The sequence below is a fragment of the Sapajus apella genome, unplaced genomic scaffold (genome assembly GCF_009761245.1).
Source record: "Sapajus apella isolate SASKATOON/1434 unplaced genomic scaffold, GSC_monkey_1.0 scaffold2, whole genome shotgun sequence".
Lineage (NCBI taxonomy): Eukaryota > Metazoa > Chordata > Mammalia > Primates > Cebidae > Sapajus > Sapajus apella.
Genome location: NW_022436942.1, coordinates 74574455 through 74718633, shown reverse-complemented (window position 1 = coordinate 74718633; position 144179 = coordinate 74574455). Strand labels below are relative to the sequence as shown.

Sequence of the window (144179 nt, the reverse complement as noted above, 5' to 3'; positions counted from 1 at the left end):
ATATTGGCCAGGATGGTCTCGAACTCCTGGCCTCAACTGATCTGCCACCTTGGACTCCCAAGGTGCTGGGATTACAGGTGTGAGCTATTGCGTCTAGCTTTTTTTTTTTTTTTTTTTTCAACTTTTTGTGGAAACAGGGTCTCACTGTGTAGCCCAAGCTGGATCTGCCTTGCTTTTATAAGGACACCTGTCATTGGATTTGAGGCCCACCCAGGTAGTCCAGGATGATTTAATCTTGAGATGCTAAAATTAATTTACACCTGCAAAGATCCTTTTTCCATTAAGGTCACATTCACAGGTGCTGGAGCACATTAGACTGTGGACATATCTTTCCTTTTTTTGATGGAGGTGTGACTGGGAAGACATTATTAAACCCTCTACAGTGTAAAAGCAGGCTGGGTGCAGTGGCTCAAGCCTGGAATTCAAACAATTTGGGAGACCGAGGTGGGCGGATCACTTGAGGTCAGACCAGCCTGGCCAACATGATAAAACCCCATCTTACTAAAACTACAAAAATTAGCTGGGCGTGGTGGCACACCTGAAACCTCAGCTTCTCGGGAGACTGAGGCAGGAGAATTGCTTGAACACAGGAGGTGGTGGAGGTTGCAGCAAGCCGAGATCTCATCACTGCCCTCCAGCCTGGGCAACAGAGCACGACTATCTAAAAAAAAATGAAACACACATATTACACAAATTATATATATGTGTTTTTATTTATATTATATATGTGTATATATGTTACATATGTATATATGTGTGTGTATATATTACATATGTATATATGTTGTGTGTGTGTATATATATGTGTATATATATTACATATGTCAATATATGTATATATGTGTGTGTATAGATATGTGTATATATATTACATATGTATATATATGTATATATATTATGCATGTGTGTGTGTGTGTATATATATAAAAGCAGCCAAACTTCACTTTATTTTCGAGCCGTTGCTTGGCCTGGGAGCGGTGAGAGAGATCCAGAGAACACCACCGGCCTGGCTCGGTTAGTGAGCTGCGGTGGTTTTTTTTTTTTCCGACAGTGTCTCCTATTGTTTCGTATTTCTCTTTTGTTTTGAGGTTTTCTGCCATCTTTTCTGGAAGGTGCATGATGCTCAGCTCTGTGGTTATTTTCACCCAGCAGCTGTGTTTCCGGTGAGCGGCTGTGGGATTCTTCTGACTCAGCAAAACTGGAGCAGTAACCGTCAAGAAGCCATTCAAGCAAGGCTAGAAATAAAGAAGCTGTTTCTTCCCCGTCTCCTCCTCCTCCTCCTCTCACTTCCCTCCCCCTGGGTACCTTTTGAAAGTCTCACAAAGCACTTTGAAAAAACTACTTGGCCCAGTAGGCTGGAGGGCTGGCTGGAGGTGGCCCCTCCGCTGGGCTTTAAGCAAACAGATAGACACCTTCTGGAAAGGACTCTGCCCCGCCAGCCAGGCGTTGGCCTTGGGAGGGCCCCTCCCAACGTGCCCCCACCCGCCGATCACATGGACTGTGTCTTACAAGTTTCCCACAGGTCTGAGGAGTGAAAGCAGAGGCTGTGGGGACTTTTGTGGTTTTCTGGGTGTGGCCCCACTTTGCCTTCACCAGCCCTGAGTATCTATGCTGTGCAGCTTGTCTGCTTCTCAAAGGCCATGATTTCCACCCTGGGGCTGGGAGGCAACTACAGATTCCCAGCCCTGGCACAGGATCTCGCCCTGCACCCCAGAGGGGTGGCTGGGAGCCTTGCGGAGGCAGAGAGCGAACAAAATGGAAAGGAATCTTCCTCCCGGAGAGCCATCCTCTGTGCATGCTGGTGCCTGCAAAAGACAGGCGAGGCGAGACAGCTGCACCCCGGGCCTCGTCGCTGTTGCTGAGAAAGAAAGGAACAAATAAATTTAGCTCCGTCCTACGCATCCTTTGCAGCTGCTGAGTGACCAAACAGAAAGAGGCCTCTATTTCAACCCTGGCTTCTCAACTTTTTGCCTGATGGGGTCTGCTACCGCCCTTTCCAAGGGACTTTTGAAGAGGGAAACTGGCCGTGGCCTTATTTAGCGCCTGGCCATCTAGAGGCTGCACAAGGAGTTCAAGTTCAGGGCGTGGGTTTCTTCTTGCCGCCCCAAAGCAACATGGTGGCCCGAAACATTTCCAAATGGGCTTCGGCTCCTGGAATTTCCAGTGTATTTCTTTGGAAGCCAGAAGGTGGGGATGGGCGGGGAGATGCGTAACTGGGCCGAGGCCAGCCTATAGCTCCTGAAGCCATTAGTTTAATAGCACCATTTGTGGAAATAAACAACTCGCTGACTGGGCTTGAAGTTAAAAGACTGGAACGAAGCACTGAGGGGGTTTCTTGGGGCTCACTAGTGTGAGAGGTCCCCACGGGACAGGGGACAAGCTATGGACTTTGAGTCAGATAGACCTGGGTGCCAGTCCCAGCCCTGTCACCTAAAAGCACATTGTCTCTGGACAAAGAGAGCCTTTGCTCAGGTGTAAGTGAAATACTAGCTGTGACACGGAACCTCTCTGAGCCTCAGTACCTTACCTGTAAAACAGCAGTGATGACACAAGGTTGTCACAAGGATTAAATGACAAAGTGTACTGAACCTACATAGCCCAGCTCTTGCTGTGGCTTGACGGTGGAGAGTGGCTCCTGTTTTACCTGCCCAGGCCCATTCGCCAAAGAAGCTGTGTCTTGGATCAGGTGAGGTTGCTCACCCTTGTAATCTGAATACTTTGGGAGGCTGAGATGGGAGGATCACTTGAGCCCAGGAGTTTGAGGCTAGCCTGGGTAACATAATGTTACCCCATCTCTTAAAAAAAAAAATTATCTGGGTGTGGCAGTGCATGCCTGTGGTCCCAGCTACACAGGAGGCTAAGGCAGGAGGATCCCTTGAGCCCAGGAGGTCAAGGCTGCAGTGAGCTGTGATGATGCCACTGCACTCCAGCCTGGGTGACAGAGCAAGACCCTGTCTCTAAAATAAATAAATAAATAAAAAGTGTTTCTTCCCTAATCCTCTCTCTTTCATTCCCCCCCACCCCCCGCCATCCCATGAGTACCTTTTGGAAGTCTCACACAGCACTTTTTAAAAACCACTTTAAGTCTGGGCACGGTGGCTCACGCCTGTAACCCAGCACTTTGGGAGGCCGGGGCCGATGGATCACTTGAGGTCAGGAGTTCAAGACCAGCCTGGCCAACAGGGTGAAGCACCGTCTCTACCAAAAAGACAAAAATTAGCTGGGCATGGTGGCACAAGCCTGTAGTCCTGGCTACTTGTGAGGCTGAGGCAGGAGAATCGCTTGAACCTGGGAGGTGGAGGTTGCAGTGAGCCGAGATTGTACCACTGCACTCCGGCCTGGGTGACAGAGTGAGACCCTGTCTCAAATAACGACAACAATAACAAAAAACAAAAAGTCACTTTAACCAGTAGGGGGGAGGGCTGGCAGAAGGTGGCCTCTGCTGGCTTTACCCAAGCAGACGGATTCTGGAAAGGACTCCACCAAGCCAGCCTGGCTTTGCCTTTGGAAGGTCCCTCCCAAGATGCCCCCACCTGCCGCTCACACAGACTGGGACTGTGTCTTACATGTTTCCCACAGGCCTAGGCAGTAGGTGGGAGGAATTCCTGTGGTTTCCTACGTTGCCCAGAGCATATTACTCTTTCCTCCTTCTCTCACTCTTCTGTAAGATCTGGGGCTCACCTTACTCTGAAACCGTAATTGCGGAGGTGGCCCAGGCCTGATCATGGGGTCTCATATACCCCTGGCCATAGTGATTCATTTTTGGAAACATCCATGGGACTCCAGCTGGGACAATCAGAGTGAATTTCAGGAATGTTGGATGAAACTCTTAGGAGGGAGGAAATATTTCTGCTGGATTTCTGAAAGGTCAAGTTTTACATTCAGTGCTGCCATTGCCTCTCTTTGGATAATGGAAGGAAGAGTTGTTCTGAGAATGAAGCTAACAGAGATGAAACAAAAAAATGCAGAGATCATGTCCTGATGACGATTTGAGCCCCTTGATCCAGCCATGCCTGAAGCCATCACCCTTTCAACTTGCTAGCATGAGTCAATTTGGTTCCTTTTTTGGTTTGAGCTAGTCTGAATTAGGTTTTTGTCTCCTGCAGCCAGAAAAGTCCTAAGTAAAACAAACTTCATAAACCTTTGGAATTTGCATTTACCTGTGGCCTCATCCAGAACTGTGAGGCAGGCTGATGACTCTCAGTGCCACCTGCAGTAGTGGAGAGTCTGTGGTGAGACTCTACTTTCTGGCACGCTAATTTCCCTTAGATCCCTCTTGTGGATAGGAAGGCAAAATAATGAAAGAAGGGGAAGAAAAAAAACGGGGAGAAAGGAGTGTGTTTCCTAGTAAAATAGTTTGGGCTCGAATCTCTTCTTTGTCATTCATGAAGTCTGAGATCGTGGGCAAGTGACTCACTCCCTGGGACCTGTGGACCTAAGTTGCAGTGAGTGTATATGGGTACTAGATTCTAAAGTCAATGTGAAGGAAAACGTTTCCATAAAAATCCCTTAATTCTGCCCCCTTCAACAAGGAATGGCACAGCCACAAGTGTCAGCAAATTGTCATAATATTAGAGGTGTGTGAACCGGAGCAACTCCATCTTGAATAAGAGCTACGTAAAATGAGGCTGAAGCCTACTAGGTTTCATTGCCAGATGATGAAGGCATTCTACGTCACAGGATGAGATAGGAGGTTGGCACAAGATACAGGTCATAAGGACCTTGCTGATAAAACAGTTTGCAGTAAAGAAGCCAGCCAAAACCCACCAAAACCAAGATGGCGACGCCACGAGAGTGGCCCTCACTGCTACGCTCCCGCCAGCGCCATGACAGTTTACAGATGCCATGGCAACGTCAGTAGATTACACTATACTGTCTAAAAAGGGGAAGCATGAATAATCCACCTCTTGTTTAGCATATCATCAAGAAATAACCATAAAAATGAGCAACCAGCAGCCCTTGGGGCTGCTCTGTCTGTGAGGCAGCCATTCTTTCGTCCCTTTACTTTTTTAATAAACTTGCTTTCATTTTACTCCATGGACTTGCCCTGAATTCTTTCTTGCTCGACATCCAAGAATCCTCTCTTGGGGTCTGGATTGGGACCCCTTTCCTGTAACAATAACCCAATCATCATAATGCAGCCATTATCCACCTTCCCATCCTCCCCATGCCCCACCTCCAATCCTGCTCCTTAGTTGAGCACCAGTAAATATGCATTTTAAACTTCAGATGAGTGATTCTCAGCCGGGCAATTTTGCCCCTCAGGGGATGTTTGGTAGTGCCTGGAGACCCTTATGGTTGTCATAACTAGGGGTAGGAATACGTGCTCCTGGCATCTAGTGGATAGAGCGCAGGGATGCCTCTGAACATCCTCCAATGTGCTAGACAGTCCCCACAACAAATATTTATCCAGGCTACTATATCAATAGGGCCAAGGCTGAGAAATCATCAGCCAGAATCCCGCTCAGCACAGAGAGCTGCTCATTCTAGGAAAAGCTGCCAGGATTGGGGACAATGAGAACAGATCCATAGATTCCATTTCCGTGCTTCCTGTGTGGTAAGTTCACACAGGGACACAACAGGTCCACCCCCTTTCAATGAGAATTTTTCTCCTGTCCTTTTGGCCAACTGCAGTGAGTTGAATTTGTTAAGTTAAATGTATGCATTATGTAAGTTAAATGCATGCATGGTATAAAAGTTAAATGCATGCATGCAATACATGTAGCAACGCTGTTTCTACCTCACAGCATTACCCTGAGCATCAGAGGTCTCAACAGAACATGCTTTGCACAGGTGAACACTTAAGCCTTTGCGCTGGCTACTTTTATTAATTGCACGTGGTGCATGCCACGTGCACAGTACTTACTCAACCCAACCTTGCTGAATGGGCTTCAATTCATAGAGAATTCTCTGGGCCTTGTGTGAGAGGAGGTGACAGTTCCAAGGGGATCTACATGCACAGTTCTCTCTCTCTCTTTTTTTTTTTTTTTTTTTGAGATGGAGTCTCACTATGCCACTCAGGCTGAAGTGCAGTGGCACGATCTTGGCTCCCTGCAACCTCCGCCTCCCAGGTTCAAGTGATTCACTCACCTCAGCCTCCCAAAGTGCTGGGATTATAGGCGTGAGCCACTGCGTCTGGCTTTGATGCACAGTTCTTGTCTGAACTTCCAGGCGTCCTCCTTCCGCCACCTGCTTCAATAGCTGCCACCTTTCTGATACTTTCCACAGCCCTTGGCCCCAACTGCAGGGAGCACGGGATCAATTGCACTGGGAGATCACCCTCTGGGGCCCAGCCCCAGCTTCTGCACTTGGCTCTGATCCCACCACTTTACTTCTTTGCAGCCTCAGTTTCCCTGCCAGTAAAACAGAGTTCCTAATCCCGCAGCTCTGTACAAGATTATGGGGGTCCTGCTGGCCGTAAGCCCCATATCAGACTTAGAAACTGGCACTCCAAGGTTCAGATGCAGCCTGCGGCCTGAATCTATTTGGCTCACATGTTTTTTCTTAAATATTTAAATTATACTACATTACAGTTTTTCAAAACTTGAGGTGAAATCAACATAATATAAAATTAAGCATTTTATTTATTTATTACCTTCCCCTCACCACCAATAGAGACAGGCTCTTGCTATGTTTCCCAGGCTGGTCTTGAACTTCTGGCCTCAAGTGATCTTCTTCTGGCCTCAGCCTTCCAAAGTTCTGGAATTACAGACATCAGCCACTGTACCTGGGAAAAATTAAGCATTTTTTTTTTTTTTTGGTCGTTGTTGTTGTTTTTTATTGAGACCAAGTCTCACTTGGTCAGCCAGGCTGGAGTGTAGTTGGTGCAATCTCAGTTCACTGCAGCCTCCGCCTCCTGGGTTCAAGAGATTTTCCTGCCTCAGCCTCCCGAGGAGCTAGGATTACAGGCGTGCACCACCATGCCTGGCTAATTTTTGTATTTTTAGTAGAGATGGGTTTCACCATGTTGGCCAGGCTGGTCTTGAACTCCTGACCTCAAGTGATCCTTCTGCCTCGGCCTCCCAAAGTTCTGGGATTATAGGTATGAGCCACAGCGCCTGGCAAAAATTAAGCATTTTAAAGTGAATAATTCAGTGGCATTTAGTGTATTCACAATTTTGTGTAACCATCATATTATCTAGTTCCAAAAAACTTTCATTACTCCAAAAGAAAACCCGGTACCATCAATCATTCACTTCCATACCCGTCTCTGCTGTCCTGGCAACCCTCTAGTTGGCTGTCTGTCTCTATGGATTCGCCTATTCTGGACATTTTATATAAATGGAATCATACAATGCATGACTTTTAGCGCCTGGCTTCATTCACTTGGCATGGTGTTTTCAAGATTCAGCTACATTGTAGCATACATGATGACAGACATTTGGGTTGTTTCCACCTCTTTGCCATCATGAATAGAGCTGCCAGGAACATGCATGTAGATGTACTTGTCTTCATGTAGAGTACCTGCTTTCAATTCTTTTGGGCATATACCTAGGAGTGAAATTGCTGGGTTATTGATAACACAATGTTTAACTTCTTGAGGACCCTGTAAACTTTTCCAGTGAGTGGGCCATCTTACTTTCCCACCAGCAACCTACAAAGGTTCCCATTGCTCCATGTCCTCGTCTCAGTTTCCATCCTATTTTATTACAGCCATCTTACTGGGTGTGATGTGGTACCTCATTGTGGTTCAGTTAGATTTTACTATGTCAAATAAAAAGATTTCACATAAAAATTCAGTTTCACAGTTTTTCTTGGAAAAGAAGTCTCTGTCAACATTGGGACCACATTTGGGCAGAAGCATCCTTTGAAGCCAGTGGCAGCAGCCCCCTTGAGCTGGGACATCCCCTTCCTGCCCTCCCCAAGCCCCACCCATCTAACGTCTCCCCCAATGCTGAGTTGGCTACCACTTCTCATCACACGCCACTATTGTTTTCTTAAAGAAGAAGCCAGCCCCCATGTCGCCGTCAAAAAGGAGGAAAAGACATATAGACTTGGGGGGCGCTGGGTTTCTGAAATATACAAAGGCCCATCGGTATTTGTGGAAGTGGTTGGTATGCACCTGGGTCATTTGCTCATTTCCGCCACCTGGTCCCTGTGGGCGTCTAAGTGGGTGACACACACAGCCAGCCCTGTCCCCACTCCTGCCTTAGAGGGGCCCTGCGGACCGTACCCTTCTCCTTCACCCCAGGTGGATGCACTTGGGCCTGCCTGGGCTCTCCTGGGGGCTGGTTAACCCGCCTCTCCCTCTGCTCGGTCCTGTCTGCTTAATTCTTGACCTGTACAGCCCCAATTCCTCTCCAGGTCTGGGCTTAGGGCGGTTCTCACCACGCGCTTCCTAGAAGCTCAGGGTGGCTCAAGGGGCCCTGCTGCGCATGCTCAGAGAACGCGGACTCCGCCCAGCCCCGTCCACCGCTGTCACTCATTAATCCCTTTCCGGATCCCTCCCCTCTTTGCAAAATTTGGACCCCGGGTGGGCGCCTTCGTAGAATCACACTTCTCAGTTTACGCCACACTTTCACTATTTGTCTGTTCAAGGCCCCCCTTGTGCCTTCTTGTATTATTTTTCGCCTGCGTCTACTGTGAGCGTTTCTCACTGCCTCCCACAAGCAGTGACTCCAGTGTCTTCAAAATAAATCCTTCCAACCCACTTTCCAATGCTTATGAAACATATATAGTCTTGCTCTGTGAGTGTGTATTTTAAATTTATGTCCATGCTATTGTGTCATCAATCTCAGTCTAGTTCCTACTTTTTTCATTTCACACTGTATTTTTAAGATCCATCCACGATGATGTATGCAAATTCAGGGTATTGTGTATCATTTCATCATCTGTGTGTATCACATCTGGCTGACTCATTTCCTCCAGTCATAGACATGTAGGTCACCTCGGGCTCCTTGCTGGGACAAACTTGGCCATCACCGACATTCTCACACATGTCCTCTTACGATCCTATGCAGGAGTGTCCCCAGGATACATGCCTGGGAGAGGGGTTGCCATGTCACAGATTGCTATGGGTTGAATTGTGTCTCCTGCAAAAAATATGTTGACGTCCAAATCCCCAATACCTCAGAATGTGACCTTGTGGGGAAACAGGGTCAGATATAATTAGTTAAGAAGAGGTCACACTTGAGTAGAGTGGGCCCCTTATCCAATAAGACTGGTGTCTTTCTGGGTTTTTTTTTTTGTTTGTTTTTTGTTTTTTTGAGATGGAATTCCACTTTTGTTGCCCAGGCTAGAGTGCAATGGTGCTATCTCGGCTCACCACAACCACTGCCTCTCAGGTTCAAGCAATTCTCTTGCCTCAGCCTCCCTAGTAGCTGGGACTACTGGCACTCACCACCACGTCTGGCTAATTTTTGTATTTTTAGTAGAGACGGGGTTTTACTATGTTGGCCAGGCTGGTCTTGAACTCCTGACCTCCTGATACACCTCAGCCTTGCAAAGTGCTGGGATTACAGGCGTGAGCCACTGCGCCTGGCCTGACTGGTGTCTTTCCAAGAAGTGGGAAAACGATGTGCAGACAGAGGCACACAGGGAGAAAGGCCATGTGGTGATGGAGGCAGAGAGTGGAGGGATGCAGCTATAAGCCAAGGAACACCAAGAATTTATGGCCACCATCGGAAGCTAGGAAGAGGCAAGAAAGGATTCTACCCAGAGACTTAGAGAAAGCCTGGAGCATGGCCCTTCTGGCCTGTATCTTAGGTCTGTATCTCTAAATTTCTCTGAACATCTTGAACTTAGAACTTTCTCTCCGTGATAAATACTGGTAATGTGGTTCATGTTGATATACATACTATATTCACCCATCCATCTATCCATTCATCCATCCTCCTGTTCAGCCATCCAGCCATCCTCCCATTATCATCCATCCATCTTTCATCCTTCTATCCATCCTTTCATTCATCTGTCCACATATCCACCCATCCATCTGTTCATCCACCCATCATCCATCCATTTATCCAACCAGCTATCCCTCTATCATATCCATCCATTATCCACCCACCTATCTATCCATCATCCATCCATCTATCCATCCATCCATCCACTCCCCTTCTGTAAGTTCTTACTGAGTGCCTGCTCGGTGCTGGAGCAGAACAAGATAAATAGGTCTTTGCCTTCATGGAACTCTTCACTGTAGGGAAAACAGACATTAAACTTGAGTTAGGAGTAGGAATTAGTTCTAGCCCATCAGTGTGGCTCACTTTGAGGCCAGCCTCCCTTCTTAGTTTGCTAAGAAAGTGGCATACCAATATCCACTCCACAGAAGAGATGAACAATTATACAGTAGAATAAGGTATAGAATGCCTCAAGCCCCCCCAGAGGGAAAAAATATAATAAAATAAAAACAAAAGTAATTACATAAATCCATTCATTTTTGCCATCATTAAAAAAGAAAAATTCCCACACATTAGTAAGACAGGCAGCAACAACAAAGGAAATGGCTCCACTTTGCATTTAGCTGGTTCCAGTCTTTCTGGGAGCCTAAAAGATGATGTAGAGGCTCCTCTCATTTATCCTAGAACACGGTTGTGAAGTAGTAAAGGTGGATCATGACAGATGAGGCAGCAAAGAAGCTGAGAGGTTAGGCCACCTCCCAAGGTCATGCAGCGAGATGGAGAAAGAGACAAGAGCAGAAGACAGGCTTCGTGTCTGTTGGTCCACTGCCAAACACGTGATAGCCAGACCAGGGAGGAATCACTTTTCTCCGTAATTGGAAATACCACCAAGAGCTAATTTCTCCGCAATAGATCCACAGGGCAGAGAAGAGCACTTGACCTAGAGTCTTGTGAAGGGGGGTGGTCTGTCATGCAGACTGAAACAATCAACTAGCCATCATATTTCCATTTCTCTTGGGCTGTTCCTGTCTGGAGAGAGAGAGAGTCCCAATCAAAGCTGGGAGAGCTGGCGTGCAACACATCCACTTAGAGCTGTTAATCATTGGGTTTTACAGATGCCCAGATTCACAGGCTATAGCTTAGTGCCTCTCCATCGATTTAACTATCATTTCAGGTCCGCAGCTCACAGCTAGAAACCACCCTACATAAAACCCCACATTAGGACGCTTCCCTTCTTGTTTAGGACACTGCTTTCCATTAGGAAAACCAAACTACTTAGAGGAGAGCTTTATGGATGAGCCTGACGTTATAATCTCACCGAACAATTACAGGGCTGTCCTGTTAGTGGGAGACACCCCAGTACACACATAAGCTTTGGTAGACGAGGTGTGCTGAACGTTGAGGGGAGCCGGGAAGACAGGGTGCGGGTGGGCAAGCCATGAACGAGCCAACACTATCTTTGGAAGTCCCTAGAGCATGGTGTGTCAGAGACCTCTTCCTGATCTAATTTCAGAGTCCAAACAATAAAAATCAGTGACTGAACAAGTATTTATTGAGTGCCTCCTACAGCTGTCTAGATCCTGGGTTAGCCAGTGGAGAAATACAAGGGCTGGAAATGACAATCCCTGCCCAGGCGGAACTTTCAATCTACTTAAGAAGGTAAATAAATAGGTATGGATGACAGATTATACATAGAGGATAGAGAATAGATAGGGAGGCAGGCAGGGAGATAGATTAGATGATTAGATAGGTAGGTAGGTAGATAAATAGATGGATAGATGATAGATAGATAGATAGATAGATAGATAGATAGATAGACAGACAGATACATAACCAATTGTCATGGCAGCCGGTGCTCATTTCTAACTAAATGATACCAAAATTAAACACGATAAGGCCCTTTCCCTTCCCTCACCAATGCTAGATCTCCCTAATTACTTATGACATCTATTATGAGTCGAATACTGTCCTCCCCACTACCCCATCCCCCACCCCATTGAAAGCTACATTGAAATCCTAACTCCTGGTACCTATGTATGTGAAGTTTCAAATGTAGTCGAGTTAAGATGAGGTCATGAGAGTGGACCTTAATCCAATGCCTGGTGTCCTTATAAGGAGAGAGACTTTTAAAAATTTATTCTTATTATTATTAATTTTGAGATGGAGTTTTGTTCTTGTGGCCCAGGCTAGAGTGCAGTGGTGTGACCTTGGCTCACTGCAACCTGTGCCCCCCGGGGTTCAAGCAGTTCTCCTGTGTCAGCCTCCCGAGTAGCTGGGATTACAGGTGCTCCCCACGATGCCCAGCTAAGTTTTTGTATTTTTAATAGAGATGGGACTTTACCATGTTGGCCAGGCTGATCTCGAACTCCTGACCTCAGGTGATCCACCTGTCTCAGCCTCCCAAAGTGCTGGGATTACAGGCATGAGCCACCTTGCCCAGCCACAGAGGGAGATTTGAATACAGACACACACACAGAGGATAAGGTCACGTGAGGACACAGACACAGAGGGAAGACAGCTGTGTAAAGATGGAACCAGAGGCTGGAATGATGCAGACACAAACCAAGGAACCTGAGCTAAGACCTATTTTCCAGCCTTGGTCTAGGAGTTCGGAGGGTGGTCGAGTGAGACTTCCTGTAAGATGGGGCGAGCTAGATGTTGAAAGATAGATTGGATTCCCATGGGGGAGCATGGGCACCCAGTAAGGCAGTATTTTGAGACAGGTCAACTCTCATCCATTTCCGTCTTCCATCCAGGGACCTCTTAGCTGATCCCAGCAGCGCCAGTTCATGGACTTTGGTGAGGTCACCTAAGGGCAGGTGTGTAGACATCTGCTTTGTAGACACGCAACAGAGCACACACATGGAGCGCACACGCACACACATACACATACACACACACACACTCACACACACACAGAGTATATCTATTCTAGGCATGCTCATTAGCAACTAACTTTAATCATCCTTAGCGCTTGCATCTCAAATACCAAATACTTTGGTATGTGCTGTCTATGAACACACACCAAAAATAGTTCTGGGTAGATGAATGCCTGAGCCAAGAGACTGGCTAATTGCAATTTGAGTCGAGTGAAGTCACTGCCTCCCAGATCCCTTCAGTGCAGCCAAGGCAGGAATCTTAACACGGGATATCAATAACTAACTAACCTGAACCGGCCCCCACCGGCCACATACAGCTGACTGCGCCGGGTGGGAGAACGGATGCTCGGTCTCCAATCCTTGGACAGGATGTGTCTGCCTGAGAGTCAGACCCTGTGGCTGAAATCCGCTCCTTGGCTTGGAGACATGGTCAGACCACCTGGGATGCGGCAGTTCTTGCAGTGAGGTATTCTGTGGTTGCAAATGAAAGAGTGGCGTATCAGTGAAAAGGAGAAGTTGACAGGCCCCTCTGCCATCTGCCTGTCTTTCCTTCCTCATTCCCAGGTACCTGATGCTGGCTGCTGACTTGATCTATTCAGCATGACAAGGAGAAAAGGGGAAAAAAAGAATTACAGGCGTGTGCAACCCTCTCCCCATCCACCATCCACAAGGAGAAGGACCCAGTGTCATTTTGTAGAGGAATAAATGTAACCCCCCCAAATATATCCATGTCCCCACCCACCCTTCCCCAGATTCTCTGAATATGAACTGATTTGGAAAAGGGTCTTTGCAGATGTGATTAAGTCAAGGTTCTCAAAATGAGATCATCCCGGATTAACTGGGCAGGCCTTAAATCCATCGACAAGTGTCTTCGGAAGAGACACAGAAAAGAGATGCACGGGGGAAGGCCACATGGAGACCAGAGGCTGGGATTGGAGTGGTGTAGTCATGACCCTAGGAGCGCTAAAAGCCACCAGACGCTGGAGGGGGCAAGGAAACGAATCTCCACGAAACGTGGCCCTGCCACCACCTTGATTTTGAAATTCCAGCCTCCAGAACTGTGGGGAAACTGATTTCTATGGTTTCAAGCCCCCAAGTTTGTGATAATTTCTTACGGCACTCCTGGGAAATGAATACACATTCCTTGTTGCATCAATGGAAAAGTGGTTTAAGTGAAAACAAAAATATTGGAGAAGCCAACAGAATTTGAAGAATACTAATAACAGTAACAACCATGGATCACATTTATTGAGTGCTTACCATGTGCCAAGTACCTGCCCAAGTTAGACAGTGAGAGGACTAAATTTAAACTCAGCAAGACGTGCCCCGAAGCCCATGTGCTTAACCAGCCTCCCTGCACTCCCAGGAAAGAGTGGAAGTTATATTTGGAAGGGGAAAAAGGAAGGGGATGAGAGAAGTGAGATCTGAAGGAGAGTTTGGAGGAATTTAATAGAGATTTTGGAGCCAACTGCCATGGAGGTGAGATCTAAACATTCAAAAGTTTTGCTTTACTTTATATATATTGGACTTTTTTTTTTTTTTTTTGGTGTTCCCGGAGAAATGTGTTAAAGATTTCATTTGCTCTCCTGTTAAATTTTATTTTTCTTTGAGATGAAGTCTTGCTCTGTCTCCCAGGCTGCAGTGCAGTAGCACAATCTCGGCTCACTGTAATCTCTGCCTCCTAGATTCAAGCAATTCCCCTGCCTCAGTCTCCCTAGTAGCTGAGCTTACAGGTGCACACCATCGCACCTGGCTAATTTTTGTATTTTCAGTAGAAATGAGGTTTCACCTTGTTAGCCAGGCTGGTGCTTGAACTCCTGACCTCAAGTGAGCTGCCCACCTTAGCCTCCCAAAGTGCTGGGATTACAGACATGAGCCACTGTACTGGGTCAAAAAAAAAATTTTTTTTTTTGACATAACGCAGTGCTGAGACTGGAGCAGATGGTACCTGAGTTTTATGTGGGTTCCTTTTTCACTCATTCAACCTTCAACCATTGAGCTTTGGCTTGTCTGCCAAAATCTGTGCTCAGGGCTGCACAGAATGGTAAATGAGAACCATACCCTGCCTTAGGGTTGGGGGTGGTCTCAGCTCACGAGGGCTGGAGTCACATACAAAAAGCCTGGAGTTTGGGCATCATTCCATGGGCAGTGAGAGTTGTTATGCAGGAGGACAAAGTTGGAGAGCTGGAGTACAGATCTGTATCCCTCCGACTGCTTTCCAAATCCCCTCTGGTCTTTGGCAGCCTGTTAGCTACATAGATAAACCTATCCTTGCTAGACTGCTAAGCAATGACTAGTCACCCCATTCCAATAACACAATCAGATCAAAATTTTTTTCTCTAGGCTTTCTTGTGTATGTTTGGGGGAGTTTGGGGATGGGGCCTGGAGTGAGCTTGGTTGACTTTCCTCACATCTTTTTTTTGTTTTTTGAGTGTGAGTCTCATTCTATCACCCAGGCTAGAGTGCAGTGGCACCATCTTGGCTCACTGCAACATCTCCCTCCTGGGTTCAAGCAATTCTCTTGCCTCAGCATCCCGAGGAGCTGGGATTACAGGCACCCGCCATCATGCCCTGCTAATTTTTGTATTTTTAGTAGAGACTGGGTTTCACCATGTTGGCCAAGCTGGTCTTGAACTCCTGACCTCAAGTGATCCGCCCTCGTCAGCCTCCCAAAGTCCTGGGATTACAGGCTTGAGCCACCATGCCCAGCCGACTTTCCTCACATCTTATCACGCTGATTACTATCAAGTTAGCCCTGGCTTTCAGAAAATATTTGCCTTGACTATATGGACAAAACTGGATTCAATTCAGTTTTGAGACTACAATGGAGCCTCAATGGCATGATCACGTGATTAGATAAATTCCTGGGGTGGCTGGTGCAGTGGCCCATGCCTGTAATCCTAGCACTTTGGGAGGTCAAGGCAGGTGGATCACCTGAGGCCAGGAGTTGGAGAGCAGCCTGGGCAATGTGGTGAAACCCTGCCTCTACCAAAAATACAATAATCAGTCAGGCATGGTGGCGCATGTCTGTAGTCTCAGCTACTCGGGAGGCTGAGGTGAGAGGATTGCTTAAACCTGGAAGGCAGAGATTGCAGTGAGCAGAGATCGTGCCATTGCGCTCCAGTGGTGTGATTTCTGTCTGAAAACAAACCAAAAAAAGCTTTTAGGGAGACTATACATGATGGTCAGAAATTATCCTTGGAAATCCTTAGAAAGACACTAAGGTGGGAGCTGGTCAATTTCTCTCTGTCAGTCCAGTGTGGTCGGTTTTCTCTAGCATTGGAAGAGGTTACCAAAAGTCCAGCTGAGCAGATGAAGTCGGCCGGCTTTTAGAGGTCCTAGCATATGAAAACATATTTAATATATATAAATGCTAGACTCATGCTCGGGGCTGAGAAGCCTTTGGGAGCAGAGATTACTGAGTGGATCCCAGATCTTAGATCAACCTCAGGAGAAGCTAAGGCCTTGCTTGTCACTTGCATTTGTTAATTCTATCTTTTCTCTTATAATAATTATTATATTGTATTGTTTCTTCTTATTTTATATTATTGTCTCTTATTATTATATTATTTCTTTTTTTTTTTTTTTTTTTGAGACGGAGTCTCACATTGTCACCCAGCTGTAGTGCAGTGGGCGATCTCAGCTCACTGAAGTCTCCGCCTCCTGGGTTCAAGCAATTCTGCCTCAGCCTCCCAAGTAGCTGGGACTACAGGCATGCACCACCATACCCAGCTAATTTTTTTGTATTTTTAGTAGAGACTGGGTTTCACCATGTTGGCCAGGATGGTCTCAGTGTCCTGACCTTGTGATCCACCTGCCTCAGCCTCCCAAAGTGCTGGGATTACAGGTGTGAGCCACCACTCCCAGCCCCTATTACATTATTTGTCTTATTATTATATTATTGTTTTATTATCATCATTCAATGAGTCCCTATCATTGAATTTGTGTAACAGAATCGCACAACTTACAGGACCACACTATCATGCAAATTTCTCCTGAAAGTACCTGCCTTTGAATAGGGCAGTTACCTCCTCCTGACTACAGAAGCTGGGTTTAGGAAAATCAGAGGAATTTCAGTCTCTGATCCTTTCTCAGAATCAACTTCGGCCAGCTTCACTGTCCGCGCGGCTCTACTGAGGGACTGCAATCTCCCCGCCAAGTTGGGTCTTGTCCACAGCGATCTCGGAGCCAATTTTCTGAATAAATTACAAAACTGTTCCACAGTTGCTGTGTTTACTGAAAAACTCATCTTCTATTGCTATGCAAACGTACTAGTTGTGGATATACTTTCTATTTGGCAGTACTTTTTGCTGTGTGGTGTTTCACAAAGTGTGCTCTGGGGAACGCTGGGGAGGTAGGGTGTTCCGTGGAAAAACAGTGTCCTGGGCTGAAGCAGTCTGGAAACCACCTCTGCGTGGATGGACATTCACACATCAACTGACCCTAAAGTAGAGATATCTGGGTAACTTGGTTTAATGCAGCATTGGCCAAATTTGTTTGCTGATGAAATCCTCCTCTTTGGTGTACTTCAGAAGCCAGAGACGTGGGAGAAGGAAGCAAAAGGTGGCCAGGTCCTCTCCAGCTTCCTCAGGCTGTGCGTCCAACCTGAGCTGGGAGACAGGGAACCAGGTGGCTATTTTAAAGTGAACTGGCAGCCAGGCACAGTGGCTCACGCCTGTAATCCCAGCACTTTGGGAGGCTGAGGTGAGTAGATCGATCACTTGAGGCCAGGAGTTCGAGACCAGCCTGGCCAACATGGCAAAACCCCGGCTTGACTAAAAATACAAAAATTAGCCAGGCATGGTGGTGGGCGCCTATAGTCCCAGCTACTTAGGTGGCTGAGGCAGGAGAACCACTTGAACCCAAGAGGCAGAGACTGCAGTGAGCTGAGATCAGGCCTTAGCACTCCAGCTTGGGCAACAGAGCCAGACTCTGTCTCTAAATAAATAAATAAATAAATAAATAAATAAATAAATAAACTGGCCTGGCCTTTTCAAGATTGAGAAGTGGCCAGAAAGCTACAGGATCTGTCCATGATGCCACAAAGGATTGGGAAAACGAGATTGGCAAGAATGTGGTTGACAATTGTCTTGAGAGAAAAATTAAACACTTTGATGTTTGTGCTCACGGTGTTGAAATATACAATACGCCAGTTACGGAGAATACTAGGCACCTCTTCTATGTGAAGCCCCACCTAGGGGGTTGAAGAGTGTCTCCTAAAATTCATATCCGCTCAGAACCTCAGAATGTCATCTTATTAGGAAATAGGGTTTTTGTAGATGTAATTAGGCCAGTTTTAAGATTAGATCATCCTGAATGAGGACAGGCCTTAAATCCAGTGGCAAATGTCCTTACGAGGGACAGAAAAGGACACACAAAAATGCATGAGGCAGACCACGTGAAAACAGAGCAGAGACAGGAGGGATATAGCCACAAACCAAAGAATTCTAGGAGCCGCCGGGCGCACTGGCTTATGCCTGTAATCCCAGCACTTTGAGAGGTCAAGGCGGGCACATCACTTGAGTTCAGGATTTCAAGACCAGCCTGGCCAACGTGCTGAAACCCTATCTCCAATAAAAATACAAAAATTAGCTGGGCATACTGGCGCAAGCCTGTAGTCCTAGCTACTCGAGAGGCTGAGTCAGGAGAATCCCTTGAATCTGGGAGGCGGAAGTTGCAGTGAGCCAAGATTGCCCCATTGCACTTCAGCCTTGTTGACAGAGTGAGACTCTGTCAAAAAAAAAAAAATTCTAGGAGCCACCAGAAGCTGGGAAAGGCAAAGAGGGATCCTCCCCTGGAGCCATCACAGGGAGCCTGGCCCTGCCTGCACCTTGATTTCAGACTTCCAGCCTCCAGAACCAGGGGAAAATAAATTTCTGTTGTTTTAACCCCCAAAGCTTGTGTGATCAGTTACAACAGCCCTAGAAGACTAATACAATCCCCATGCTGTGTTGACCATGGGTGAGACAGTATTCCCATGCTGACTGAACTGAATTATGCATACTGCATTCCTATTGATGAAGGTATAATGGATACATGTGAACCTGAGACGTGCTAATTTTTGCATCAGGGGTGGACAATTAGTAAGAGGCCATCTTACTAATTGTGGCCTCTGTGTGCCCATCTCCAGGGCTCAGATGCAGCGTGTCAAGAGAGAGAGAATGCAGAGCACAGGTGAGGTTGTAGGGACACTGGATTTGTCTGTGGGTGATGATGTGAAGGCTGAGAGCGGACTCTCAGGGAGCCTTGTCTTGGCAGACCTGAGAAGGAGCGACTTGATAAAGAGACACTGCTGGAAGGAATCCGAGAAGGACAGAGCCACTAGGCCAGGTTTACCGCATGCTACCTCTGCCTAGGCTGGACCTCAGGGGCTCAGAAAGCCATATTGCAATGAATTACCTCTGCCCTGGGGACACCTTATATTCGAGAGGATTCTTAGTTACTTCTCATACTCTCGTTTAACTTTCCCAGAGTTCAAGTCCTACACTGTATAAACGTTTATGAACTTTTTTTTTTTTAGATGGAGTCTCACTCTGTTGACCAGGCGGGAGTGCAATGGTATGATCTCAGCTCACTGCAACCTCTGCCTCCCAGGTTCAAGCAATTCTCCTGCCTCGGCCTCCCGAAGAGCTGGGACTACAGGCACGTGCCACCACACAGGGTTAATTTTTGCATTTTTAGTAGAGACAGGGTCTCACTATGTTGGCCAGACTGATCTCGAACTCCTGGCCTCAGGTGATCCACCCACCTCGGCCTCCCAAAGTGCTGGGATTACAGACGTGAGCTACCGTGCCCAGCCTGAATTTTTATGAACTTTTGACTACTGGCTCCACCTCTCTTTGCCCCCGTTCTCCAATCTATGAAATGGGGGTAATAATATTTGCCTGTTAGAACGCTGAGATGGTGACTTAACACCTGGAGGGTGCTTTGCCCAGTTTCTAGCACACAGCAAATATTTACTTTGTTAGCAGCTAGTTTAATGACTGCTAGAGGGTGTATAACTTGTGTTTTTACCCACCAGCTTTCATGTATTGAAGGGCTTGCTCTGTGCCTGGCGTGGCTCTAAACACCTTACTCATGGTTTTATTTATTTATTTAAAATATTGTTTTTTAGAGATGGGGTCTTGCCCTATTCAGCCCAGGCTGGAGTGAAGTGGTGCGATCATAGCTCACTGCAGCCTCAAATTCCTGGGTTCAAGTGATCCTCCCACTTTAGCCTCCTGAGTAGCTGGGACTACAGGTGTGCACCACCACACCCAGCTAACCTTTTAAACTTTTTGTAGAGATGGGGTCTTGCTATGTTGCCCAGGCTGGGCTTGAATTCCTGGCCTCAAGCCATCCTCCCACCTTGGCCTCCCAGAGTGCTGGGATCACAGGTGGGAGCCACCATGTGCCTTTCCTTACCCGACGTACCTGTGTTTGGTTGGCACCTTAGGAGTCATGTCCACTTGGTAATATGATCGTTTTCTTAATTCTCACAGCCACTATAGGAGGAAGGAATAATAAGTCTTACCATTTTACAAATGAAGAAACTGAGGTTCAGGGATGACAGGACATTTGCCCAGGGTCACACAGATGGCTAAGTCAGGATTCAAACTCAGGTCCGACCACTCCCTGAGCCCAGCCATTTTATGATTGCATATGATAGTTGACAAGATTTTTATGTCCTACAAAAAGGTGAAATTTTTCCTTCTAATACTTAGGTATGTATTTTATTGTGTATTATAAAAATATTGGTTCCCATGTACTGTAGTAACGTAGAATTTCCTTTTAAAATAAACTTATTTGGGCTGGGCACAGTGGCTCACGCCTGTAATCCCAGTACTTTAGGAGGCTGAGGTGGGTGGTCACTTGAGGTCAGGAGCTCAAGACCAGCCTGGCCAACATGGAGAAACTCTGTCTCCACTAAAAATACAAAAATTAGTCAGGCGTAGTGGCACACACTTGTAATCCCAGCTACTTGAGAGGCTGACGTAGGAGGATTGCTTGAATCCAGGAGGCGGAGGTTGCAATGAGCCGAGATCATGCCACTGCACTCCAGTCTGGGAGACCAGACCAAGACTCCATCTCAAAAACTAAACTAAAAATAAAATAAAATAAACTTACTTAACAGCACTTATCACAATAGCCGAAAGATGGAAATGCTCAAATGTCCATCAATGAATGGGTGGGAGGGTAAACAAATTGTGTTTATCCAATTTATTGAATGTTCTATTCCAACAATGGAATATTATTCAGCCATGAAAAGGAATGAAGCACTGATTCAGGCTACAATACGATGTACCTTAAAAACATTATGCTAAGTAAAATAAGCCAGAACCACAAGGATATTGTAGGATTCCACCTATATGAAACATCCAGAACAGACAAATCCATAGAAATGGAAAGCAGATTATGGTTACCAGGGACTGTGGGGGAGGAGGGAGTGGGGTGCAGCTGCGTAAAGGTTATGGAGTTTTGACTTAATGAAAACGTCTCGGAATTAGACAAAGGTGATGGTCGCACAACACTATAAAGTACTAAATGCCACTGAATTCACTTTATTTTTACTTTTTTCTTCAGATGAGCATCATGATCTAAGAATTCACTTTAAAATGGTTAATTTTATGGTATACCAACTTCACCTCAATAATTTAAAAATTAAGTTTGAAAAAGGAAATGAATTCATTTAAAGAAAAGTATGAAGCAAACGATAGCACAGAGGGATTGCAGGTATAGCGAAAGACACGAAGGTGATACTTAGAAAATACGGCACCGTATTATCCGTTAAGCGTGCAAGGCAACTCTTTAAGAGCCAAGTCAGTGTCTTGCTCTCCTTTTTTGTTGTGGTTTTTTCTCCCTGCAGCCAGCTCAGTGCTTAAGAAAAACTTGTTGAGTTCAGCTCAGCCCGGCTCAGCCTGGCTTAGTTAATTGAGTTAAGGCGAGCTGAGTCGTACTGAATGCGCCAGCTGGCTGGCCTGGAGAAGATCCAAGTTGAAGATGTTAAGAATCACACTAATTCAATAAGCGGCTGCAAGGTAGTCTAATGAGACCGTGTGCCTTTCCTTACCCGATGTACCTGTGTTCCGCTGGCACCTTAGGAGCCACGTCCACTTGGTAATATGATCGTTTTCTCCCCGTAATCCCCTGTGTGTGTTTGCTGCAGATGTCAGGGAAGAGGGGCAAGTCAAAGAAAAACACAGACTCAGCTGGAAGCCCCCGGGCAGCGGAAGGCAGGGCCTGAAGGAAGCAGAGGACTTTCTGTCTGTCTGTGCATAAGTGCTGCCAACAACCTACACCTTCCTCATCCAAACTTTTCCTGGTGCATCTAGCGTAGCAACGTACCATAGCATCTAGCTCATTCTCTTGACTCTGATTGCCTGGGTTTGAACCTGGCTGATGGACCTGAGACAAATTCATTCACCTTTCTGCACCTTTGGTTTTTTTTGCAGCTATAAAATGAAAATAATCCTAGTACCTATGGTATGGGGTTGTTGGGAAGATTCAATGAAACGGTACATGTCAAGCACTTAGCACACAGTTCCGGGAATGCTGGAAGTGCTCCGAAAGGTTAGCTATGAGGATTAGCACTGATCAGTGCAGCAGAAAGCTGTGTTTGAAATACATGGCAGGGCCTGGTGCATAGATACCAGCTTTCCAGACAGTTGGAGGACAGAACAGTGGTTTGTAAACATCCTCCTGAACGGAAGCACATGGCTTGCTCATGTAAGTTCTCCTGGAATGGTGATATAAGCTCCCAGGACCAGGAGGGAGTAACAGGAATCGGGCTGTTTTTCTCCATTCTGGCAGGATCCTACGTTCAGCGAGTCCCCATAGGCTGTCTGCCCTGGGGACAGGGAACCCAGAAACTAGAAAAAAAAAACTGCACAAAGGGTCCTCTTCCTTCTCTTCTCTGGGAAGCTGCTCCTCTTGCATGTTAAAGTCTGCATCCTCGGCCAATAAATCAGAAGCCCACCAATCTTGACCCTATCTGCAGGGTTGTGAGTGCAAAGGGCAAGATATGGGCATCGGGAGGTGTGGTTTCTCAGATGCACTTGGCACTCATTTGACGCCTTGTCCGTTTCCTGTCTCTTTCTGAGCTATTGTTCCATCATTTAGGGTAAGTAGACATAGATTCCAGAAAAATTGCTGATTGCAAGTTAAAAAAATCTGGAGTGTCCTTTGTTTAAATAAACGTGCACTAGGAAACTGAATCTACAAGGAGACACAAGAACTGCTGAGTGGTTGAAATAGAGGTGGGGAATCCCACAGCCACAGGTCACCCAGCCACCTGCTTTCCTCCACCGGATTCCTCCCTCCAGCACATTTTGAAAACTACCGACTAGACTGAATTCCTGCAGCAGGGGTGGGGCTGGAGGCCCGGGGCAGGAGGGAGCATGAAGGAGGGAGGTGGTCCCGGTGGTGGTCTCCAGCAGGATGAAGATGCAGAGGAGAGCTGCTATACAGGTCTGCCTGCCCGTTAGTGACAGTGTGACCAGGAGCTTAGGACATCAGGTCTTCCTGTCGATTCCTCTTTCTTCTGGTAAGAGCACGTTCTCTTTGAGGGAACCACTCACTCTTACTCTGTCCAGGTGGTCTGGCCGGGCTTCAGCAGTGATTGGAACCTGGGCACTTAGATTAGTGCATCCCTGTTGCCAGAGTCACTGGTCCAGCAATGGGCAGCTGAATCTATCAGAGCACGCTAAACCTAACCCTGGGATTCTTATAGAGGCAACCAGGAAAAAAGCTGGATTTGACTCTGGAAAGATATAAAACAGGTGGAGTGAGCCAATCTAAACATGAAACCAGTACAGGGAAAAGCAGAGCCAAAAAGCTAGAGAGAGGGAAATTCCTAAAGACTTAATCGAGGGCCTGGATCCAGCCATGCCTGAAGCTTATACAGTCTTTTCTTCTCAAATAATCCAACATACATTTTCCATCTGGTTGAAGTTCATCTAAGTCAGGATTTTGTCACTTTCCAACTGAAACCTTGTGACTAATACACATGGGCAGTTTATTTCACCTCTTTCAGTTTCCATTTTCTCATTTACTGAGTGTCTCTAAAAAATCTATATAAACTTTACCTTTAAGCAGATCTGTACATATAAACACATACATCACAGCAGCAATAAGATATTATCAATAGTGTAAGTATTTTGCATATTTGTTAGTTTTAAAGAAGGCAAAACAAGGATTGGTTAATATCAGTTCACTTTCCTTTCTAAGTGAGAGTGGAGGGGGAATAAAAGTTACATCAACGTCCATTACCAATGGGAATGGAGAAAACAGGAGGAGGCCACATGCTGAGCAGAAAATGGGGAGGGGTCTGATGACAGCTGAGGTTCCCACAGTTCTGCAGATGGGGGCTGAGCCCTAGGGAAACCCTTGAGCCCTTATAAGTCCCCAGGTTCTTGAGGCCAGGGAAAACTAGAGGGACAATTGAGATAGATCTTTCTTAGGAAAAGAAGGTTCAGAGGCCCAGACCCTATAAATGTGAGTCATGCCCCAAACAAGCCATTGCAGCTCATGGCCATGGCCAACTTCATGCATGGGGCCAGGTTTTCCCTGGACAAACGAACTGGCCTATTGTGGCCAAGAGAGCTGCTCCCGGGGATTGCCTTCTTGGAATGCCACTGTGGTCTGCTCGGGAACCCTTGAAATCGAAAGCCCTGAGCTCTCCTTGTCACAGCCGTCACACATAAATACCACCAGGGGGGATTTCCCACGGAATTTTTTGCAACCACTCAAATGTTTCATTTCCCATTGTTTGCCAGTCCCTCTCGGAGCCTCAACTGTCAAAGCAGCCGCAAACACAGGCTGCTTTTCCCCCAGGATCCCATGGCGCTCGCTCTTGCGTCCCCTCCATGTTGGGAAGCCAGTGTTGGCAGGATATCATCAGCTCGGCCCGGGAATAAGGTCTGTTAGTCAACTAGTGAAGCAAGTCAGCGGAGGGAATACCCGGCCTGCTTGCTGGGGAGGCACAGCTCTGTGCTGTCACCCTAGTTATTACTATCATCACAGTGACGAATAATTCCATTTATACAAAGAAATCCCTTCCACACGTCTGAAGCACTTGACCAAAAAATACACAAATGCAGCATTAATGTTTCACTGTTAGAATATGAACTTGGTCGGGTGCAGTGGCTCACCCAGGTGCAGTGATCAAATGCCTGTAATCCCAGCACTTTGGGAGGCTGAGGCAGGCGGATCACCTGAGGCCAGGAGTTCAAGACCAGCCTGGCCAACATGGCGAAACTCGGTCCCTACTAAAAATACAAAAATTAGCCTGGGTGTGGTGGTGCAAGCCTGTAGTCCCAGCTACTTGGGAGGCTGAGGCATGAGTGAGAATCACTTGAACCCCAGAGGCAGAGGTTGCAGTGAGTTGAGATCACACAACTGCACTCCAGCCTGGGTGACAGAATGAGACTCTGTCTCAAAAATATATATATATATAAACTTGAATCACTTTTTTTCTTGATTCCAGGTGCTTTAATGGAATTCTAAGTTGTAGTCCGTACATCAGTGCTGAAAAAAGATGATCCATGTCAGCTGAGAATTGATTGACTGATTGAAAAGCACTTGTTTTGAAGCAGGCATTGCCCTGCGTGTTTTGGGGACCCAAATATGAAAAAGGCATAGCTGCCTGTGCCCAGGAGCGAATGGTCTAGAGAGAGGCAGAGATACAAGCCACCATGAGATGTCAGAGCAACTAGGAGTTTATTCAGGGGATATTGATCTGAGGGGTGAACAGGAGTCGCCAGGCAGGTACACAGGTGGCCTATCACCAGTTCACACGATCTGAGTACATGTAGGATGAATGACCCCAGGCAAGGATGGGTGCACGTGGCACAGCCTGACCCTGTGGGGATGAGGAATAGTAAGATGTCTTTTAAATATCCATTCACTAGGGCCCACCCACTGTACAACAGAGGCTGCCCTAGTACGGAGTTTGGCCATGTAGTCATTCATTCATTCATCCATTAAAGCCATAAATATTCTCTGAGCACTTATGATGTGCCAAGGAAGTCTAGGTGCTGGGGAGGCAGAGGTGACCAAAATCAATCTGGTTTCTTCTCTTCTGGAGCTTCCATACTGGCTGAGCAGAGGGCCATTAAACAAATACATGTGTCAAATAATAAAGAAATACACAATCCAGGCCGGGCACGGTGACTCACACCCGTAATCCCAGCACTTTGGGAGGCTGAGGTGGGTGGATCACTTGAGGTCAGGAGTTTGAGACCAGCCTGGCCAACATGATGAAACCCTGTCTCTACCAAAAATTCAAAAATTAGACAGGCGTGGTGGTATATGCCTGTAATCCCAGCTACTCAGGAGACTGAGGCAGGAGAATCGCTTGAACCCGGGAGGTGGAGGTTGCCAAGATCACACCACTGGACTCCATCCTGGGCAACAGAGCAAGACTCCACCTCAAAAAAAATAGAAATATACAATACAATAAAAGACAACCTAATTCACATAAAAGCATCTGCCTGCCCCTCAGTTCCTGAGCTCCCACTTGACACAAAGTGTTGTGGGGGTGCAAATTTGGGTCAATATTTGTGTAGCAGAATTCTGGGGACCAACCAGAACTCCTGAAAAAGGATGCCACTCAGCAGTGATGCTACTCATCACTTTACCGTTTACTTGACATTTTAAAAAATATATTATCTGTGGACACCTTGGGTCCTGCTGGCAAGCCTGGGGAGGCAGTTTAGGAGTTATTTTCTTTATTTCTCAGGGGAGGAATCCGAAGCTTAGAGAGGAGGAGGGACTGACCGGCTTGAGGTCACACAGCTAGAAAGGCCAAGATTGCTGTGCCTTTTTTTTTTTTTTTTCTACAAAGAGAACAGCGGAGCAAGGTGGCCATTTTATTTTTTCAAAGTCACATTACCTGCTGGTACAGAGGACATAAAAGTGCAAAATCCCACCAGGAAGGGAAACAAAACAGTCTTGAGACAGCCATGTCCCAGAGGTGAAGATTTGGGGAGATTTTAATATAGGGTGTGAATTCCAATTCACATCTCTTCCAACGGGACCAATTTCCGAATTCCAGGGAACTAACATTCATCAACACCTCTGAGATCCCAGAGATCCCAATATTCCTGCCAAGGGCTATTAAAAGTCCCATTTCCCAGATGAAGAGATTGAGTCCCTGCTGCATACAATTAGACAGTAGCAGAACCAGCATTTGAACTCTGATGCACTCTGATTCCGGGACGTGTGGAGCTCCAGGTACCTAGAGCTGGCTCCCTACTGGGGCCTTGGAGACTGGGTAGCTGGATGCTAGGAGAGGCTGCGGAGGTAGGGCCCAGGGGCTGAGGTTGCAGCGGCTGCCCGGGAATGCAGCCCTTACACACCCACTTTTTAACACGGTGGCATTCCTGACAGACACCCTTGTCCTTTTCCTGTGCTGGCCTTCGTAACACAATAAATAAAGCCTTAGAGTAACGTGACCTGAGCCAGGCAGTAAATGATGGCACTGTCAGTTGTACACGACAGTTGAAACAAACACAGACTGTAATCATAGTGCTGTACGGGGAGAAAGACATTTGGCAAATGAGATTCCATTTTCACATTGGTTTGTGCTGAGCATATAAATTTCCTGCGGGCCGGCCAGCGTTGGGGATGTGTAATTGATTGCCTGCATTATAATAAACAAGCTGTGACAGGTGATCATTCATCATATTCCGCTGAACGTTCCAGCACACCAGAAAACGGAGGAAGAGAGGGAACGCGCGAGCGAGGAGAGAGGAGAGGAGGAACCTGGGGGAGGGGAGGGGGTCGGAAAGACCGAGTATTCCCGACAGACAGAAAAACGAGGGGAGGAGCGGGGGAGGGAATCCGCTGAGCGGGCTGGGGAAAGTGAAAGCAATTACTATAATTCTTTTGATTATCTAATTTGTTCTTTCTGGCCTTCGTTATATGACCCTCCCCCCCCTCACCCCACTCCAACATAGAAGGTCCCCCACGGGGACCTGGGAAGGCACAGAGAACGCTCCCTCCACAATCAAGGGGAGGAAGGGGGAAGGCAGGTGGGGGAGGGGCCGCGTCTAGTTGTAACCGGAGTAGATACAGTCGGGAAAACCTGGGGGGGGGGGGGGGGGGGGGGGGAGGAGGAGGAGGAGGGGGGGAGGTGTATGTGCAGGACTTAGCTTTGCTCTTGCACTGAGATGCCTCCAGTCGGATGGATAGGAACCAGCCTCTTTAAATACATTTTTTTTAAAGGGTGTCTGAAAAACAAGTGAAAAGTTCCTTTATTGGAGAAAAAGGACAGCATCCAAGTTGGCATCAGATGTGGTTCCACAAGCCTGTCATATGGTGCTCTCATTCCTCCTCCGCGCTCCCCCCCGCCCCGCCCCAGCTCCCACCTCCCCACCCCCACCCCAGCCCCAGCCTCTCTGTCTCACTCTCTCTCTGTGCCCTTGGCCCGGGGCTGGGGGTCGAACAGGAGCTGCTGGGAAGCACCCTCCTCTCCAGGAGCTCCCACCTAGACAGACACAAGGCGGAGGTACACTGGCATATGAAGGGCAGAAAGACAAATGCAGAGCTCTCGAGCCAGCACACGCATTAAATAAGTACTTACATTATGCAAAAGCCAAGGCCCTCAACATGGGGGTGAATGAAGAAGGGGGACAAGCAGGGCTGCGTCTCAGACTAGTTTCCCCAGTTCTCATTCTGCCAATTTCCAACCCTCGCCTCCCTACCCCGCAAGCATCCTCCCATTCCCTCCCAGCTGCCAAGCGCTGAGCGCAGGTGGGAGCCTCGGACCCAGAAGGCTGGGCGCTGAGGGGGCGTGGCCTGCGCCAACATCGGGGGCGGGACCTGGGTGGGGCTTAGCCGGGGCGGGGCCCACTCGGGACGGGGCGGGGCGAGCACAGAAGAAAGAGCCTTAGGGGCTACTTTGCTACTCCTCGCACGGTGCTTCCCAGCGTCTTCTGCTATTTCATCGTAGCCTTAACAACTGGAATCTGTCGCCTTTGAGATGCTCCTAAAGTCACTACTTTGGGAGAATCTGTTCAAGGGACCTGCTTTCTAAAAGCAATGACATCAGCCCAGCAACGTGATCTGTGTTGTCCTTGAGGGATTAACAGCTCTTTTGGGTCTCCCAAGAATCCTGGGAGGTAGCTAGGGCGGGTGCTGTTGTCCTCATCTCCACACAACGGCCAATGAAGTGCATGTCGGGGCCTTGATTTTACGGGGCAAGAAACTGAGGCACAAAGAAACGAAGTTTCTCTCTCGAGATCTGGCAACAAAAAAGTCAATTTGAAGCCAGGGGTCTTCTGACATGTTCTTCAGCATCCCCACGAGAACGTGTACTTTCTCTCTCCAACACTCCCCTCCCATCCATAAGTGCACACAGGTGCTGAGTAGGAGGGGCAGGGTTGAGTCTATACTGAATGATTGTGCATCCAGACTCTCACTAAGCCCTCTTGGTTTTGCCTGACACACGTGGCTCACATCTCCCCGCTTCTCTCCACTCCCACGGTGTGCCCCCAGGTCCAGGCCGCCTGCATCTCCCTCCTGAACCACCGTCCTCACCTCATCATTGGCCTTCCTCTTAATGTTGTTCCCACTCCCAAAAACTCCCCACCAGCAGTCATAATCACCGATGATGGTCCATCCATACCCCGCATCAACTGTCTCGCTAGCACTTTTTTTTTTTTTTTAAAGACATGGTTTCCTTCTGTCACCCAGACTGGAGTGAAGTGGTGTGATCATAGCTCACTGTAGGCTCGAATTCCCGGACACAAGCAATCCTTCTGCCTTAGCCTCTTGAGTAGCTGGGACCACAGGTGCTTGCCCTCATGCCCAGCTAATTTTTATTTTTGTAGAAATCAAATCTCATTATGTTGCCCAGGCTAGTCTTGAACTCCTGGTGTCAAGCCATCCTCTTGGCTCAGCTTCCCCAGTTGCTGAGATTTACAGGTGTGAGCCACCACCATCTTTTTTTTTTTCTTTTGAGATGGAGTCTCGCTCTGTCATCCAGGCTGCAGTGACACAATCTCGGCTCACTGCCACCTCCATCTCCCAGGTTCAAGTGATTTTCCTGCCTCAGCCTCCTGATGGGATTACAGGTGTCTGCCATCACGCCTGGCTAATTTTAGTAGAGACAGTGTTTCACCATGTTGCCCAGGCTGGTCTTGAACTCCTGACCTCAGGTGATCCACCCATCTCGGCCTCTCAGAATTCTGGGATTACAGGCATCAGCCACTGTGCTTGGCCAGGTCCAGAAGTTTTCCATCACCCCAAACAGAAACTCAGTACCCATAAGCAGTTGCTTCCCATTCTGCCTTCCTCCTGGCCCCTGACAACCGCCAATCTGCTCTCTGTCTCCATAGATCACCTATTCTGGATATTTCATGTAAGTGGAATCCTACAATGTGTGACTTTTGTGTCGGGCTTCTCCCACTCAGCATCCTGTGTTCAAGGCTCATCCACGTTGTAGCGCCAGTCAGTGCTTCTTTTCTGTTTATGGCTCAGTGCTGTTCCATTGCCTGGATGAACCACATTTTGTCGATCCATCCACTGGCTGGTGGTCATCTGGGTTGTTTCCACCTTTTGGCTTTTGCGAACAGTGCTCTATGAACATTTGTGGGTAAGTTTTCATCTGAACATTTGAAATTACCTCAAGTGATTTCCCTGCCTCGGCCCAAAGTGCTGGGATTACAGGCATGAGCCACCGAGGCCAGCCTGAACGTTTGTTTTCAATTGTTTGGGGTGCGTACTTGGGAGCAGAACTGCTAGGTCACGTGGTAACTCTGTGTTTAGTTGGTCAAGGAACGTCCACACTGTTTTCTGCAGCGACTGTCCCATTTTACATTCCCACCAGCAGCACCAGGGCTCCAATTTTGCACATCCTTGCCAACAAACACTTGTTATTTTCCATTTAAAACAATGTTTGCACTGGGCACAGTGACTCATGCCTGTAATCCCAACACTTTGGGAGGCCGAAGTGGGTGGATCACCTGACGTCAGGAGTTCGAGACCAGCCTGGCTAACATAGCAAAACCCCGACTCCCCGTCTCTATTAAAAATACAAAAATTAGCCAGGCGTGGTGGCACGCACCTGTAATCCCAGCTACTTGGGAGGCTGAAGCAGGAGAATTGTTTGAATTGGGAGGCGGAGGTTGCAGTGAGCTGAGATCACATCATTGCACTCCAGCCTGGGTGACAAAGCAACACACCATAAAAAAAAGAAAAAAAAAATGTGGCCTGGCACAGTGGCTCATGTCTGTAATCCTACCTAGCACTTTGGGAGGCCAAGGCGGGCAGATTGCCAGAACTCAAGAGTTCAAGACTCGCCTGGGCAACACGATGAAACCCCATCTCTACCAAAATACAAAACATTAGCTAGGTGTGGTGGCACATACCTGTAACCCCAGCTACTCGGGAAGCTGATGCAGGAGAATTGCTTGAACCCGGGAGGTGCAGGTTGCAGTGAGCCGAGATCGTGCCATTGCACTCCAGCCTGGCAGTAGAACGAGACTTCCCTGTCTCAAAAAAAAAACAAAAAAGTTTGCCATTCCAGTGGGTGCACCTACCTCCACCTTTTAGACTAGATAGGGCATGTTCAGGGTTGTATGGCCATAGAGTAGCTCTATCTTGTATTTCTCTCCCCTTCCTTCTTACTACGCTGGGCTTTCATGTCCCCAAATTGCACCTGTCTTTCCGTGGACCTTGGCATATGCAGTGCCTTCCTCTTCCCCATCCTCCTGCTGGGTTCTGCCCACTCGAACTTCAAGGCTACATCAGATCCCCCTCTGACAATGGTCTGTCCCTCAGCCTTCCTTTCACAGCTCCCAATTTGGTTGTAATTTTACATTTCTTTTTGCAATTGCTGATTAATGTCCACCGTCTTGACCTGACTACTCCCTTCCCCTAGGAAGGGACCGTCCTGCTTTTGCCACCCACTGTGTCCCCAGCACTTAACACAGTCCCTGGTAGAGACTTTAGGAAGAGCAGTGACACAATCATAGCTACTCCAGGGCCAATAGCATCCTCCTTGCCTGAGCCTCCCAAGGAGCTGGAAGTACAGGAACACACAACCATGCCCAGCTAATTTATTTTTATTTTTTGTAGAGATGGAATCTCACTATGTTTCCCAGACTGGTCTAGTACTCCTACCCTCAAGCAATCTTCCTACCTCAACCTCCCAAAGCCCTGGGATTACAGGCCTGAGCCACTACACTTGGCCACAGTTCTAAGATGTTAACCACGTGTAAGCCTTCAGGAGAATCTCAGGTCCTGGCCCACTTCAATAAATATTTGGTGAATGAATGCATAAGCAATGAAGGAGATCCAAGTGTGGATCCCATGACCTTATGAATTGTCCTTTTCTTTTTTTCACTGATCAGTGGCACTAGCAGGCCTCAACAAGTTAGAAACTAAAAAACCTGCTTTGGGCCGGGCGCAGTAGCTCACGCCTGTCATCCTGGCACTTTGGAAGGCTAAGGTGGGTGGGTAGGTCACCTGAGGTCAAGAGCTCGAGACCAGCCTGGCCAACATGGTGAAACCTCATCTCTACTCAAAATACAAAAATCAGCCAGGTATGGTGGCGGGCACCCGTAATGCCAGCTACTCAGGAGGCCGAGGCAGGAGAATCACTTGAACCTAGGAGGCAGTGAGCTCAGAGCACGCCACTGCACTGCACTCCAGCCTGGGAGCAAAAACTCCGTCTTAAAAAAAAAAAATCTGCTTTAGCCATAAGGAATTTGGAAATGGATGGCATTCTAGTTGCAGAATTAATACGAATGTCTCCCTCCAGAGCCAGGGTGAATCTGGCTCCGAATTCCGAGACTTGCATGGGAATTGTGTTGATGCTGCCTTGCGATGCTGCTGAAGCACCAGGAACCTTGAAATATATTTGCTTGGTGTAAACATGACCTCAGCATGACAGGATGATCCCTGTGTTTGCCAAGCCATTAATTTTTATGTAATAACTACGACCACAACAAACTGCGTTTCCCCTACATTTTGAGTAGTTCTTAAGGTCAGGTTTGTGGGACTGTGTGAGGCAGAAACCTTATAAACTAGAATGTAGTGGTGGGTTTTCTGTGTTTACAGCCCTGCTCCTACACATGGCTCCAAAGGGCTGAAGACAGAGGATTACAACTTCATGCAGCTACTTTTCATCCAGGGAATGAACTCCAAATGCTTCCGACCATCTTTATGCTGCAAAGTCATGAGTGGTCAGATGCCCATCCCAAAGACAGGGAAACAGAGGCCCGGAGCTATGACGTGACTTTGACAGGGCCCCCCCTGCTAAGGAAGCCACAGGCTCCGATGAGAAGCCCCTCCCACCTATCTTTCTGGCCCATGCACTCTCCATTAGCCTGATTAAAGCAATTGATTTATTCATTCTTAGCGGTTGAGAAGGAAAAAAAAAAAAAAAAAAGAAACCAACATGCCATTTGTGTGATATAAATATCTCTGGAAAAAGCTAAAAAACATTGTGTCATACATATTTTCTTAATACCACAGTCAATCACACGTGTCTGTCCAAGTGCCGTAGTCCCTCAGCCCAGGAGTGCAGGGTGGGGGAAGTTTGAGGGTGGGGGTAATGGAGGGGACACACTCAGCAGAGGCTCAGCTCCAGAATCCCCAGCCCCTGCATCGCAAATGTTGCCATGGACTAAATCTATGCTGGCTGTTTATTTTCCATTATCTATTGCCTTTGAAGAACCTTCTAGAAGTCTTAGAAACTTGATGCTGGGCAGGAAAGTGATAAGCAGGGATGCAGGGGTGCTAGGACACCCACTCCACTAGCCAGTTCCCAAAGAAAAAGACGGAGGTCGTCACTTTCTCACTCAGTGTACCCCATGGACTCACAGGAGGATTTAGATCATAGTGTGGTTCCTCTTCCTCCAACCCTACACCCCCATCATTAAAAAGCCTTTAATCCCGATGATTCACCTGTTAGGAATTTAGCCCAAGGAAATAATTAAAGACATATAACAAGATTTAGTTACAGGATATTCGTCATGACACGTAGATTATGGTGAAAGATTAGAAGCAAACTCCACGTCCAACCAACCAAAGGTGAAGGCTATGTAAGTTACGTAGCTCATTTTTTAAAAACCTGCTCAGATCTCCAAAGAAAAAAGACTGGAAGGAAATTAACCAAGAGGGTCACAGAGATTGTCTTTGAGTCTGGAAATATGAGAATTTTTTTTTCTGGGGTAAGTCCTTGTTTTTGGATGTTCTATTCAAAACCAACTTAAATTTGACTCCAGTTGGCAGCTTTGTGACATCAGGAAGATTTAGATATCATAAAAGGAATAGGAAGGAGCACTCCATGAGGGAACCCCATGTAAAGGTCTGAAGGGAAGTCGGGGCAGAGAGGAAACAGCCACGCTGGAGTGGAGGATTTCCACTGCTGTGTGCTGGAACCATGTGAGGGAGATTTGTGGGCTTGTGTACAGACTGTATTTTTTGAAAGCCAAGGAGAGGAAGGCACATTAGATATGACAGGCAATTGGGAGCCACTATAGATTCTTGAACAAGAAAAGACATATCCAGTTCCAAGGGAGACCGAGAAGAGACAGTGCAGGGAGACACTGAGCAGGGAGCAAATCCGGTGGTGTCGTAATTCTTTCATGGAATGATCTGACTTTATTGGTTTTGGGGGTAAATGTTTCTGGAGAATCCTAGTACTCTAAATCTGCAAGAAATCTTGAGGTTGCTCATGTTTTAGGGATAGAACAAGCAGTTCAAACAGTTACATCATTCCAGTGATAAGGCAAGATGGCAGCCAAGTTGATACTGATCACCATCGGTCTTTAGTCCAACCCCAGACCAGCTTGTCTCTCTGTTGCCTCGCATCCCAATTCTAAGATTTTTTTAAAAAATTATTTTTCCAGAGACAGTATCTTGCTTTGTCACCCAGGCTGGAGTGCAGTGGCACAATCATAGCTCACTGCAGCCTTGAACTCCTGGGCTGTGGCATCCTCTCACCTCAGCCTCCCAAGTAGCTGGGACTACAGATACACATAACCATGCCTGGCTAATTTATTTTATTTTATTTTTATAATTTTGTAGAGACGGAGTCTCACTCTGTTGCCCAGGCTTGTCTGAAATTCCTGGCTGCAAACAATCCTCCTGTCTCAACCTCCCCAAGCACTGGGATTACAGTCCTGAGTCTCTGCACCTGGCCCCAATTCTAAGATGTTTACCACATCTAAGCCTTCCAGGAGAACCTCAGACCCTGGTCCACTTCCTGGAGTCCCACCCAAAACTCTATTTTTCTATTCATTGATTTATTCATGTAACACTAAACACTGAACATTCGAAGACAGACGTGCTAACAGTTAGGGTGGAGTAGAAGGGAGATAATGACTGCACACAGTAGGTGCTCAATAAATATTTGTGGAAAGAAAGAGGCAAGGAGGGAAGACTAGTTCCCACCCTCAAATAGCTCAAGATGTAATTTGAGAAACAGACACATTGTTTATATGGGATGTAAGCCATGCTTTCAGAGGGATATGAACCCAGGTTCTGCAGGCCCGGGCAAGACACTTCACAGAACCAGAGAGTTGACTTCCAACTTATTGATTGATTGATTGATTGAGACAGAGTCTTGCTCTGTTACCCATGTTGGAGTGCAGTGGCGTGATCTTGGCTCACTGCAACCTCTGCCTCCTGGATTCAAACTATCCTCCCATCTCAGCCTCCCAGGTAGCTGGGATTACATGTGTGCACCACCACACCCGGCTAATTTTAATATTTTTAGTAGAGACAGGGGTTTCACCATGTTGCCCAGGCTGGTCTCGAACTCCTGACCTCAAGTGATCTGTCCACTTTGGCCTCCCAAAGTGCTGGGATTACAGGCATGAGCCACCATGCCCAACCCCAACTTCTTTTATAAAAGTGTATTTATAAAACTAACACTTGTTGAGCCCCTAGCATGGGCCAGATTGGGGATTAAAATTTCGGCTTTTTCCCCCTGGGTTACGCATTAAATCCAAAATGGGTAGGTGATCCCTAGAGAAAAGACAGAGAAGGAGAAAAAAATAGAAAGTTGTCAGGCTCCCAGAAAGGACGGATGGTGCTGGCTTCTCTGAACGATTTTGGACTTCTTCCAACTCCAGCCACCTCACTTGCTTTTCCTTTTGCCCACGGGCTACAAGGTCCATGGCTCTGGTCTGTGGGGGAAGGGCCAGGCATGAGCTACATGGAATCAGACACTCAGAGGCCTCCTCTCCATCTCCCCTTTCCAGTTATTCAGCGTTCTCAGGCCATTTCAAGTTTATGTTGCCAAGTGAACATAAATCAAGAGGCCGCCCAAGCCCCCAAAGAAACACTAAGGGACTACGCAGAGCCTTTCCCAGGGTGTGCAGTGGGAGGGAAGGAGAAAGAGGACTAAGGAGAAAGTTACATGTGGCTCCTTTAATCACTGGGTGGAAGGAGAGAGGAGAAAGTTCAAACAGAGCCCCTGCGAGCCACGATGGGAAGCCAGCTCTGAGCTCCACTGTTCAAGCAACTGCTGTTGGCATCGCGCAGGTTTGTCTTGGCCCAAACCCGTCCTGGGAAACACAGAGACACTCATGCACTTGGAATTTGCTCCCTTAATGATTCACCCAGCAACTCGGCTTAGGCGGACAATTAAAAACAGAAGGTGAAAGGAAGGAAGAAAAGAAAAAGAAGGATGGAAAGAAGGAAGAAAGGAAGGAAGGAAGGAAGGAAGGGAGGTGGGGAGAGGACAGAAGGAAAGAAAAAGAAAGATGAAGGGAGGGAGGGAGGAAGGAAAAGAAAGGGAGAAAGGAGAGAGAGAGAAGGATGGAAAGAAAAAAAATAAAGAAAGAAAAAAGAGAAAGGAATGAAGGAGAGAAGGAAGGGGGGAGGGAGGTAGGAAGGAGGGAGGAAAGAAGGAAAGAGAGAGAGAAAGAAAGAGAAAGAAAAAAGGAAGGAAGGAAGGAAGAAAGAAAGAAAGAAGAAAGAAGGAAGGAAGGAAGAAAAGAAAGAAAGAAAGAAAGAAAGAAAGAAAGAAAGAAAGAAAGAAAGAAAGAAAGAAAGAAAGAAAGAAAGAGGGAAGAAGGAAGGAAGGAAGAGGGAGGGAGGGAAAGAGGAAGGGAGGAAGGGAAGAGAGAATGAAAAAAAGAAAGAAAAGAAAAAGAGGGAGGAAGCGAGGAAGGGAGGAAAGAAGGGAAGGAAAGAGACAAAAAGAACTAAAGAGAAGGAAGAAAGAAAAGAGAGAAACCCACCACATTACTGGCTAAAGGTGCCCTCCCCCAAATCCCTGGGGCATCACTTGTGCTGGGCCCTGGGGTGGAGGGGAAGAGAGAAACTTTCTGAGAGTTCCCATGAGAGGACGCTGCCAGCCGTGAGCTGATTCCAAGTGAGAACAAAGCAGCAGGGATCTGGAAAGGTCTAACTCCAATGCTGTCTGTTGCATTCCGTGAGCCTTCGAGAGAGGTACTAGATAAAACAATGAAGTAAGGGGTGGTGCCAAACAGTTGCTTTACATTGAGTGCTCATCATGTGCCAATGTTGTATCCGCATGTTCCATCTCTTATCTCGCTGAGTCCTCACAGCAAACGCAGGAGCAGGGCCTTCACCCCCATTGCACAGGCGACAGAGCTGAGACCTGATCCGTTCCTAACCTGCCCAAGGACACACCGCTAAAGAGCCAGGGGGTTCTGAATTCGAACCAGGCAGGAGTACAGTGGTGTGGTCTCAGCTCCCTGCAACCTCCGCCTCCCGGGTTCAAGTGATTCTCCTGTCTCAGCCTCCCGAGTAGCTGGGATTACAGGTGCATGCCACCACACCTGGCTAATTTTTTGTATTTTTTAGTAGAGACAGGGTTTCACCATGTTGCCCAGGCCAGTCTTGAACTCCTGACCTCAGGAGATCCACCTGCCTCAGCCTCCCAAAGTGCTGGGATTACAGGCATGAGCCACCTTGCCCAGCCACAGAGGGAGATTTGAATACAGACACACACACAGAGGATAAGGTCGCGTGAGGACACAGACACAGAGGGAAGACAGCTGTGTAAAGATGGAACCAGAGGCTGGAATGATGCAGACACAAACCAAGGAACCTGAGCTAAGACCTATTTTCCAGCCTTGGTCTAGGAGTTCGGAGGGCGGTCGAGTGAGACTTCCTGTAAGATGGGGTGAGCTAGATGTTGAAAGATAGATTGGATTCCCATGGGGGAGCATGGGCACCCAGTAAGGCAGTATTTTGAGACAGGTCAATTGTCATCCATTTCTGTCTTCCATCCAGGGACCTCTTAGCTGATCCAGCAGCGCCAGTTCATGGACTTTGGTGAGGTCACCTAAGGGCAGGTGTGTAGACATCTGCTTTGTAGATATGCAACAGAGCACGCACATGGAGGGTGCTGCACACACACACACACACACTCATACACACACACACGCATACACACAGAGTATATCTATTCTAGGCATGCTCTGTGGATATGCCCTTGACCACTCTGCCTTCCAGCCTTCATTTACGGCTTGATCCCCAAATGCCATCAGGGATCTGACATGTAACATGTACCTATAACCTCCCTGATGACATGGAAAAATTGAGCAGTCATTCACTCAATCATGGAAAAAGTTAAGACCCAAGGCGCATCCTTCCTTGCTGGGTTACTGAGATGCTCAGCAGCCCCCGGTGCTGGCAGAAAGAGCACACTGTGGGGAAATGCCACTTGACGAATAGGAGCCCTAACATGAAGTCCTCGGACCCTTTGAGAGTGCACAGATAGAATTCAGGGGTCCATAAATTTAGCCCGGGGAAAAATGACGTCTTTATTTGCACCAACTTCTAACCAAATGGCAGCATTTTCTTCTATTAGGAATGTAAGTGACAAACTGCCGTGGTATCAGCAGTACCAGTAACTTTGGCACCCATGCAAATCACAGACACATTTGTATCATCAACAATTGCTGCAGGTATATCAAAATATTGTTTATGTTCCTCACTCCTTGGAAGTTACAGTAATAGACAGACCAGCAGTTAGATCTTGCCACTTAGAGGATAATAAATAAGCTTACCTGTTGCTGTTTCACAAGCTTGGTTTTTAACATTTCAATATCAGTATTACAGTCTAAGTGATTTCCTTGGCAAATCTGTGCTTCCTTTGATACACTGGAAAGCATGGGCCGAATGCAGTGGCTCATGTCTGTAATCCTAACACTTTGGCAGGCTAAGGCAGGTGGATCACTTGAGGTTAGGAGTTCGAGAACAGCCTGGCCAATATGGTGAAACTCTGTCTCTACTAAAAATATAGAAATTAGCTGGACATGCTGGTACACGCCTGTAATCCCAGCTACCCAGGAGGCTGAGGCAGGAGAATCGATTGAACCCGGGAGGTGGAGGTTGTAGTGCGCTGAAATTGTGCCACTGCACTCCAGCCTGGGAGACAGAGCAAGACAAAAAGAAAAGAAAGAAGGGAGGGAGGGAAGGAAGGAAGGAAGGAAGGAAGGAAGGAAGGAAGGAAGGCAGGTAGGCAAGGTTTTAAAAAGTTCCATCAAACTATCCAAGAGATTCGTGTCCTGTACCTGGGAAACTTTGAGGTGAGGCCTCTACTCTTGAAGAGTTTGCAGCAAAATAAGGGAAAAAGACAAAGGTATTCATCAATATGTAAAATGCAATCTTAAATGTAAAGAGGTCGGGGCGGTCGATCACACTGGTAATCCCAGCGCTTTGGGAGGTTGAGGCAGGTGGATTGCTTGAGCCCAGGAGTTTGAAACCAGCCTGGGCGATGTGGCAAGATCCCATCTCTACAAAAAGTACAAACATTAGGCGGGCATGGAGGTGCATGCCTGTAGTCCCAGCTACTTGGTAAGCTAGGTGGGAGGATTGTTTGAGCCCGGGAGGTGGAGGCTGCAGTGAGCTGAGATCATGCCACTGCACTCCAGCCTGGGGGACAGAGCAAAACCCTGTCTCAACAAAAACAAAACAAACAAACCAAAAAAGTCAAAGGAAGAGTGAGCTCTTTCAAGACAAGGATTGCATTTTTTAAAAAATTCTTATACCCATGGTACCCAAACTGCCAATAATCAATAGCAGTATGTTGCCAAAAAATAATGCCAAATGTATCTCAATTTATCTCCTCTCAATTTATACTTCTGGCCACTTACAAGCTAAGTGATCTTGAGAGAGTGACAATTACCTTGGTGTGCCTCGATTTCCTCATCTGGAAGATGGGCTTAACAAAATCTGTTTCTCAATATTGTCAACACAATCAAATGAGATCAAGGGCGTCAATGCGCCTAGCATAGTCCTGGGCTCTGCATAGATGCACAGCCAAGGTCAAGGTCAGCTCAGTCTGATGGTGGACTTGAGTTTGGTTTTGTTTTCCTGGAGGCCAGAGCTGTTTTCACACCTCTTTGGCAAGTGGGGAAATGGGGGTGAGATATTTGCTTGTTATTATTTATTTTTATTTTTGAGACAGAGTCTCACTCTGTTGCCCAGGCTGGAGTGCAGCGGTGCGATCTCGGCTCACAGGAACCTCCACCTCCTGGGTTCAAGCAATTCTCCTGCCTCAGCCTCCTGAGTAGCTGGGATTACAGGTGTGAGCCACCACACCTGGCTAATTTTTTGTATTTTTAGTAGAGATGGGGTTTCACCATGTTGGCCAGGGTGGTCACAAACTCCTGATCTCAAGTGATCCACCCACCTCAGCCTCCCAAAGTGCTGGGATTACAGGCGTGAAGACCCATGCCTGCCCTGTTATTATTATTTTTTAAATTAAAAGTTAGATTGAACAGAAAATGGCCTTTTCTGAGACATTTCATCTGACAGGGTCTACATTTGAGTTTATATCTTACCAAGATAATCAAAATGCCCCATGGTGTCTGGACTGCAGCTCTGACCCCTTTGGTATTCTTTCTAGGGTCTTCTGTGTTGCAGACTGGTTTGGGAGAGCTCAGGTTTCCAAAATGCTCATGTGGCCCTCACACCTTCCTTCCCTGGCGGACCAGCTCCTAGAAACCTGCAGACTCCATCCCCAGGGTGGCGGCGAGTCACCATGGGAGAACCTGCTTCGGAGTTCACCACTGATAAATTGACCAAAGTGGGTCTGTGTGCGCCTTTGCAGGCCTGTCTGATGACCCTGATCCCTGCGCCACTTCTATGAAGACAGCACTGTCTGCCCTCCATTGTCGCACATGGAGACCGGGTGGGGTGGGTGGAGGAAGGTCTGGGTGCCCAGGTCCTTGGCCACCTGCCCTGCCGCATGCCAGGGTGGGATGATCTGGGATTGGAGAATGCCTGCCTTATCTTGCCAGAGATCGCTTCGCCGCTCTCTCGCTCACACATTTGCTCGGAAGATGCCTGCGTCTGCGAGGGCTGGTGAAGACCTGGAACAGCCTTTGAAGGTATCCAGCCAACTGAATTTAATTAAACTGCAGTTCCAGAAGCCAGCAGCATTTTCTTAAGAAAGCAATACAACTTCTAAAAGTCCCCTGATGCTCCCGTGCCGCCCATTTCCTGTGCTTCAGACTACGTCATAAAACTGTCCATGCGGCAGTTCCCTTTGATGATGGATCCAGTTGACAAGATTTTTTTTTAAGCCAGCGTCACAGCCTCTTCTTTCTTAAGTGAGGAATGCCACATTTGTTCTTGCTTCCCCAGGCTGAAGTTATGGGACCTTTATCTTCTCCATGTGGTTTCTTGGATGGCTCATCTTGGAGAGTCATGCTTTCACCAGCCCAAGCTTGGGGTAGCATCGCAGCAGGAGCCAAATGTTGATTGCGTTACCACACTAAGTAAGATAAAGTGGCGGCCGAAGAATACTTCTGTTTCCAAGCATCCTTTTCAGTCACTCCTTCTGCAACTATTGGACCCTTAATATGTGCTAGGGGCTGGGGACAGAATGGTGAACAGGACACCACAGCTGTCACCTTCACTGTGTTTTCTATGATCAAGGGAGAGATAGATAATAAATACATAAGCACATGAAGACATAAAACAGTTACAGATTGTTATTCATGCTAAGAAGAAACAGATGGCTAGAGAATAGTGGAGGGATATTCTTAGATAAAGTCAGAGAAGATCTCTCTGAGAAAGTGATATTCAAGATGAGAGCTGAAGGATGAGACGGAGCCAGGCCTGGGAACAGCCAGGGCTAGAATCTTCCAAGGCAGGAGGAACAGCAAGTGCAAAGGCCCTGGGGTGGGGAAAGCTTGGCAAGCACTAGGAACTGACAGAAGGTCAGGGTTGCTGGAGTGTAATGAACAAGAAAGGCAATGGCAAGAGGGAGGAGAGACAGGAAGGCATGGTCCCTGCTGAGCCACGGAGATTGCTGCAAAGAGTGTGGATTTTGTCTGGGTGCGGTGGCTCATGCCTGTAATCCCAGCACTTTGGGAAGCCAAGGCGGGTAGATCACTAGAGGTCAGGAGTTCGAGACCGGCCTGGCTATCACGGTGAAACCTCTGGTTTAAATCAGTATAAATTTAAAAATTAGCTGGGCACCTGTAATCCCAACTACTGGGGAGACTGAGGCAGGAGAATCACTTGAACCTGGGAGGCAGAGGTTGCAGTGAGCCAAGGTGGTGCCACTGCACTCCAGCCTGGATGACAGAGTGAGACTCCCTCTCAAAAAACAAACAAACAAAAAAAAGAGTGTGGATTTTACTCTAAGTCGGGGGGAAGGGAACTGAAATTCACATAGGAGGTGCTCCACCTTTGAACTTGTGGAATGAGTAAAAGATTTAGAAATATTCTTCCATTCTTGGAAGCTCAGGAATCCACGTCTTCAGCAATTGCATCCCTCTCTGATCTCCCCAGGACTCCTTACCGCTGTTACCCAGTTGGCCTTTTTGCATATGTGCCTATAAATGGTTATCAGAAGACCCCGGCACAGGTCCACTAGGGCGGCTGCCCTGCCTAGCTCCAGGGTGGTGGCAGTGGTCCCATGTGTGCTCTGTCAATGACACTCCTTGGCATGCAACATAGACTTGGATGAAGTGGTGCTTTCTAGAGCTGTGCAGTTGGGGGTCCCGGCCTGCCTCTGATGCCCACTAATACATGACCTGAGTAAGTCATGTGCTCCCTCCGGGTCTCTGTTTTACAGCGTGTGAAAGGAGACCCTGCCACACCCACCTCCCAGGGTCGTTGAGCACTTCCAAAGAAGGATACCTAACTGCAGCCCTCAGATGGGCTTCAGGCATCAGTAGACACCCTGACATTGCATTTTAAAAATGTGGGGAGTATGTGTTTCCTATGCAAGTGCATTTTTTTTTTTTCAAAAGAGAGGATCCAGGCCAGGTGTGGTGGCTCATGCATGTAATTCTAACACTTTGGGAGGCTGAGGCTGGAGGATCACTTGAGCCTAGGAGTTCACGGCTGCTGTACGCCAAGATGGCACCACTGCCCTCCAGCCTGGGTGACAGAGCAAAACTCTGTTTTTGTTTGCAGGGAGAAGAAGACGCAAGAGAGAGGGGGAGGTGGGGGAGAGAGAGAGACAGAGAGAGAGAATCCAAGACTCTCTCCTCAGTTTCTCAAAGAGATCCACAATCCACCCAGGCTGAAAAGGTATTAGACACCTGGTATTTGGAACAGCTTTGGCTCTCGAAGTTGCTCTCTTGCTCTGAAATCTGGTTCAACATTTGCATGTAGATGTCTTGTTTCCTCTCTGAAGTCTGTGAGCCGCTTTGCTTGGTGGCAGGGGGCTGCCCGCATTGGCACTGACTCTTCCCTCTCCACGTCACACCACGCTGACGCCTGGCTCCCATAAACCTGCGGAGCGACAATCCATCAGCCCAGGGTGAAGTTCTCCCTAGTCCAAACTAGAGTACCCCAAGGCCCTTCCTGCTGCACCAATGGCCAAGAGTGGATGGAATGAGCTAAATCGGTGTGTACAATCTGTGAGCCGGTGATTGCCTTACTCCTTCCAGGTAATAAGACGACTTAAACCAGTTAAGAAGCTTCTGCAGGTTACCCCCAAGGAGCCATCACTAATGCTGGCGGTTGCTGGCAGTTGCTGGTTGTAGGCCGAGGAGGAAGATGTCTCTCTTTTCAGGGAGAAGAATATGCAAGTGCTTTTAACTTCCTCCCACCCAACGAAAGGTCGACCCTGGGTGGCTTATGTGTCTGTGTTACACACGCAACCAGAATAGCACCCAGCACATTACAGGCACTTAACAAAAGCAATAAATAAATAATGGTCATTTCCAGCTCATACGCCCACCACACCCTCCAGAGATTGTAATGCAGTACACGCACCTCTCATCTAGCCGAATCCTAACTGGTTCCCCCACCTCTTCATGACAAGTAATAAAAGTTAATAACACTTTGTGTGGATGTTTTATCTTCTCAAGAACTCCAAACACTTGACTGTAATTATCTCCTCATCCTCATTTCTGAATTAGATTAAAAACGGCTGGGGGTAGGGGGAAATTCTACCCACCCTCGCCCCCTCCCACCCAATCGATGTTATTTCAGGGAAACTGAGGCCTAGCTAGGACGGGAAATCCTTCGTCCAGATATGCAAGTCACAGGCAGGTGGCACTGGGAATAAAGACCTCCCCTGCCCTATTCCCAGTCCCGAAATAATTGGAAACTTGCTTTGGCCTGGAGGCCAGGCAGATCTTTCTAATTCTGCTGATGTCTAATAGCCCCGCAGTTCTTGAGGTTTGGGAAAATCCCTTGCTTGGGAAGCTACCCACGGGGAAGAAAAGGTCTCTAACAGTGTGCAGCCAGAGCCTGGGATCTTACCTGCCTCCTGGGACCACAGGGAGTTCAGATAAAGTCCGGGCAACGCTCTCCAGGGGGGATGAGTCAAGGACTCAGGGTGGGCTTGGATCTACGTGACAAGCTTTGACTTGCTCACCTTCCTAGCTTTCCAGAACAAAGCCCATGGTGGTGAGAGGCTGTATGATGAGAGCGGGAGAGAAAAAAAAAGCATGCTCAGGTAAACCACCTGGTCTGCCCCTGGTTCCCATGAGCTGACTAACTCAAGGAGAAAGTGAGTTAGGAGTTTCTGGGCCTTGTTTGTTTCATCAGTTAAATGGGTTTAATATTCACTGAACTGTGTGCCTCAAGAGGTGATCAGGAGCACGAAGCAAAATAACAGACGGGAAAGTGCTTTGAAAAATAGCAGATACTCTATTGAGATAACATTGTCATGAACTTGGAATGCAGGCTAGGTGCAGCCTGCTGTCTGAGGATCACCTGCAGAATTTCCAAGCTGAAGGGGAACTCAGGGCTCAGAGGGGCCACATCATTTTCTGGAAGAGGCCAGAAGAAGGGAAGTGGGTGTGGAAGGTTGAAAAATATCCCCCCCACCCCAAAGACATCCCAATCAAATCCCTAGAACCTGTGAATGTTGGCCAGGCATGGTGGCTTATGCCTGTAATTCAAACACTTTGGGAGGCCAGGGTGGGCAGATCACTTGAGGTCAGGAGTTCGACACCCATCTGGCCAATATGGTGAAACCTCATCTTTACTTAAAAAAAAAAATACAAAAATTAGCCAGGCGTGGTGGTGGGCACCTGTAATCCCAGCTACTTGGGAGGCTAAGGCAAGAGAATATCTTGAACCCGGGAGGTGGAGGTTGCATAGAGCCGAGATCGCGCCATTGCACTCCAGCCCAGGTGACAGAGCTGGAGTGCTCTCAAAAAAAAAGAAGAACCTGTCTTTGTGTCTCAAAAAAAAAAAAAGAACCTGTGAATATTATCTGGATCAAGGGTCTTTGCAGACATGATTAAATTAATTATCTTGAGATGAGGGGATCCCCCCAAGCAGGCCATAATGCAATCACTCATATCCTCACAAACCAGACATGCAGAGAAAGCAACATGAAGACAGATGCAGAGACTGGAGTGATGAGCTCACAAGCCAAGGACACCCAGAACTACTGGACTGGGAGGGGACAAGTAAGGATCTGCCCCTAGAGCCCTCACATTGATTTCAGGCTTCTGGCCTCCAGAAATGTGAGCGAATACATGTCTGTTTTTTTAAGCCACCACTCTGTAGAAATTGGTTACAGCAGCGTTTGGAAACTGACATGATGTGAGGTGTGCAGATTTCCGCGCTGTGCTGATAGCAGAACCGGGCATCCGGGCTCCCCGTCCACCGTGCATCACGTCACCGCCTCTCCTGGCATATGCAGGAGAGGTGAGGAAACACAGCCATCTCCAGAGCTCAGGGACAACGGGAGATGGCAGTGGCCACTCAACTGGCTATATTTGCTAGCACGGGAGGAGAGGCAAAAGGGGACATTGCATGTGAAGTGGTGCCTCTCATGAACCAGCCGATGCCGCGACTCACAAACTGTCCCACAGAACGAGCCTGGGATAAACATCTGGTGTCCTCTGCCAAAAGAAGTCTCAGCTCCAAATTAGATGCCTGGAGATACAACTCTGAGTTCCTTCATGCGACCAGCCGGCTCCCGTGCTCCCGGGGACCTCCCCTGTGAGAGCTTCGTGGACGCACTTTTTTCGGAGAAAGGAGACTTGGTGCTGATCTTCTGCGTGTTGTAGAGACGATAGTTTGCCCTCAGTTCCTACCTGCCATCCAGCAAGAAAGGCCCTGAGGGCTGAGTAACTGATTGTTCTCCAAAGGGCCCATGAGAAAAGCCGCATGTTCCGAACTCCAAAGATTGATTTCTGACCCAGAGCGGATTTTCACGGAGCTATCAGAAACGAGCGCTTTGTAACTTCCAGTTCCCTAGTTAGGCTGCTGATGAGGGAACTCCCTGCTGAATGTCTGGCATCTTCCAGCTTTAGTTCCCAGTTGTATCCTCACACTGCTGTGAGAGAGAGAGTTCTTTTTTTTTTTTTTTTTTTTTTTTTTGAGGCCAGGGTCAGAGTCTCTCGCTGTTACCCAAGCTGGAGTGCAATGGCACGATCTCGGCTCACTGCAACTTCCAGCTCCCAGGTTCAAGGAATTCTCACTCGTGGCTTTCTGCCTCCTGAGTAGCTGGGATTACAGGCGCCCTGGCTAATTTTTGTATTTTTAGGAGAGACAAGGTTCCACCACATTGGGTGGGCTGGTCTCGAACTCCTGTCCTCAAGTGATCCACCAGTTTTGGCCTCCCAAAGTGCTGGGATTACAGGTGTGAGCCACGATGCCCAGTCTGCTTTTGTTCCCATAAGGACACTAATCCTATCACGGAGGCTCAGGCCTCATGACCTCATTAATTACCTGCAGGAGGTCTCATCTCTGATACCATCACACTAGGCCTTCAACATATGAATTTTAGGGAGACACAAACACTCAGTCTATAGCCACAGAGGGCTAGTTTCAATATTATTATTATTATTATTGAGACAGAGTCTCGCTCTGTCACCCTGGCTGGAGTGCAGTGGTGTGTTCTTGGCTCACGCAGCCTCTGCTTCCCAGGTTCAAGCCATTCTCATGCCTCAGCCTCCCAAGTAGCTGGGATGACAGGCCAGCGCCACCACACCCAGCTAATTTTTCTGCTTTTGGGGGAGACGGGGTTTCGCCATGTTGGCCAGGCTGGTTATAAACTCCTGGCCTCTACTGATCCACCTGCATTGGCCTCCCAACGAGCTGGGATTATAAACCTGAGCCACCACGCCCGGCCCACAGGTAATATTATTAATAATAATATATTATTATCATTCCCATTTTTCAGATGAAGAAACTGAGATTTGAAGGCGACATGGTGGCTAAAAGACATTGCTGGGTCTCCTGCCGTGGAATTGACACTTTTCCTACCACACCAGACTGCATTTGCATAGGAACTTGAGAGGGAGGGGCTGGAGATGCAAATATCCCTTCAGTTGTTCTGGATGCTGACACCGTCAGACCAGGGAATTTAAAACACGAGGCTGTACATTTTCATTGCAACTCCACTGGAGGCAGAAATGAAGACCCCACGTGAGTTGCTGGGTGCCTGTGTGCATTTGCATATTTAATGCAGGGTGTAGTAAGGGAGTTTGTTCTGCACCACCCGGCTCCTCCTAGAGCCAGCTGTTCCTTTCACAAACTGCTGAGCACTGCTGGGAGGTGACAGTGGTCATAGCTGGTCAACTGCAGTTACTTCCTGAACAGAAAAGCTATCATTCTTGATATCAGCCCCTCCCATAATTCACTCTCCACCATATCCAATATCTCTGCACGACACAGGTGCTTTTTATTTATTTATTATTTTTATTTATTTATGTTTTTTTACTTTTTGAGATGGAGTCTCGCTCTGCACCCAGGCTGGAGTGCAATGGTGCAATCTCGGCTCACTGCAACCTCTGCCTCCCGGGTTCAAGCAATTCTCCTGACTCAGCCTCCTGAGTAGCTGGGATTACAGGTGTGTGCCATCACAACTAGCTAATTTTTTGTATTTAGTAGAGACGGGATTTCACTATGTTGGTCAGGCTTGTCTTGAACTTCTGACCTCAGGTAATCCACCCGCCTCGGCCTCCCACAGTGCTGGGATTACAGGCGTGAGCCACCTCGCCCGGGCTACAGGTGCTTTTTATCACCTAGGTCTCTCAAATCCATCCTCCTGTCTCATCTCCATGTCACTACCTTGACCTAAGCTGTGATCTCTCACCTGGATCAATCTAAGAACCACAGCCAGGTGTTCCCTTTGCCCCACCCTAACTGCCTCCAAGCTGCTCTCTACACTGCAGCCAGAGTGACGTTTAGGGCATACATGACCTCCTCTTCCCTCATCCCCTCTAAACTCACTAGTAGCTGCCCCCCCACTCTCAGCAGGAAGACCCAACTTTTCTCTGTGGCCAGGTGCAGCCGTATGCTGGAACCCACATGTATCCGTTTGTCAGTGTGGATTAACAAAGTATCAGAAGTTTTGCAAGCTGCTTGACGTCACATCGGTGACTTGGAATCGGCCACAGTGGGAGTATTTACACTAAGGAAATTGGCAAACACTAATCTGAGCCTTTTTACTTTCTCCTGGGGAACTGGTTATTAAACATTTACCAGTGCACCCCTACCTGCAATACCTGGCCCACCTAGCCCCACCAGCTCCTCCAGTTTTCTCTCTTTAGACTCTGCCCCTTGCCTCTGACGACACCAGTCTACCTCCCGCCCTTTTGCAGGTAAATTGCATATCCTTTCTGTGAAGCTCAAGCGTCACTTCCTCAGGTAAGCATGCCTGGACCCCAGCACAGGTGCCACCTGTTGTTGTATGCCCTTTCCATCCGCACACTAATCTCGGCTTTTCATCATGTGATGTGTTAGGAAATGAATTTCTTTCCCGTTTGTCCCACTAAACTGTAAGTGTCATGGGAGCAGGGACTGTGTCTGTCTTTGCTTATTGTTATATACCCAGAGCCTAGCACAGTGCCTGGCACATAGCAGGTACACATAAAATGTTTTTGCATGTTTGATTTAGTAAACCATACTTAACAAAATTCACCACTTTAACTCGCCTTTTTTTTTAAAGAGGTAGTGTCTTGCTACATTGCCCACGCTGGAGTGCAGTGGTTGCATGGGGCAAGATCCCAACTACTAATGAGCGTGGGAGTTCTGACCTGCTTTGTTTCCAGCTTCGGTCAGTTTCCCCCTCCTTAGGCAACCTGGTGGTCCCCCACCCCCAAGTGGTCACCATGTTGACGCTGAACTTACCTTGGACACTCAATTGGCATAGGGCACTACAGCCCTGAACTCCTGGGCTCAAGCAATCAGCCTCCCGAGTAGCTGGGACTACAGGTATGTACCACTGTGCCAGCCACTTCAACCATTTTAAGTATGAAATTCAGTGTGATATTAAATACATGAACATGTGCAACCACGACCATGCAAAAAAAAAAACATTTTTTTTGAGACGGAGTTTCGCTCTTGTTGCCCAGAGTAGAGTGCAATGGCATGATCTCGGCTCACTGCAACCTCCACCTCCTGGGCTTAAGAGAGTCTCCTGCCTCAGTCCCCCTAGTAACTGGGATTATAGGCACCCGCCTCCATGCCCAGTTAATTTTTTTTGTATTTTTAGTAGAGGCGGAGTTTCACCAAGTTGGCCAGGCTGGTCTTGAACTCCTGACCTCAGGTGATCCACCCACCTCAGCCTCCCAAAGTGCTGGGATTACAGGTGTGAGCCACGGCACCTGGCCAAAAAAAAAATTTAATATATATGTATTCAGTGTGTATTTATTTGAATAGGTAATGCATATATTTGTGAAAAAATTCAAGCATTGCAAGAAAGTGTACAGTGAAAATAAAAATATAATTAAAAAGACCATACATCTCCTTCACTCTCTGGCTCTAGGCCCCCTGAGTCCCTTTACTAGAAGAAACCACCATTACTACCCTCTTGGATAGGCTTCCAGAAGAATCTGATGCTATAAAAGCATGTGATGTAAAAGCATATCCCCTTTTGTTTAACACGTGGTAGTGTCCTCTACATGCTGTTCTGCCTCTTTGTTCTTTCCATCTGTTAATATCTTTTGGAGATCATTTTAGGTGAGTGTAGAGGGCGCTTTCCTTTGATCTGGGCTGCATAGCATTCCAGCATATAGGCATACCATGATTTATTTAACCTGTTCTACAAGCCACTTTTATAGGATGCTGTACGTTTCCTTGTGACATACAGGAAAGCCTGCACAAGCTTTTGGAATCATACCCATCAATGATTCAGCTAGGTACTGGATAGAAAACTGAGAACAGACTGGGCACGGTGGCTCACGCCTGTAATCCCAGCACTTTGGAAGGCCGAGGCGGGTGGATCATGAGGTCAGGAGTTCAAGGCCAGCCTGGCCAAGATGGTAAAACCCCATCTCTACTAAAAATACAAAAAATTAACCAGGTATGGTGGCAGGTGCTTGTAAACCCAGCTACTCGGGAAGCTGAGGCAGGAGAATCGCTTGAACCCAGGAGGCAGAGGTTGCAGTGAGCTGAGATTGTGCCATAGCCCTCCAGCCTGGGTGACAGAGTGAGACTCCATCTCAAAAGAAAAAAGAAAAAAACAACTGAGAACAAATATAAAGTGAGTCAAATGAAATCACGACCTAATTGCAACTTAATCAGCATTTGCTGCATACCTAGTGTGGATCTGGGGCCGTCTAGGTGCTATATCATTTAACTTGAATGGCAATCCTATGGGGAGTAGTTAACACCCATGTTTTGCTACTGAGACCATGTTTTGCTACTGGACAGTTTCAGCAATTCAGCCAAGAACCAAACCTAGCATGCAAGTCTTCTGACCCTAAATCTGGAATTCTTCCTTGTGTCAGCACACTGCCTCCTCTAGTGCCCAATCCTTGAGTCTCACTGGGAGTTAAACACAGTGTGCCAGGGCTGAAAAGTGGATGGCTCAGGTGTAGACCAGCGTGCTAATGACAACCAATGTCCCCATTAGAGCCCTGTCTATAGATTCTTCATCCATGCAACAAATACTCATTGAGTGCCTCTTATGTGCCTAGCACTGTGCTTATGCATGGGATTCAGATGAACAAGACAGGCAAAATGCCCCATGCCCCACCCCCCCTAACTAATTTATGTGCACATCTTAACACCTAGCACCTGTGAATGTGACCTCTTTTGGAAATAGGGTCTTTGAAATATAATTAAGGATCCTGAGGTGAGATCATTGTATTAGTCTGTTGTGACGATGCTCTAAAGAACCGCCCAAGACTGGGTAACCCAAAGAGGTTTAATTGACTCACAGTTCTGCATGGCTGGGGAGGCCTCAGGAAACTTACAATCATGGTGGAAGGGGAAGCAGCATGTCTTACATGGCGGCCAGTGTGGGAGACTACATGAAGGAGGAACTGTCAAACACTTGTATAACCATCACAAGAAATCACTCACTATCACGAGAACAGCATAGGGGAAACCACTCCTCTGACCCTATCACCTCCCACCAAGTCCCTCCCTCAACACGTGGGGATTGAGGGGATTATAATTTAAGATGAGATTTTTGTGGGGACACAGAGCCAAACCATATAAATCATCCTGGATCCCTAAATCCAATGACAAGTGTCTATGAGAAAAAGATAGAGATTTGACAGGCCTACATGAAGATGCAGTCAGAGATTGGAGCAAAGGAGCCACAAGCCAAGGAACATCTTGGGGCCACCAGCAGCTAGAAGAGGCAAGGAAGGGTCTTCACCAAGAGCCTTCGCGGGAGCATGACCCAGTTCACACCTTGACTTTGCCCTTCTGGCCTCCAGAACTATGGCAGAATGCATGGCTGTTGTTTGAAGCCACCTCCTTTGTGTTCATTTGTCATGGCAGCTCAAGGAAAATGAATACACCCTGTAAAGGGATCATTTTTTTTCTCCCTTTTTTTGCAATGGAGTCTCACTTTGTCACCCAGGCTGGAGTGCAGTGGTGCAATCTCGGCTCACTGTAACCTCCGCCTCCCAGGTTCAAGTGATTCTTCTGCTTCAGCCTCCCAAGTAGCTGGGATTACAGGCACATACCATGACGCCTGGCTAGTTTTTGTGTTTTTAGTAGAGACTGGGTTTCACCATGTTGGCCAGACTGGTCTAGAACGCCTGACCTCAAGTGATCCACCCACCTCGGCCTCCCAAAATGCTGGGATTACAGGTGTGAGCCACCGTGCCTGGCCTGGGGTCATTTTTTGAATGAAGAAAAGTGTTGGTTGCAAGATGACCCAGGTGATGCATGTTAAAATCCACTGGAGCAGACCCTCTCATGCTGTCAGAATGATACAGGCAAGTTCCTTGCAGAAGACACTGAAACAAATACAGTGGAGTCCTGAAACCCCAAACTTCCAGCTGTTTTTAAAAAAAGGCAGCCGGCAAGTCAGCAGGATAATTAGACTGAGGCAGACAGTCAACTTGCTCCAAGCATCATCATGGAGTGTCATCAGCCCAGGTTTTTTCATTAAAGTCCAAGAACTCCTGGGCCCCTCTGTCTTCAACAAACATGTACAGTGTGTGTGCTCTTTGGGGGACCCTATGCTGGGCTCTGAAGGGGGTAGGACACAGCCCCCATCCTGTGAGGCTCAGGATCTGGTTGGCTCTGGGGGTTAGAGGCAGTGCTGACATTCTCCAGGATGCACTGACCCAGCGACACAGTTCCAATGGTGGAATACATCTGTCTGTGGCACTTGGTAAACAGCTGCCTCCCTGAACGGTGCCATCCTGCCACCTTGACTAGGCCAGCCCCTGCCACCCTTCCTAAGACCCCAGGGACCTCTGCACCATTCAGCAACTAAAAGGGTAATGGTGCCCTGGTACAGCAGGGAGGGGTCCTCCAGGATTCTGCTTCTGTGCTGCAGCCAAGAACCGTTCTGACTGGTACTGAGTGACACATTCACATGGTTTGCTTGTGTCCCCACCCAAATCTCATCTTGAATTGTAGCTCCCACAATTCCCACGTGTTGTGGAAGAGACCTGGTGGGAGGTAATTGAAACATGGGGGTGGGTCTTTCTCATGCTGTTCTCATGATAGTGAAGAAGTCTCATGAGATCTGATTTTTTTTTTTTAATGGAGTTTCACTCTTGTTGCCCAGGCTGGAGTGGAATGGCACAATCTCGGCTTACCACAACCTCCACCTCCCGGGTTCAAGCAATTCTCCTGCCTCAGCCTCCCGAATAGCTGGGATTACAGGCATGCACAACCACACCTGGCTAATTTTGTATTTTTAAAAGAGACAGGGTTTATCCGTGTTGGTCAGGCTGGTCTTGAACTCCCAACCTCGTGATCCACCTGCCTCGGCCTCCCAAAGTGCTGGAATTACAGGCATGAGCCACTGTGCCTGGCCGATCTAATGGTTTTAGAAAGAGAATTTTCCCTGCACAAATTATCTTCTCTTGTCTGCCGCCATTTGAGACGTGTCTTTCACCTTCTGCTGTGGCGGAATGATGAGGCCTCCCCAGCCATGTGGAATTGCAAGTCCATTAAACCTCTTTCTTTTGTAAATTGCCCAGTCTCCGGTATGTCTTTATCAGCAGCGTGAGAACTGACTAGTACACACATATTTTGAGGATCATCTCTGATTGGACCTCAATGCTAAGAGTATGAGGGGCTGGCTTTGAACCTGTGTCTTTCAGCTATATAACCCTAGCTAGTTAACTGAAATTGCAATCCTTAGGCACAGAAAGGTGAGTGAGGGTGGACCCGTCTACCCACATCACTCCTTCCTTAAACATAGCCTTAAAAACATCACTGGTCCCTGCAGACAGCCCCAAAAGGGTCAAGGGAGAGATACAGGGGATCCAGACCAGCACACATAATGGTCAGAACCACTTCTGCAAATTGCCAAATGTAAAGAAAGGCCAAAAGCCAAGACTAGTCTGAGAACCCCAGAGTATGCGTGCCCTGCTGAAAGTCAAGGGTGTGGAGGCTGGAGGCAAGGAAGCAGGGAGGACCGGATCCTGAGGTCCAAGTAAGGCCAGTTCCAGGAGAGCCAGAGGTTACCCATCAAATGCCAGCAGGGGCCAGGCGGGTAAGTACATTAATGAAGGGGCCAGCCCAAGCCTAATACTGGGACAGCCTTAGCACACTTCCCAAAGCCATGTCTGTAATTCTCACTGGGATGAAGGGCATTTTTGTAGGGAGGGCTTCAGGCCCTTGGGCATGTCAGGAAATTGGCTGCAGGTGCTGTAGAAGTGCGTTTCTGTCGCCCTGCTTTAGCTTTCTCTGCAAGGCCAAGGGGCCAAACATGAAAGCTTTCGGAGTCATTCTGCCGGTTTTTTGAGAATCAAAGCTGCAGAAGTGAGGTCCAGAGAGCAAGCCCTTTCCACAGGGGGTAAGAGGAGGCACCCCTGGGTCATTGGCATTGTTTTTATTACACACGGTGATGAAGGATGGTGGGTCCTTGAAAGAATAAAGTTTCCTAATTGTTCCTGAAGCCGAAGATGGAGTGCACTGTGTTGCATCCTTTAACAATTGCATTGATTCATTCTGAATATTTTTGCAGAGCTATTATGTGCAGGTTATTAAGGGGATTTGATGGGGAACAGATCAGAAGTGGATTCTCTCCAGCCTGGCCAACATGGTGGAACCCCATCTCTACTAAAAATAACAAAAATTAGCTGGGCCTCGTGGTGTGAGCCTGTAATTCCCACTTCATTAATGTACTCAGGAGGCTGAGGTACAAGAATCACTTGAACCCGGGAGGTGGAGGTTGCAGTGAGCCTAGATCATTCCACTGCATTCCAGCCTGAGCGACAGAGCAAAACTCACTCTGTCTTAAATAAAAGAAAAAAAGAAAAGAAAAAGAAGTAGTCTCTGCTCTTGCAGCACTTACAGTCAACCGAGCACCTACTATGTGCCAATCCCCTTGCAGAAATGATGTCAAGTAACCCCATATCCTCATGAATTTTAGTTATTGAGGGCCTGTGCTATGCCAAGGATGGTCAAGTTTAAGGATATCGGTGCAAATTATAATGGTGGCAACATGAATTGATGTCTTTCTACGTGTCACGCAAATGCTAGGGGCTTTGTGCGTGTTATTGTATTAAATTCCCAGTAACCTCTGAGAACTAAACATAGTCAGTGCTCTTATCATCCAGCTGAGGAAACCGAGGCACAGAGAGGTTGTGACTCCTCCCACCAGTAAGTGGCAGAGATGAGGCTTGAACGTGCCCCAATTCTAGAGCAGACACTGTTAATTATGCTGCCTGCTTATTAATTCTCAAAACATCCCCATAAGGAGCCTTGCTTAGCCCCATTTGGCAGATTAGAAACTGAGGCTCTGGAAGGTTTCTCTTAGGACTGCAACCCAGGGCAGGGACCAGGGTGAAGTCTCGGCTCAGCTGCTAAAGTTAAAGGGGCACCAAAAACCCAGAGATCAAGATACTCAGTATTTAATGCAACATTTGAAAAGTCAAAAGTTAATGCAAAAATCCACGATGAACAAGACGTGAACCTTTTAAAGAAAGACAGGATCCCACCTTGTGTATGAAAGGCTTCACCTGACCTGCCTCATTCTAATCTCAGCCCTCTCTTTCATTTTCTCATAGTTTGTTCAGCATTGATTTTGTTGGCAGTAATTTTCAGTTCTTAACAATAATATTGTATTAAATATTATTTATCTTTTTTTTTTTTTTTTTTTTTTTCGTAGAGATGAGGTCTCACTATGTTTCCCAGGCTGTCTCAAACTGCTGCCTCGGCCTCCCAAAGTGCTGGGATTACAGGTGTGAGCTGTCGCTTCCTGCCATTATTTATCTTGATTATGGAGATTTTTCATTTGTCCTTACATTTTGCACCTTGGCAAGTATCTCGCTGATCTTACTCTAATCTGGATTCTGCAGGATTACTTCTCACAGCTGTTTCATTTAATATTATCATTATGTTTTTTGGGGACAGAGTCTTGGCTCTGGCAATCATAGCTCACAGCAGCCTCTAACTCCTAGGCTCAAGTGATCCTCCTGCCTCAGCCTCACCAGTAGCTACGACTACAAGTGTGCACCACCCCATCCGGTTGATTTTTTGGTGGAGATAGAGTCTTGCTATATTGCTTAGGTTGGTCTTGAACTCCTGATCTCAAGCGATCCTCCCACCTCAGCCTCCCAAAGTGTTGAGACTACAGGGGTGAGCCAGGAATCAGGCCCCATAGCTGCCTTTTCTCCAGGTGCTCACCCTGTGCTACTCTTCCAGGGCTTCCTTGTGTCTTATCCTCCCAACAGCCCTAGGAGGCAAGGTTGTCTTCCCCAGCGGTCCTGTTTTACAGAGGAGGACACGGCGGCTCAGAGAAGTGGAGCGCTTTACTTACAATCACATAGCAGAAGGGCGGACACTTGAACCCAGCCAAGCTTCCTGGAAGGAGGGAGGGCGCTTCCCCGCTCTGGGAACAGCCCAAGCGCGGATGGGGGACTGATGGTCGCCCAGGCGGCTCTGGAATTCCCGCAGGGGGTGGGGAGGAGGGACCTGGGGACCTCTGATTTCCCAACAATCCTCCAGTCCGGTTTCCTACGATTCCATTGCTTCCTAAAAAACTGCCTGGTGACTTGGAGCCTGCCCCAGGCCCTGGGCCCCAGTCCAGACCCGGGGAGCCCCGGGGCAGGAGTCGGCGGGGACCCCGCGCGTCCCGGGGCAGCGGGGACCAGGAAGGTGTCCCAGCCAGCCTGGTGCGCGGAGCCCAGCTTCTCAGCGCTCCTGAGCAGCAGCCCTGGGAGGGAGAGGCGTCGCGTTGCAAGAAAGCTGTTGGTAATAAGCGGAATTGGGTTTTAATGGGGTTCGCACAGATAGAACAGAAATCAAATTAGGGCCTAATTGGCATGCAGGAGGCAGCCAGAGCCGCGGCGGCGCAGCGGGCCCGCTGGGGCCGAGCAGCGCAGCCGCCCCCGGGACGCCGCGTCCCGCCTGCGGGAGGCCTGGGCGCGCGGGGACCCCTCCAGCGGCGACGCCCCGCCCCTGCCCGGCCCCGCCCCTGCCCCTGGAGAACCGGGGCACAGCCTGGGAACCAGCATCCCATACAGCCCCGCCCCGGGCAGCCTGGGAGGGGGCCTTTGACCTTGACCCCGCTCCTTGAAAATGCTGGAGCCGCGGAGAGCAATCGCCGCTTGGAGTTGGCTTGGTTTGTTTAGTTTGGATTTTCCCTATTGATGGCAAAGAAAAAAAAAGTGGGGGGGAGGTGGCACGGGGAAAGAGAGGGACAGGAGAGGTGAAAGAGTATTGGCAAAAGGAAGTGAGCACCCAGTGCGTAATAATGGGACTGATAACAGCAATATTGGGTGCCGACCCTGCGCCCGGTCCTGAGCTGGCAGGTTGCAGGGATTTACAGCATGACTCCTGTGTGGTTTGGTGCTCCTCTTTCGATCTCACACCTGACGAACTGCAAGGACAGAGACGTTTAGTTGTTTCCCAAAGGTCACTCCGTGAGCAAAGCACACCGTGGTGCTCACGTTGCAACCCCCCAAGGCTGGAGGACGCCAAGGGTAATAGTTGTATCTGTTTATGCCAGTAACACGTGAACGTCTTTTCGTAAATTATTTTTTATTATTTATTGAGATGGAGTCTTGCTCTGTCGCCCAGGTTAGAGTGCAGTGGCCCGATCTCAGCTCACTGCAACCTCCACCTCCTGGGTTCAAGTGATTCTCCTGCCTCAGCCTCCCGAGTAGCTGGGATTACAGGCGCCCCGCCACTGCACCTGTCTAATTTTTATATTTTTAGTAGAGACGGGGTTTTCACCATCTTGGCCAGTCTGATCTCGAACTCCTGACCCTGTGATCCAACCGCCTCAGCCTCCCAAAATGCTGGGATTACAGGCATGAGCCACCACGCCCAGCCTATTTTCTTTATTATTATTTTTTGAGACAGTGTCTCACTCTGTTGCCCAGGCTGGAGTGCAGTGGCATGATCTCGGCTCACTGCAATCTCCGCCTCCCGGGTTCAAGTGATTCTCGTGCCTCAGCCTCCTGAGTAGCTGGAACTACAGGCACGTGCCACCACGTCCAGCTAATTTTGGACTTTTAGTAGAGATGGGGGTTTTACCATGTTAGCCAAGCTAGTCTCGAACTCATGACCTCAAGTGATCTGCCCAGTTCAGCTTCCCAAAGCATTGGGGTTATAGGAATGAGCCTCCATGCCTGGTCCTATTTTTAATTTATTTTTATTAGAGGCGAGGTTTTGCTATGTTGCTCAGGCTGGTCTCGAGTTTCTGGGCTCAAGCTATCCTCCTGCCTCTGCCTCCCAAAGCGCTAGGGTTACAGGCAAGAGCCACCACTCCCGGCGTCCGTTTTTTTGTTTTTTGTTTTTCTTCTTCTTATCTACTTTTAAGAGCACTTACAAGATTCTCATAGGCTGATGGTGCCTTGGTTTTATGGCTAACAATTCAAAAAGTTTTGTGATGGCATTTATTCCCAATGTTTTACAATTCAGATTTTTGCGATATCAGACGAATTTTATTTTACATCTGCCCCCTTTCCCTGTAGTGTCCTTGGAAGTCTTATAACTCCACAGACCACGTACTTTCTGTGCCAAAGAGCACTCCTAGTCTTTGGGGGAATAAAAACTGAGAGAATCAAAGAGAGACCTCCGCCTTTCCACAGTGAGCAGAGCAGCAGCAGTGATGCCGGGCAGGCAAGCCCCAAAGTGCAGCTTAGCCCCCTGAGTTCTTGGCTTTGCCCAGGAAAGAATTCAAGGGCAAGCCAGAGGGAGAAGAAAAACAGCTTTATTGACGAGGCTGTGTTACAGCGCCGTGACCGCTCCTGCAGAGCAGGGGTACCCCATTGATAGAGAGCAGCAACTCAGGGCAGTTTTGCAGTCGTATTTATACCTACTTTTAATTGCATGCAGATTAAGGGGAGGTTCATGCAGAAACTTCTTGGGAAGGAGTAGTAATCATTGGGTCATTGCCATGGAAAGGGGTGGTAACTCGCAGGTGTTGCCACAGCAATGGTAAATTGACGTGGCACACCAGCTGGCGCGTCTGATAGAAAGCTGCTTTTGCCTGGCCCTGCTTTAGCTAGTCCTCAATCTGGTCCCGTCTCTGAGCCCCACCTCTGGAGTCGAGGTCCACCTCCTACCTCAGTAGGAGTGAATAACTTGGAAGGACACTGTAGCAGCTTCCAAGCATCCCCTATATAACATGTCCACTCATCAAACAATCCTTCAAGGGATGCATTTCAATCCTCCCTTTTTATTTTCTATTTTTTGAAACAGAGTCGTGCTCTGTCGCCCAGGCTGTAGTGCAGTGGCGCCGTCTCAGCTCACTGCAACCTCTGCCTCCTGGGTTCAAGTGATTCTCCTGTCTCAGCCTCCCAAGTAGCTGGGACTACAGGCTGCACCTCCATGCCCAGCTCATTTTTTGTATTTTTAGTAGAGATGAGGTTTCACCATGTTGGCTGTGCTGGTCTCAAACTCTTGGCCTCAAGTGATCCACCCATCTTGGCCTCCCAAAGTGCTGGGAGGCGTAAGCCACCCAGCCCAGCCTTTAATCCCCAGTTTTAAGGCTCGGAGAGGTACAGTGACTTACCCAAGGTCACACAGTGAGTCCATGGTAGAGCTGGTACCCAAACTCAAGTATATCTGACCCCATATCCCACGTTATTTTCTTGGCACTTTGCACATGGCGCTAAATAGTGATCACATCATCTCTTTCAGGAAGCACCAAGAATTAGTGTGGCCTCTCAGCAATTGGGAGACAGGACGTGTTGCTTCCCTCCACGCTACAAACCAATGTTTGTCATCTTTGGGATACACCAGTGTGAAGGAAACCTGGAATACCAGTACTGACCATTTTAGCCTGATCTGTCTCCACATGGGACCAGCTATTTCTTAGTGGCAGCTGGCTGAGAACATTCCACGGCAGCATTTTCCAGTGCGTATGTCAGGAGCGTGTTCAGAATTGTTAATGAGATCATAGGCTCTGAGATCAAATGAACTGGGGAAGTTTGGGATCAATCGACCAAGTTAATTAAACCTGCTTCTTTACAGCAGGACTTTTCAGAGCATCTAGTGTGTACACAGGGATGTGAATCTCCAGGAGGATCAGTAGTAAAAAGCATTTTCCAAATATAACATTCATGGAACCCTCTCACAGAACACTGTGCAGGCAGGCATGTGGTTCCATGGAACGCACTTTGGGAAACATGACCAAGTGTGTTCTGAACTCAGCCCTTCAGAGTTCCGGATTGGATGGGAGGTGGAACCTGTCCTCTGCATTGATCCCATTGTCTTCTTCCCTTAGGTGGGGCATGTTAAAGTCCTGTTCGTGGAGAAGAGCTTTCATGGTTCAATGAGGGAGTTGCAACTGGGTTTCTCTAGAGCATTGCCAGTTGCACTTTTCAATCAAAAATTTTCACATTGCCGGGTGCGGTGGCTCATGCCTGTAATCCCAGCACTTTGGGAGGCCGAGGCAGTGGATCATGAGGTCAACAGTTCAAGACCAGCCTGGCCAAGATGGTGAAACCATGTCTCTACTAAAAATACAAAAATTAGCTGAATGTGATGGCGGGCACCTATAATCCCAGCTTCTTGGGAAGCTGAGGCAGGGAGTTGCTTGAACCTGAGAGGCGGAGGTTGCAGTGAGCCAAGATCGTGCCACTGCACTCCAGCCTGGAAGACAGAGCAAGACTCTGGCCTCAAAAAAATAAAATAAAATAAATAAATCACATTGTGTCTTTATGGCTGTCCAGAGCCTCATGGGTATCTGAAGACTTACAGGCAAGTGAAATTATACTCAGAGATGCATGTAGCATGTTTAGCATTCAGCAAATGGTGGAGTTAGTGTTAGCGTTAGTGTTATTGGTATTGTCATTAGACCCAGTTCCTGCCCTTGTGGAGCCCATAGTCTGGTCAAAAGAATAAAACACAGACCCTGTCACTAAATTAAAAAAAAAAAAAATTAGCTGGGCAAGGTTAAAATGGCCAGGTATGGTTAAAATGGCCAGATGTGGTGGTGCGTGCCTATAGTCCCAGCTAATCGGCAGGCCGAGGCGAGAGGATCACTTGAGCCCAGGAGTTCAAGGCTGCAGTGAGCTAGGATCCCTCCACTGCATTCCAGCCTGGGCAACAGAGCAAGTCCTCATCTCTTAAAAGAATAAAATAAAATACACACACCCAGCATGGTAACTAACAGCGCAGCTTGGTACATCTGCAGCAAACGCCAACTGCAAATATTTTGGAAGCATAGTTATTCTATTCCCGCAAGCACATTTAAAAATCTTTATTAAATTTTTAATTATAAAATTAACACAACACCCATTGTTAAAAATAAGAAAAAAGCACTTTAGAAAGTAGAAAATAGGAAGCAAAAAGTTTCTCTCTTCACGCTTCGACTCCACCCTCCCTAGAGGTAATCGGCGTTAATGCAGAATGGACCCTGCCAGACGTTTTATGCACAAACAAACATGTAAATATGGGATTTTATTTTTACCAAAAAGTGGGTCATAAGATACACAGTGCTTGTAACCTACTTTTTTCACTTAACTATACGCTGTGGACCTCTTCTTTCTAATATGCCCAGATCAATCTCCCTTCCTACTCTGAGCTGACTCCATAAACCACAAACCCATCCCTCGGGCACAGGATAACTGGCCCATTTTGTGAACCCCTGAGGAGGGAAAAGCTGTGAGAGCTGGCTCATCTATTAATCATCTACTGTATGCCAAATGCATGTTCTTGGGGATTGGGACAGATGGAAAAGTGTTCAGATGGAGGGAACAGCATATGCAAAAGCATACAGATGGGGCCAGGCATGAAGGCTCATGCCTGTAATCCCAGCACTTTGGGAGGTCGAGGCAGGCAGATCACTTGAGGTCAGGAGTTCGAGACCAGCCTGGTCAATATGGTGAAACCCTGTCTCTACTAAAAATACAAAAATTAACTGGGCATGGTGGCGCATACCTGTAACCCCAGCTACTCAGGAGGCTGAGGCAGGAGAATCTCTTGAGCCCAGGAGGCAGAGTCTGCAGTGAGCTGAGATCCCGCCACTGCACTGCAGCCTGGGCACCGGAGTGAGACTCTGTCTCAAAAAAAAAGAGAAGTGTGCAGGTGGGAAATAGCATAGGAAATGTACTTCTTTCTTTTCAATGCCCGAAGGCCATCGCGTTCCGTGCATCTACCACAATTTATTTGCCCAGTCTCTTTCCTTTTGAAGTGTTTTTTATGAGAGATTAGAATGTTGCTAGCCTGGTGTGGTCAAAGGCTAAGCACCTGGAGGGCAGTGGGTCAGGTCTGTTTAGGTTTTATCCAGCAACCCACACCCTGTGTAGACCATGACTATTGCATTTATCAGCCAATTTCATGGTTGTTTCCAAAGGCGCTTTGACCTGGAATCACCTGAGGTGACACTCTTTAACTTAGAAGCACACAGTCAAATGGCTAAACTTGGCAACACAAATGAGTGACTTGAGCATGTCACCAGCCACTTGTCACATTCACTCACACGCTCAAGGGGTCCGTTGTACTGCAGTTAGCTGGTTAACTGGCATTTGTCAGGCTCTCATGAATTGCTAAAATATAACAATGATGGCAGTAGGTGAGATCTAATTGCAAGGGCAAATATTTGTTCCTGTGGACAAGGAAATAGGGAAGAGTTTCAGAGTTTCCCAGGAGGCACAGTGGCTCACGCCTGTAATCCCAACATTTTGGGATGCTGAGGCAGGTGGATCATTTAAGGTCAGGAGTTCAAGACCAGCCTGGCCAACACGGCCAAACCCCATCTCTACCAAAACTACAAAAATTAGCCAGGCGTGGTAGCACATGCCGGTAATCCCAGCGACTGGGGAGGCTGAGGCAGAACAATCACTTGAACTGCAGAGGTTGCAGTGAGCCAAGATCACGCCACTGTACTCCAGCCTGGTGGACACAGTGAGAGATTCTATCTTAAAAAATAAAAAGTTTCCCAGGGAGGCAGTGAGGAATTAGAAAGTCATCATAATCCATCAGAACTAGTCTTCAAAATGAAATCTAATTGGCGGAAATCAGATACTCATCCTGTCTGGATGCTCTGATCCTACGGACTTGACGAGACAGGTCTTCCTCGATTTCCAGCACTTCATTTCCTCACAAGGAGGCCCAGAGATGCTATTAAAAAACCCAAATAGCTAAGATTCTCCGGAATCAGCACATCCACACAGAAGACCTTAAATCAGCCGACTCTGCGGGCTTTTGGCTTTGGTGGCTGGTGTGCAGCGCTTTTCAATTGTCTGCCTTCAGTTCCTCGAGTGGATCTCGAATGCCGAGTGAGATCTTTATCATCCGTCACAGGGGTGATGCGTGCTGGGCCTGCTACCGTGGAGTCAGTCCTGGCTGCATAAAGACATCAGCAGCTCGACAAAGCTCTCTCAGCCCCTGCCCTGTGCTGCTGTCTGGGCTGAGGATGCCAGAGCCACCAGGTCATTCACCTGTCTTTGGGTGGGGCTGCCTCTTTTCCCATTTTAGCTATGTCCTTTCTGTCATCACAATTCAGCAACTGGCTGTTGATAGGTAGTGGACAGATCCGCGGGTCTGGGGGCTGGTCTCAGCCCTGCCACTTGCTGCCAAGTGCCCTTGGGCACATCGTTAGAGCTCTCAGAGCCTCCAGTAGAAATGGAAATGAGAAAACCTCCCAAGATCCTTGAGAGGGTGAAATGATCTAGAGAAAACAGAGACCTAGGCAAGTCCATGACCGGTTCACAATAGCATGTCCTGTCTTTAGCAAAATCCATGCCATCAAGACATCTGACACAGGCCAGGCGTGGTGACTCACACCTGTAATCACAGTAATTTGGGAGGCTGAGGTGGGAGGATGGTCTAAAGTAAGGAGTTCAAGACCAGCCCGGGCAATATAGCAAGACCCCATCTCTACAAAAAAAAATACAAAAAATAAAATTAGCTGGGTGTGGTGGCTCAAGCCTGTAATCCCAGCACTTTGGGAGACTGAGGTAGGAGGATGATTTGAAGCAAGAAGTTCAAGACCAGCCTGGGCAAGATAGCAAGACCCCATCTCTACAAAGAACTACAAAAAATAAAATTAGCTGGGCATGGTGATGCACACCTGTAGTCCTGGCTACTTGGGAGGCCAAGACAGGAAGATTACTTGATCCCAGGAGTTTGAGGCTGCAGTGAGCTATGATCATGCTATTGCACTCCAGCCTGGGTGAAAAAGTGAGACCCCATCTTGAAAAAAAAAAAGACTCTGACATAATAATAGCAGTATTCATAAAAAAACACTTATGGACACAATTTGAATGTATGGAAAACAACTTGAATTATACACTTAAAATGTACATTTTATGTCATCTGTTTTATACGTTTAATTTTTTAAGAGACAGTCTCACGCTATTGCCCAGGCTGGACTCCAAGTCTTGAGCTCAAGCTGTCCTTCTGCCTCAGCCTCCTGAGTAGCTGGGACAATAGCTATGTGCCACCTTGCCTGGCATACACCATAATTTTTTAAAAGAACAATCACTTACTGAACAGTTATTACTTTTTTTTTTTTTTTAGACATGGTCTCATTCTGTCACCTAGGCTGGAGTGCAGTGGTGCAATCTCAGCTCACTGCAGCCTCTGCTTCCTGGGTTCAAGCAATCCTCCTGCCTCAGCCTCCTAAATGGCTGAGGCACCCCATACCAAGCCTGACTAATCTTTGTATTTTTAGTAGAGATGGGGTTTTGCCATGTCAGCCAGGCTAGTCTCAAACTTCTGACCTCAAGTGATCCACCTACCTTGGCCTCCCAAAGTGCTGGGATTACAGGCATCAGCCACCGTACCTGGACAATTATTACTTTCTTTTTTTTCCCCCTGAGATGGAGTCTTGCTCTGTCACCCAGGCTGGAGTGCAGTGATGTGACCTCAGCTCACTGCACCATCTGCTTTCCAGGTTCAAGCAATTATCCTGCCTCAGGCTCCTGAGTAGCTGGGGGCACGCACTACCATGCCCAGCTAATTTTTCTGTATTTTTAGTAGAGACGGGGGTCTCACCATGTTGCCCAGGCTGGTCTTGAACCAGCCTGGTGGTTCAACCAACATGGTGGATCACCTCGTGATCCACCCACCTTGGCCACCCAAAGTGTTGGGATTATAGGTGTGAGTCACCACATATGACCCAATTATTACTTTTAAACGGCAAAAACCACAATTACTTTTGCACCAACCTAATACTCCATGCTAGGAGTTTTACCTGCATTTAATCCTCCAATGACTCCAGCAGGTGGGAGACATTATGTCCATTTTAAAGATGAGGGAATGATTTCCAAGCAGCCACCCAACCTGGCAAGCAGCAGAGTTGGGAGTCAAACTATGTCTATCCGACTCCGAAGCCCACACTTTAACCTTGACATTTTAATGTCATTTTTTTTGCCAAAAGGTGGTACTGTCGGGTTCCTACTCGGTCTATCAGAGCAGCAGCTCCATTCACACATGCAATCATTTGACTTCGGTGAGTACCTGCTCAGTTCCAGGGACTACATTAGCTTCCAAGGAGACAAAGATGAATGACACCGGAAGGGTACTCCTATCACAGGCTGAGGCAGCAAACAGGCAGGGGATTAGCACAATAATTCGTCCTTTAGGAGCCGAGAGAGTGGTCAACAGAGGACCAGGAGGAGGGAAGTCTTCACAAAGAAAGGGACATCTGAGCTGAATTTTGTTTTGTTTGTTTTTTGTTTTGAGACAGAGTCTCCCTCTGTCATGCAGGTGGAATGCAGTGGAGCAATCTTGGCTTACTGCAACCTCTGCCTCCCGGGTTCAAGCGATTCTTCTGCCTCAGCCTCCCAAGCAGCTGGGACTACAGGCTTGTGCCACCATGCCCAGCTAATATTTTTTATTTTTAGCAGAGTCGAGGTTTCACCATGTTGACTAGGCTGGTCTCAAACTCCTGGCCTCAAGTGATCTGCCAGCCTCAGCCTCCCAAAGTGCTGGGATTACAGGTGTGAGCCACCATGCCTGGTCTCTGAGCTGAATTTTGTGAAGTGCAGATGACTTTTTCCAGGAAGCAGAAAAGAATATGGCATTGGCAAGGGCATAGTGGCTGAGGAGGTGTGGCTAGCATGTCACCAGAGCACACAGGAGCTCAGAGAAAACAACTGAAGAATTTGCTGGAAAGTTAGCCAGGGACCAACAATATAAGCAAAGGAGGCTGAACGGTATCTTGTAAGCACTGGGAGGACTCCGGGATTCGGGAGCCAGAGGAATGACCAGAATGTATTTGTATAGCAATGAGGGAGAAGTTTCCAGTTCACTGTTTTTTGGAGGGGGCGGGGTTATGGTAAAAATAATATAACTGAAATAACTCAAGTGTTCATCAACAGATAAATAGATACATAACATGTGGTATATCCGCACTGGATATTCTACAATGGAATGTTATTCAGCCATTGAAAAAAAAATGAAGTATGAGACGTACTACAGCCTGGATGATCCCTGAAACATTTGGATAAGTGAAAGAAGCCAGTCATGGTAAACCGTATATTGTGTGATTTCACTCACATGAAATGCCCAGAGTAGGCGAGGCCTGGAGACTGAAAGTAATTAGTGGTTGGATGTGCTGGACAGGAAGGTAGGGGAGTGGGAATTTCCACTAATGGGTATACAGTTTTTTTGGGGAGATGACAGAATGTTCTGGAATTAGATCTATGCACAACATTGAGAATATATTAAAAACCACTGGATTGTATGCTTTAAAAGGGGGAGACCTTTATAGCGGATGAATTATATCTCAATAAAACTGTTATTAAAAAACAACATAACCATATTAAAACAAAGTTTGAAAAACAGCAGTCACCCATACGCCTAAGCTTCCCAACAAACTCACTATTTTCCATTTCCTCCTTTGTCCCAGCTTTTCTATGTTTTATACGTACCATATCACAGGGTATCATTTTTCTACTGTTTTTTTAACTTCGAATTTCATCACAGACAATTGTCCACATTCCCGTGAGGGTTCCATAATTGTTTGCAGACCTGCGTTTTCGGAATATGAATGGACTCATTCAATAATTATTTTCTTGAGCACCTGCCAGGAGCCAGAAACTGGGCAAATCCCAGTTCTTGGGGAGGTTATTTTCTGGTGGGGGAGAAAGACAGCAAATAAGACAATGAATGAACAAGATAATTTCATTATCCCACAGTGCTGGGATTATAGGTGGTTGACGCCTGTAATCCCAGCACTGTAGGAGGCCAAGAAGGGAGGCTCGCTTGAGGCCAAAAGTTGGAGACCAGCTTGGGCAACATAGTGCAAACCTGTCTCTATATTTATTTATTTATTTTTGAGACAGAGTCTCGCTCTGTCGCCTAGGCTGGAGTGCACTACAACCTCTGTTGCCCAGGCTCAAGAGATTCTTCTGCCTCAGCCTTTGGAGTAGCTGGGACTACAGGCATGTGCCACCATGGCTGGCTGATTATTGTATTTTTAGTAGAGACAGGGTTTCACCATGTTGGCCAGGCTGGTCTTGAACTCCTGGCCTCAAGTGATTTGCCCGCCCCAGTCTCCCAAAGTGCTGGGATTACAGGCGTGAGCGACTGAATCCAGCCTTATATTTGTTTATTTATTTAAAGAAACTTAGTGAAGAGTATGACCTGAACAAAAATCCACAGGGAAATGAAACTTTCTAGAGAGCCATGAGAAAGACTCAAGGCATGGGGAGAACTTGAGGAAAGTGATCAGAGATGGAAGTGACTGGAGTGGAGACTCACATGGCAAGAAGATGCCAACTCTGTCAATATCCGAAGGGAGGTGATCTATGGAGACGATACAGCAAGTGCAATGGTCCTGGGGCTACCACGAGCTCCGTGTGTTTTAGGAACAGTAGGAATATGGGTCACCATAAGAAAGGAAGATTTGGGGAAGGAAGGAGAACTGTGGCTATGAGGCCAGGTCGAAACACCCGAGGCTACCACGAGCATCACAGCAGCCAGCAGCAGGGACCCAGACAGTCCCAGTTGTCATGGTCCAGCCCTAGCATGGTTGTCAAAGGCACCTTCTGGCCTGTGCTTGGGCAGGAGCCCAGAGGTCCGGAACTCAGGGTTGGCCCCAGGTGACAGCCAGGGCCTGCCTCCTGCTTGGTGCTTAGTTCTTGTGGGAGCCCAGGTGATTTCCAGCACAGCCACAGGAGGCCACACCCAGAGATCCCTGGAGGCCTCCGGAGCCTAGCTACTGCGTAGGCAGAGCAGCAAGTGCCAACCTGACAGCTGAGGGCAGCCCAGCCCTGCCCGGCTCCCTCCCTGCCTGCACATCAAACATCAAAGTGACAGCGTTCCTGGGTCATCTGCTTCCTCTGGTCTCAGCCCCAAGAGCTGGCGCCCTGTTCCCCAGTGCAGAGACCCTGCCACCCAGCTCCCGCCAGATGCTCCCCGGCTGGGCTTTGTAACTCCCTCCCCTCTAAATCACCAGCTTGCTTCAGAGACAGACCAGTCAGGGCCAGGTCCCCTGTGAAACTCACAGCTCCCCGATCTCTGCCTTGTAACATCATTTTTCAATTGAATCTTCGGATTCCCTACTTAATAGCTGTCTTCTTTTGACGGCAAGCCCTATGAAAGCAGGAACTATGGATCCATAGCATTTACTATGGAATAGAGTGCCATTCACCTAAATATAAGGCAAGCCACATATGTAATTTATTTATTTTTAATTTAAAAAAAAATTTCTGAGACAACAGTTTCACTCTGTTGTCCAGGCTGGAGGGCAGTGGTGCGATCTTGGTTCACTGCAACTTCTGCCTCTTAAGTTCAAGTGATTCTCCTCCCTCAGCCTCCAGAGTAGCTGGGACTACAGGTGCACACCACCAGGCCTGGTCAATTTTTGTATTTTTAGTAGAGACGAGGTTTTGCCATCTTGGCCGGGCCAGTCTCAAACTCCTGACCTCAGAAAATCTGCCTGCCTCGGCCTCCCTAAGTGCTAAGATTACATGCTTGTTAATTTACAATTTTTTTAACAGCCACCTTAAAAAAACAAAAAGAGATCAGATGTGGTGCCTCATGCCTGTAACCCCAGTGCTTTGGGAGGCTGTGGCAGGAGGATCGCTTGAGACTAGGAGTTCAAGGTTGCAGTCAGCTATGATTTCACACTCCACCCTGGGTGACACCCTGTCTCTTTAAAATTAAAAAAAAGTCAAAAGAAATACGTAAAACTAATGTGTTAATTTTAGTAACATATTTTATTTAACCCAATGTATCCAAAAACATTTTCATTTCCACATTTGATCAATATAAAAATGTGAATGTGGTAGTTTACATTATTTGCTCATACTAAGTCTTCAAACTCCAGTGTATATTTTATATTATAGCATATCTCAATTTGGGTCTAAATTTTTGTTGGAGATAATTGATCTTCTTTTTTTTTTTTTTTCTGAGACAGAGTCTTGCTCTCTTGCCCAGACTGGAGTGCAGTAGCACGATCTTGACTTACTGCAACCTCCACCTCCCAGGTTCAAGCAGTTCTCCTGCCTCAGCCTCCCGAGCAGCTGGGATTGCAGGCATGAGCCACCATGCTGGGCTGGAAATACTTGATCTTGTTTAGGTTTTATAAAATTTAGAGGGAGACTAGATTCACTTACCCAAGTTATTCCAAACAGATGTCAAAGTTTTCCAATAGATGAATGAATCAGTTTTTTAGTTTTAGATTTAACTTAAGTAAAATTAAATAAGAAACACTATTCCTCAGGCACACTGACCGTGTTTCAAGTGCTCAACAGCCTATGCAGCAATGGCTAACACACTGGACTGCGAAGACGTAAGTGCTGCTATTGATGGAATAAATGAATGGATAAACCCCAGTTTCACCAGTTACCAATCATATAGCTTGAGCCTTGAGGTGGTTTTAAATATCCACAAATTCTTTGATACTCCTTTCTTCAGAAGGAGGCTAATTCCTCTTCTCTTGAGCATGGGCCAGGCTTCATGACTCACTTCTAAGTAAAGGAATGTGGCTAGGTGACAATGTGTGACTTCCAAAGCAGGGTCACCCAGTGCCTTGTGGCTTCCTCCTTAGAATCACTCCTTCTGGGAAAAGCCAGCTGCCAGGGAATGGGGAGCCTTCATCAGCCCTGTGGGAAGGTCCCTGTGTCAAGGAACTGAGGCCTCCAGCCAACAGCCATGTGAGTGTTTTACACTACTATATTTCTAGGTAGTTTGTTCTGCAGCAATAGGTGATTAAGTCAAGCCTTATCCCATCTGAGCTTCAGTTGCCCATTAAATGGGGTGAAAAACTCTAAAAGGCTTTTGTGCGGTTGAGAGATCCTATATATAGAGTACTTAGCAGAGCTCCTGGTACGCTAAACAATCATAGCCACTATTATTATGTCCCCTTCTTTTCTTTCTTTATTTTATTTATTTATTTATTTATTTATTTTTGAGACGGAGTTTCACTCTTGCTACCCAGGCTGGAGTGCAATGGTGCGATCTCGGCTCACCGCAACCTCCGCCTCCTGGGTTCAGGCAATTCTCCTGCCTCAGCCTCCTGAGTAGCTGGGATTACAGGCACGCGCCACCATGCCCAGCTAATTTTTTGTAGTTTTGGTAGAGACGGGGTTTCACTGTGTTGACAAGGATGGTCTCGATCTCTTGACCTTGTGATCCACCCGCCTCGGCCTCCCAAAGTGCTGGGATTACAGGCATTAGCCACCGCACCCGGCCCCCTCTTTCTTTATTTTTTAAGACAGGGTCTTGCTCTGTTGCCCAGGCTGGAGTGCAGTGGTGCGATCACAGCTCACTGCAACCTCAACCTCCCAGACTCAAGCAATCCTCCCACCTCAACCTCCTGAGTAACTGGGACCACAGGTGCACGCCACCACACCCAGCTAATTTTTAAATCTTTTATAGAGACGGGGTCTCGCTATGTTTCCCAGGCTGATCTTGAACTCCAGAGGGCTCAAGCAATCCACCCACCTCGGCCTCCCAAAGTGCTGGGATTATAAGCATGAGCCACTGCGCCTTCTTTCATTCATCCATTCATCAATCCACCCCCTCGTCTTAATGCTGACCAAGAGATACACTGTATGCATCTCCCTTGACTCAGGAAAAATAGAGTTAGAAACATAAATTCTATTTTCCAGGCTTCTCCTTTGTCCTCAGTTCTGATAATCACATTGGCTTATGTAGATATACTCATCTATGTGTAGGTTCTAACCAGGCTCTGCTCTTTTCATCAAAACTTCCTGAATTAGTGGATGCATGAACTAGCAATTCAATGGTTATTCACCGAGATGAACACCGTGAGAAGCCACCTGGATCCGCCTTCAAAGAGGGACTTAGAGTTCAGCTGCTGGGAAGGTGGCTCACAGAGGGCTTACCGCTGTCAGCCCCCCTCAAAAATTACCTCTGCTGTCTGCAGCCAGTTCTCACAGGACTTACCCTTCCCAGGTCAGCCTGTAGGCAATGACCGGCCCCTACAGAAATATAAATACCTGGCCAATCTGGCCCATGGCAGGGACAACTCTGACAGGCCATCTATGCCCATGGGGTTGGCCAAGGTCAACTTCTCTCCCTGCCCAGTCCTGCCTCCTTTTCCTCCTCCTCCTCCTCCCTTTCACAAGTGTTGATCTCTTGGACCTCAAAGTCTGTCTCAGCTTCTGCTCCAGAGAACCTACCTACCATAAAACACCGACTGAAAGAAGGCCTCCATTGGGTGTCTCCATCTCGGCACTATTAACTTTCTGGGTGACTCTTTGTGTGGGGGGCTGTCCTGTGCACTGCAGGATGCTGAGCAGCATCCCTCGCCTCTACCCATGAGATGCCAGTATGACTCATCCCCCCATGAGGGAGGATCTCCAGATATTGTAATTGCAAAGTCACCTGTAATTGAGAATCAGTCACTAACTGGAATGCAGTGGCACAATCTCGGCTCAGAATAAAAGAAATAGGGAAACAGGGAAGAAGGATCAGTCACCAGTTAGACAGAGCCAGGTCTTGCTGAAAGTGGAATGTATTTCAGGATTAGGCCGGGCATGGTGGCTCATGCCTATAATCCCAGCACTTTGGAAGGCCTGTGCGGGCAGATCACCTGAGGCCAGGAGTTCAAGACCGGCATGGCCAACATGAGGAAACTCTGACTCTACTAAAAATACAAAAATTAACCAGGCGTGGTGGCACATGCCTGTAGTCCCAGCTACTCAGGAGGCTGAGGCACGAGAATCGCTTGAACCTGGGAGGCAGAGGTTGCAGCGAGCCGAGATCATGCCACTGCACTCCAGCCTAGATGACAGACTGAGACTCTGTCCCAAAAAAAAAAAAAAGAAAAGTATTTCAGGATCTAGCACTCTGCAGTGCCCTACTGAAATGCTCTGCTGATAAACTGCCCCAGCTACTCTCTAGCTCTACTTCTTATTTTATTTTAATTTTTGTAGAGATGGGATCTCACTATGTTGGCCAAGCTGATCTCAAACTTCTGGCCTCAGACCATCCTCCCACCTCAGCCTCTTAAAGTGCCGAGATTACAGCCATGAGCCACCACACACAGTCTCTAGACTGTTGGCTACTTCTCCCCATTCCACCAGCCAATCTCAGGTCTATTGGCCTGAGATTGCTCCTTTGGGCTTCCAAGGCCTCATGGTTTCTGCTGACTTATGGTTTCTACTGACTCATGGCTTCTGCTGAGTCATGTTTTCTGCTTCCCTGCCTTTTCCTTCTGCTTGTCTTTCGGCATTTGTCCACGTCTCACCTCTTCTATGTTCACATCCCATACGTAGACTTAGACTCCCCAGAAAGAGTGTCTAACTGGCTCTTCCAGTCACTCTGCAGTGGGGGGGGTGGGGGGGTGCATCTGCCAGGCAGGACCCTCACCCAAGACCACTATGCTTAGGCCTGTCTGCTGTGGGATCCGGGAGTTGAGGTCACAACGTCAGCTTTCCTGGGAAGATGCCAAAGCCCTGAGGATATAATAGCCTCATCACAGTACACTGATTGTGGTTGAGTCCACTAATCATTGTAGGCCTCAATTTCCTTGTCTGTTAAATAAGGATAAGAGAAATTGCACCTTCTAACCAGGGAGCTATGTGCATCCAATGAGGTGACCCATAGAAAAGCTCTTTTCTTTTTTTTTTTTCCTTTTTTTTTGAGATAGAGTCACCCAGACTGGAATGCAGTGGCGCAATCTTGGTTCACTGCAACCTCTGCCTCCCAGGTTCAAGCAATTCTCCTGCCTCAGACTCCCAAGCAGCTGGGACTACAGGCATGCACCACCACACCTGGCTAATTTTTGTATTTTTTGGTCAGATGGGTTTTTCACATGTTGGCCAGGCTGGTCTTGAACTCCTGAACTCAAGTGATCCACCCACCTTGACCTCCCAGGGCTGGGATTACAGGTATGAGCCACCACTCCCAGCCAAGAAGCTCATTTCAACTTTAATGTCTCATTTAAATATTATTGGCTGGGCATGGCAGCTCACACTTGTAATTCCAGCTCTTTGGGAGGCTGAGATGGGTGAAGAGGTCAGGAGTTTGAGACCCACCTGGCCATCGTGGCGAAACCCTATCTCTACTAAAAGTACAAAAAATCAGCCGGTGTGGTGGCACGTGCCTGTAGTCCCAGCCACTCAGAAAGTTAAAGCAGGAGAATCGCCTGAACTCAGCAACCAGAGGTTGCAGTGAGCCGAGATCACACCACTGCACTCCAGCCTGGGTGACAGAGTGAGACTCTTTCTCAAAAACAAACAAATAAATATTATTGCTGTGATGACAACAACTTCCTGTGTAGATGAAGTAGAAAAAGGTAACCATAGTAATAGTAATCAGGACTGTCCTATTGTAAGTCTTCACAAAGACTCAGGACACTGGGCCCCTTCTAAACATCAGTGAGATGAGGGAGATGAAGAAGTTGAGTTGAAAAAATAAAAAAATAAAAGTGATTTCTTGCTTGTGGCATTTTTAGCTTGCGCATATCATCCCTGTAATATTTCTTCTTCCTTTTTTGTTAATGGCTTGGGGGTTTGAACACTGTTTTGTTCAGCCGCACGGGGAAATGTTTAATGAATCCTTGTGAATATTCATTAAATGCTGTTAATATTTTCTGGTGGGGGAGGCCCTGCTGCCCATCTAGCGGGTCTCCGAACGGCAGCGCAGCGGCAGGGGAAACAGCCCACCATTTGATTTGTGCTATTTGTTTTCCATTTCAATTGCCCTATTTTCTGAGACCTCGGGAGGTTTGCAGGGGCCAAGGGTGGAGGCAGAGCTCACTTCCTTTCCTTCTCTCCCTAGACCGAGGAATTTTAGAGAGTGGGAGTATGAAGTTGAAGATGCATAAACACTACGACCCAGCAACCACCCTTCTTCCTGCGTATCTTCAAGAAACCCTCCTGCGTGCACAAAGAGATATGAGGGGAATGTTCACAGCAGCACTGCTTGGAATGGCAGCAAGGTGAGAAACACCACCAGTGCCCATTAATGGGAGAATGGATTGATGTACAATGGTCATGCTATGGGATTACTATACAGTAGTGAAAATGAATGATAGGGCCTGTGTTAACACAGTTGATATGGTTTGGCTGTGGCCCCAACCAAATTTCACCTTGAATTGTAGCTCCCATAATCCCCACATGTCATAGAATGGACCTGGTGGGAGGTACCTGAATCATGGAGGTGGGTCTTTCCCGGGTTGCTCTTGTGTTGTGAGTAAGTCTCACAGGATCTGACAGTTTGATAAAGGGGAGTTCCCCTACGCGTGCTTTCTTGCCTGCCGCCATGTAAGACATGCCTTTGTTCCTCCTTCGCGTTTTCCGAAGTGAGGTCTCCCCAGCCACGTGGAACTGTGAGTCCCTTAAACTTCTTTTTCTTTATAAATTACCCAGTCTTGGGTATGTCTGTACTATCAGTGTGAGAACAAATACTGTGGTTGAATCTTTTGTTATTGAGATAGAATGTATATGTCATAAAATTGACTCTTCTGAAAGTGTACAATGCAGTGGTTTTTAGTATATTCACAAAGTTGTGCAACCATCGCCATGATCTAATTCCAGAATATTATCACCATCACCAAAATAAAGCCTGGGCTCACTGAGCAGCCACTCCCCAGTCCTCCCTACTCCCAGCCCCAGGCAACCCCTAATCTACATTCTGTCTCTATGGATTTGCCCTATTCTGGATATTTCACATAAATGGAATTGTATACTGTGTGGCCATTTGTCCCTGGCTTTGTTCACTTAGCACAATTCCAAGGCTTATCCATGTTGTAGCATGTATCAGTACTTTGTTCACTTTTCTGGCCAAATAATATTCCACTGTGTGGATATGCCACATTTTGTTTATCCACTTATCAATTGATGGACATTTGAATTGTTTCCGCTTTTTAACTATTATAAATAACACTCTGGCATCCAGCAGGATATTTAAAGAAAAGAAAAAATATAAATAACATTGCTAGGAACATTCATGTGTGGGCCATTGTGTGGACATATGTTTTAATTTCTCTCAGGTATATATCTAGGAGTGGATGGATCCTACAGCAATTCTGTGTTAGTTTTCGAGAAACTGCCAGGCCGTTTTCTGAAGCAGATGCACCATTTTACCTTCCTATCAGCAATGTACGAGATTCCCATTTTTCCATCTCCTTGCATGGTTGAAACTTACATACATAGCGTAGAGAAAAAAATCAAGTAGCAGAAGAATGCATTCAGTATGATCCCATTTCCACAAAGCTTAGAAACATGTGAAACGACACCAGATAATACACAGGTCTATACCATGCAGTTAAAGAATAAAGAAAGTAGTGAGGCTGGGCGTGGTGGCTTATGCCTGTAAGCCCATCACTTTAGCAGGCCAAGGAGGATGAATCACTTGAGGTAAGGAGTTTGAGACCAGCCTGTCCAACATGGTGAAAACCTATGTCTACTAAAAAAAAATACAAAAAATTAATGAGGCATGGTGGCAGGCCTGTAATCCCAGCTACTCAGGAGGCTGAGGCAAGAGAATCGCTTGAACACAGGAGGCAGTGGTTGCAGTGAGCCAGGATCACGCCATTGTCCTCCAGCCTGGGTGACAGAGCAAGACTCTGTCTCAAAAAAAAAAAAAAAAAGTGTGGGAATGACAAACACCCAAACAGGAGTCATGGTTCCCACTGCGGGTGAGAAGAACAATATGATCGGGGTATATGAAGATCTAGAACTTCCATTACACGGGTATTATTTTATTTCTTAAGCAAGGTGATAGGTCCAGGGAGTTTTAAAATTATTCTTTATTCCGGCCAGGCACGGTGGCTCACGCCTGTAATCCCAGCACTTTTGAAGGCCGAGGCAGGTGGATCATGAGGTCAAGAGATGGAGACCATCCTGGCCAACATGGTGAAACCCTGTCTCTACTAAAAAAATACAAAAATTAGCTGGGCGTGGTGGTGCGCACCTGTAGTCCCAGCTACTTGGGAGGCTGAGGCAGGAAAATTGCTTGAACCCGGGAGGTGGAGGTTTCAGTGAGCCGAGATCATACCACTGCACTCCAGCCTGGTGCCTGGTGACAAAGCAAGACTCTGTCTCAAAAAAAAAAAAAAAAATTATTCTTTATCCCATGTTGTGTATTTTTTTGTATTTCCTAATGAATGATTACATGTAAGTTTATTTTTAGGTAGGGCATGTTTATACAGGCATATGTACTTTTAAGCAGACTTATTCTGCAAGAATCTTGTGGAACTGGAGGTTTCTCAGGTGAAAGTCTTCTGAGGATTATTGGGCCTGTCGTAATCTCCTGAGCACACAATTTCCCCTGCCCATCCTGGCAGTGATGTGTGATGTAAAGAATATGAGCTTTGGGAATCTCTGTAAGTAAAGAGGGCACAGCTGAAAGTAGCTATGGTGGTTTTAAATCCAATACTTCATTGATACAGCTCCCTTTGTTTTATTTTATATTATTTTTTGAGAGAGTCTCACTCTGTTGCCCAGGCTGGAGTGCAGTGGTACAATCATAGCTCACTGCTGCCTTGAACTCCTAGGCTTAAGGGATCCTCCCACCTCAGCCTCCTGAGTAGCTGGGACTACAGGTGCACACCACCCCACTAATTTTTTAAATGTGTTTGTAGAGACGGGGTCTCACTATGTTGCCCAGACTGGTCTAGGACTTTTGGGCTCAAGTGATCCTCCTACCTCAGTACGTAGCTGGGACTGTAGGCACCTGCCACCACGCCTGGCTAATTTTTTACATTTTTTGTAGAAACAGGGTCTTGCTGTGTTGTCCAGACTTGTCTCAAACTCCTAGGCTCAAGTGATCCTCCCCCTGTGACTTCTTAAAGTGCTGGAATTACAGGTGCGAGCCCCCATGCTGGGCCAATATGCTTCCCCTTAAAAGGTGGAGCTTAATTTCTCTTCTCTTGAACTATGTGACTCGCTTCTAACAAACAGAATAAGACAGAAGAGACAGTATGTGATTTTAGAAACTAAGTCATATAGAGCATGTGGCCTCTTCCTTTCTCTTTCTTTTGGATCACTTTCAGTCTGGAGAAAGCCAGCTGCTATGTCGTGAGGATATTCAGGCTGCCCTATGGAGAGGCCCACATGGTGAGGAACTGAGGCCTCCAGCCAACAGCCACATGACTGCACCGTCTTGGGAAAGGATCCACCAGCCCCAGTCAAGCCTTCGGATACCTGCCTCCCTGCTCAGCATCTTGACTGCAACCTCATGAAAGACCTTGAGCCAGCACCTTCCAGCTAAGTTGCTCTTGGATTCCTGGTTCTTGGAAACTGTGTAAGATATAAATGTTTGTTGCTAGGAAGCTGTTAAGTTTGGGGGTAATTCATTGCATAGCAATGGGTAATATAAGCAATAAAAGACCTGTTATCTCACGTGACAAGTTTCTTGAGGGAGGATATTCCAGGGAGGTTAATTCAGGGACACACTGATGTCACCAAGGCTACTCTGCCTTGAGTGTGTTGGCTTTTGCCTTCACGCTTGTCACTTCATGGTCTCTGGTGGCTGCCACAACTCCAAACACCACATCCTCATACAGCTGCATTGAGAGGTGAGAGGTAGAAGAAAAACACCTTTCCCACAAGCCCCTCAGTAGACTTCCTGTATGTCTCATTGGTCCAGGTCAATCATCTACTTCTGCCCAAACCAGGCGCTACCAAGGGGAGTGGAACTGCTTTGACTGGCTTGGCCTGATGACAAGTACCTGTGGTGGCCATGGAGCTGCACCACTCAGATCTCCCTTCAAGAAAACCTGCTGTCGGAAGGGTAGCCATCGGACAGCCTACGGGTGCTGCACCGTTGAATCTGCTTCATGCAGAGATTCTGCTCTCCCCAGGCTGCTCCCAAACAGGAACTGCATAGTGGGGGTTCTAGAGCTGGCACTTCTTTTTCTTTATTTTTGAATCAGAGTCTCCCTCTGTCACTCAAGCTACAGTGCAGTGGTGCGATCTCAGCTCAATGCAACCTCTGCCTCCAGCCGGGTTCAAGCGATTCTCCTGTCTCGGCCTCCCTTGTAGCTGGGACTACAGGCATGAGCCAACATGCCTGGCTAATTTTTGTATTTTCAGTAGAGACAGGGTTTCACCATGTTGGCCAGGCTGGTTGCTAACTCCTGGCCTCAAGTGCCTTGATCTGGCCTTGGCCTCCCAAAAGTGCTGGGATTACAGGTGTGAGCCACTGTGCCTGGGGCCGGGTACTTCTGCCCAGTGTGGGACTCTAACTCTGCATCAGCCTGGCTGAGACTTTCTCAGAGCTGGGCTGCAGCCTGATCCTCTTCCAACCCAGTCCTCCTTCCCTCCCCCTCTCCTTTCCCAGGTGTCAGACCCACATCACACGCTGAAGATCTTCCCTGACCGCTTCTGCCTTCTCCCTCTTATCCTTCATAGGCATCTCCTCAGTAAATTTCTTGCACATCTATTGTCCTCTTGGAATCTTGTTCCCAGAACACCCACATTCACATATATTCCTCTGGGGGTAGGGATACGTCTCATTCTCTACACGAGACAGTGTACACCCAAATAAAATCAGGGCGTAGGGGTAGAGAGGAATGGCTGTTCTATAGATAACTTCAGGACATGTTCATTGTCTGATGGGCCTGAGCACAAAGCCCAGCTCCACCCCCAGCCGCTAGTTGCACCTGGAGAGTTATTGACCTCTCTGACCTCAGCCTCCTCCTCTTAAAGCTAAAACCTAGAACTGTGGTGAGATTCACTGGAATGGGCATGTGTGAAGTTCCTAGCAGATAGTCATAACAAGGGCTGGCTGGACACCATGGCTCACCCCTGTAATCTCAGCTGTGGGAAGCCAAGGTGGGAGGATCACTTGAGTCCCGGGGTTCAAGACCAGCCTGTGGAATCTAGCAAGACCCTATCTCTATAAAAAATAAAAAATTAGCTGGGTTTGATGGTGCATACCTATATCCCAGCTACTTGGGAGGCCAAGGTGGGAGGATGGCTTGAGCCCAGGAGTCTAAGGTTGCAGTGAGCCATCATTGCACAACTGCACTCCAGCCTGGACGACACGGCGAGATCCCGTCTCAAATAATAATAGTAATGATAATAGCAATAAGGACTGCCATTGAGTGATTCCTAATTTAAGGCACTTTACATTGCGTAGCTCACTGAATCATCACTATGACCCTTTTAGGAGTGAGTGCTATTGTCTCTTTTTACCAAAACTTCGGCTCAGAGAGGTTAAGCAGTTGTTCAAGTCCCACAGTGAGTAAGTGGCTACGGAATAGGGACAATCCCATTACAATGCTAGCGCAGAACGCTGTTGGGGCATTGGGCTATGCTGTGAACTGTAGGGGCTTGATGAGTGCTGTAAGATGGGCTGCAAAAGCCCCACCTTAAAATGCGGCTGTGAGGTTCAATTCGTTTAATTTATTTAATGACGGGATCTTTTCATTAAAGGAGCAGTTCAGCATGGTGATTGCTAGCATTTATTAAGCGCTTGCTGTGTGCCAGGCGCTTTAAATAAATTGAACTTCACAGCCACGTTTTAGGGGAGGGCTTTTGAGGCTCGTTTTATAGCCTAGGAAACAGATGCACAGAGAGTAAGGGATGAAGCTGGGGCTCCGGCCAAGCGGTTTGACCTCCCAGTTGACAGGACCACGCACTGTCTCCTGGAAATAACCAGTGCTTCCAAAAACAAAAAACAAAACAAAACCAAAAACGAAAAAACAAGTATGGGTCTGATTGGAATTCGAACTCTACCTCTTAGTTCTTGTGACCTTGGGCAAGTTACTTATCCCCCAGCCTCAGTTTCCCCAACTCTTAAGCTGGCAATCAGTGACACCTACCTCAAACACAATTTTTGTTGTTGTTTCTGCTTGTGCAAGATTTAAGGGAAAAAAAAAAATCCTGAAAGCTAGGATAGTGCCTATTACACAAATAGGCTCTTAATTAATTATCACGGGACTCCTGGAGTTGTCGACATTTATCTCCGATTTTTGTCTTTACAGGAATCATAAATCTGGTTCTGATTATCACCACAGACACATATTCTTGAAGATTCAGAGTCCTATTCTTTTATCAGTTCCCTAAAATATGATCTAATTTACAAAACTTTGACTTACAGCTCCGCCAGAAGCCCAGCTGGCGTGTGAAATGATGCTCTCTGCCGCCCGCAGCACCGAAAAACACCACCCTCCTGGGAACCCGGCAAGGACCGTGGTGTTCAGTTCTTTTGTGCAATAAAGAACCTTTTGTAAAATGAGTAATACCAGATCATGTATGTGTTGGGACAACCCAGATCTTCCCACTTAAAGCAGAGCCCCCAGCTTCCAATTCCCATGAGGAGGCCTACGGAATAAAAAGTGCATTGCTTGGCTGGGTGCAGTGGCTCACCCCTGTAATCCCAGCACTTTGGGAGGCTGAGGTGGGCGGATCACCTGAGGTCAGGAGTTCAAGACCACCCTGGCTAATGTGGTGAAACCCTGTCTCTATTAAAAATACAAAAATTTGTATTTATATTTGTAATTTTAATTTGTAATTTGTAATTTGCGTGGTGGCAGGCGCCTGTAATCCCAGCTACTCGGGAGGCTGAGGAAGGGGAATTGCTTGAAGCCGGGAGGTGAGGGTTGCAGTGAGCCGAGATCACACCATTGCACTCCTGCCTGGTGGACAAGAGCGAGACTGAGTCTTAAAAAATAAAAAAAAAAATGCATTGCTACACCTCTAGCACTGATGCCTTCTCATGGTTCAATTTTCTAGTACTCCTTGTGGCCTTCGCTCCTCATTCAGTTTCCCTGTCTGTAAAATGGGGATAAATATTTGCACCATACAATCTTCTATGCCTTGCAGGATAAACATACCCAAGACTCAGCTCAGTAAACATTTGTAGAATCTGAATTGATTTAGGCATTCAGGTCACTCAGCCAGCACTCGCTGAGCAATTGCTATAGATCCAAAAGAAATGTCAGACTCAATCATTGCCATTCGGGAGCGTTCCTGTCCACCTTATCAAGACACTTTATCACATAGGGCAGTATTTTTTTTTTCTTTTTACAATCAAGTAGATGAAGCGAAGAGCAGTGTTTCTTAAGTCTCAGTTAAACTCGTGCCTTCTCTGTAACCATTAACCATTTCATGTTCTCATGTTATTTGAAATTCCAAAATAAATAACGCATGACCAGGAATAAAAGACAGCAATGAAAACAGCAAATACTCCAAAAGAAATGAAAGTATATGTCCACATGAAGACTTGTACCCGAAGGCTCGTAGCAGCATTATTCATGATAGCCCAAAGGTGGGCAAAACCCAAATGTCCATTAATAGATGAATGCATGAACAGAATGTGATACATCCTTACAATGGAATATTATTTGGCGATAAAAGAAGGAAGTACTAACGCTTGCTACAACGCGAATGAACCTCAAAAGCACTATGTTAAATGAAAGAAACTGGTCAGAAAAGACCACATATGGTATGATGCCATTCGTGTGAGAGTCCAGAATTGAGAAATCTATAGCCCCAGCCGTGGACTGGCATTGGTCCGTGGCCTGTTAGGAACGAGGCCACACAGCAAGAGGTGAGCAGTGGGTAAGTGAATGAAGCGTCATCTGTATTTACAGCACATCCTATGGCTCATAGGCTTTTATTTTAAATTGAGGCAGAGTCTTGCTCTGTGGCGCAGGCTAGAGTGCGGTGGCACAATCATGGCTCCCTGTAAACTTGAAGTCCTGGACTCAAGTGAGTCTCCTGACTAGATAGCACTACAGACACACACCACCATGCTCAGCTATTTCTTGTTATTACTATTATTATTTTTGTAGAGACAGGGTCTTGCTATGTTGCCCAGGCTGGTCTTGAACTCCCAGCCTCAAGAGATCCTCCTGCCTCAGCCTCTTGAAGTGCTAGGATTACAGGCATGAGCCACCGCACCCCACCTACTTTAGCTTTCTGGAATGAGTCCACCAGTGGGCTAACATGGGGTGGAGAATCCTCAGGGGTCCATTTCCAGAGCCTCCTGTCTTCAGAATTAGGCAAAAAGATTCAGCTCAGCCTCAACAACTTCATCTGGATCTGTAGCACAAATAAATTCTACACGCTGTTGCAGAAGGTGGTCCCGGAGAGAATCCTTCTTGCAAGAACCCCTCCTGCAAGGCCAGCAGGGGAGAAAAGCCTAGCTCAGTGCTGGGGCGTAGGACCAGAGAGGAGCTTTCATCTGTGGGAGGGCTGGGTCTGAGTCGGCTTCTCAGAAGCCAACTCAGTGGAAGGACTGACCAAGTGGAAGGGATTCGGGGAAGAGCAGGACACATGAATGGGGGCCTGCGGGATGGGGGTGAGGGGATGGGGGTCCCCGTGGAGACTAAGGGAAGGCTCGAGGAACATCGGCACCCACAGGCCAGGTGTCCCTCAGGCTGCCTGGCTTCCTGTGCAGCTTGCTGAGGCTGCTTGAATAACCGTGCTAATCTGTGCGCATCCCAAGGGGAGCCCGTCAGTTCCATCTCTAATCAGGTCGCTACTCTCATTTAGAGGATTTAATGTACCATCCTTCATAGTGAGACATGCCATTCCGACCCATCGGCTGCTCAGGGGAGCTGCTTCTCCCGCCCCTCTGCTCTTTTCCCTCAGCGTCCACCCAAAAATCTCACCTGGACCCTTGAGGGGTGGTGCTGACCTCCTCAGAGACGTCCTCTCCTACAGCGCCACAGCGCTGGTCCCAAGGTACTGATCTGCCCTACTCAAAACCCTTCAAGTCTTCAGGCTGGCCTCAAGCTACAGCCCAAGGCCCACTTTGACCTCACATGGCCCTATCTCCATAGTTCATTTCCTGTATCACCCTTCCTGGGGTCCCATAAGGTGCCCAGCCTAGAGCATTCAGTGGATCCCCTCCACCGTAGCTTCTCAGCCTCCGCATTGCTGACATTTGGGGCTAGCTCGTTCTTTGCAGTGGGGAGGGTGCTCTGCATCAACAGAGCACTAAATGCCAGTAGCATCCCTCTCCCCACCCCGTTTTTTGGGGGGTGGGATGGAATCTCACTCTGTCGCCCAGGCTGGAGTGCAATGGCTGTATCTCAGCTCACTACAACCTCCCCCTCCCAGGTTCAAGCAACCCTTCTGCCTCAGCCTCCCAAGTAGCTGGGACAACAGGCATGTGCCACCATGCCCACTAATTTAATTTATTTTATTTTGATATTTTTAGTAGAGATGGGGTTTTGCCATGTTGGCCTGGCTGGTCTTGAACTCCTGACCTCAGGTGATCCACCCATCTCAGCCTCCCAAAGTGCTGAGATTACAGGCATGAGCCACCATGCCCTGCCCCCTCCTCATATTGTAACAACCAAAAAAAAAAAAAAAAAACAAAAACCATCCAGACATTGTCGCATGTCCTTTAGGGGCCAAATCACCCTCAGTTGAGAATCACTGCTCGGTGGAAGTATGCAAGACAAAGGTCCGGCCACTCACTCTCAAGCCGGTCAGACCCGGGTCCAATTGCCAGCCTTTACCCAAGAGCTACCCATCTCTTGCCAAGTTGCTTCAAATGAGGATAAACTGGTGATTGCCTTATAGGACTGGGTAACTGCCAAACGAGAAGATCCAAGACAAATAGCTTTGGAGCCAGCACATAAACGATACCCAGGATGATACCCTGTTATGTTTCATCTTCCTGGTATCCCTTTTCTCCCTCTTTTCCTGGCTGGTGAACTTTTTTTTTTTTTTAAGATGGAGTCTTGCTCTGTCACCCAAGCTGGAGTGCGATGGCGTGATCTCAGCTCACTGCAAACTTCATCTCCTGGGTTCAAGCGATTCTCCTGCCTCAGCCTCCCAAGTAGCTGAGATTACAGGCGCGCACCACCAGCCGCGCACCACCATGCCCAGCTAATTTTTGTACTTTTAGTAGAGACAGGGTTTCTACAGACAGTAGAGACAGCCTGTTGGCCAGGCTGGTCTCGAACTCCTGACCTCAAGTGATCAGGCCACCACAAGTGATCCAAACTGCTGGGATTACAGGCGTGAGCCACCATGCCCGGCCATCTGGCCAGTGAACCTCTGTTTCTCAGGGTCCAGCTTGCACCTCAATTCCTCAGGGAGCTTCTCTCCACCTCTCCCAACTCCTGGCCATGTGCCCTTGACCATAGCACTTCCCATGCTGTGCTGAACTTGTGTGTTGGAGGATCTGTCTCCTGCACCTGCCTGTGAGCCCAGAGGCAGTAGCCTTCCATGCATTCTATTCTTGATCCCAGGGCCTGCGTTCAAGCTCAGCCCCTGTTCAGGGTGGCAAGAGGGAGGCAGGAAGTGTGACAATGTAGACACGTTCTGATCTGATCTGCAGAGACAGAAAGGCATTGTGCCTGCCCTAAGTTAGGTGGGGTGGGATGTAGTTACCACAAAGAGATCCAGAAGCTCATCAGCTCAGAGTGAACGTCACCCAAATCCTTTACCTCGTCAGTTCAAGGCCATCATGAGGCAGACACAGTAAACTATTCCCAGCCTTGAACTCAATCTCTGTGGTCAACAGAGTCTCAGTTTTCCCATCTGTGTAATGGCGATGATACATAGCCACCTCCTGGAGTTTATTTAAGGATGGAGTGAGGTGATATGGTTTGCCCATGATAAAGACAGCATCGAACAGCAAACAGGCAACCTAGAGAGGAGAAGATTCAAAGAGCTCATCTTTTTTTCCCTCCCTCCCTCCCTCCCTTCCTCCCTTCCTTCCTTTTTTCCTCTCTTCCTCCCTCCTTCCCTCCCTCCATCTCTCCCTCTCTCTCTCTCTCCCTTTCTCTTTCTCTCTTTCTTTTGTGACAGCATTTCACTCTTTTTGCCCAGGCTGGTGTGCAATACCATGATCTCAGCTCGCTGCAACCTCCGCCTCCCAGGTTCAAGCGATTCTCTTGCCTCGGCCTCCTGAGTAGCTGTGATTACAAGCAACGCACCACCATGCCTGGCTAATTTTGTATTTTTTGTAGAGACAGCGTTTCAACATGTTAGCCAGGCTGATCTCAAACTCTTGGCCTCAGGTGATCCACCCACCTCGGTTTCCCAAAGTGCTGGGATTACAGGTGTGAGCCACCATTCCCTGCCTCTTTTTATTCCCTAACCAGTTTATTGAGGGACGATTGATGTACAAAAAGCTGTACACATTTGATGTATACATATTGACAAATTTGGGGATAGGTGTACACCTACAAAACCAACACTGGAGTTCAATGTTCTACTATCAAGGACCAGCCAGTGGCGGCAGCGATGGATGGAACTGGGTTTTCACAACAGGGAGAGTGTCCTTGCCTTTGTTTGTGGTCTTAATCTGGAAGATGGGTGGGATGCATAGCTTATTTTTTCTGTTGAGATGTATGGAAAGGTTTCCATGTCCATGAAGGATAAACACCAAAGAAAGCCACTTAAGTCGTGAAAGCCAATATCTAACTTGGAATCCAAGAAGAATTAACTGATAACAAGGGTCATTAATCCCCAGAGCAGGATGCCACCAGCACAGATAACAGCATTTCAGTTACTGGAGGGTTTCTGTCTATTAAAGCCTGCCTGTTTCTACAAGACAGTGTTTAACTAGTGTAGCCCCTAGGACACGGTTCCCCTTCCCTGCTGCCTAATGTACTCAGCTCCCTTCATCCTTTGACCTCCAGGAACACTTACGGCCTATGACCTGTCTTGTTGTATGTGTATGTGTAGGCATGTGTAAGGGACAAGAGAGATGGAGAGACAGAACCCCACTAGATCACAGAACGCTTAAAGCTAGAGAGCAATACTCTATACTTTGCTTAGCTATCTCTATTTAAATGTTTTTGTATGTGTTTTTGTTACTATCATTCCTCTCACAATTAAAAATGTTTTAAAATAGTACAGGTAACACATGTTCATTGTACAAAAAGTGGAAAAATCCTAACGAGCCACAAGAAACTAAAAAAATCACCAACAACCCCTCTAGTGAGAAAGACTCTGTGTTCACTTCATTCCGCAGTTCTTTTTGTTTTTTCAAAAAAAAAAATCAGCCAAGTTCTACATTCATGCATGCAAAGTATTTTAAAAGATGTGGACTATAAGAGAGAAGTGCTTATTTTTTTCCTCCAATCCTTCTTCACCCAGGTAACCACTATTAACTGTTTAGCGTGAGTCTGTCAGAACTTGGTCTGTACAAAACTCACCCAATTGTCCCATAGAACTGATGTTTATGGTTTCTTTGAATAAATATAGAAACTGATCCACCTAGCCTTAAAACCTGAGAAAGTTACAATTGTCTTATCTGAGTTCCTTTCTCAGGAAACTAACCATCAGGCCTCCTGGATGGTATCAAGGAGCTGAAACTTATCAGGTCACTGCATTTGAACAATGAGATCAGTCCCTTCACCAGTCATGATGACCACCTGCTTTCTGTTGACCTCCTCTTCCTTATCTCTCCCTAATACCTGTTTTCCCACACATTGTTACACTCCTTCCCTGCTATATAAACCCCTAATATTAGTTGGTCAAGGAGATGGATTTGAGACTGAGCTCCCATCTCCTCGGCTGCAGCACCCAATTAAAGACTTCTTCCTTGGCAATACTTATTGTCTCAGTGATTGGCTTTCTGTGCAGCAAGCAACAGGGCTTAGACCAAAACCCTGGTGTTTCGATAACACATACATTGATAGACGGGTATGTGTTTACAGCTACAAATGTAGTATTTCTAAAAAAAAAAACCCAGGTGTGGTGGTTCACATCCGTAATCCCAGCACTTTGGGAGGCTAAGGCAGGTGGATCACCTGAGGTCAGGAGCTTGAGACCAGCTTGGCCAACATGGTGAAACCTCATCTCAACTAATATTACAAAAATTATCCCAGCATGGTGGCTCATGCCTGCAATCCCAGCTACTCGGGAGACTGAGGCAGGAGAATCACTTGAACATGGGAGTCGGAGGTTGCAGTCAGCTGAGATCAAGCCATTGCACTCTAGCCTGGAAGACAAGAGCAAAACTCCATCTCCAAAAATAAAAATAAAAAATAAAAATAAAAAATTCATAGATAAGATTGTGCAATGTGTATGTTTCTGTGATTTGCTTTTTTTTAAAAAACCTATCAGAGGGTTCTGCATATCAACTCATTTAAATCTTCCTTATTTTCTTTGACAGCTGGATAACATTCCACTGCATCAACAAATTGCAATTGGTAAGCACTCTCCTTTCCTGATGGGTCTTTAGGTCATTTCTAATTTATCACTAATACAAAGCATACATCTTTGTCCACTTGTGCAAGTACTTTTCTGGGATAGATTCATAGAAGTGAAATTCTAGAGCCACTGTAATATGAAATTTAAATTTTGATAGAATTATCAAGTTCCAGGCTTCACACAGGAGCTCACACCTGCAATCCCAGCATTTTGAAAGGCTGAGGCAGAAGAATTGCTTGAGGCCAGGAGTTTAAAACCAGCCTGGGCAACATAGGGAGATCCCATCTCTATCAAAAGATTAAAAATAAGATGTAGTTCTAGCTATTCTTGAGGCTGGGTGGGAGGATCACCTAAGTCAGGAGTTCAAGGCAACGGTGAGCCATGATGGTTCCAGTGCATTCCTGCTTGAGTGACAGAGTCAGAACCTTCTCTTAAAATTCCTTTATGGAGAGGAATTGTCAAATTCCTCTACGTAAAAAGCTGTACCAAATTATATTTCTACTAGCAGTCCACAGGAAGATCTGATCCCTGCGTTCTTGCCAACACTGGAAATGATCGATCTTTAATTTTGTGTGTGTGGCCAATTTCATGGGTGAGCGCGGCATCTTACTCTGCACTTCCCTGATTACTGCGAAGCTGAGCATCTTTTCATGTCTTTATTGGCCATCAGCCTTCTTTCTATAACATATGCATTCACATACACTTTCAAAATGTTTCACAAGGCTTTGTCGTCATCTGCTTGTTTTCTCTACAGTAAATCAAAAACGTCTTTCTATGTCAGTGCACACACATTTTTGCATCATTCCCAGTGGCTGTGTCACATGGCAGCAGCGCAAACTTCTCAATCAGTTCCTGATTGTTGAGCATTTAAGTTGCTCTCCATCTTTTGCTGTTCTTGCCAAAACTGCGATGTCTTTATAGCTAAGTAAGATGTTGAACACCTTCTAATTTCCTTCGGATGAATTCCTAGAAGTGGAATTGCTGGTCAAAGGACACATATTTTCTTAAACTCATTGCTATTTTTTAAGGTTATTGCCAAAATGCTCTGCAGAACAGCTGGTTGGAAGGTTTGCATTCCCATCAGCAGTTCATGGCAGTGTACTTCCCTGGTCATTGACAAATGTTCACTGTGAGGACAAAACCACCCCCAGTTGAGACCACTTTCTTAGAAACAGAATGGTTTCAATGCCCAGGCAGCTGAAGATAAACTCTTTTTACTCTCTCCTATGATCCGACTCAGTGGCTCCCCAACCTGAATGTTCTGTGTGCAATACCACATATACCTTACTTTATGGACGAGAATTTTCTTTTTTTTCTTTTTCAGTCACCCAGGCTGAGTGTAGTGGCATGATCTCGGCTCACCGCAACCTTTGCCTCCTGGGTTCAAGAAATTCTCCTGCCCCAATCTCTTGAGTAGCTGGGATTATAGGCACCCACCACTATGTCTGGCTAATTTTTTGTATTTTTACTACACAACATTTGTGTTTCAGTGTTGGCCAGGCAGCTCTTGAACTCCTGACCTCACGATCTGCCCGCCTCAGCCTCCCAAAGCGCTGGGATTACAGGTGTAATCCAGCAAGCAGAGAATTTTCAAGGGTAACTTGACTCCAACCACCTTACATGCTGACATATGAACCTAACCTCTCCCTTAAATTGGACACCACTGGTCTCCCTGAAGAACCCTCAGCTTTATCACAAAGGTCTTTCCAGCACAAAATCTCAGGCCCAGGCTTCATCTTCAAGGCCAGTGGTGGTTACGGACATTACTGGACATTTCCCGTAGCACCATGCCATTACACTGAATTCTCCCGTAGACTGAGGTAGGTACTATTCCTGCCCATTTCATGGAGCAGACCCCGAAGCTCATGAAGGTTAAATAACTTGCCCTATGTTGCACAGCTAGCAAATGCTGGAGCCCACTTCATACCAAACTGTACTGTTTTCAATAGAAAGTATACACCAGCAGTTAAAGAGAGTGTCTGTAATTGGCTCCTGTTTACTGACTGGCATTTCTATTAATACCTTTGTGATTCCAGATCAAGTAGGTGAAAATTTTAAAATACAGCCTGTGTGTCATCAAAGGAGCAGCAGTTGGTAGAGCTTGAGCTATGGGCAGAATGTAGGCCAGGCATCAGTCTTCGCTGGTGTGGGCATGGCTTGTGCCTGGAGGCTAAGCCATTTAAATGATCTCTTAAAGGGCCATCCAAACCCAAGATTCTGGGTATTGTTGGAGTCATTTCCACAGTGGGGCTCTAGGAACTATTAGACCAGCAGGGCTACCATTTAGTGCCTTGGACTGATGCTTCTCTTGTAACCTGAAGGAATGAATATGTTTTGCAAATGAGGAAACCACCCGTCCCCTTTACTATCCCCTCCAGACTTTGGATCCTAAAAAGAATGAAACCCTTTGAGCTCCTTTGAGGAAGGTGTGCCCACAAAGCCAAGGGTGTGATTAGATCGGCTAGGACCTTCCTGTCCTGACCAATTAGATGATCTAATGGGAAGCTTTCTTTGTTGTCCTGAAATTATACGATGCTATGAAGCTGCCCACTATTATGTATCCTTGATGATAATATAATAATGTCTCCTTCCTGGATCGCATAACAAAGTGTAATTAACTCTCTCAACAGCCTTGGTGTTAACGACTCTGCACCCATTTTGCTGCTGGGTAGAGCGAGGCAAACAGAGACCAGGGCACTGCCTGGCTCACCTTCCCTCAACAGAACATTTCTTATTTTTCTTTCCTCCTTCCTTCCTTCCTTCCTTCCTTTCCTTTCCTTTCCTTCTTCCTTCCTTCCCTCCCTCCCTCCCTCCTTTCTTCCTTCCTTTCTTTCTTGCTTTCTTGCTTTTCTTTTCTTTTTCTTTTCTTTCTTTCTCTTTTTTTTGCTTTTTTGACAAAGTTTTGCTCTTGTTCCCCACGCTGGAGTACAGTGGCGTGATCTTGGCTCACTGCAACCTTCACATCCCAGGTTCAAGTGATTCTCCTGCCTCAGCCTCCTGAGTAGCTAGGACCACAGGTATGCACCACCATGCCTGGCTAATTTTGTATTTTTAGTAGAGACGGGGTTTCAGTCACCATGTTGGCCAGGCTGGTCTTGAACTCCTGACCTCAAGTGATCTGCCCACCTCGGCCTCCCAAAGTGCTGGGATTACAGGCGTGAGCCACTGCGTCCAGCCAGAAACATTTCTTTAGTGTACTCAATGAAAGCAGGAATCTTGTTTCCTGTGCTGTCAATCTGAAATTCTAGCCACAGTGGAATTTCCCCAAAGTTTGTTCTGGGGAACACCAGTCTCACCAGAAACTCTGTGGTCATTTTGAAAAACTCTGCATTTCTAGTCCTCCTTTGGATTTTCTTAAGTATGTTAGGCATTGAAGGCTCTGAGAAGTCCTGCAATGGAGGCATCTTTTTAATTGTGATTAACTAGGTATTTCCAAAACACGTTTGACCACAGAATCCTGCTTTCATGTAACGGTCTCCTGGGAGCCCATGGGAAATTCTGTGTTTAGAATATTTAAATGACCTCTGCTGTCCCAAAAATATTTGCAGAGAGGCCCTTTACTCAGGTATAGGGAAGTGAGGCCATATCACTGGAGAATGGGTGTGGCGATCAAGATAGCAAACTCCAACCCGAAGGCCCCTAGCCCCAAGGATACCGTCACCCATGTCAGGGCAGACACACACAGTTTCATCACTAGCACACATCAGTGCTTTCTAACCATTTTTTAACTGGGTCAGAATGGTCGCCTGGAGCTGAAGTTGATGGAAGTGTGACCTTGGAGACAGTGTTGGGTCAGACTGTAAAGGGTTCAAAAGAGCCAGAGGCTGGGTGTGGTGGCCCATGCCTGTAATCCCAGCACTTTGGGAGGCCGAAGCAGGAGGATTGCAGGAGTTCAGCAGTTAGAGACCAGCCTGGGCAACACAGAGAGACCTTGTCTCTATTTTAAAAAGAGAGAGAGAGAGAGAAACAAGGAGTAATGTTGCCCCCAGGGCAAGGGGGTGGGCTAGGACTAAGGCTGTGAGCAGCCCGTGAGACAATCCCTGAGATCACGTTCGATGGCTGTGCCGGTGTGGGAGGACTGCCTGGCACCTGCTAATTCCTGCTGATGTCACCCCTCATCCTCACCTCCCAGTCCGGGCATCAAGACACTATGGCGGCATGGGTGGCAATGTGTCTGTCTCCATGCCTCCTTCCACATCACCTGAGGCAGCTCACAACGCTCTGAAAAATGCAGCCAAGTGATATTAACTGGAAGGAAGTGAGTGGAAAAAGAAAGGAACAAACAGAGCTACAGACAAACACCTAGATAGGAATGAGGCATTTGCTGTCTTGGATCCAGCCACCCATAGCAGGTATCTGCTTGGCCGGTGCGGGGTGGGGGAAAGATACAATTTATTGAGCACCTACTAGGTGTTGGTTCCTGGGCTAAACAACATTTTTTACTTTTTTTTCCTAGAAGGAAGGTTAAGCACATTGTATATTTTATCCTAGGAGGAAGGCTTTCCATCTTTAATAGGTATGAAGAAACTAAAAAGCCCAAAGTCTGAGCAATTGGTCCAAGAACACACAGCTGGTAGGGACAGAGCTGGGACTTAAATTTGAGACTTTCTGATTCCAAAGCCTGTTATTTTGATTCTGTGTTGCATTGCTGCACTGCCTGAGCCGCACCGACAAACAGATGCACCCTTTTCTCCCTCTATATTCTCTTACTGAGAGAGACGGCATACATGTAGAAAGGTGCCTGAGACATTGAGTTAATATAAGAATAATTGTACATTGGACACTCATGTATCAACCACCTAGGCAAAGAAATACCAGCTTGGGCAACATAGGGTCTCTTTTGTAGAGATCCTGTCTCTACAAAAAAATTCAAAAGTTAGCCAGGTGTGGTAGCTCTTAGGAAATTCTGTGTTTGGGATATTTAAATGACCTCTGTTGTCCCCATTACTGTAGCTCCAGCCACTCAGGAGGCTGAGACAGGAGGATCAGTTGAGCCCAGGAGTTTGAAGCTGCAGTGAGCCATGATGATGCCACCATGAGTCTCTGTTGAAACAAAGAGAGAGAGAGAGAGAGAGGCTGAGAAAAGAAAGAGAGAAAATAAATGAGAGAGAAAGAGAAAATGAAAAAGAGAAAAAATAGAAAGGACGAGGAAGAGGAAAAAAAGGAAATAGAACACAGCCAGCACCCAGGGGTCTCTTGTGTGTCTCTCCCAGAGGTCTGACTCTTCAAATATTTCTTTCTAATTGTTTTGCCAACTATGTTTATATTTCTAAACTATTTAGTTTGATTTTTGCCTGATTTACAACTTGATGCAATGGACTCCTGCTCATCAATTTGTTTTCTCTTCTTTCTTTGTAGCATCAAAGTATCTGTGAAGTTCAAACACACTCTTATCTGGAGCTGTGGCTTATTGGCTTTCACTGCTTTATCATGCTCCACTGTATGAACCTGCAGCCACTCACCCCCTCTACTGTCAATAGACATTTGGTGCATGTCCAGGTTTCGGCAAGAGTCTCAGTCTGTTTGTGCTGCTATAACAAAATACCTGAGATGGAGTAAGTTGTAAACAACGGGAACTTATTTCTCACAGTTCGGGAGGCTGGGAAGTCCAAGTACACGGCGCTAGCAAGTTCGGTGTCTGGTGAGGGCCTAATTTCTGCTTGCAGGATGGTGCCTTGTTGCTGCATCCTCATGTGAAAGAAGTTGAAAGGGCAAAAGGGCTTACCTAGTTCCCTCCAGCTCTCCTGTAGGGTGCTATCCCATTAATGAGGACAGAGCCTCATGGCCTAGCCACCTCCTAAAAACACCATCTCTTAACATGGTTGCTTTGAGGATTGAGTTTCAACATGAATTTTGGAGGGGACACACACATTCAAACCATAGCAGAAATCTCAAAAATGATGCATTTCTAAACATAAACTCAGAGTGGAACAAACTCTGGAACATAAACTCGGAGTGGAATTGCTGGATTATAGACTGTGTGTATCTTCAACTTTACTAGACTAAGTGGTTGTACAAGAGTTGTTCCTCCACCTCCCCACTAACATTTCTTGTTCTCTCTAGCTTTTATACCCCATGATCATCTGCTATCTCCATCCTTTACCAATCTGTTCATTAATTTGCAAAGGCAAGTGAAGAAGCTTGGTATAAATGCTAGCTGGACATACAAAGGACCTTGTATTTGCAGAATCAGAATTACCATGGGAGTGGTCCACAAATCTTTTTCACAACCTCCCTAAGTGATTTGGTGATCAGCCTTGTCTGAAGGCCACTGATCTAGAGCCTTGATGCATTTTTCATAAAGTGCTGGGATGCCCTTTTTTCAAACTAAATTTTATGTAGAATGCAATATATGAAATGCATAAAATCCGATTGTAACAAATCTGGTTGTAACATAAAATCTGGTTGTAACAAAGTAGGAGTGGAGGTCGGGCGTGGTGGCTCATGCCCAGAATCCCAGCACTTTGGAAGGCTGAGATAGGAGGATCACTTGAGGCCAAGAGTTTCAGAGCAGCCTGGGCAACATAGCAAGACCCCATCTCTACAAAAATATTTTAAACTTAGTCTGCTGTGGTGGTACATACCTGTAGTCCCAGCTACTTGGGAGGCCGAGGCAAGAAGATCACTTGAGCCCAGAAGTTTGAGGCTGCAATAAGCTATGATTGTGCCACTGCACCCCGACCTGGGTGACAGAGCAAGATGCCATCTCTTCAAAACAACTTTTAAAAAAGAGTGGAAGATCCCATGAAACAGAATGGCTGGCTCTTCACCACACCCAGTCCTCTTTCTCCAGCAATAGAGCTGGGCTGTATTTCCCAGCCTCCTTTGCAGGTAAATGTAGCCATGTGACTGAGCACTACCCAATGGATAGCAGATGGAAATGATGGCAGGAGCAGGGGGAGGCATTTCCAGGCCTGGCCCATAAAAATCCTTCCCATCTGCGGCCTAAATACAGAGGGTGCAAAGACTGAGTGGTGAGCAGAGCAACAAGCTGGAAGGGGCTGGGATCCCTGAATGATCCTGTGAAAGCCTGCCTAAAAAACAGGAGCACCCATTTTAGATTCCACATAGTGAGACATAAATGGATGCTGCATGAACTCACAGATATTTGCAGGTCAGCTTGTTACAGTAGCTGGCATTGCCTTAATGAACACAGCCCCATCTCCACTATCTGCCCCCTAGGGCATTTCCATGGAATCCAGATCCTCCAGGAAGCCCATGAAGAAGATCACAGGTGCAATGAAAGAACACAACCTTGCAAGACCTGGGCTCTGCAAATCCAATTCTCCATAAGACAGGGGAGGAGAGGACCCTACCTCCCTCTGCTCTTGTGTGGATTTAATAAGATAATATATTTGGAAAGCACCCCAGTGTGGTGAAAGGCATTTCAGATGTGAGTTATATTTAGTTATTGTTACTGCATTTCTGCATGTTTCTTTGACTACATCCGCAGCCAAGCCTCTCTCCAGTGGCTACTCCACAGAAACCAGAGAAGCATTAATGCAGTAAATCTAAAAACTCAGCCCCCTGTTCCCTTCTCCAGGCAGGGCTGGGCTGCAGTCTCCAGAGCAGCTGACCCTGAATATAATGCAAATTCTGTGCTCCATCAGGGTATTTTGAGACAAGCAAGGAATAAGACTCCCGCTCTCCCCATAAGAAATGTACGTTATCCCCTGTTTTTTTAATTTCCTTTTGATTAAAAAGAATCAGCAGCCTATCTGAAAAATATCTGCTATCTCTCTTCTATGCTGAGAGATAAGAATTTTTTTTAACAAAGAACAAATATGCTTTCTAGCCCTTTAGTATCATAGGGACCATTTAGGACTTCTTTGTTTTATTTCGCTTTGTTTTTGAGACAGAGCCTTACTCTGTCGCCCAGGGTGGAGTGCAGTGGCACTATCGAGGCTCACTGCAGCCTCAACCTCTCGGGCCCAAGCCATCCTTCCACCTCAGCCTCCCAAGTAGCTGAGATTACGGTCACCTCCACCATGCATGGCTAATTTTTGTTGTTTTTTTTTTTTAATAGAGACAAGGTTTTGCCATGTTGCCCAGGCTGGCATCACATTCCTGGCCTCAAGTGATCCTCCCAACTCAGCCTCCTAAAGTGCTAGGATTACAGGTGTGAGCCTACACCTGACCCCCATTTAGGACTTTTTGCTGTGAGAGTTGTGTGGTTTTTGTGAGGAGGGATGAGGCTATCAGAATCTGATTTTTATAGGCTGGCACTTAAAATTATCACTTGGAATAATCTCGGCATTATTTCCAGTTCTCCAGACTGGAGAAAAAGTCAGGTTTAAATTCTAAAATATAGGCCGGGCGCGGTGGCTCAAGCCTGTAATCCCAGCACTTTGGGAGGCTGAGGCGGGTGGATCACGAGGTCAAGAGATCGAGACCATACTGGTCAACAGTGGTGAAACCCCGTCTCTACTAAAAATACAAAAAATTAGCTGGGCATGGTGGCGTGTGCCTGTAATCCCAGCGACTCAGGAGGCTGGGGCAGGAGAATTGCCTGAACCCGGGAGGCGGAGGTTGCAGTGAGCCGAGATCGCGCCATTGCACTCCAGCCTGGGTAACAAGAGCGAAACTCCGTCTCAAAAAAAAATAAAAAAATAAAATAAATTCTAAAATATGTGATGGTCTGGGTGTGGGGCCTGAAGACTGTAATCCCAGTGCTTTGGGAGGCTGAGGCAGGAAGATCTTTTGAGATCAGGAGTTGGACACCAGCCTGGACAACAGAGCAAGACTCCCATCTCTACGAAATTTAAAACTTAGCCTGGTGTAGCAGCAGCAGCCTGTACTCCCAATTCCTTGGGAGGCTGAGGCGGGAGGATAGCTTGAACCCAGGAGGTAGAGGATGCACTCCAGCTTAGGTGACAAAGTGAGACCATGCTTCTAAAAATGTTTTTTAAATCAATCAGTAAATAAAATGCATGATGGAGGTGAGAACCTTCCAATTAGCCAGCCCCTGTCTGATGGCTGAAGAGGAGAGAACCAGGGACAGTCCTCGCCTATCTCCTGGTCTCCAGACCCTGACTCAGACCATTTACTTTATCTCACTTGCCTCCTTTTACTTACTCCGTCTCTGAGGTCTTCTCACTCCCCTTCATAGTAGCGGACAACTGCTATGCGGTAGGACTCAGCACCTACTAGGAGGATAGTTCCCATTGCCATGCACACATGTAGAGCACCTGCTGTGCGCTGGGAGCCATGCAGGACCCTGGGCACACAGCCTTATGGATGCAGCAGCCTTGCTTTCTGCTCTAAACCCCAGCAGGCCTCCAAAATGCCATCAGCCACTGTCCCTGTCTCCCTCTGTCAGGCCAAAGCAGAGAGGGTCCAGGTCCAGAGGTCAGAATCCCAAATGTCCAAAATAGGCATTGTTTTCCTGAGGCTGCTGCAACACATTACCACAAATTGGGAGGCTTTAAGCAACAGAGATTCATTCTCTCACAGTGTTGGAGGCCAGAAATCCAAAATCAAGGTGTCCTCAGGGTTGTTTCTTCTGGAGGCACCGAAGGAGGGTCTGTCTCACGCCTCTGTCCCAGCTCCCAGCAATTGTTGGGTTTCCTCAGCTGCCTGTGGTCACAACACTCCAATCTCTGCCTCCCTGATCATATCATCTTCCTCTCTTTTTGTCTCTGTGTCCTCTCCTTTTTTCATTATTATTTTAGATTCGGGGATACATGTGCAGGTTTGTTAGATGGGTGTATTGTGTGACGCTGAGGTTTGGGCCTCTACTGAACACATCATCCAAGTAGTGACCATAGTATCTGCCAGTCAGTTTTTTAACCTTTCCCTCCCGCCCTCCCTCTGTTCTTTTGCAGTCCCCAGTGCCTACTGTTCCCATCTTTATGTCCATGAGTATTCACTATTCATTCCCACTTATAAGTGAGAACATGTAGTATTTGATTTTCTGTTTCTTTGTTAATTTGCTGAGGATAATGACCTAAAGCTGCATCCATGTTGCTGCAAAGGATGTGATCTCTTCTTTTTTATGGCTGCATAGTATTCCATGGTGTATATGTACCACATTTTCTTTATCCAATCATCCACTAGCAGGCACTTAGATTGATTCCACATCTTTGCAATTGTGAATAGTGCTGTGATGAACATGAAATTACAGGCATCTTTTTGGGAGAACCATTTATTTTCCTTAGGGTAGCTACCCAGTAATCAGATTGCTGGCTCAAATGGTAATTCTGTTTTAGTTCCTCATTCTCTCTTCTTTGAAGGACACCAGTTATTAGATTTAGGGCCCATCCCTGATCCAGGATGATTTTTTCTTCAAGATCTTTGGCTGATTACATCTGCAAAGACCCTATTTTCAAATAAGGTCACACTCTGATGTTCTGGGTGGATATGAATTTTGGGGGCACACTATTCAACCCACTATAGTCTACCTTCTTTTTTCGTTTGTTTTGTTTTGAGACAGGGTCTCCCTCTGTCGCCCAGGCTGGAGAGCAGTGGCATGATCTTGGCTCTCTGCAGCCTCCACCTTTTGGGTTCAAGCAATTCTCCTGCCTCAGCCTCCTGAGTAGCTGGGACTACAAGTGTCCAACAACATACCCAGCTAATTTTTGTATTTTTAATAAAGACAAGATTTCACCAAGTTGGCCAGGCTGGTCTTGAACTCCTGACCTCAAGTGTTCTGCCTGCCTCAGCCTCCCCCAGTGCTGGGGTTACAGGCATGAGCCACCTCACCATGCCTACAGTCCCTCTTCTGATCCCTCAAAGTTCATGTCCATCTTACATGCAAAATCCATTCACTTCATCCCAACATCTGGAAAGATGGACATTGGAAATGGGTATGATTCTAAAACCTCCCACAAACTGTCAGTTGAACAAATAAAATAAGGCATTAAAGGGTTGAATACAATGCATGATAAGAAGCTGCACAAACAAAGAGTAGTCATCGAAGTATTTGCAGTTACCACGATGATACACAGCTGGATGGATTTTTCCAAAACACTGCTTCCTTGTCACTTTCTTCCTTTAAAAAACCAACACCAGGCCAGGTGCGGTGACTCACGCCTGTAATCCCAGCACTCTGGGAGGTCGAGGCGGGTGGATCACCTGAGGTGGGGAGTTCAAGACCAGCCTGACCAACATGGAGAAACCCCATCTCTACTAAAAATACAAAATTAGTCAGGCATGGTGGCTCATGCCTTTAATCCCAGCTACTCAGGAGGCTGAGGCAGGAGAATCACTAGAACCCAAGAAGTGGAGGTTATGGTGAGCGAAGATCATACCATTGCACTCCAGCCTGGGCGAAAAGAGTGAGACTTGTCTCAAAAAACAAAAACAAAACCGACACCAGGCCAGGCGCAGTGGCTCACGCCTGTAATCCCAGCACTTTGGGAGGCCAAGGCAGATGGATCACCTGAGGTGAGGAGTTTGAGACGAGCCTGGCCAACATGGTGAAACCCCATCTCTGCTAAAAATACAAAAACTAGCCAGGCCTGGTGGCAGGCACCTGTAATCCCAGCTACTGAGGAGGCTGAGGCAGGAGAATCACTTGAACCCGGGAGGCAGAGGTTGCAGTGAGCTAAGATCGTGACACTGCAATCCAGCCTGGGTGACAGAGTGAGACTCTGTCTCAAACAAACAAACACCCCACACCAGTTTCCCATTGCCTTCAGAACAAAGTCTGACTTCAGCTGGTTATTTGCTAAGGGCTTTGCAACTGGGCCTCCATCAAAATTGCATCTCCCTCACCTCTTGTCCCCAAGTCTAACTGGCATCGGAATTCTCTCTGCTCCTTTTTAATGTGTCTTGGCGGCTCTCTCCTATCAGAGTCCTCCATGTCTACTTAAAGGGGCCTTCTGGAAGCCTTCCTGTCCACAGTGAGGTTCTGCCTCCATTGAACCTACATCACCCATATTGACGCTCATTTGGGGTCATTGACTGACCTGCAGTTCTTAAGCTTCTTGAAGTCAAGGCTTGTATCTTCTGCATGAGAGGTCCAGATGATGCCATGGGCTCCGGTCCCAGACATCAGCAGGCTTCGAAACCCAGCTCTGCCCCTTAAACAAGATACTGACTGCCACTGCTTCTTAACTTCAGTCTCTTTTGTTTCCTTTTTTTTTTTTTCCTCGACATAGATAGAATCTTATTCTGTCACCCAGGCTGGAGTGCAGTGGCACAGTCTCGGCTCACTGCAAACTCTGCCTCCCAGGCTCAAGGAATTCTCCTGCTTCAGCCTCCCAAGTGGCTGGGATTACAGATACACAGCATCATGCCCGGCTAATTTTGTATTTTTAGTAGAATCGGGGTTTCACCATGTTGGCCAGACAGGTCTCGAACTCCTGACCTCAAGAGATCTGCCCACCTCAGCCTCCCCAAGTGCTGGAATTACAGGTGTGAGCCTCTGTGCCCAGCCCCTCAGTTTCTGAATCTGTAAGCAAAAAGTCACTCTATCTTCCTATTAGGGTTCCTGGAGGGCTGGGCAAAGGAACCCAGATCAAGGGCCTGGCACTGGGTAAGCAATCAGGAAGTTTCTTTCCACATCTGGGTGTTACCTACGGCATCTGGCACATCATGGGTGCTTGGGAGCTTTGTGACTGCATAGATGATGGCGAGCATTGCACAGGAGAGGACACATTCTGGCATAAATTGGGGAATACATTAGCCAAAATAACAACCATGGTTTACTACGTATCGGGCATGGCACGAGCACTTTCTAAGTATCATTAATTAATACTTCCATCTTGCCAAGGAAGGTATATCTCATGCCATGCCCAGGAGAGATGCCGCCATGGCATGGCATTCCATCACAGCAGCCCTGGGAAAAAATGGACAGAGTGACTTGGAGATGTCCCCCCATTTTACAGATACCCCCTTCATCCAGCAAATTCACCTGTTTGACCCTCCCACCCCAAATTCCTTCCCTGTCCCCATGCCCAGCGCACCCCAATGAAATGCACTTGGACTTTGCCACCCAGATCTCTCAGGTACCAGGGACCTGACTGAGGCAGGTAGGGGAATTAGAGCAGTCAAGGTGGGCAGTGAAGAAAGAGCAACTAAAGGAACGGACGGACGGGCATTACTCATGGGCTTAACTGGAATGTTTATGGAGCAGATGCCACGTGTAAGAATCTCCCTAGACTGTAAGGAAAGGGGGACGGAAAGTTGAGACGTGACCAAGGAATGTAGCACCAATAAGCGTAAATGGAGTAACAATTCCTTCCAGTCCTCTGGAGCTTTATAATTGCATAAAATGCTTTCTGGTGGAGAGCAAGGGAAGTACAAGGTCCTGGCCAAGTAAGCATGGAGCTTACCAGCCCCTGGCTTCCAAATTTGGAGTGGGGTGGGGCTTGCTTTTTAAAACAATCCCAGGCAAGTGAAGTGGCTGACTCCTTGTAATCCCCGGACTTTGGAGGCTAAGGTTAGAGATGAGCCTGGCCAACATGGTGAAACCCCGCCTCTACTAAAAATACAAAAAATTAGCTGGGCATGGTGGCGCATCCCTGTAATCCCAGCTACAGAGAGGCTGAGGCAGGAGAGTCGCTTGAACCCAGGAGGCGGAGGTTGCAGTGAGCTGAGATTGCACCACTGCACTCCAGTCTAGGTGACAGAGCAAAAACCCCAACTGCCTGCCAGGTCACAGAACCAGAGTCCTTCCTAGGAAACACGCATTATCAGCCTGCAGGACACAGCTGCATGCTGCCTTTGAGTTCATTAAGGTCCAATATGGCAAGTTCCGGCTGCGGCAGGCTAGTCGGGGGACTGCTGAGGCAGGCAGTGCCTTTTGCATCCTTCAGAAGCAGCTTAGCCAAGGCCACCTGTGAGTCAACCTGAGCCCTGCTGATAATGGGCTCAGCCATGATTCTCAGCATTAATATTTACAGCTGTCAGTGTTTGCACACCTCGCACCAAATGCCCCAAACAGCAGACCTTGTGCTATGAATGCAAAGGAAAATTATCGCCTTGGATTTGAATAGTTCCCCTTTCCTGGGAAGCTCCAAGGATATGATTTAGTAAATGTTTCAACCCACCGTTCCAAGGGTATAGAAAATGCTGAAGCTAGGGTTGCTGCCTTAGTGCAGTATAATCTGGTGAGTTTAGAGGGTTGTGGTTAAGAGCCCAGTCGCTGAGGAAACATAAATTTCAGTGCAAATCCTCTCTTTGTTCTTAAAACTGCTGATAGCCCATAGGATAGCACTGTGGAAATTAGGTGGGGGGAGGAACCCTTCCTCGAGAAGACACAGCTGATTCTAGCCCTGCCTGTCCCATTTGACCTTGACTGAGCCTCAGTCTCCTCATCTGTGAAATGGGGATAATAATGGAACCTAGCTTATTGGCTACTTGTGAGGATGAGACAACCTAATGTATACCCTGCACATAGCAAGCACTTGATAAATGCTCATGACAACCATTCACATCATCATCACATCCTGCCTGCCTATCAGATCAACTGGCCTGGTTTGCCCAGGACCGAGAGGTATGGCTCAGGGCTTTCAGTGTTACCTGTAAAGGGCCAGGCTCAGTGTAATACCAGCACTTTGGGATGCTGAGGCGGGCAGATCACAAGGTCAAGAGATCAAGACCATCCTGGCCAAGACAGTGAAATGCCATCTTTACTAAAACTACAAAAATTAGCTGGGCATGGGGATGGGCACCTGTAATCTCAGCTACTTGGGAGGCCGAAGCAGGAGAATCGCTTGACTATGGGAGGCGGAGGTTGCAGTGAACTGAGATCACACCACTGCATTCCAGCCTGGTGACAGAGAGAGACTCCATCTCAAAAACGAAAACAAACCTGTAAAGACCCAGGCAAATGGGGATGAGTTGGTCACCCTACTGCACAAGGAGAACCCCAGAGGTCACCATAGCTCTGGGTACTTTTTTTTTTTTTTTTTTTTGAGATGGCGTCTTGCTCTGTTACCCAGGCTGGAGTACAGTGGTGTGATCCTGGCTCACTGCAACCTCCGCCTCCCGGGTTCAAGCAATTCTTGTGCCTCAGCCTCCCAAGCACCTGGGATCACAGGCATGTGCTATCACATCCAGCTAATTTTTGTATTTTTAGTACAGATGGGGTTTCACCACATTGGCCAGGCTGGTCTCGAACTCCCGACCTCAGGTTATCTGCTCACCTTGGCCTCCCAAAGTGCTGGGATTACAGGCATGAGCCACTGCACCTGGCTGTGCTCTGAGTACATTCTGAGGTCTTAGGTGCCAGCACCCAAGAGCTCTATTGTTGGGCAAGGTTCAAGGGCTCAACTCCCTGCATTTGGTTCATGACCCTTGAGGTGGGCAGCTGAGACTGGGGTGTGCACTGATGCTCCTCTTTGGGGGAATCACCAGTTTTGCTCAGCCCATAGGTGTTCCACAAGGGGTTGCTGAATTGAATTAAGGTCTGCAGGTCTTGCAAACATAAGTCCATCCCTCACTGTGCCTTAGCCTTACCCAGACCATGGGCTTGTCTGCATCCTCTCAGCATGCCCCAGGGGGCCTTGGGCCAGCTCGTTAACTGCCCCATGCCTCAGTTTCCTCACCTGTGAAAGGGAAATAAGATCTTGCTTGGAGGACGGTTACGTAGTTTGAGATTTAATCAATGTCAGCTGCTGGCATAGCGCCTAGTTGAAGCTCAGTAAATAACCAACCTCTACTCAATGCTTGTCTTGAGCCAGACCTCGGCCTCCACACTCTCTAGGCACCATCTCCGTTAGCCCTACCATAGCCTTGGATGATGGGCAGTACAACTGTCCATCGTTCATAGACAAGGGCCCCAAGGCTCTAGAGAGTTAATAAGCTTGGCTAAAAATGAGACAAGTCTGTGTTGTCTGAGCATGCGTACACAGCCTCTGCTGGGGGTTGCTCTCCCTTTTCTCTAACCTGTCCAAGAAATAACCCAGTAGATGGTTCCATTTATCTTTACGAAGAATCTTCAGAATGGAGGGGCACCAGCCTCCCAAAAGATCAGGCTTGGGATGGGTCAGAGAGTACAGTTATCCTTATAAGGGGGAGGACATCTGTCATTGTTAAGAATTTTCATGAGCATTATAGGCATGAAAAGGCTTAGGGGAGAAGATGGTAAGGGAGAAGTGGAATCCTCCCCCTTTTGAAGAACTCTTAAGAAATCCAGTGGAAGTATTTCTTCTCATATTGCGGCCCCTGCATCTGGATTTACTCTCATTTCTCTTTGAATGTGTCTTTACCATAGAAAATTTGTATTCACATCATCTTTTTTGAAGGTCAACGATACAACCCAATAACCAGGCATGAACTCTGGCATTTTGAATTAAGAGTTGCCATTACTCAATACAGTCATCATGTAAACCAAGCCATTGCTGGATGTGTAACAGACATGTTCAAAAGACATGCTCTGTCCCAGGGCTGCCCTGCATGGGTGGAAAAGGCTCCGGCTAATGTGTGTCTGTGGGTGAGTCTCCGCCCCAGAGTGCGGCCTCGCCAGCTTGGCCAAGTCTTATGCCTTCACTTGACGTCCCCACTCTGCTCTCTACAACTCTGTGATGGTAGAACTGTTCATTTCACCTCCTTTTGACATAAGAGAAAACTAAAGCTCAAAGAGGTCAAGTCAGCTGCCCAAGGTCACACAGCTCCAGTAGCAGAATAAGGATTTGAACCCAGATCTCCTGCCTCTAGAGTCCATGATTGTGAACACTTCACTGTGTTGCCTTCATGCATTCTATGAAAGCCTTGGATTAGTTGTGTGTTGGGAGGTGGGAAGTGGGGGTGTTGGAGTGTCTTGTCTTTCCTTAATAGACTTTATTTATTCACCCATTCATTCATTCATTCATCCATCCATTCATTCATCTTTTGAGATGGAGTCTCACTTTGCCTCCCAGGCTGGAGTGTAGTGGCGCAATCTTGGCTTACTGCAACCTCCATCTCTCAAGTTCAAGTGATTCTTCTGCCTCAGCCTCCCGAGTAGCTGGGATTACAGGCATACGCCACCATGCCTGGCTAATTTTTGTATTTTTAATAGAGATGGGGTTTCACCATGTTGGCTAGGCTGGTCTCGAACTCCTGACCTCAGGTGATCTACCCGCCTTGGCCTCTAAAAATAGACTTCTTTTTTTTTTTTTTTTTTTTTTTTTTTGAGACGGAGTTTCGCTCTTGCTACCCAGGCTGGAGTGCAATGGTGCGATCTCGGCTCACCGCAACCTCCGCCTCCTGGGTTCAGGCAATTCGCCTGCCTCAGCCTCCTGAGTAGCTGGGATTACAGGCCGCGCCACCATGCCCAGCTAATTTTTTGTATTTTTAGTAGAGACGGGGTTTTACCATGTTGACCAGCATGGTCTCGATCTCTTGACCTCGTGATCCACCCGACTCGGCCTCCCAAAGTGCTGGGATTACAGAATTGAGCCACCGTGCCCGGCCTCAATAGACTTCATTTTTAAGAGTAGTTTTAGATTTACAGAAGAACTACAGGGAAGATGTACAGGGAATTCACATACACCCCACATCCAGTTTCCCCTATAATTAACATATTAGTATGGTACTTTTATTACAATGAATGAACTCACACTGATGACATTATTATTAACTAAAACCCATACTTTTATTATTCACATTCCCTTACATTTTCCCTAATGCCTTTTTTCTGTTTTGGGATTTCATCCATGATCCCCCATTACACTCCTGTCCTTGTGTCTCCTTAGGCTCTGCTTGGCTGTGAAAGCGTCGCAGATTTTCCTTGTTTTTGATGGCCTTGATAGTTTCAAGGAGGACTAGTCAGATATTTTGGAGAAAGTCCATCTGTGGGAATGTTTCTCTCAGAATTAGACCAGGTGCTGTGGTTTAAATCTGTCCTCTCAAAGTTCACACTGAATCTCCAATGCAATAGTGTTAAGAGGTGGGACCTTTAAGAGGTCATTGGCTCTTGAAGGTTCTGCCTTCAAGAATGGATTAATGCCTTTATCTCAGGATGGGTTAGTTATTCTGGGAATGCGTTGGTGATAAAAAGATAAGTTTGGCTCCTTTCACTTTCCTTCCCTTCTCTCTCCCTCCTCTCTCTCTCTCCCCTCCTCTCTCTCTCTCTCCTCCTCCCATGTGCTCTCTTGCCCTCCCCCTTCCACCATCCGAAGACACATCAAGAAGGCCCTTGCTGATCCAGGCCCCTCGTCCTTGCACTTCTCAGCCTCCAGAGCTGCAAGAAACAAATCTCTGTTCCTCATAAATTACCCTGCCTCAGGTATTCATTAGAGTAGCACAAAACCGACTAAGACACCAGGGTTATGTCTTCTGGGGAGGAAGACCCAGAGATAAAATGCCGTTCTTTTATTACATCAGAACAAGAATCCATACTATCAATATCATCTCGCTGTTGGTGCTGACCTGATCACCTAAGGTAGAGTTTGTCAGGTTTCTCATTGGCAAGTTGCTTTTTTTTTTTTTTCCTAAAGGTTACGTTATTTATTTATTTATTTATTTATTTTTGAGACAGAGTCTTGCTCTGTCACCAAGACTGGAATACAGTGACCCGATTTCGGCTGACTGCAACCTCTGCCTCCTGGGTTCAAGTGGTTTTCGTGCCTCAGCCTCCAGAGTAGCTGGGATTACAGGCACCCACCACCATGCCTGGCTAATTTTTATATTTTCAGTAGAGACTGGTTTTCACCATGTTGGCCAGGCTGGTCTTGAACTTCTGACCTCAAGTGATCCACCAACCTCAGCCTCCCAAAGTGCTGGGATAACAGGTGTGAGCCACCACGCCTGGCCACCATTTTAGTACTTTTCACAGGACAGTACCCCTTTTTGAATAAGGGCCTCAGGTTCTAATTTTGTACTGGACACCACAAATTAGGTAGCAGTCTGGCTCCACTGTTCCTAGCATCCCCAACCCCACATGCACCCCAAGTCTCTCTGAGGAACCCCACGTCTCTGTCAGCAGGAGGTTGAAAGCCCTGGATGAGATGCTCTTGCAGGCCCAGCTGGCTCTAAGCTGAGGCTGGCCACAGGCTGGGATGGTGCATCTCTTCCAGACCCTTCTGACTCTGACATTGTCAAGTAGTGGAAACTGGAGAAACTGAGGCATAGTGAGGAAAAATGATTTAACTTTAAGTGCTCACAGGATGGAAGCCAGGACTGGATGAAAGGTTTCTTCAGACTCCACCCAAAGTGGGCCGACAACTCTGAAATAGTGGACCCTCTGCGCTCAGAGTATGACAGAGCTGGGGTCAAGGCTCAGCATGGCCAACTCAGGCCAGTTCTGTTTCCTTTCGGAGCCTCGATGTGCTCATCTGTTGAATGGAAGTAAAACACCAGGCACCTAGGACTAAACTTCATCAGGATAGTGTACTTGAGACTCTCTCGTTCATTGTTTTAGAGATGGAGTCTCACTCTGCTGCCTAGGCTGGAGAGCAGTGGCTTGATCATAGCTCACTGCAGCCTCTAACTCCTGGGCTCAAGCGATCCCCCTGCCTCAACTTCCCATGTAGCTAGGACTACAGGTGCATGCCACCATGTCTGGCTAAATTTCTTTTTTTTTGGAGATGGAGTCTTGCTCTGTCGCCCAGACTAGAGTACAGTGGCACCACCTCGGCTCACTGCAACCTCCATCTCCCAGGTTCAAGCGATTTTCTGCCTCAGCCTCCTGAGTAGCTGGGACTACAGGTGTGCACCACCACACCCAGCTAATTGGTGTATTTTTAGTAGAGACAGAGTTTCACCATGTTAGCTAGGCTGGTCTCAAACTCCTGACCTCAGGCAATCCACCCACCTCAGGCTCCCAAAGTGCTGGGATTACAGGCGTGAGCCACTGTGCCCGGCCTGCCTTGCTAATTTTCTTAGAGATGGGCACTCTGTGCCCAGGCTGCAGTGCAGTGATGCAATCTCGGCTCACTACAACCTCCGCCTCTCAGGTTCAAGCAGTTCTCCTGTCTTAGCCTCCTGAGTAGGTGGAACTACAGATGCCCACCACTACACCCGGCTAATGTTTGTATTTTTAGTAGAGATGAAGTTTTGCCATGGTGGCCAGGCTGGTCCCAAACTCCTGGCCTCAAGCCATCTGCCTGCCTTGGCCTCCCAAAGTGCTGGGATTACAGGCATGAACCACCACATCAGACCTTATTTTTAGAGATAGGTCTTGCTCTGTTGCCCAGGCTGGTCTCAAACTCCTGGACTCAAGCTATCCTCCCAACTTGGCCTCCCAAAGCTCTCAGATTACAGACATAAGCCACCAGGCATGGCCAGCGACTTTTATGAGCTGGAATGCCCAACGTAGGTATGAAGTGTCACTGCTGTCCACAGAAGTATGAGTGTTTGCTGTATCTCCTTGCCAATCTCAGCTTCGTGCCTGGATATGTTTCCATGTGTCCACACTTCCCGTCTGGGAATATGAACACCCAGAGGACTAAACCTGGGTCTGCTTATGTCCCATCGAGTCCAGGGTAGAGGAGACCCTGGCTTAATGAGAACCTGGAATCAGGAGGGAGATGGAGGAGTTCCCACCTCACCTGGAGCAGGCTCCTGTGTTTCAACTCCATAAACTGTGAAGGCGACAAAGCCCTTTCTGTATTTTGCAAGAGATACTGTTTGCAAATGATCTCATTACCCCCACAGCTATGAGCGGAGTTATGCCGGGGCCTTTCTAACAAGTGGCAGTAAAACATTTTATAGGCCCCTCTGCCCCCCTCTCTCTCACCGTGTAATTTTCTCTGTTTGGGGTTGGACTTGGTGTTTTCCCTCTTTTCCTTCTCTTTCTCCTTGCACTTTCCCTCATGTTAATTATATTAGTTGTCATGGAAACAGTGATGTCATTGGCACGGGAGCGCTCAATGACATCCAAAAGCACAGTTTATAGCATGGCTCGAAATTTATTCCATGGCTTGAAGCCTTGAGGGGGGGCGGGTTATATGGCGATTATATCTCGGGCACCATCTGGGCATGAGGGTAGAAAGTGGCAAGAAAGTAGCTGGGTTGGGGATTGCTTTGCCCGCTTCCCAGAACCCGCGCTACTGGGGCCATTTACATTTGGAGAAGGTGGAGGACACTTTGTATGCAATGAAGAATCATTTCTTGGCTTCTCCCAGCACTCACTCTCTTAGCAGCACCGTGTCGCACATTCGTCCCCAATTTAAGATTTCAGAATCCTTCATGGAGTGGTGCTTAAAAGTGCTGAACACTGGGGTGTGTGTGTGTGTGTGTGTGTGTGTGTGTACGTGGTCCTGTGCCTAATGCACCAAAGCCATGCTGTTGGTATGAAAATATGATCTGCAGCATGCCATGCACGTTAGTTCACACACAGGGTTTGCATACACACGCGCACCCTAATTTGCCCATCTGTACTTCATTTTAGAAGGTACGGTTGCATCCACATGAGTGATTTTTGCCATCCCTCCCGCCCCCCCTCCCAAGCCTCCCCACCACAGCTCACTTTTTAAGTGAGCTGCCTCTGCTGCAGCTGGAGGCGCAGGGTGGAGGGGCGGGCCGTGCACAGAGGTGCTGGAGCTGTGGTGGAAGTTGGGCACCCTGCACAAGGACACGTGCAGGCGTGGACTCCTCGAGCTCGCCCCCACACCGGGCTTTCCCGTTGCTCTTGGGAGGCCTGCGTGTCCAGATCTGGCCCTAAGCGGACAGACCCTAAAGTGAGAGGCACTGGGCAGTCCCCTGCTCCGCCCTGGGGGCCCGTCGATGCGTTTTCAGTTCCTGTGGTGTCACCCCGAGCTTGGGGAGGGAGCTCGGCAAACCCAGGGTGCAGGGCTAAGCGAGGCGCCAGGGGCTCTCACCGATGCTGGAGGGTTCATGTCTGAGATGCGAAGAACCCAGGGCTCCACGGGAAGGAGGGCTCGGAAAGGCAGGGTGGGAAGACCAAGGAGCGCCGCGCACTGGCTTGGGAGTCGGGGGCATGACTGAGGGGATGGAAGAAAAGCCAGCTCCCAACAGCTTCCGGGAAACAGACTCTGAGTCCCGGAAGTCGGAAGCCCAAGGCGGAACTTCCGGCAGTGTCAGCCCGCAGGCCTCAAAAGCGGCCTCTGGCCTCTGGCTCCATCTCAGTCCCAGCTGTCTTTGATGCTGATTCCCAACAGGACGATTGCAGGGAGCGGCACCCAGGTTCACCTTTAACCTCACCTTGTTTCCAAAAATGTCACTGGACCAAGTGAAGTCACGTGCACAGCCACGAGCCATTGACGGCGGCCAGGGGTGTGGCTTCATCTCAGTGGCCAGGTTTGTGTCACGTGGCTGGGGCCCTGGGACTGAGGTGGGGATGGGGAGGAGGGGAGTTGGGGGGTGAGGATAGGGGGGATTGTGGGACCTTGATGTTTATTTCTGCCCTCATCATTCTTAGGTTTTCCACCGAGGGTTCTCGTCCTTGCTCATTAGAACCTCCAGACCCAGGCCAGTTTCTGTTCTGCAGCAGCCCCATACTTAATCTAAGCCTGGGTTTTTCAATCTCAGACCTATTGGCATTAAGGACTGGAGGAGTCTTTGCTGTGGGAGGCTGTCATGTGTTGTAAGATGTTTAGTAGCATCTCTGGCCTCTATTAGATGCCACTACGAACCACTCCCCTCGCATTGTCTCAACAAAAATGACTCCAGGCATGGCCAAATGTCCTGCCTGGGTACGCTGAGGGGTAAGGTTAAAACCACCCCTGGCTGAGAACCACTGGTCTAAACCATCTCTGCTCCTGCTCCTTCCAGCCACATTCTTCCCTGTCACTCTCATTTTCTGTCTTGCTAAAACCCTCCATGGCTCTAATAATTGTTATTAGATCACTTGAGGTCAGGAGTTTGAGAGCAGCCTGGCTAACATGGTGAAACCCCACCTCTACTAAAAATAAAAAAAATTAGCCAGGTGTGGTGGCGGCCACCTGTAGTCCCAGCTACTTGGGAGGCTGAGGCTGGAGAATCCTTTGAACCCAGGAGATGGAGGTTGCAGTGAGCTGAGATCACACTACTGCACTCCAGCCTGGGCAACGGGCAACAGAGCAAGATAGCGTCTCAAAAAAAGAAAAGAAAAGAGAAAAAGAAAGAAAAAAGAAAAGAACCTCCAGACCCAGTCCTCCTGAATAAACCATCGCCCCTGTGCTACCCCCAAATCCTGGCCAGTCTGCTGAACTAGAGATAGGAGCCTCCAGTGGAGGAAGCCAGGGTTCTCCAGGCATGGAGGGGAGTCTTGGGAGAGCCATTCAGACGGGAACAAGGTCCCAGTGGGGGAGAAGGCCACCAAGTGAAGAAAGGGGGCAGAGTGGAGCCAGGCAGTGGGAAAGGCAGGTGCAAAAGCACAGTGGCATTAAAAGGTGTGGCTTAGGGACACGAAAACCCACAGACTCATAGTAATAACAACCTCTTAGCACTGGGCTAGGCGCTGTGTTGCTTTATCATGAGCAATCTCACAGCAGCCCGGTGAGATAGGGGCTGGGAAATTAGTTAGTACATGCACAAAGCACATGGTCCAATCCCTGGCACACAGAAAGCCCTATATAGGTGTTTGCTATGATATTCATGGTACTACTACTGCTACTGCTACTACTAATAGGGAGCCATGGAGGGTTTTAGAAAGACAGGAGATGAGAGTAACAGGGAGGAATGTGGATGGAAGGAGCAGGAGCAGAGATGGTTTAGACCAGTGGTTCTCAGCCAGGAGTGGTTTTAACCACAACCCCCACTGCTACCCCCGCAGGACATTTGGCCACACCTGGATGTCATTTTTGTTGTGACAATGCGAGGTGAGTGGTTCGTAGTGGCATCTAATAGAGGCCAGAGATGCTACTAAACATGTTACAATACAGGTCAGCCCCCCAAGCAAAGAATCTCCCAGCCCCAAATGCCAATAGGTCTGAAGTTGAAAAACCCAGGTTTAGGCTAGGCGCGGCGGCTCATGCCTATAATCCCAGCACTTTGGGAGGTCGAGGCGGGCGGATCACCTGAGGTCAGGAGTTCAAGACCAGTCTGGCCAACATGGTGAAACCCCATCTCTACTAAAAATACAAAAATTAGCAGGTGTGGTGGCGCATGCCTGTGATCCCAGTTACTCAGGAGGCTGAAGCAGGAGAATCACTTGAACTTGGGAAGCGGAGGTTGCAGTCAGCTGAGATCATGCCATTACACTCTAGCCTGGGCGACAGCACGAGACTCCATCTCAAAAAAAAAAAAAAAAAAAAAAAAAAACCACCCAGGTTTCAATTAAGTATGGGGGCTGCTGCAGAACAGAATGTGGTTTGTCAAAAGGAGGCTCTAAGCAGAACAAGGGCCCTGGGATGGCCAAAGATTGGAAGAGCCTACGCCCCTCCCGTCCTCCTCCTGCCAAGTGGCCCCTCTCCTCCCAATCTGCAGTGTGTGCTGGGGGTGGGGAGGATGGTGGCAGAGAAGGCATGGTGGGGCTGGCAGGGAGACGTGCTGGAAAGTCTACAGCCTTTGGCAGACAGTGGCCGGTGACCATCTCTCCAGCTCCTGTATCATGGACTCAACGTGTTCTTCGAATGGGGGCAGATATCCTCATTGGGGTCTGGCTTGCCTTGTGGAACCCCCCACCCCGGAAATAGGGAACCCTCGCCACTCGGCTTGCAGATCTCAAAGCCCCAGTGGCAGGCTTGCCCTTCTTCAGTCCTCAAAGTTCAAAATGTGATTTGTTTCAGTAACAGGAGCACAGAGGGAAGGGAGACGGGAAAGTGAGTCGGGAAAGAGAGACAGTGAGTCAAAACCAGTGAGGGCGACCAGGACAGAGCCTGGGAGGGACAGACAGACTCAGCAGGAGAAAGAAAAATACAGACTGAGACTGAGGGAGAGAGAGACTGAGACGGAGCTGGAGAGGGGCAAATGGAGAGTGGCAGAGAAACAGACAGAAAACCAAATAAAAGAGAGCCAGGCCAATTGAGAGTGGCAAAAAGAAACAGAAAGGGAGAAGGAGCAAAAGAGAAAGCTTGACAGTAGAAGGGCAGACTAAGAGCATGCGCAAGAGACATCTTTCCTGGCAAACTCGTGGTCCACAGCCCGGTAACTCTCCAGGGCTTCGCCGCATTTCAGCCATGGAACTGGGGACTTGGGAAAGTTTTCCCAACGCAGGTCCGGGACGAGCGAGCATTGTTCCCATTACTGCTGATATTCTCTGCGAACTGGACTTTAGCCAACAGGAAATTCCTGGGACAGATCTTTCCACTCAGTCTTTTAAAACTTTTATTTTTTTATTTTAATTTTTTTTTTTTTCTTTAGGGACAAAAGAAAAAAAAGATCAAGAGGCAAAAAGAAAAAAAGAAATGAATCACCTGGTATAGGAAAAGCATATCTAGCCACAGCTGAGAATCCATTGTGTCCACCGCCTCACTCTTCCCCTGGAAGGATTTATGACCTCACACTCCCATGACATCACAATGCGTTGCCATGGGTCCTAGTTTATTATCATAAACAAAGCGCTTGTTCCTTGGGCCACTGCCTGTCTGAGCAGGAGGGGGAAAAAGTCTCTGGGTAATGTGTTTTCTTGGGAAGGCAGCTTGTTCGGAAGTCTGAAAAGCTGCAAAAATAGTTGTACATACAGTTCCCTCCCTGTAGCCTCCGGACAGGGTTTGGGACGGAATGAGAAGGATGAAGTCAGCTCCCTACAGGAGGATCTCCAGCTCCACGTGTTCTCACTGCCAAAAAAGCAGCTTCCCCAAGCCTCCTTCGCTGCTCCAAACAAGATTTGTATTCATTCACTGAAAATGCAGGGAGTACCCACTATGTGCTAGACACTGGCAGAGCTGGGGCAGGAATCAATGAAAAACACAGTGCCAGTCCCACCCCTTAACACTCAACAAGCCCACAACTAACATGAATGTGTAAAATTGTAATTTGGTTAAGTGTGCCGAAGGGAGCAAGCAGGAAGCAAGGATGAGAATGGAGGGAAGAGGCTACTTACTTGAGTAATCGGGGAGGGCCTCTCTGAGGAGGTGGCATTTTAGACAAGACCTGAAGAAGAAGGAATCGGCTGTGAAGGGCAGAGGGAAGTGGCAGTAACTAAGGCAGGGCCAGACACACCAGGCAGAGTGACCGTCGGGATCTAAGATCTCACCAGGGGCCTCTTCCCACGTATTTTATAGAATTCCTGGGTAGCTGACTCAGATGAGAGGGCTTATTATGAGGAGTCACCATTGTCATGAGTCTGAGCTGAGTAAAGCTTCCGCACCCTGCCACAGCCATGCCAGAAAACCCTCATTTCTATTGCACAACTGTCGCATTGGCACTGTGAAAACAAGTCAGCCAAGAGCAGAAATACCTGTCAGACCCAGAGGGGGCTGTCCCGGCATGAGTTCATTTTGCAGAAAGCAAATGATCCTCTTAAGCAGCAGGAAGGAGAGAAGGAATGGAGGGGAGAGAAGCCTTGGGGACAGATTTGGGGGCACTGCCTGTGGGTCAGGAGGCCAGGTGAAGGACAGGTGGGCAAGCCGTCCCCAACCCTCCCAGGAGATGAACTGTGAGGGAGTTGGGACTCTGGATATAGAATAGAATGAGAAGCAGATGTGGTGGCTCATGCCTGTAATCCCAGCACTTTGGGAGGCCGAGGAGGGTGGATCACTTGAGGTCAGGAGCTCAAGACCAGCCTGGCCAACATGGTGAAACCCCGTCTCTACTAAAAATACAAGAATTAGCCAGGCGTGTGGTGGGTGCCTGTAATCCCAGCTATTTGGGAGGTTGAGACATGAGAATTGCTTGAACCCGGGAGGCGAAGGTTGCAGTAAGCCAAGACCACGCCATTGCACTCCAGCCTGGGCAACAAGAGTGAGACTGTCTGAAAAAGAAAAAGAATAGAACAAGAGCTTCTAGATCATCTGGACAATGATGGGGACAGATGGGGACACGGAGGCCCCAGGTGGAGAAGGGCCTTCCTGGTACAGGAAGTTTGGCTCAGGGCCCTACTGTTCACTTGCTGTGTTACCTTGGGAAGTTCATTTCGCATCTCTGAGCCCCTGTCCCCACTGTAAAATGGAAAGAATGCACATAAGGCTCTTTGCATTGCTGCAATATAGAAAGAGGGTTGCTTTTTGACCCGCAGTTCCTTGAGAACACGTTCATTAAACCATGCTGACTTTCCTTCATTAGTTCGTTTCATGTATCAGGTGCCCCTGACAGGTGAATGTGGCTGTCCATGATTTACAGATGAGCAAACTGAGTCCAGGAGGGGTTGAGTAACACACTCAAGGTTCCACAGCCAGGTATAAGGACCAGATCCCCACCCTACCTGCCTGACTTTCAAATAGAGCCTGTGTTTCCAATGATGGAAGTTTGGCCTTGTCCTGGGATGCATGGCCATGTGTATGTGTAATTGGTGCTGACTCTGACACAGAGCTAGAGTGGAGACAAGGCTGCAGAGATGAGATGCCCAGCTTGCTGGCCAGCAGTGATGGGGTGCCAGAGACCCACAGGCCCGAAGAGACACCAGGACGTGGGAGAGAAGAGAGGACTCCATTCTATTCTGCGTGCTGAATGATATGTCCAGATGTTGTGTGGTTTTTTTTTCTTTTTTTTTTTTTTGACAGAATCTCGCTCTGTCATCCAGGCTGGAGTGCAGCGGCATGATTTTGGCTCACTGCAAACTCCACCTCCAGGATTCAAGCAATTCTCCTGCCTCAGCCTCCTAAATAGCTAGGATTACAGACACGCACCACCATGCCCGGCTAATTTTTGTATTTTTAGTAGAGACGGGATTTCACAATGTTGCCCAGGCAGGTCCTGAACTCCTGGCCTTAAGTGATCTGCTCGCCTCGACCTCCCAAGTGCTGGGATTACAGACATGAGTCACTGCACCCCATGATTCTCATTTTTATGTCAGATGCACATCTTAGGTTTCCCAAATCAGAGTAAGGAAGACTTAGTAGGAACACCAGGAATTCAGCTTATAGCCAGCTGGGTGACAGAAAAGGAATCTGGATGAGAAATTAGGAATGGGCAGGCCATTAGACCAGGAGCCAGGCTTCTCAGGTTCTAGAGAAGTGCTAGGTTGAACGTCTGTCTATTCCTGGGCTAAGCACTTGACTGCCCTTGCTTTATAAGTCTCGCCACATCCTATAAGGTTTCTTTTTTTTTTTTTTTTTGAGACTGAGTCTCGCTCTGTTGCCCAGGCTGAAGTGCAGTGGCACGATCTTGGCTCACTGCAACCTCCACCTCCCAGGTTCCAGTCATTCTCGTGCCTCGATTTCCTGAGTAGCTGGGATTACAGTCTCCCACCACCATGCCCTGCTAATTCTTGTATATTTAGTAGAGAGAGGGTTTGACCTTGGCCGGGCTGGTCTCAAACTCCTGACCTCAAGTGATCCACCCGCCTTGGCCTCCCAAAGTGCTGAGATTACAGGTGTGAGCCACGGGGCCCGGCCCTATAAGGTGGTATTATATTCCACTTTATGGATGTCAGAACTGAGCCCCAGAAAGATTCCAGTCCTAGGCGAGGCATGGTGGCTCATGCCTGCAGTCCCAACATAAGAGGCAGAGGCAGGAGGATAGCTTGAGACCAGGAGTTCGAGACCAGCCTGAGCAACATAGTGAGACTCCATCTCTACCAAAAAATAAATTAAATCAATTTAATTTTAAAAATTAAAAACCAGCTGGGCATGGTGGTATGCAGCTGTGGTGCTGCATATTCAGGAGGCTAAAGTGGGAGGATCTCTTGAGCTAGGGAGGTCAAGGTTGCACTGAGCCATGATCACACCATTGCACTCCAGCCTGGGCAACAGAGCAAGACCCCATCTGAAAAAACAACATAAAAAAAAAACCCCTCCAGTCCTAGCCATGTGCCTCAACATAGAAATACAATCTTTTTGAGCCTGAATTTTCTCTTAATTAGAAATAAAAGGATTAGTGTAAATCAGGGATCAGTAAACTTTTTTGTAAAGCATGAGACAGAAAATATTTTAGGCTTTGCACATTTGTTTGTCGCAACTACTCAACTCTGCTGTTGCAAAAGCAACCACAGACAATATGTAAATGACAAATGAGTGTGGGTGTTCCAATAAAACTATTTGCAAACCAGGTGGAGGCACTTCACCCACTTAGATTATATGACTATAATCTAAGAATCGTCATAAGTGTTGGCAAAAATGTGGAGAAACCACAGATTGCTAGTAAGAATGTAAAATGGTCTGAGTGCAGTGGCTCACACCTGTAATCCCAGCACTTTGGGAGGCCAATGCGGGTGGATCACTTGAGGTCAGGAGTTCAAGATCAGCCTGGCCAACATGGGGAAACCCCATCTCTACTAAAAATACAAAAATTAGCTGGGCATGGTGGCAGGTGCCTGTAATCCCAGCTACTCGGGAGGCTGAGGCATAAGAATCACTTGAACCTGGGAGGCAGAGGTTGCAGTGAGCTGAGATCACACCACTGCACTCCAGCCTGGGCAATAGAGGAAGACTGTCAAAAATAAAAAATAAAAAAAGATAAAAGATAAAAAAAGAATGTAAAATGATGCAGCCACTCAGAAAAAGACCAGAGGTCCTATTTTTTCCACAGGTGATTGGTATTTCCTCAAACGAGTAAACACAGAGTTGTCATATGATGTGGTAATCTCACTCCTAGGTATATATGCAAGAGGACTGGGAACATATGTCCACACAAAAACTTGTGCCTGAATGTTCATGGTGGCATGACTCATAACAGCCAAATTGTGCCAACAGCCCAAATGCACCTCCGCTGGATGAACGGATAAGCAAAATATGGCACATCAACAGAAGGGAATATTATTTAGCCATAAAAAGGAATGAAGTAATGATATAGCCTACAACATCTAGAACAATCATCTAGAACCTTGAGATTGCGCTAAGTGAAAAAGCTAAACACCACATATTAGATAATTCCTTTTATATGAAATGTCCGCAATAGGCAATAGACAAATCCATAGAAAAAGAAATTAAATTAATGGTTTCTGGGGGCTGGAGTTGGAATAATCAGGACACACAGTTTCTTTTTGAAGTGATGAAAGTGTTCTAAAATTGACTGTGGCGATGGTTGCACACGTCTATAAATCTAAAAATCATTGAATTGTATACTTTAAATAGATGAATGTTATGGCATATGAATCACATCTCAAAAAAGCTATTATAAAAAATTTCATTTACCGATAAAGCAAAAAAGGACATGAGGGAAATTTTGGGGGTGGATAGAAGCGTTCCAAAAAATAATTTTGGTGCTGGTTTGCATGACTGTATATATTTACTATAACAGATCGAATCATATACTTTAAATGGACAAATTTGACACTATGTAAATTATACCTCAATACGATTCTTAAAGAAGGAGGGGGAAAAATAGATGTTGCATTGGATTTGGCTCACAAGCCGTGGTTTGCTGACCCCTAGTCTAAATGATGAGCACACCAGGGCTCTTTAGATTCGAAGTAGGCACTGCTCCAACTGGAGCTGGTTTAGGCAAAATGAGGAATGCATTGGCACACACAACTGAAAAATCTAGAGAATAGGTGGTATGTTTGCCAGAGTCCTCCAGAGAAACAGAACCTATAATATATGCTTATATACACTGTCTGAGGAATTGGCTCATGCAATTAGGGAGGCTCATAAGTACCACAATCTGCCATCAGCAAGCTGAAGGCCCAGGAAAGCCAGTGGTGTCAATCAGCCTCAGTCTGAAGACCTGAGAACCAGGGAAGTCTGTGATGTCAATCCCAGCCCAAGATCAGGAGAAGGTAAGATAAAGTGTCCCAGCCCAAACACTGAGGCAGGGGGAAGAAAAAGTAAGCACATTCTCCCTCTGCCTTTTGATTTATTCAGGATTGGGCAAATGTCCGGCCACATGGGAAAAGGCAGTCTCCTTGTACTGAATCCACAGACTCAAATGCTAATCTCACCTAGAAACAATGTTCGGTCTGGGCACCCTGTGGCCCATTCAAGTTGACATATATAATTAACCATCATGGCTGGCTTCAGGCCCTGTGGAATCCAGGGGTGCAAATATCACCAGAACCTGGCCTTTTTTCTAGACTGCTTCCATTCCTATTGCCACAAAGTGGCTGCCAGAAGGCCCGGTCCCATTTTCTCAGCTTCAAGTTCAGTAGAAAAGATTGGGGAGCCTTTTCCAAAGGTTGTTGCAAAAATACGTGCACCGCATTGGCTCCTATTGGACCACAGGCCCATCTCTGATCCAATCCCTGTGGCCAGGAAAGCACAGTGTTCAGATTGGCCAATCCTGAGTCACATGGCACCCCCAGAGCCGAAGTATGCCTCTTTTGTTTTGTTCTGGTTTTTTTTTTTTTTTTTTTTCAAACGGAGTCTTACCCTGTCGCCCAGGCTGGACCTCAGTGATGCCATCTGGGCTCACTGCAACCTCCGCCTCCCTCGTTTGAGCGATTATCCTGCCTCAGACACCTGAGTAGCTGGGATTGCAGGTACCCACACGTGGCTAATTTTTGAATTTTTAATAGAGATGGGATTTCACTATGTTGGCCAGGCTGATTTTGAGCTCCAGAACTCAGGTGATCCACCTGCCTCGTCCTCCCAAAGTAATGGGATTACAGGTATGAGCCACCATGCCCGCCCAGGATGCATTTAATATTACCCAAAGCCCAGGATGCAGATGGGGTGGGTGGGGGACAGGTGATTCCCCCTAGAGGAAAATTGGGGTGCTAGCTCAGTGGAACCCAACAACAGAATTCAGGAAGCATTTCTCATGCCAAATATTTTTGCTTAAGCAGTTCCAAACACCAAAGGAGTTAAATAAACATTGTTAGTCATGTTTTGTCAGTGATAAATTAAGAGAGTGAAGACAGCCTGCAGGTCACTGGCAAAGCAAACCCCTACCCCGCTCGCCCTGAGTCTTTCACCTTTGCTCGCAGCATGAGGTTTAACTACCTGCAAGTCGAGACAGAAGGGGTCATTTATTGAACAGACGGTTACTATAGCCAGCCACGCATGCCATGTCTGTAACATTCTCTTAGATCAGGAAATTGAAATTCCTGGAAATGAAGGGGCAGACGTAAACATTGTGTAGGAGAGTGCAGGGCTGGGTCCCAAGCACCAGGGGCAGTGCCCCTCTGCCCAGACACTCCAAACCTTTTAGAGCAGACATAGATCCCAGAGAAGTCCTCTGTGACGCCTGCAGAGTTGCAGTCTTCACCTCCCTAAAAGGGGAAGTGGGATCCAGTCAAAAGGAAATCAGAAAGTTGGGGGTGGCCGGGTGAGGTGGCTCACGCCTGTAATCCCAACACTTTGGGAGGCCGAGGCAAGAGGATCACTTGAGATCAGGAGTTCAAGATCAGCCTGGCCAACATGGTAAAACCCCATCTCTACTAAAAATACAAACATTAACCAGGTGTAGTGGCACGCACCTGTAATTCCAGCTACTCAGGAGGCTGAGGCAGGAGAATAGCTTGAACCTGGGAGGCGGAGGTTGCAGTGAGCTGAGATCACGCCGCTGCTCTCCAGCCTGGGCGACAGAGTGAAACTGTGTCTCAAAAAAAAAGAGAGAGAGAGAAAGTGGTCACTACAATGGGTCTTTCTGTTATTGTATTCTTCTGCGGGGGGTGTGTGTGTGCGTGTGTGTGTGTCTGTCTGTCTGTCTGTCTGCATCTGTCTTCATCACTGTATCATAAGTTCCTTGTGGATGGAGGTTTTATCTTAATCCTCTTTGTACACTGAGGGCTCCGTAACGGGGGTCCCAACTCCAAGATGCTCAATAACTGTGTTTGTACCGGACAGAACAAATTAACAGGGCGAGTAGGGGCAATGAGCTGCTTTGACCTGAACACAAGGAAGACTCAGTGCCACCTGACTGTCCTAAAAGCTAGACCCAAAACTAAGACGGTATCCAGTCTGTCCAGCGCTAGAGTGCCCCAACTTTTATTTCTTCTCTTTGTTTCTCCCATAAGGTGATGAGTCCTGAAGCTCAGCCTGTGTCTCTTTCCTCCTTCGAAGTTTTTCCCAGTGCTTTGCTCTGGCAAGACCTCGCTCCTGACTGCCAGCCAGGACAGCTGGTCCACCCCAGGCCAGGGAATAAACACCTCCCTTCTGTCAGCACCCCACTGCCCCTACCTCTGTACCTTTGCAAACCGAGCTCCTCTCTTCCCTCCCCTCTCTTCGCCCCTCCTCGTCTCTCCCACTCCCTGTGGCACCATGCTTGCGTTTCCCAAGCGTAGAACTCACTTGGCCACGTTGGTTCAGCCTGATCCTTCTGCATTAATGCCCTTCCTTGTTTCTCTAGATGTCTCCAGCCAGCTCTCCTTTTGGAAACAGCTCAGCACCATGTCTTTCCAGAAGCTTTCCTATTCACCCCTTCCACCCTAGGGTGGAATTAGGAATCCCTTCTCTTCCTCCTTAAGGCCTCTGTATTTGACCAATGCAGCAGCAGCCTTTCTTGCATGGAAGGAAATTGTCTGCCACCCCCTCTCTCTTCACTGCTAGAAATTTTTTAATTTTTGAGACGGAGTTTTGCTCTTGTTGCCCAGGCTGAAGTGCAATGGTATGACTTAGGTTCACTGCAACTTCTGCCCTCAAGGTTCAAGCAATTCTCCTGCCTCAGCCTCCAGAGTAGCTGAAATTACAGCTGCCTATCACCATGCCTTGCTAATTTTGGGGGATTTTTTTTCTTTTTTTTTTTTTTTTAGTAGAGACGGGGTTTCACCATGTTGGCCAGACTGTTCTCGAACTCCTGACCTCAGGTGATCCACTCATCTCCGCCTCCCCATGTGCTGGGATTATAGGCATGAGCCACCGCATCCGGCCAGATATGAACATCTCAATGACACAAATGATATCATTTGTCGTCTTTGCTGCACCTAAGAATGCCTGGCACATTGTAGGTACATAACAGATGCTTTATTTAATGAATGAATGCAAGTATGCATGTGACTGCTATGGAGGCTCCTTCTATCCCGGCCCGTGATGGGCACTCAACGCATGTTCACGGAATGATTAAATGAATGAATGAATGGGTAGATGGATGCATGGGTGGATGATTCCTTCAATGCTTCTCTTTGCAGGGTGACCAACTACCCTAGTTTGCCCAGGACATGGGACTTTCAGCGCTAAACCCAGGCAAGTCTCAGGCAAACGGGGAAAAGCTGGCCACCCTACCCTACCTACCTCCATGACACCATATAAAACTTTACTCCAGTCAGCCTGGACTAAATCCTAGTCACTTGCTAATCTTGTGTATTTTATGATTTCCTCATTTCACACATTTATGTCCAGTCTTCTAATTTTGCTTGAGAGCATAGATCTTTTCTTACAGTAATCCGCAGTAACCCTTCAGAGCTACAAAGAAACAGGCTTTGAAAGATCTTCATTGTCATCATTATTTAAAGTCCTGTCTAAACTCTTCATGTATGTTTTTTCTCTAAATCTCCCAGTGCCCTCATGAGGTAGAGACTCTCTTTCTCATTTCATGAGACTGGAAAAGCCTGGAGTCTGATTGACCAATCCAAGCTAGCACGTCTGGGAAGTTGTAGGAATTAAAACTGGTATAGGCTCACACCTATAATCCCAGCACTTTGGGTGCCTGAGGCAGAAGGATCTCTTGAGGCCAGGAGTTCAAGACCAGCCTGGGTAACATGAGGCACTCACTGTCTCTACAAGAAATTTAAAAATTAGCCAGATGTGGTGGCAAGCGCCAGTAGTCCCAGCAACTTGGGAGGCTGAAGTAGGAGGATGCTCGAGCCCAGGAGGTCGAGGCTGTAGTGAGCTATGATCACATCACTGCACTCCAGTCTAGGGGACAGCATGAGACCCTGTCTCTAAAACAAAAACAAAACAGGCCTGTCAGAGTCTGAATCCTGTGCTTAAGGAGCACCCAGGTTGGTCCCTCTTCAGCACCCAGGCCCAGATTCTGTAGGGTGTGGTGGCTTCCCAGTACCCTCATTGGGTCCCTGAATGCATGGCTGGATGAAAGTCCCTTAGAGTACTGTCCTCCAGGTGCCAGCCTGGGATCTTGAGATCTAGAGAGAAGAGAATCAACACCACTCCCAAGTGGGGAGAAATTGCCACCCTCCAGCTCTAGAGATTTGGGCCAAATGAAAATGAAGGCCCCTCCCTCATGTCTAACAGTCCGGCCAGCTCCGCCGTGGACACAAGAGCAGGGAAAATGCATCCCCAAGGCCAGGAGTATATTTGTCTCCCAGGACTGCTGTCACAAAGTAATGTAACTGTGTAGCTTAACACCATAGAAATTATTATGTCACGGTTCTGGAGGCCAGAAGTTCAAAATCAAGGTTTAGGTAGGGTTGGTTCTTTCTGGAGATTTCTGGGGAGAGTCTGATCCAGGCTTCTCTTCTGGCTCCTGGTGGCTCCAGGCAATCCTTGGCGTTCCTCTGCTTGTAGATGCTTCACTCCAACCTCTACCTCTGTCTCCACCTGGCTTTGCCTCTTTTTGTTTCTGTGTCTTCTTTCTTTTGAGATGGAGTCTCCCTCTGTTGCCCAGGCTGGAGTGCAGTGGCGCAATCTCAGCTCACTGCAACCTCCACCTCCCGGGTTCAAGCAATTCTCCTGTCTCAGCCTTCTGAGTAGCTGGGACTACAGGCACGCACCACCACACCTGGCTAATTCTCTTCTTAGAAAGACACTAGTCATTGGGTTTAAGGCCCATCCTAAATCCAGGATGATGGCATCTGGAGATCCTTAACTAATTACACCTATGTATTAGTCCATTTTACACTGCTGATAAACATGTACCTGAGACTGGGTAATTTATAAAGAAAAAGATTAATGGACTCGCAGTTCCACGTAGCTAGGGAGGCCTCACAATCATGGTGGAAGGTGAAAGGCATGTCTTACATGGTGGCAGCAAGACAGAATGAGAGCTGAGCAAAAGGGGTTTCCCCTTATGAAACCATCAGATCTCATGAAACTTATTCACTACCATGAGAACAGTATTAAAGGAAACCTCCCCCATGATTCAATTACCTCCCACTGGGTCCCTCACAACACGTGGGAGTTGTGGGAGCTACAATTCAAGATGAGAATTGGGTGGGGACACAGCCAAACCATATCGATCTACAAAGATCCTTTTTCCAAATAAGGTCACACACCAGCATTCTGGGTGGACATGAATTTGGCGGGGACACTGTTCAACTCATTACAGAAGTTCATTACTTTGGAGGCCCCCAGTGTCTGCTGAAAACATGACCACATTCCCCACTTCCCCAGGCCCTCCTTCCACAGGACATCTCTGCAACAGCTGCTGTGGAGGAGGCCACCGCCCTCACCCTGCATAGACCACGCTCCCCCAGAACGCATACCCACTCTGCCCTGCCAGGCTCCTTGGAAGTCTGGCAGCCCCATGACAAGCCCCACGCATGGGCAGGAGATGTGGGGGAGGGGGAACCACAGTTGCAGAATCCCAGCATGAGAAGAAGGAAAGTGCTGACTTTAAAATTGAAACCCTGACAGATGTGGAGCTTTTTAACTCTGCGATGGGCCTGTTGGCGCTTGTCAGATCCTAGCACGTTTGCTAATGTGCATTTTCATCAAAGGAAGAGCCTGCTTAGAGATGCCATGGCCAGCCCAACCTCTTTGCTTCCACCTCCCTGGCTTGGTTGTCCCTGCCTGTTCTCGCCCTTCCCTCCTCCTCTGCCATCCAGTCCCAGCCTTTCTTTGTTCCTGTCCTTTCCTCCCTCCCCTTCCTCTGTCTCTGTGCCTCCTGTCATCATTCCAGGGCCCCCACCCCATCCTATCTTCCTTCTGTCTTTCCTCTCCTATTCTGTCTCCATTCTCTTCCTGTTCTTTCAGCTCAGCAAGAGAAACATTTATTGCAGCCACTACAGAATTTCAGGGACCGAGCTCTCAGTGAGTGTCTCAGTCCATCTGAGCTGCTCTAACACAGCTCCTCGGATTGGGTAATTTATCAGCAATAGAGGTATACTGCTCACAGTTCTGGAGGCAGGGAAGTCCAAGATCAAGACGCCCACAGATGCTGCGTCTGGTGAGAGCTTGGTCTCTGCTTCCTAGATGGGCCTTCTTGCTGTGTCCTCAGAGACTGGACAGGGCAAAAGGGTGAACAAGCTCTCTCAGGCCTTTTCTATGAAGGCACTAACCCCATTCACAAGGTCTCCACCCTCATGACCTAATCCCAAAGGCTCCACCTCCTAGGGTTCAATTTCAACATATGGATTTGGGAGGGGCACATAAATTCAGAACGTAGCAATGACAGAAGAAACAAAGCAAGGCCGAGTGTGGTGGTTCATACCCGCAATCCCAGCACTTTGGGAGGCTGATCACTTGAGGTCAGGAGTTCGAGACCAGCCTGGCAGACATGGCGAAACCCTGTCTCTACTAAAAACACAAAAATTAGCCATGTGTGGTGGTGTGCTCCTGTAGTCCCAGCTACTCAAGAGGCTGAGACATGAGAATGGCTTGAACCCAGAGGATGGAGGTTGCAGTGAGCCCGGGAAACAGAGTGAGACTCCATTTCAAAAAAAGATAAGGCAATAGGGCTTGTCCCTGCGGGATCACAGTTACCCGTTCCTGCCCTGCCATGTTGCTATCTTCTCTGGATCTCTTTCCTTTTTGAGGAGCTTGTGTTACAGGGTTTTGCTCTGTTGCCCAGGCTGGTCTCAAGCTCCTGGCCTCAATCAATCCTTCCACCTCAGGCTCCCAAAGCACCGGGATTACAGGCGTGAGCCGCTGTGTCAGGCCACGCTTTGTTCCTTCCTCTCCTCCCTTCATCTACCTCCTTTATCCTGGGATCTCTTCTGTCTCCCTTATTTTTCAGACCAGTTCAAATAACTCTTCCTTGCCCGTACCAAGCATTGTATTAGATGCTGGAGACGCAGACAAGAGTAAAATAAGTTTGCCGTGTCAAAGTCTCCTTTTCCCTCCCTCTCTGCTCTTTCTGTCCTCTCTCTACTTTTTTTTTTTTGAGATGGAGTCTCACTCTTTCGTCCAGGCTGGGGTGCAGTGGCGTGATCTTGGCTCACTGCAACCTCCATCTCCTGGGTTCAAGCGATTCTCCTGCCTTAGCTTCCCGAGTAGCTGGGATTACTGGCATGTGCCACCGCATCCGGATAAATTTTGTATTACCATGTTTGTCAGGCTGGTCTCAAACTCCTGACCTCGAGTGATCTGCTGGCCTTGGCCTCCCAAAGTTCTGGGATTACAGGCATGAGCCACTGTGCCCTGCCTCTATTTCTTCTTTTCTTCTCTGTCATCCTTTCCTTTCACTCCCCAAAACCCTCCCATTGTTGTGCATTCCCTTGCCTATGCCAAGTCTCAGGCTTTAGCATCCTGTACAAGAGAGGCTGTGTGTTAATTGCACAGCCCCCCTCCAGCTTCCTCTGATGATGAGGCCAGGCCCCATACTCCGTGTTGCAGGCAGTGCTGGGGCCACCGGCCAGGAACAGCTGATGCATGTGGACAGACAGCTGATCCAAAAGGCCCCTGCTGTAGTGGCCCCGGGCCCAAAGCTGCTGATTTGCTGAATGTCTGAGAACTGCACAGGAGCAGTTCTCAGAGGCCTCAGCCCTGTGGGTGGCCAGGGAAGGCTGATGCAAGCGGACACATGATCAGGAGTAAAATGAGAAGTTCCCTGCCCTGGCTCTGAGCTGGGCTGGCTGATTGGAATAGACATACTGGGTCACTGGTTGGCTGAACCCCAGGGGTGTCCAGAGCAGATCAAAGGCAGAGGATGACCGGGTGTTAAAACCATGTTTAAAAAAGAAGTCAGGGCCAGGTGCGGTGGTGGCTCACACCTATAATCCCAGCACTTTGGGAGGCCAAAGCAGGGGGATCACTTAAACCCAGGAGTTCGAGACCAACCTGGGCTCAACATGGCAAAATCCCCTCTTTACTAAAAATACAAAAATTAGCTGGGTGCGATAGCGCATGCTTGTAGTCCCAGTTATTCAGGAGGCTGAGGTGGGAGAATCTATTGAGGCTGGGAGGTGGAGGTTGCAGCGAGCCGAGATCGTACCACTGCACTCCAACCTGGGTGACAGGGTGAGACCCTGTCTCAAAAAAAACAAGGAAATTGGGGCTGGGGCTTCCTTTCCTGGGCTGGAGGTTTGCAAGACAACCCTAGACTGGGTTGTGGGGTTGTTGTTTTTTTTTAATATTCAGGAGGTCAAAAAGAAGACAGCTCTGGGTGCGAACTGTGGCTCTGCTGACTGTGGTTGACCCTCTCCTTCTCCCCATAACCCCATGTTCCCAACATCTGTTCTACCCAACTGATAACACCAGGCATGGAACTTCCATTCCCCCAGCCCATGATTGGTCACCGGTGACCACGTGATCTAGTGACAGGAAAGTCTGCAGGGCCTTTGGGAAAGCTTCTCTCATTTTAAGGAGGAGACACTGAACGGACATCTCTGTCTGAATGAAAGGCTAGGAAGCTCTGCAGACTGAAACAGAGTCGACCCCAAGGATTTTAGATCCAAGTTGTAAAGAATTCACAACATTGATGATACTGCGCAGCCATGGGCTGTATTATAGCTGCATTGTGCCTTTCCTTGGATATTTTATTTACTTATTTATTTATTATTATTTTTAATTTTATTGAGACGGAGTTTCGCTCTGTCGTCCAGGCTGAAGTGCAGTGGCTCAATCTCAACTCACTGCAACCTCTGCTGCCCATATTCAAGAGATTCTCCTGCCTCAGCCTCCCGAGTAGCTGGGATTACAGGCAAGCACCACCATGTCGGGCTAATTTTTGTATTTTTAGTAGAGGTGGGGTTTCACTATGTTGGCCAGGCTGGTCTGGAACTCCTGAGCTCAGGTGATCTGCCTGCCTCTGCCTCCCAAAGTGCTGGGATAACAGGCATGAGCCTCTGTGCCCAACCGGGTTTTTTTTTTTTTTTTTTAATTAGAAATGAGGCCTCTGCTCTGTTGCTCATGTTGGAGAGCAGTGTTGTGATCATTTCTCCCTGCAGTCTCAAACTCCTGGGCTCAAGCAATCCTCCTACCCTAGCTCCTGGAGTAGCTAGGGCTACAGGCTCATGCCACCATGCCTGGCTGATTTTTTTTTTTTTTTTAATTTTTTTGTAGAGATAGGGTCCCACCATGTTGCTCAGGATGGTCTTGAACTCCTGGGCTCAAGCAGTCCTCCTGCCTCAGCCTCCCAAAGTGCTGGGATTATAAGCATGAGCCACTGCGTACTGCCTGGATTTCTTATTATGTGAAGTAATGATGTTTCTGAAGATCATTTGACCCCACCTAAGTTGTGTGGTCTGTAACTTGCAGCCTAAAGCCTTCTAAATAACAGACTAACATAGTATTTGCCTTCTCTGAGTATCATGTGAGATCATGATGCCTGTTCCCTAGGATTGCTGTAAGAATTCATGAAATGATGCATTTAGCACAATGCCTGGCACCTAGGAAGCACTCAGGAAACATTATTGTAATTATTATTATTATTTGAGATGGAGTTTCGCTCCTGTCACTCAGTCTGGAGTATAATGGCACAATCTTCACTCACTGCAACCTCCGCCTCTTGGGTTCAAACGATTCTCCTGCCTCAGCCTCCCAAGTAGCTGGGATTACAGGCGTGTGCCACCATGTCTGGCCAATTTCATATTTTTAGTAGAGGGGGGTTTCACCATGTTGGCCAGGCTGGTCTCAAACTCCTGACCTCAGGTCATCCACCCGCCTTGGCCTCTCAAAGTGTTGGGATTACAGGCGTCAGCCACCACGTCCAGCCCATTATCGTAATTACTACTTAGCCATCAATACGTTATTGTCAATACATTCTTTATAGTCAGTTAAATGTGGTAGTTGTTAATGCTCTTTGCCAAATAGCTCTGGTTCTCTCCCCTTCCAAGGATAATATGATTGTACTTCTTGGTTCCTTTTTGGGTAGGAGATCCACGTGACTCATTCACACAGGCTGGGTCTGCTCCAACTGCCTGCAGCATCACCCTCTGCCAACTCACGCAGGCCATCGTGACCTGGCAGAGTGGGCAAAACGCTGCCTACTGCAGTGGCACTTGGGCAGAGGTGTCCCTGACGTAGCTGCCTCCTCCAAGTGACCAGCTCCAAGTGACCCAGCTTTCTTCAACTCACACACACAGCCACGTTCTCCCCAAGGTACCTACATGCCACCCACATGCAGGCCCTTTAAGACCAGTGCAGCCTGGAGCTTCTCAGCCATGGTGGCTCTTCCCTGTATGAGTAATTCTTTCTGGCGGGACCCAAATTGCTCCTCTTGCAATCTGGCTTCCATAGGGCTGTCCTGCAAATCTGGAGAACATGGCTCTGTGCACAAGGCCCCATGGCAGACAGGGCCTTATCACCCCTGGCATGAAAAATTGGTGATTATGAAACAAACAAAATCATAAGTGTTGGCAAGGGTGTGAAGAATCAGAGCCCTTGTGCATTCCTTCCATGCTGCATTCCCACATGTTACACATGTTACATTGCTGGGGGAATGTAACGTGGTGCAGTTGCTGTCAGAAACAGTTTGGGAGTTCCTGAAAATGCTAAACATAACAGTTACCCTAAAACCCAGCAATCCTACTCCCAGATATACACCCAAGAGAATGGAAAACATATGTCCACACAGAAATGTGTACATATAACAAGTGTGTGTACGTAGTATGATTCACAAAAGCCAAAAGGTGGATGTGACCCAAATGCCCATCGATGAATGGGAAGATGAGCAAATCGTGGCATAGCCATACAACAAGATGAGATGCGGCAGTAAAGGAATTAAGTATTGACACACGCCATGCCATGGCCGAATCTAGCAACATCATGCTAAAGAAGTAAAGGAAGCCAGGAAGCAAAGGTTGCAAATTGTATGATTCCATTTCTAGGAAGTGTCCAGCATAGGTAAATCCATAGAGACAGAAAGCATATGAGTGAGTGGTTGCCAGGGACGACAGGAAGAGGGGCAGAGATGAGGGAGAATAGGAGCATAGCCAGCGAATGAAAAATAGCGGGTTTAGTGTTTCCTCTTGGGGTGACCGACATCTTTTGGAACCTGATAGAGGTGGTGGTTGCAGAACTCTGGGAATGTATTAAATGCCACTGTGTTGTACATTTCAACATGGTCTATTCTTTGTTGTTGTTTTTTGAGACCAAGTTTTGCTGTGTCATCCAGGCTGGAGTGCGACGATGTGATCTTGGGTCACTGCAACCTCCGCCTCCCAAGCTCAAGGGATTCTCCTGCTCGGTCTCCCACGTAGCTGATATTACAGGTGAGCACCACCACACCTGGCTGATTTTTGTATTTTTAGTAGAAGTTAGGTTTCACTACATTGGCCAGGCTAGTTTGAACTCCTGACCTCAGGTGATCTGCCCACCTCAGCTTCCCAAAGTGCTGGGATTACAGGCATGAGCCCCCATGCCCGGCCAGCATGGTCTATTTCGCTATTGCATTTTGCTCAAATTTTTAAAAAATCAGTAATTATGAATGGAGTGGGGAGGCATCAAGGAGGTGGGAAAGAGGAATGATGTCCGACTCCACCCCCAGAAATACCCAAACCCATTTCCTGCATGGCCCCGAACCCCTTTCTCCTAATGAATGTCCAGCACAGAGTCAGACACATAGTAGGTGCTCAGCTAGCACTGGTTTCTCCCCCTCCCCCACACTGCCAGCTCCCTGTGTAAAGGGAGAAAAAAAAAAATCTCATAACCAGTGTAACTGCTGCACCTGAACCTTTGGACTGAATCACGTCGGCCGTTTAGGGAGGGTCTTGTTTGCCTTGCGCCCTGACCACAGCCAGCACTTTGGGCTCAGTGTTATCTGCGAGCCCTGCCAGCTTGTGAACCTTCTGCCCAGCTCCAGACTGTGCCGGTAGAATTACACGTTATGCTGGGTCTCCCTGCATTTTCAGAGCTGGCATCTTAATGAACTGTTGATTAGGGTCTTTTGGGCCTGGCTAGGATTCCCCATTTGCAGAGAGAGCTCCAAGGTCTCCTGCTCGTACCTCTCACCCTGGAAAGGCCTGGTTCCGTGGCTACGGGCCGGTCTCTGCACCTTTGGGAAAGTTTTGTTCTCAGGCAGTTCCCGAGGCTCCCTGGGCTAGAAGCTATTCTTGGGGTGTTCAGGGGAAGTGGGGGCAGGAACAGCAACTGTGGCTCTGCTCACCTCTGTCGCTCCCAACCAGAATATGAGCCTCTGCTGCAGGCCGGGCACGGGCTAGGGGTAGATGTAGAGATGAGTTGGCTGAATCTTACAGCCCAAGGAGCTCAGAGTTGAGGGAAGGAGGGGGAAGGAGAAACAGGCAATTGCCCCTGTGAGATACTCAGCAGGGACAGCTGCGCAGTTTGCACAGCCTGGGGCAAAATGAAAATGCGGAGTCCCTGGTGCAAAAATGATTACAAAGTACAAGTTGGTGACTGCAGAGCTTCAAGTGAGCGGTACCCTTCTAAACACCAGGCCCTGAGTGACTGCACTGGTCTTGTGCCTGTGAAACGGGCCCTGTGTTTGTAGCAGCTAACATGAATTGAGCACTTACTGTATGCCTGCAGCTGTAGAACTCAGGGTTTGGGAACACTGACTCTGGACCCAGACTCCTGGTTCAGATTCCAGCTCTGCCTCTTATTGAATTACCCAGTCTCTCCGCTCCTCAGTTTCCTCATCTGTAAAATGGGAGCAATACTAATAAAGAGTGTAGGCCGTGTCTGGCCTGCAGTATCTGCTACAGAAGCATTCACTGTTAGTGAATTAACGTGTCTGGACTCGACTGATCTCCACAGGAGTCTAAGAGGTGGTTGCTATTATTATTTATTTATTTATTTGAGACAGAGTCTCGCTCTGTCACCCAGGCTGGAGTGCAGTGATACAATCTAGGCTCACTGCAACCTCCACCTCCCAGGTTCTCATCCTTTCGAGTAGCTGGGATTACAGGCATGCGCCACCACACCCGGCTAATTTTATATTTTTAGTAGAGACAGGATTTCCCCATGTTGGCCAGGCTGGTCTCAAACTCCTGACCTCAGGTGATCCGGATGCCTCGGCCTCCCAAAGTGCTGGGATTAGACGGGTGAGCCACTGCACCTGGCCAGTAGGTACTATTATTATACCTGTTACTAGGTAGGGAAACCAGGCACGTTACATTGGGTAATATAACCTCATTCATTCGGAGGCGAGGCGTGGATTTGAACCTGAATGCTCCCGCAGCTGGGCTGGGGCCACAGTGTTGTCATGTGAGAAGGAGAACAGGGTAAAGGAGCACAGAGGGGCAGGTATTGTGTCCACGCTGTGGGGCACGGGATGCTCCCTAGCCCCCACCTCCACTGCCACCACCACCCTTGTGCTATGCCTGGCTGCCAGGTTATGTTCACTAAATGCAGATGGAATTGAAGAATTGGTTTTGTGGACAAATCTACTTTATGCCTGGCACTTTCATATGGCTTCATTCGCCTCCCAGGTGTGTTTGATTATTTCCATTTTACACATGGGGCTGTTAAGCTCAGCCCTCGGAGAAGTCTTTAGACCAATGTTACCCAGCTTGGAAGTGGTGAGTCGGAGAATGCCCTCCTGACTCGCTCAGATTCCAAACCCTGGCTCTTTCCACCCCAGCCCACGCCCCTCCGGAAGCTGTGCCCAGAAACATGCATGGTTGGCATTGCTGAGCTTGGGAGTCCTGCACGGCCCAAATCCCATGAAAAGCCGCCTGCGCTGCATTAGAAGTGCAGGAAGGATGAAAGTGAAAGGTAAAATGTAGATTTCAGCACAAAAGCCAGGAGAGACTTCATTATGCCCCTAGGGCGGTAGGGATCCTCTCCTCTCTCCTGGCCCCAGGCAGACAAAATAGCTAAACCACCCAGGATATGTCCTGATCCAAGATCTGCTCACCCATCCCTCTGTTATCCTGTGCTTTGTGGCCTCTGGACAGGAACCCCCAAAATCCAGATGAGCAAGGATGGCAAAGTTGTCACTGGGGGCTTGGCAAAGTGCTTGCAGGGATCTCCGGAGAAGGCTTTTTCCTGACAGCCTCCTGAGAAGATGTGTGGATTCTTACTGTGAAACCCCCAAGGCTCTGCCCCGCCTTTAGAGACTCCCTGAGCGAGCTGCGGGTGAAGGGGTGAGTTTAGCGGTAGCAGTTGATCCTTTCCAGATGCCGGGCTCTGGGCCTTGTGAGCAGCCCAGCTGGTCAGTGGCTCACTGTCAGTTGTGTGCCACCAGAGGCAGAGGGACAGGGGAAAGGGGCAAGAGTCTGCTCTGAGCCAGGGACTTCCAGGGAGATCCTGAATAGTCCTGCCCAAGGCAGCTGGTTCTTTCCTCTTAGGAAGCAGCTATGCACACATGATGATTTATTTTCCTTTTTTTTTTTTTTTTTAAATATTAACTTCTTTATTTTATGTATTTATTTATTTAGAGACAGGGTTTTTCCATGTTAGTCAGGCTGATCTCAAACTCCCGACCTCAGGTGATCCACCTCCCTTGGCCTCCCAAAGTGCTGGGATTACAGGCGTAAGCTGCCACGCCTGGCCTATTTATTTATTTTTGAGACAGGGTCTTGCTCTGTCACCCAGGCTGGCACCCAGTGGTGTGATCCTCGCCCACTGCAGTCTTGAATTCCTGGGCTCAAGCCATCCTCCCACCTCAGCCTCCCAAGTAGCTGGGACTATAGGTGCACACCACCACACCCAGATAATTTTTATTTTTATTTTTTTGTAGAGATGGGTGGGGAGGGTCTCGATATGTTTCCCAGGCTGGTCACAAACTCCTGGTCTTAAGTGATCCTCCCATTTTGGCCTTCCAAAGCATTGGGATTACAAGTGCGAGCTGCTGTGCCCAACCCGATTTACTTTTTATTTAAATATAATTTCAGACTTAGGAAAAAGTTGCAAGAACAACACAAAGAATTCCCATGTACCTTTCACCCAGATTTCCCAAATGTTACCACGTTTCCACTTTGCTGTATCCTTCCCTGCCGCCTGCCGCCCCCGTCTCTGTAGATATAGCTATAAAGAGGAGAAAAATGCTTGTTTTTCTCAGATATAACACCTCTTTACTGCAAAATTCTTTACTGTGGATTTCCTAAAAACAAGCAACATTCTCTTACAAAATCACGATACGATAATCAAAAGCAAGGAATGAGCACTAACACAGCGTTACTGTACAATCTACAGACTTCCCTCAGGCCTCCCCATTTATGCTAATGGTGTCCTTTGTCACCAAAGGAAGCCCCAGATGCCATGTGGCTTTTCGTTGTCCTCTCTTTTGCGTTCTTTAGTCTCAAACGATTGCTGTGTCTTTTTATGTCTTTCATAAAATTGACATTTTTCAAGAGCATGGGTCAGAGATTTTCTAGAACATCCCTCAATTTGGGTTTGTCAGCTGTTTCTTCACAGGTAGATTCAGGTGACGCACTTTCATTCACAGTGCATGCTATCAGGTGACACATGCTGTCGATTTGCCTCATTCTGGGATGCTAACTTTGATCACCAAGTTGAGACTCTATTCTTTTAAGCTAAACACAAAACAAAACAAAAACAGAGAAGCCTGAATTCTAACTATACCCTAAGTCCCAGCTCAGAAGCCACAGACCACCCTGTCCCCAATTTTTCTGCTCATATAGAAAAAAAGTTAAATGTATCAGTTATCTGTAGCTGTGTAACAAACCACCCCAAATACACCATGACTTAAAATAACAACTATGTTATTGCTCATGGCTCTGTGAGCCAGTGATACAGGCAGGGCCCTGCTGGGCGGTTCTTCTACTTGGCATCACCTGGGTTCACTCGTGTGGCTGCAGTCACCCTAGGGCTTGGCTGGAGCTGGAAGACCCAAGATGACCTCACTCACATGCCTGGCACTTGGTTTTGACTGTCAGCTGGAGTGCCTGGTCCTCCTCCACGTGGCCTTTCCAGAAGGATAGCTGGGGCTTCTTTACATGGTGGCTGGGTTCCAAGAAAGTGGAAATAGAAGCTGCAAGGCCTGGAAATTGTCCAGCCTCACTTTTCCTGAGCTCTTTTGCTAAAAGTAAGGCACCAGGCCAGCCCAGATTCAAGGAGAGGATAAGGAATTCTTCCTTTGGATGGGAGGAGTGGCAAAAGCCATTGCAAAAGAGCATATGAGATGGAGTCTTTGGAAATGATCTACCTCAGTTAGGGATACAGCATACCAAGGGTGCTTGCCTACCCACTCGGGGTAAACTACTTTTTTTTTTTTTTTTTTTTGAGACGGAGTTTTGCTCTTGTTACCCAGGCTGGAGTGCAATGGCGTGATCTCGGCTCACTGCAACCTCCGCCTCCTGGGTTCAGGCAATTCTCCTGCCTCCGCCTCCTGAGTAGCTGGGATTACAGGCACGCGCCACCATGCCCAGCTAATTTTTTGTAGTTTTAGTAGAGACAGGGTTTCACCATGTTGACCAGGATGGTCTCGATCTCTTGACCTCGTGAGCCACCCGCCTCGGCCTCCCAAAGTGCTGGGATTATAGGCATGAGCCACCGTGCCCGGCCGGGGTAAACTACTTTTATCAGTGTTTTCCATCAACCCTGGAATGGAAAGGTGTGCCACAGAGAAATGGGGGATGCATACCTTGTGCTGGAAGGGAGGGCACAGAGCTCGATTCTTTTGCCCCCAGAGAGATGGCAAGGAAGTTCCTTGGACTGGAATTGGAAGGAAGAAATAAAAGAGTACTGGGCCGGGCACGGTGGCTCACACCTGTAATCTCAGCACTTTTGGAGGCCGAGGCAGGTGGATCACGAGGTCAGGAATTTGAGACCAGCCTGACCAACATGTGAAACCCCATCTCTACTAGAAATACAAAAATGAGCCAGGCATGATGGCGTGCACCTGTAATCCCACCTACTCAGGAGGCTGAGGCAGGAGAATCGCTTAAACCCAGGAGGCGGAGGTTGCAGTGAGTCGAGGTTGAACCACTACACTCCAGCCTGGGCGACAGAGTGAGACTCCATCTCAAAAACAAACAAAAAAGAGCACTGGGGCATACTGATTCAACCCCGTGCACAGTATTGTATCGGGTCCTTCAGATGTCCCGAATTTCCTGGGTCCCCACATGCAGGATGGGGCAGGGTTTGGGCTGTGGCTGTGCGACTCAGACCATCCAGGAGAGCTACAAATGAGAAATGAGACGGTCAGCCTTTGCTAAGCCTCTTCCAGAGGAATGTCAGTCCCTATGCTCAGGATCATTAGTCTTCACTATCTTTTTCAATTCAGTCCAATTCGAAAGGCCTTTCTTGGGCCTCTGCTATGTAGCGATATTTATTGAGCACCTACTATGTCTGCAGGGCTCAGTGCTGAGGATAGAGGAATGGAAGTGAATCTGTCCTTGCCCTTTGGAAGCTCATAGCCTAGAGATGAAATTTACCTATAGACAAATCATTGCAGGTCACTGTCAAGGAAGTGCATGTGTGGTGAGTGGAATGCAGAGCTGAGGAGTGGCTAAGTGTGCCTGGGGACCCCAGGGAAGGGACATCAAAGAGAATCCATGACTGATCACTCCTAAAGAAGGCGCGGATAGGCCAGCAGAGGAGGCAGCTAAGGGGAGGGGAGGGAATGGTTATCAACAAGGTACAGGGAGGCTTCCAGGAGGGTGCAGGGAGCGGAGACCAAGGGCTAGTCTTGGACTAGAGCTCTGCAATCTGCTAACGCTGGTGTTTCTCACCTTCTTCCCATTCTCTCCCAAGAGTCCTTGCCAGCCCAGGTCTAAGTCCTTAACAGCATAGACCACCCATTCAATAAATTCTTGGGCCAGGCATGGTGCTGTGTGCCTGTAATCCCAGCTACTGGGGAGGCTGAGGGAGAAGAACCGATTCAGGCCAGGAGGCCGAGACCAGCCTGGGCAGCATCGTAAGTCGCCTGTCTCTAAAAAACCTTTTTAAAAAAGATTAGCCAGGTGCAGTGGTACGAGCCTGTAGGTCACAGCTACTCAAGAGGCTGAGGCAGGAGGATCACTTGAGCCAAGGAATTCGAGGCTGCAGTGAGGTATGATCGTGCCACTGCACTCCAACCTGGGACAGGGGAGTGAGATCCTGGCTCTAACAAAATAAATAAATAAATGGAGACTTGAGATGAGACAGTGAGAAAGGTGGATGGAGGACTTTTTAGAGAAACTTATTTTGTCCCCATAACAAGGAGCTGGGAGAAAGGAGGGAGGGGAATGCGTCTGGGAGTTTGGAGTTTGGAATGGGAAAAACGAGGGCACAGCTTGTATTCACTGTTGCTGCGGGGTTTGGACTACATACGGTATGGATTTAATTAGTATTTGATAGCTAGACTGTAGCTCTTTGAATGCAACTAAGTCCGTAGAAGGAGCCATATGGGGACCCATAATTTATGTGTGTTACATCTTTTTAAACATACACATATACAGTAATAAGGGAGGTCACGTTTTAAAAAGGGATGCATTCTTGAAGATCTTTGCATAAATAAAACCTCAAATAACCCAAGGATAACCCTGGGAAGGTTTCATTTACCAGCGATGAAGTGTCGCTAACACAAGGCAATAGTGCACGGTGGTTTGGGTTTCATTTGGCCCACTCAGCTCCAAAATGATTATTGAGGCTTTTTTTTTTTTTTTTTTTTTGGAGAGGTTTACATTATTCTACATTTTGCACCCACAGGGAGACTTTATTTCTTACATATTTTTATATTGCCCTATTTCAAATTTGCAATTCTCTCTTTTATTTCATCTTCATGAATGAGACAATAGAAGATTGGAGTGGTTTGGTCTTGTCCAAGATGCTGCAATGAGAAGCAACAGCAGAGCCAGCCCTCGAGCCCAGCAGAGGGGACAAACCCCACGCTTGAACGCAATGAGGCTGAGCTTCCAGGGCTGGTCCTACTGTTGCAAGAAAGAGGTCCCCAGCCAGACCCCAATACAGGGTTCTTGGATTGCGCGAGAAAGAATTCAGGGCGAGTCCGCAGTGCAAAGTGGAAGCAAGTTTATTAAGGGATAAAAGAATGGCTACTCCACAGACAGAGCAGCCCCGAGGGTTGCTGGCTGCCTATTTTTATGGTTATTTCTTGATGAGATGCTAAAAAAGGGGTGGAATATTCATGCCTCCCTTTCTTAGACCATATAGGGTAACGTCCTGCCGTTGCCATGGCAACCGTAAACTGTCATGGCACTGGTGGGAGTGTAGCAGCGAGGACGACCAGAGGTCATTCTCATCCCATCTTGGTTTTGGTGGGTTTTGGCCGGCTCCTTTACTGCAACCTGTTTTAACAGCAAGGTCTTTATGATATGTATTCTGTGTTGACCTCCTATCTCATCCTGTGACTTAGAATGCCTTAACTGTCTGGGAATGCAGCCCAGTAGGTCTCAGCCTCATTTTACCCAGCCCCTGTTCAAGATGAACTTGCCCTGGTTCATGTGGTTCTGATACTATAAAACACAGCAGTTGCCTTTGTTTTATTTGGTTTTTGGGTTGTTTTTGTTTTTGTGACAGAGTCTTGCTCCATTGCCCAGGCCTGAGTGCACTGGCTCACTGCAACCTTCGCCTCCTAGGTTCAAGCGCCTCTCCAGCCTCAACTTCCCAAGTACTGGGATTACAGGGGTGTGTCACCACACCCAGGTAATTTTTGTATTTTTAGTAGAGACAGGGTTTCGCCATGTTGCCCAGGCTGGTCTTGAACTCCTGGCCTCAAGTGATCCGCCTGCCTCAGCTTCCCAAAGCGCTGGGATCACAGGAGTGAGCCACAGCGCCCAGCCAACATAGCAGTTGAGAACTTGGCTTGTGGAGTCTATGCCCTTTGCTGGCTTTCTGACCTTGGGTAAGTCATTTTTAGCCCCTCTGGGCCTCAGTTTCCTCAACAGTCAAAGTGGCTACTCAAGAGTAGAGATAACAAGTGATAAGCTTCTTAGCATGAGACCTTGTTCATACTGAATTCTCAGAAAACAGGTAACCATTATGAGTCCAGCATCACCTTGCCCCTTTGTATCTTGCTTATCTGTTTATGTTTGGTTTCCAGCCAGACTGTGAGTCCTGGGAGGGCAGGACCTGGGCCTCCTCAGAGCTTGGATGCCAGCCCCGCCCCATCTTGCCTGCACTTGTAGACCCAGGTTAATTCGGGGCGTCCAGAGGACCCCACACAACACCATGCATGGGAGAACTCGATGCCCTCGACAGGCTTTCCCTTCTTCTTTCTGATTCCAGTTCCAGGGGCTTCCTTGCCATCTCTCTGGGGACGAAGGAGCGAGCCCCATCGGTTCCCTCCCTCCCAGCACTAGGTATGCGACTCCCATTACCTCCCCATTCCAGGGCTGATGCAAAACACTGATAGAAGCAGTTTACCCTGAGGCACTGGAGACTCAAAGGGGCAGATTTGCATCTTAAAAGACCACTGTGGAGCGAGGGCAAGGCTCAATCCAGAGAAAGGGCTTGCGCGGCTAAGGAGAAATGTGGTAACTTGGGCCAAATAGCTAGAGACTTTCAGAAACCACAACAATCGCCTGCTTACTCAACCTGCAGAGGGCTGGTGCTGTCAGCACCCTAATTATTGGTTTCTGTCCCCTACACAAAGAGACCTACATAAAGAGCTTGACAGAGACCAGAGCTTAGAGAGGAAAGAAGATAACTTTTACAGCACCTACTGAGTCACCAATCTTTAACAGTAGGCATGACTGTGACCTCTATTTTGTGTGTGTGTGTGTGTGTGCGTGTGTGTGTGTGTGCGCGTGTGTGTGTGTCGAGGTCTCACCCTGTCACCCGTGGCGTGATCATAGCTCACTGCAGCCTCAACCTCCCAGGCTCAAGGGATCCTCCCACCTCAGCCTCCCAAGTAGCTGAGACCACAGGCGCACACCATCATGCCTGGCTAATTTTTAAATTTTCTTGTAGAGATGAGGTGTCTTGCTGTATTGCCCGGGCTGGTCTCGAACTCCTGGGTTCAAGCCATCCTCCCGCCTTGGCCTCCCATAGTGCTGGGATTTACAGCTGTGAGCCACTGCACCCCACCTGTGACCTCTAGTTTGAAACTCCTGTTCAGAGCGGCTAAGGAATTTGCAGGAGAACACACCATCTACAGCCTGCAGAGTTGGGATCCAGACCTGGTCTGCGCCTCGCCAAGGCCCGTGTTCCCTCTCTAATCTTTCCCTCCAACAGAGGCTGCGAGGTCCACTCAGAGGAATGGAATGCCTGACATTCAGCAGCCTCTTGGACTCCTCCAGAAGCCCCTGAGGGATCTTGACTCACGCACTGGAAAAATCAGTCCCCTCATCCTCCTTGCCCGCAGCCCGCCTGCCTCCTCCCTGTAGTTCTGCCAGATGTCTCAGCATTTGCCGAACATACCTTGCACTTCTCTGTACTTCAGGACGCCCTGTTCCTGGGTCTGGAATTTCCTCCTCCCTTCTCCCAGCTTCTGCCTTAAAAACTCCTTCACCTCCCTAATGCTCAAGATCAAATGTCTCCCTGATCCCATGAGTATAACTCACTTCCACCTCTCTTCCTCCCATGAAGCAAGGCTGCCACATATCATTGTACAGGCTGTGCACTGCACAACTCTAGGGGCACCGTTTGCACAGACCACGGTGGCATTGTCCAGATGTTCCCTCATTAGAATTGTGATACTATCTCTTTACGGCTGCAAACCTGAGTGTAGAGACCAAGTCATATTCGGCATACACCCAGTGCCTAGCAGGGGGCTTAATGCTCAGTAAACGTTGAATGAGGGCTGGCCACAATGGCTCACACCTATATCCTTATTCTTTGAGAGGTGGAGGCAGGAGGATCGCATGAGGCTAAGAGTTCAAGACCAGCCTGGGTAACATAGCAAGGCCCCATCTCTACAAAAATAAAAATAAAAAATTAGCTGGATGTGGTAGTGCATGCCTGTAGTCCCAGCTTCACAGGAGGCTGAGGTGGGAGGATCTCTTGAGCCCAGAAGTTCGAGGCTGCAGTGAGCTGTGATCACACCACTGTCCTGCAGTCTGGGTGACAGAGGGCGATCCCATCTCTCTTTAAAAAAACATGTTGAATGAGGCTGAGCACGGTGACTCATATTTAATCCCAGCAGTTTGGGAGGCTGAGGTGGGCAGATCACTTGAGGCCAGGAGTTTGAGATCAGCCTGGCCACCATGACGAAACCCTGTCTCTACTGAAAATACAAAAATTAGCCGGGTGAGATGTCGGGTGCCTGTAGTCCCAGCTACTACAGAGGCCGAGACACAAGAATCTCTTGAATCCAGGAGGTGGAGGTTGCCGTGAGTTGAGATCCCGTGACTGCATTCCAGTTTAGACAACAGAGCAAGACTCTCAAATTTAAAAAGAGAAAAAAAAAAAATTCAATGATTGAATGAATCCTACAAGATACGATTTTAACATACAGAGACTGCAAACATCCCAGAACTTGCCCTTCCAAACAAGTATAGCTGTTTGCCTCCAGGGTCTTAGTCACTTATTTCGTCAAAGCTCCAAACCTAAAGCCTTTTTGTTTGTTTGTTTTTGAGATGGAGTCTCACTCTGTCGCCCAAGCTGGAGTGCCATGGCAAGATCTCAGCTCACTGCAACCTCCACCTCCCATGTTTAAGCACTTCTCTTGCCTCAGCCCCCCGAGTAACGGATTGCAGGCGTGCACCACCATACCTGGCTAATTTTGTATTTATTATTATTATTATTATTGAGACAAAGTTTCGCTCTTGTCCCCCGGGCTGGAGTGCTATAGCGCAATCTCGGTTCACTGCAACCTCCGCCTCCGAGATTCAAGCGATTCTCCTGCCTCAGCCTCCCGAGTAGCTGGGATTACAGGCACATGCCACCATGCCTGGCTACTTTTTGTATTTTTAGTAGAGACGGGGTTTCACCATGTTGGCCAGGCTAGTCTTGAACTCCTAACCTCAAGTGATCCACCCACCTTGGTCTCCCAAAGTGCTGGGATTATAGGTGTGAGAGGCTGCGCCTGGCCACAGAACCTTTGTGGAGTTCCTTTCTGGGGATTTCCTTTAGAACCAAGCTCCAAGCCACACAAGTAACCTCTGCCCATTATTTTACAATTATTATTTTATCATTTATTATTGTTATTTATTCAGACCTGTGGGCCACAGGTGTTTTCTAAAGCGATCTCAGCCAGCTTCATCTCTTTCTTTCTTCATCAGACCCTCTGTCTAACCTTGGGCTCTGTCTAAAAATTGAGTCCACTCTCCAAGAATTGGAATCTGCCACCACTGAGGAGAGTCAGGAAAAACTGCAGAGGCTGAAGGCTAGTCAGAGACCAACTCCCAAAATGTGCTGTGCGGCGACAATGTGGCTTGTCACGGGTCTGGTTTCCCCGGGATCCTCCTCTAAAGAACCACACTTACTTGGCTATATATATTCTGGTATGTAAGTTTTCAAAACTTCATTCCTAGGCAGCAGGTAGTGGCTCATGCCTCTAACCTCGGCACTTTGGGAGGCCAAGGCGGGAGGATTGCTTGAGGCCAGGAGTTCAAGACTAGCCTGGGCAACGTAGACTCCAGTTTCTACAAAAATTGTTAAAAATTAGCCATGCCTGTAGTCCCAGCTACTCAGGAGGCTGAGTCAGGAGGATCACTTGAGCTCAGGAGTTGGAGACTTCAGTGAGCTATGATCATGCCACTGCACTTCAGTCTGGGCCGCAGAGCAAGACCCTATCTTAAAAAACAAAAACAACAACAACAAAAAAAAACCATGGCCAGGTGCAGTGGCTCATGCCTGTAATCCCAGCACTTTGGGAAGCCGAGGCAGGTGTATCAAGAGGTCAGGAGTTTGAGACCAGCCTGACAAACAGGGTGAAACCCCATCTCTACTAAAAATACAAAAATTAGCTGGGTGTGGTGGCGAGCACCTATAATCCCAGCTACTCAGAAAGCTGAGGCAGGAGAATTGCTTGAACCTGGGAGGTGGAGATTGCAGTGAGCCAAGATTGTGCACTCTAGCCTAGGCAACAGAGCAAGACTCTGTCTTAAAAAAAAAAAAACAACAGAAAACTTCAGTCTTCATTCCATTCTCATGCTTGCAAGGAATTAATATTTACTGGGCATTGAATAGATGCTTTTTTGTTATTGTATTTTTCTTTTTATGAGACAAGGTCCTGCTGTATCACCCAGGCTGGAGTGCAGTGGTGTAATCTTGGCTCACTGCAACCTCGGCCTCGAGGGTTCAAGCCATTCTCCTGCCTCAGCCTCCCAAGTAGCTGGGACTACAGGCACACGCCACCATGCCCAGCTAATGTTTGTATTTTTAGTAGAGACAGGATTTTACCACGTTGGCCAGACTGGTCTTGAACTCCTGACTTCAGGTGATCTACCCACCTTGGCCTCCCAAAGTTCTGGGGTTATAGGCGTGAGACACCATGCCTGGCGAGGTGCTATGTTTTATGATGAAAATTGTCTAGTTTAATTCTAGCAACCGGGAGATGAGATGGGTCCAGCACTCCCCATTTTACAGATATGGAAATTGAGGCTTGGAGAGTGAAATGACTGGTCTGGGTCACCAGGCAGCTGAGATTCGGACCCAGGTCTGGCAGGCTTCAAAGCTGATTTATTTTTCATGCTAGCACTCTTTTTGTTTCTTTTGCCCTTCAGACTCTGTTTTTTGTGATGTTTTGCAATCCTGGAAGTAGAAAATCCGGATTTCAGGTGATTCACTCCTGAGGGAGGCAGTGCTTGATAGTTTCTGCTCTTTGTCAGCGGGACATGTTAGGCTTTTGCCTCTGTTTCTCCTCCAATGGGGTAAATTTGTGTAAATCCCTCTACATTCTTCCCTGGTCTTTCTGGTGACCAGAGGCACTCCGGTCTCTGGCTGGATGCTGTCGCTGAGCATGAAACCAGGGATCAACATTTTTTTTTTTTTTTTTGAGTTGTAGTCTTGCTCTGTCACCCAGGCTGGAGTGCAATGGTGCAATTTCAGCTCACTGCAACCTCCACCTCCGAGGTTCAAGCAATTCTCCTGCCAGGATTACAGGTACCCACCACCATGCCCGGCTAATTTTTATGTTTTCAGTAGAGATGGGGTTTCACCGTATTAGTCAGTTGGGTCTCTTGGCCAGGCTGGTCTCAAACTCCTGACCTAGTTATTCGCCTGCCTCGGCCTCCCAAAGTGCTGGGATTACAAGTGTGAGCCACTGCTCCCAGCCCCAGGGATCAAATTTTAAGCCACATTAGCCCTAGGTTTCAAAACAGGTAAAACTCATCTCACAAACTTGATTTTTGTGTATTTATTTTTGGGGGTTCAATTTTTCACCTTTTTGTAGTCTATTTAAGAATGTGAATCTGGGCAAGGTGGTTCACACCTGTAATTCCAGCACTTTGGGAAGCCGAGGCAGGTGGATTGCTTGAGTCTAGGAGTTTGAGACCAGCCTGGGCAATGTGGCAAAACCTCATCTCTACAAAAAATACAAAAAAGAATCTGTGTGCAATGGCTCATGCCTATAATCCCAGCACTTTGGGAGGCCAAGGCAGGTGGATCACCTGAGGCCAGGAACTTAAGACCAGCCTGACCAACATGGTGAACCCCATCTCTACTAAAAATACGAAAATTAGCTGAGCATGGTGGCACATGCCTGTAGTCTCAGCTCCTGGGGAACCTGAGGCAGGAGAATCACTTGAACCCGGGAGGCAGAAGTTGCAATGAGCCAAGATTGTGCCACTGCACTCCAGCCTGGGGTCAAAGTGAGAAAAAAAAAGAATGTGTGTCACAGAGCATTAGTGCTGTTTGAATTCTTTATTCATTTCTCCCTTGCGTGGTCACCCATGTTCAATACACGCACTGTAGATTGAAGATTCAACCCACGGTTGCTGAGTGTTCTCCACAAGCTGGGCTCTTTCATGTTCTGGAACAGGAATCAGCCATCTATAACCTATAGGCCAAATCTGGCCCACCACTTGTTTTTGCTAATAAAGTTTTATTGGCACACAGCCACATCCATTCATTTACATATTTTCTATGCTATTTCTATGCTACAGCAGAAGTTAAGTAGTTGCAACTGTATGACCATTGATGTTGAAAATATTTACTTTTTCACTCTTTTTGAAAAAAATGTGTTTGCAGATGTAATTAAGCTTAAGTAAGATCTCGAGATCATCCTGGATTGTCTGAGTG

The 144179-nt window shown here is 47.6% G+C and overlaps 1 long non-coding RNA gene across 1 annotated transcript; it reads right to left on the bottom strand.

Moving 5' to 3' along the window:
- Positions 1-26551: 26551 nt before the first annotated feature.
- On the bottom strand, positions 26552-28480 carry LOC116525141. Its single transcript, XR_004257594.1, has 3 exons — positions 28281-28480; positions 28105-28184; positions 26552-27927 (listed from the first exon to the last, which is right to left on the bottom strand). It is a non-coding gene; the product is annotated as an uncharacterized LOC116525141 (long non-coding RNA).
- Between the last annotated feature and the right edge of the window lie 115699 nt (positions 28481-144179).